At 42.8% G+C, this 135772-nt stretch overlaps 3 protein-coding genes across 8 annotated transcripts; 2 read left to right on the forward strand and 1 right to left on the reverse strand.

The window, feature by feature from the left end:
- Window positions 1-1717: 1717 nt before the first annotated feature.
- SLC1A4 (solute carrier family 1 member 4) lies at window positions 1718-11108 on the forward strand. The gene is made up of 6 exons (XM_028497124.1): window positions 1718-1775; window positions 3152-3318; window positions 5790-6023; window positions 7565-7759; window positions 8062-8196; window positions 10030-11108. Exons 2-6 carry the CDS (start codon window positions 3179-3181, stop codon window positions 10256-10258), a joined length of 933 nt encoding a protein of 310 aa, XP_028352925.1. The 5' UTR covers window positions 1718-1775; window positions 3152-3178; the 3' UTR covers window positions 10259-11108.
- A 36099-nt stretch (window positions 11109-47207) lies between these two features.
- On the forward strand, window positions 47208-71850 carry CEP68 (centrosomal protein 68). 6 transcript variants are annotated; one of them, XM_007124892.4, is made up of 7 exons: window positions 47209-47344; window positions 55963-56352; window positions 58021-59550; window positions 60996-61118; window positions 63568-63664; window positions 67210-67382; window positions 68348-71850. In XM_007124892.4, exons 2-7 carry the CDS (start codon window positions 56005-56007, stop codon window positions 68369-68371), a joined length of 2295 nt encoding a protein of 764 aa, XP_007124954.2. In that variant the 5' UTR covers window positions 47209-47344; window positions 55963-56004; the 3' UTR covers window positions 68372-71850. The 6 variants fall into 6 exon arrangements, with proteins under 6 accessions (XP_007124956.2, XP_007124954.2, XP_007124955.3 ...); XM_007124893.4 differs by lacking the exon at window positions 55963-56352 and having other exon boundaries at window positions 47212-47344; XM_028497141.2 differs by lacking the exons at window positions 47209-47344; window positions 55963-56352 and adding an exon at window positions 55604-55892.
- Window positions 71851-72675: 825 nt separating this feature from the next.
- On the reverse strand, window positions 72676-100549 carry RAB1A (RAB1A, member RAS oncogene family). Its single transcript, XM_007124890.4, has 6 exons — window positions 100308-100549; window positions 84699-84771; window positions 79983-80078; window positions 75219-75314; window positions 73746-73877; window positions 72676-73489 (listed from the first exon to the last, which is right to left on the reverse strand). The coding sequence occupies exons 1-6, from the start codon at window positions 100328-100330 to the stop codon at window positions 73292-73294; spliced, it is 618 nt and encodes a 205-aa protein (XP_007124952.1). The 5' UTR covers window positions 100331-100549; the 3' UTR covers window positions 72676-73291.
- Between the last annotated feature and the right edge of the window lie 35223 nt (window positions 100550-135772).

Here is a 135772-nt window from a genome sequence, read left to right on the forward strand (position 1 = left end):
CAAGAAACCAAAAAATTTTCCAAAATATCCCACTAGTTCCAGTATCTTTTCATATCACCTAATACCCTCAAATCACATTTTTGAGAGCTCTTAAATATTTTAGATTTTTTTTTTTTTTTTTTTTTTGGCTGTACTGTGTGGCTTGTGGGACCTGAGTTCCTTGACCAGGGATTGAACTTGTGCCCCCTGCAGTGGAAGCACCAAATCCTAACCAGTGGACTACCAAGGAATTCCCTAGAATTTTTAAAAAATACATTTTAATCTTTTTTTTCTGATTATAGGGATAACGTATGCTCCTTGCAAAAAATAAAAATAAAGTGCAAAAAAGAAGAAGAAAATAAAAATCACCCATAGTCACTACCTAGAGCTACCCATTAACATTTTGGTATACATCCTTCCAGTATGTTTTTTATATACATGTGCACATTCACATGATTTTAAAATAATTATACTACATAACATTGTTAGTATGTACACGTGCTACACATATTGTTCTGTAACCTGCTCTTATTGTTAACATTTTCTCATGTTGGTAAATATCCTTCTGCATAAATTATTGGCTGTATTCCACTGTATGAGAGTATCATAATTTTACTCAACCAGTCCCTTGATGATGGTTGTTTCCAGTTTTTCCCTAATTTTAGCAATTCTTCAAGTAACTCCCCTGCAGCCATGCTTTATATAGAGAAAGAATATAAAGGTCTAGATTAGATGCACTAAACTGATTGCCTTTTTCAAGCCAAGACTTTTCTGTTTCTACTTACAGCCTCTCTTTAAAAGAGACAAACAAACAAACAAAAACCCTGCATATAAACATAGCTGTGGCTTGTATGTATAATGTGAGCTAGGAGAAAAATACAAGGTTTGCGGGGCTGGCACAGAAGGTGTGGGATGGGTTTTGTTTGCCCTGCCATCCTTAATCATGGGACAGCTGAACCTGTCTGCCTGTCTGAAAGCTTGATAAGTCAAAGCTGAGAGAGACCAGAGCTCTTTAAAGGCCAGTTCAAAGCAAGCCTCTGGATCTGAACCCTCTAAGGGGCTCCTCTTAACAGTTCAGAAGCTAGGTGTCCTTAGAAGGGTCAGGAAGGGTGTCTTATAACAGAGTCCCCTCAACGATAATGCATACTGCCCCAGGGAGATAACTGTGTGCGTCGGGCAGAAGTGTGTGAAGTCAACTGCAGGACCAAAGCCGAAAATGCTGTCTTGCCTTCCAGCCTTTGCTTTGGAGAGTGGAGGCTGAAGGCAGATTAGAAACAGATGCTGAAAAGCAGTCAGGCTCAAATAAGTTCTGGAACATAGTGGAACATAAATAAATGAATGAAAATAAAATTACACATCGCAAAGTGTACTTCGGCGTTGTGGAATGAATTCCAAGTTTCCCCAAATAATATGAACTCTAAGCTGTTTGAGATATCAAACCATCAGCTTGAAAGTGTGCAGACCTTCTCCCAACCAGTGACCCAGGGACATAGGAAATTCTCCCCATTTCCTTGGCTTCCTAAATAACCAGAAGTCTGGAGTGCATGCTGCCTTGGTCTTAAGTTACTTTTGTACAGTTCTCAGAGGCCCTTGTCAGGCCAGCCAAGTGAGGAATGCCCAGAAGACCTGGAATGAAGAAGGATAGAGTAGCAAGAGGCCCAGCAGTCCTCTCGGTTCCTCCAGGTGGTCTTCAGCTGTGAACTGACAGGAGTTTTTCTTTCTCTTGTTCACAGTATGCAACCAACTATAGAGAGGTGACCCACAACACAAGCACTGGAAACATAACCCGTGAAAAGGTAAAACTTTTTGTGAGATCACTTGTGGCAAATACTTATAACACAAATAATGCTTCATAACTGAAGGAGCATACATGATGCCTGTTTTTCTCAGACGGACTGAAGACTTTGGGGTTTGAATGGGCTGTTTGAAACACACGGGTTAGGTTTGCTCCTTTGGCCATTTACCATCTTTAGTGGATCCATTTCATTGAATTGGAACTACTGCCCCCTTTCTTAGAAAAAATAATTTTATAACACCCCTTCGGCTATTCTGAAATATAATTAATAGGTGATTTAACCTACCCCTGCACATAGAATTTGTCTTGGGGGTTTAACTCACTATAACCATCATTCATTCACAAGTATTTTTGAGTACCTGTTGTTTCCCAGACACTGAGCTAAGTCCCAGCCTTCATGCTATATAGCTGAAAGGGACAAGGAGCCTCAAGAATTATTCAATCCAGCCATGGAGCTGCCGTGGGGAGAAGGAGGGACTTTGCCCTTCCCCACCCCCTAGTATACCTCCTTAGGGCTTGAGTGGCTCTGAATTCTACCAGCCTTTCTTTGATTGAAGGAAAAGCTCTACTTTTTTAAAAAAGTGGAAAGCTATTAGTTTAGTCCATTTCACTTCATCTTGCAGATGAAGGGCCTGAAGCTCAGAGAAGTTATTTAGTATCAGAGCTGGGACTAGGATTCAGACTAGAAGGGTGGTAAAAAATGCTCTTTCGGTTTTGACCACGCTGACATGTTTCCTGTTCAGAATTTCAAAATGTGTTGTGATGGAATAAAATGTTCCTCTAACATATGCTTAGAGTAGTGAGATTCAGCACTGCTGGAAAAAAAGAATACATTATACCTGTACATTTTAAGTCAGTGATTTAGGAAAGAATATCCTGAAAATATCCATGTTGATTCTGAACGTCTTTTTTGAAATTCGTCAGTGAGGAGACTATGGTAAGAGCCTAGCAACAAAGAATTTGTTGACATTTAGGAGGCAAAGTTACAATCACTGACTCTTCATCTGAAGGACCTTTTCACCAATCAGCTCTTCTTTTAAAAGCAACCCTTTGAAGTGATTGTCCAACCTCTAGTTGAATATATCCAGTGATGATGAGCTCGCTACTTTCTGCTTCAACCTATGCCCATTTTGAACAGCTTTCAGAGTTAACAACTAGGTGAAGATTTTGTTTGTTGACTTCCATATCCTCAGACTCCATCTCCCCTTGAGTTTCCTGCCCCTTGATTTGTGAAATCACTGAGGGTTAAAGAAAATATGAGCCTTTCCTCCTTCCGGGCGCAGTGTTTCAGTCTGGCAGAGACAACGAGCAAATGCATTCTTTAATTCTCACTCATCTGTTGTCAACTTAGACCCTTTGTCCCCTCTGATCCTACAGATCCCCTTTGGCACAGAAATTGAAGGTATGAACATTTTAGGATTGGTCCTTTTTGCCCTGGTGTTAGGAGTGGCCCTGAAGAAACTCGGCTCTGAAGGAGAAGAGCTCATTCGTTTTTTCAATGCCCTCAATGAGGCGACGATGGTGCTGGTGTCATGGATTATGTGGTGAGTGTCACCCTGCCACCTGCTCTCTCTCTCATTTCTCCTGCCATCCAGAAAAGAACCTGACTTAGCTGTTCTAGGTCACCCCTATGGGACCACCTGGACCAGTGCTCTGTATGTGGTTGATGTACCACAGGCCAGTCTTGGTACAAGGGGTGAAGGACCTCAGAGAAACAGGCATGTGTCATGGTTACCAATCACTTCCTCATCACCCACAATGACCCCTGGGTTTTATCATTGGGGATTTATCTATGAGTCCCACCACTATCCCATATCACATGGGATGCCCATATCATCTTGAGGGCAATGAATTCCATAAATTTGCTATCTGCTGTATAAAATAAGGCTCATTTCACTTTAAAGGATAGACTTCAAGCTTCAGAAGGGCCCCTTCCTATAGTATTTTACAACATGGAGGGTAAATCCATCTTCACTCCATACATATATGTAAACTTGGAATGGTCTTTCCTTTATATGAATGTTTCTTTATGTAATGTCAATGAAAAGGTAATTATTTAATAAGAACCATCAGATTGATTTCTGGCTAACAAGGAAAAAGTTGACAAGATCTCTCAAAATAACTTCTCAGAAATCATACCGATTTCAGTGCCAATGCCTCATAAGCTTTATCCTGCTGTTTTACTCAAACCAAACTTTGTGGGTTTTAACTTCTACCCATTCGTTGCTGAGAAACTAGTTTATCCTTTCGTGCACAAAGCATCTTCCTATTGTCAACCCTTGAATATCCCAGAATGTCTCTCTCTTAGATGGCATTGGGATGGCAGCTGCACTGATTTTAGGAGAGAAGCCTGGAATTTGGTAAGAAAGTTTGAGATTCGGTGGGAAGCCAGATTCGGAGCCTCCCCTGTGGTGTTTATCTTGCTTAACCAAATTTTCTTGCTCACCCCAAAATTCCAGATCTGACTCTATTTTGTAAACATGACACTTCACATGACTGCTGTTGTTCAGGGGAGAAAAATATTTTTAGAAAGGAAAAAATGTTTTCATCACGTCGAGTTATTTTCCTGGCTTATGTTTTTAGTCTAAAATCCTCCCAAAGGTTGGATTAAAGGAAACTGTGCCATAAAGTGATGTTCGTATGTTAAGACATTTGTTTTCAATCTGGAAACCAATTTACAGTCATTCCTTCAATGTGATGTATTAGTTACAGAAGCAGATATTTGGAAAGGCAGACCCAGTTGAGTGTCTTAACCACAGCGAGAGATCTGTTGCCCAAAAAGTGCCTATGCGTGCATAGGAAGTGGGAGTGGTTATCAGAGGAGGGGGCTGGCTTGAGGATGGTCCCTAAAGATTTTGGCCTAATCTCTAATGTTTTAATTTTTTGAAAGGAGAATGTTTTCATGTATTACTATGGGATTTTAAAATAATAATACTGCTTAGAATATCACTGGGAAGAAAACTCAAGAAACCAGTGACATTGGCTGTCTCCTTGGAAGGAAGATGGGTGCTTGGGTACAGAGGTGGAAGGCAGACTCCACCCTTTTGTACCCTTTAAAATTTGAACCGTGTGACATTATTATGTATATAATTAAAATTTACAAATAGGTGCTTCCCTGGTGGCGCAGTTGTTGAAGCCCGCCTGCCGATGCAGGGGACACGGGTTCGTGCCCCGGTCCGGGAAGATCCCACATGCCGCGGAGCGGCTGGGCCCGTGAGCCATGGCCGCTGAGCCTGCGCGTCCGGAGCCTGTGCTCCGCAACGGGAGAGGCCACAACAGTGAGAGGCCCGCATACCGCAAAACAAAAACAAAAACAATAAAAAAAATTTACAAATAAAGTCGATAGTTATAAAATTCTTCCTCAATTTATATTAAATTCAAAACAGCAGGCTTTGGTTCTTTGTAGCGCCCATAGTTCATTTCTTCCCTTCCTGCTTCCCATCCTGCGATTAAAAAAATCTTCACGCTCCAAGAGTGTGTTCCCAGAGGGTCATTGTTAATGACTTTTTCCCACAGAATCATGTTTTCCAAACCACAAAGAATTTAAAACTTCACAAAAGGCCCAGCTTTGGCTCAATTCTGTATCACAGCAATTCTGCAAAAGAGGTGTCTTTTGTGTTTCTAAGTTCTCAGAACAATCCTGAGCAAAGCTGAAAGTCAAGCTCACAGCCCCAGAGGCTTTGCTCTTGAAGAGTTCCTTGCCTTTCCACTTGGGAGCCCATAAGGTTGGTTGCATCCAGCTGTTAAGAACATACAATATCCAAGGGGAAAGAAGTCTGTGTCCTAGTCCTGACTCCATCACCCACAATGAGCAATCATGTTAATTTTACTCAGTTTCATGGCCTGTAAAATGGGCACAGTATGCCCCCATCCTTTTCTGTTCCTTAGGGTCATCCTAGGGAGAGGTGAAGACCACCTAGTTGAGAGTCCCTGCGTTCTGTGACAGGAAAGGCCTACATCTCTCAGCCCCAGCATCACCACCCTGACTGACCAGTGCCCTTTGCTCATGTCCTAGGTACGTACCTGTGGGCATCATGTTCCTGGTTGGAAGCAAGATTGTGGAAATGAAGGACATCATCGTGCTGGTGACCAGCCTGGGGAAATATATCTTCACATCCATATTGGGCCATTTTATTCACGGAGGAATTGTTCTGCCACTTATTTATTTTGTCTTCACGAGAAAAAACCCATTCAAGTTCCTCCTGGGCCTCCTCACACCATTTGCAACAGCATTTGCCACCTGCTCCAGGTGAGTGGGTTTCAGGTGCCCTTGGCTGCTCTGAGCAGTATTAATATGGAACCAGATGAGCCTGTGGTGGATGCACAACCATCATCTTGACATATTTTAATTTCTTGCAGACTCTAAATTGGTGTCATATGATTTTTTTGTACTACCAGCCCTACAGCTCTTATGGAAGTGGATTTTTAGGATTGCCAGAATGAGGGATTGCCTCGTTCCCTTCTTCTTGCTGCTTAGAGGTCAACTGGACCATTACTTAGTCCAACTGTGGGTCTTCACCCTAATTAGACCTCTGCCTAAGTGGAAGAAGGAAGCTACTTAAAATGCATTGCACGGGAATAAAGATACAGACCTACTAGAGAATGGACTTGAGGACACGGGGAGGGGGAAGGGTAAGCTGGGACAAAGTGAGAGAGTGGCATGGACATATATGCACTACCAAACGTAAAATAGATAGCTAGTGGGAAGCAGCTGCATAGCACAGAGAGATCAGCTTGGTGTTTTGTGACTACCTAGAGGGGTGGGATAGGGAGTGTGGGAGGGAGGGAGATGCAAGAGGGAAGAGATATGGGGACATATGTATATGTATAACTGATTCACTTTGTTATAAAGCAGAAACTAACACACCATTGTAAAGCAATTATACTACAATAAAGATGTTAAAAAAAAAAACTCATTGCAGGGAAGTTTCTAGAATGATACCTGCTCAATTCTTTCCCCCTTTGGATGGGTGAATTATTTCCTAAATAAGACCAAGGCATCCTGGTGAGGGATGCATGCTCAGCTCTCTAGGAGGCCACAGTATTGTGGGATTATCTCATTTAGCACAAAAGATGGACCTTGTCATTATTAGAAATCCTTCACAAAAAAATTGGGCTTTCCAAATACATTAAAGGAAACTTTCAAAGGATGGCGACACATCGTTTCACTCACACATTTAGTTTTTGCCTCCCTACTGCATGTTTCCTCCCATCCTGACTGGCTATATGTATATGACAAGGTAGTGGGGGGAAAGAATGAAGGAGGTAAGTTTCTCCAGCTTAGGCAGAAACAAGCCTACTCTCAGCTGTGCCAGCCACACCCTGCAGAATCTGTAGAGCTCACTGGAGAGAGCGGGTCTTATTCTTTGTAATCTAGGAGCACAGTTACTCTTTCCAAACTCTCAGAGCCATCTCGGCTTCTTGGTCTAAAAGAAACAAAAAAAATCATAGTTTGCCTTTTACTTTTTGGGAGGAAAAACATTCAAGAGAGGAGACTCACATTTTGTACCATGAGACAATGTGTGGTTCTTGAGAAATTTGGAACAGGGGTATCCAGGTAAAAAAAAACAAACAGGTAAATCTAAGGAGTCCAATTTTGAATACTTTGGGAGTTAACAAAACCCCACATGAGACAGGAACTCTGCAACAATTCTGATATTTCTCTTATTTCAAGGGGAGAGTGCCATAAACTAGGATGGTGCCAGTTGCTCTGTTCCCAGGTCTGAGCTGAGTAATATGTTAGCCTGGCCAGGAAGGACTATTCTCACGGTTGGTTGTTTGCGTTTCCAGCTCTGCAACCCTTCCCTCTATGATAAAGTGCATTGAAGAAAACAATGGTGTAGACAAGAGGATCGGCAGGTTCATCCTCCCCATCGGGGCCACTGTGAACATGGACGGCGCAGCCATCTTCCAGTGTGTGGCCGCAGTGTTCATTGCCCAGCTCAACAACGTGGAGCTGAAAGCAGGACAGATTTTCACCATTCTGTAAGTTCTATAGTCTTTCCTTCATCATTAGGCCTGGTTCAAAACTTGAGACCTTTTTCTTGTGCTTTCCTTTGAAAAACTTCATGAATACCAATCTCACCATGATTCAGGTGTCTCATTTGTAAACTGAGAACAGCGTGAATTCATTACTTGAAGAGAGTGGAACCTCTCTCAAGGACACAGCTGACAGACTCTAGGGTCGTGTGGTTTTCACTGTCCAAGCCATGGCTGCCATGTTCTGCATGTCTCTGTGCCCCCTCATACTCTGGGCTAATGGCTGATCCTGCTGTCCCATCCCCTAGAGTGACAGCCACAGCGTCCAGTGTTGGAGCAGCGGGTGTGCCAGCTGGAGGGGTCCTCACCATCGCCATTATCCTGGAGGCCATTGGGCTGCCCACTCATGACCTCTCTCTGATCCTGGCTGTGGACTGGATTGTGTAAGTAGCAAGTCCTAAGGGCACCGAATAAAAGAAAGTCTGTATTGAGCTCCCTAGAAGCTTGGCACTCCGCTGGCCTGGGGCATGCTGCGAAACTTAAAACATGTCATTACTGAGAACTTGCTGAGAACATTCAGGAAAGCCAGGGGCCCAAGGGTCTATGGAGATTGTTGGCTGCATAGGGGTCATAGCCATTGGAGCAGCGAGTTTTCGGGAATGATCATCCTTGGCCTGGAACGTCCAAGGAGTGATTTCTGCAAGGGGAGAAAAGATGAGCCCAGCTAATGCGAATGCCATGGCTTGGGCTCAGGAGCGGAGTTAGGAAGGAGCCGTGATCCAGATGACCATTACCAGGGCTCCCATAAAGACACAGAACAGTTTCTGAGTGTTGCTTCCTTGAGTCCCATGATACCTTTCTCAGATACAAACAATACCTGTTTTATAGGGAAGGTCCGCTGAGGTACTGATGTTGGACAGTAGAGCATGTGAATAAGAAAATGAACACTGGAGCCCAGGTACCTGGGTTCAAATCCCAGCTTTGCCATTTACTAGTTGTATGATATGAACCATCTGTGCTTTGGTCTGCCCATCCGTCAAATGGGGATAAGAACAGAACCTACACCAGAGTTATGGTGGAGACTAAATGCGTTAACACATGCATAGCACACAGAAGAGTTCTAGGCACATGGAAGAGCATTCAGTCAACACTGGGGAAGAAAGACACCCCTGGCCAGGCTAGTCAGAGCTGGGCATGGGATACCCTAAACACTGGAGCCTGGCCCTGGGCTCGTGGCTCTACCCATGGTGGTTGGGAATGGTGGTTTCCAATCTTGTGTTTAAGCCCTAGAGACTTGAAGGGGCTTCTCAGAATCCCTACAGCTCCTCTGGGGTGAAATGTGACATGTGCCTTGGAGACCCGCCTCGTCCAGAGAGAGCACTTGGGAGGGAACTCAGTCTCTGCGATGGTAGGTTGAGGTGAGCTGGACGGGACCAGAGCTGCGTGTCAGAGGCCCTGCCTCCTTCCTCACCCTGCTGTTTTCTCTACGTGGGGAGTGCAGGCATGAAGGGGCACTTAGCCAGGACGAGGGACGCGGGGCGCCAAGCGGGCTGCCCAGGTGAGACCTGCGGCCACAGGAGCCCTGTGCCACCGTGACCTCTGATTCCACAGCCCTCAGCTTCTCCAGTGCTGCGGGCAAGGTCACATTTTCCCCCTTTCTTCAGAATGGGCACAATACTTCCTCTGAGCCCCAGGGATGGGGGATGTTTATGGGGGTCTGGGAAGACAAGCTTCTGGAAATGACAGCACTGTTCTCTGTGAGATGGTGTTTGCCATCAGCCAGGGAAAGCATGTGGAGGTTACAATTCAGTAGAGATGCAGTGTCAAAGTGAGGCCAAGAAGGCAGGTTCCCACAGCGCAACCATGAGTGGGAGAGAAGCTGGACCCAGGACGGAATCTATGCGATCATGCCAGCTGTCTGTAACTTTTATACAATGGTGTCTCACACATGAAATGCATACATTGAAAGATTTCTGGAAGGAAACAGAGCCAGAGGTCAATACTGGTTTACTCAGGGTTGCAGAGTATGGGGGGACAGGGGGACTTTTGTTTTCTCCTTTGTACTTTTCTTTTTCCCAAGTTTTCTTGAGGATCTGTTAGTTTCATAAAAAGTATTTGGAGAAAGTCACTTTAGCATCAAGGGAGGCCCTGTACCCTTACTAGCTTGCTCTCCCTCCGTGTCACAGCTTCCTGGTGGCTCAGCCCAAGGTGACATCCACCCCTTGGTGGCTCCAGGCTGCATTGGCTGTAATGCCTGCCTGTTCTCTTCCTCCCAGGGACCGCACCACCACCGTGGTGAACGTGGAGGGCGATGCCCTGGGTGCAGGCATCCTCCACCACCTGAATCAGAAGGCGACGAAGAGAGGCGAGCAGGAACTGAGCGAGGTCAAAGTGGAGGCCGTCCCCAACTGCAAGTCGGAGGAGGAGACGTCACCCCTGGTGACACACCCAAACCCCACCGGCCGTGCGGCCAGCACCCCCGAGTCCAAGGAGTCAGTTCTGTGATGGGGCTGGGCTTCCAGCTTGCCTGCCGGGGATGCCCGCCCCATTGGTCCGGTCGGCAGACCCGGGCACCGCCTTCACTGACTTTTAGCCTCCCGTGCAATGCTTTGGCCCAGTCACCGGTTTGAGGATTACTTCTTAGCACAGGCATTGGGCTTCCCAGCGGGAACTGGTTCCCAAGGACCAGGACACTCTGCCATTTGGCTTACCATGTCTGGGTGCAACTGTGGACACCCCGGCTTTGTTTGGAAACACACCCTTGAGCTGCCGGGTGCGGGGAGTAACAGGCTCACAGGACCTGGTGGTTAAAGCTTGGAAAATGCACATGTTACTTCACTGCACCCAGGAAAGCTCAGCATTGGGTGCTTTCCAGGCAGACCTGGATGGGTGGCAGTCCTCTGTCGCATTGCCTCATGAGCCATAGTAATTGGAAAAATTCCCAAATTCATAACCGTGGCTGGAATTCGCTGAGCTGGGCCTCAGGTGTTGAGTCTACAAATCGGCGTGACTGGCTTCTGGGTCACTAGGCTGGAGGCGCTGCAGGTCGTCGAGTTAGAAATACTCCGTGGTGTTAGCACTGCCAGGGTCTCTGGTCAGTGGCACTAAGTAAACAATTACATTCTGAAGTCAGAGAAAGGAGGGGGAGTACAGGCTGCAGGGGGAAGGGAAGCAGCTTGATCAAGCCAGGATGGACACACACACACACACACACACACACATACATACACACACACACATACACACACACACAGACACACACAGACACACACAGACACACACACACTAATGTCCCCATTCTGGCAAGGGAAGCAGCCTGATCAGGCCAGGACGGACGGACACACACACACACACACACACACACATACATACACACACACACATACACACACACACAGACACACACAGACACACACAGACACACACACACTACTGTCCCCATTCTGGCAAGGGAAGCAGCCTGATCAGGCCAGGACGGACACACACACACACACACACACACACACACACACACACACACACACACACACACACACACTAATGTCCCCATTCTGGCCCCAGCCCTGGGGAGGTTTTCTGCTTTCATGACCTGGGCCTATGTCAACACTGTGGCTCTATACCCATCCACTCTGATTTGGCAACAGGCCAGAGAGGGGCCCCCTCCTCTGGGGAGGTGTGATGTGGTCATCACATTCAGGACCCTGGCTGGTCTAGCAATAGATTTTAATCCAACTAGACCCTCCCTAAAATGCTGCATTGCGGCAAAAACAAATATTTAAAAAACCCCACAAACCCACCCCTTCATTGGAGTGAGGTACCACTGTTCCCAGATGCCCTAGCTTTGGCTGATTTCCATAGACTTGGTTTCCTTTCCCTCCAGGACATCAAAGTTTAAAATTATAAGCTAAATGGTCCACCTGATACTTACTGACTTGAGCTGAACCTAGGGGAGGGGCCTTTACGGAGAGAACAAGCATTGCCTGGGACAGGGAAGGAAAACCTAAAAGGCGCTAGACTGCTATTTCTCTGTGGCTGTTGGTGTGTATCTGTGGGGTAGCCTGCAGCAAGTCCTGGAGCCTCACTTTACCCCATTAGTAAAATGGGGCTGATGTCACCTGCCTCTTACCTACCTCAGAGGGATTTGGTGAGGCAAACTGAGTGAATCCGCGAAAAACAACCATTTCGCATTTTGCTTCTTGGATATCAAGTGCTAACACCCCCGTACCCTCCTTACCGTTACCTAAGTGATACCTAAGTTCTCCAGGAGGCTCCTTCTTCTGGGGAGGACAGCTTTTATGAGCAGGGCTTTGTTCTGTGTGCAGAAGCAACTGTTATCACGTTACTTGTTCTCTTAGTAGTTTCTTGTTAGCATCAAATGCAGCCTCTTCCTGATGTCCTTCATCTTTTTGTGAATTAACTACCCCACTTCCCAGCACACTACTGGGTACCTGACCTCCCTGTGACTCCCAGACCCAGGCACCATTTCTGCCACCGCACACTGGCCATTAAAACTCCCAAACTTTCAGCCTCACTCATTCCCTTGTCACAACTGGAATGGGGGGAGTGGGGACAGAGAGAGTGAAGCTCCCCTGTATTAAGATTGGGGGGCATGGGCCTGAGCGGAATGGGTGGGGAAGAGCCAAGGGGCACAGAGCAGGCCTGGCCCTTTTTCCCTTCAGCCCTCTTTAAACCAGCTAAGTCACTCCCGTCTCCTATGAAGCAGGAGTGACCAGGAGCTGGGCTGAGAGGAGCCTGGAAGCCTTGACCCTCTGGCTTGTTGCTGACGCCTTCTGTTTTCAAAGGGGAAACAATCACGTTGATGGATCCCAAGCTGCAAATGAACATTCACTATTTTTCAGGTGTCACTAGATCTCATCTTTCCTTCTTCCACATATATACATGGCTATTACGTACACATACATATAGGCAGCATGTATGTGGGAGGTATACGTGCGGGTAACATCTATATGTATGTGTGTGTGTATATTTTAGCTCCAGTCCGGGCGTGTTTGAATTTGGACAGAGGTGGACTAACTGCAAGTTGCATGTCTTTGGCATCCTGATTTTCCTGTTTCTAAAGGTGACTTTTACAAAACATGGACAGTAGAGCTGGACAATCAGACCCAGGGACAGCGCATCCTCTATCCTGGACCTGGGATTGCGGTGAGGGGAGCGCCGTACCGGGGGAAGGATGCTTCCTTGTAAAATCCAGATGGTGATTGCTCCCCTTCCCTTGGCTTTCTCCCTGTTTTTCTGTCTGCAACAGGAATCAGACCAGGAGTGACCCAGCTGGGGAAAATGCCACTTTCTCATTGAAGATGTCTCCCCTGTTCTTCTAACATGTTGTCGTAAATACCGTTCATCTCTGACCGTTTTGTATGTGTGACACTTGCCTTAAAACATAGCAGTCCTCAGAAATGAATACAGCCTTTCTACTAGGATCTGCATGTTCCTTTATTCCTTCCTTGTGTTTTGAAGTGGTATTTACTGGTGGAGCTCTTCTAGGGGAGAGGCTGGGGGTGACTGAATTGATTTTTTTTTCTAGTAGCGTTTAGCCAGCACGACCCCCTGAGGCATGGCAGGCCACTCAGGGGGCAGAGCTGCTGCAGGATAGTCACTGATGTGACTTGCGGTGGTGAGTGTCCAGGCTCCTGGGTACCTCCCACTCAGCACTAGCAGGGATCTTGAAACAGTGAGTGGTTTTGCCGCATACCTCCATAAAGTGAAGTCTCCTTAGGACAAGTAGGTCAACAGGCCTTAACTGACCATCTACTGTAAGCCTAGAGCCAAGCTGGAAGAATACCCCAGTCTGTGGAATTACTGAGAAGGTCCCTGCCTAAAACAGTTGCCCATGCCTACCATCCTTGCCACCACACCCAGCCCATTCTTTTATATCATCTCATTTTCAGTGACACCGCATTCCAGCACAATTAGGGAATTTAGAAATCGCTTATAATACGATTATCCTACAAGCTCCCACTAGCAGCCTTAGTTTCCAGATCCTGGGGCCTCTGAAGGAAGAGATCTCCATTCTTACCTGGACATTTCCAGCCCTTCATATAATACGGAAACCGGTTTTATTTTCTGGGCAAGGCCCAAAGGGATGAGGAGAGAGTCTGTGCAGATCAAGGGCCTGATGGGGCCTGTTACTAATGACAATTTAGATTCCCACCTTGGAGTGTGGCTGCCTTGATTCTCTGTTGCGCAGAGTGTTTGGAGGCTGATTAGTACTCAGTGATTCAGATTTCAATGTAGTCAAATCAAGAGGAGCAATTCCACAAGCCCCTTCTTTCCAGGGGAGCAGAAAGGGCACTGATCTGTTTGTTGGGTCACCTGAGCCTGCTCAGAGGAACTTCCCATGACATCGTGAACAGTATAAACGATGGAGCAAGGAAGAGTGTGCACCGTCCGGGTACAGTCGCAGCTCGGCCGCTTGCTTGCTGTGTAACCCTGGGCACGATAACCTCGCTGTGCCTCAGTCTTCTTGTCTTTAAAATGGGAATAATAATCCTACCAGTGGCATAGGCTTGTGAAGAGTAGAGGAGTTGATATACATAAAATGCTCAGAAGAGTGCCTAGCACAGGGAAGGTCCTCTGTTAGTGCTGGCTCTCAAATCAGACACAGAGTGGCAGGAAAGCTTCCCAACCGGTCTGTGGCCCTTTGCATCAGGCCCAACAAATGGCATGTCCTTGTTTGACCCTTTTCCCCTTGGAGAGACAGAAAGGAAGATCTATTTCAACTAGTAGGCCCCTCTGCCTATCCGTGCCTATGTGGTATGAGAGCATGCCCATTTTGAACATTTGTCCTAAAAATATTTGGATAACTGCTTAAAGGGAGCCAGGCTTTATAAACAGGTGTCAAGATGCACTTGAATGTCCCTTATACACAACTGAAGCCCTCTTCTGGAAAACTCAGGCTTTTCTTTCTTCAGCTATATCCTCCCAAGTTGCAACTCCGAATGCAGACAGCTGCCTCCCAGCAGCGCCCTGCCTTCTCCACAGGAATTTGCTCTCCTGGCCTAAGCTCATTCCCTTTTCCTCATGCTCAGGGGAGGCAAAGGCAGGCTTCTGGTCTACTTCCGAATCTCAGGGCCCTTGACCTGCATGCCCCCTTACCTGGGGCTCTCAGTGAGTGAATGAGCACATAGCAAAAGGGAAATCTTGTCATTTGAAAGAAAATCTTCCCACCTCAAGGGAAGACCGCCATGAATCCCCACTGGGTTTTCATCTTTTCAAAGAGTTGGAACTGAGTAACCTAAAATTTCTAAAATCAGTGTCTCAAACCTACATTATTTCCTAGGAGCAATATATAAAAGAGTGTTGGGCTAGATTTTTTAGCAGATTTAGGATTATTTGGAGCTAGACATGAGACTGAGATGATAGTCTTGGGATTCTTAGGGTGGTTTGTACAGCTGAACTTCCCCAGGTGTCCCCTAGCTCCACCTTTAGAGGGAAAAGAAAACCATGCATCAATCTCAGAAGTGTTCCTTCTTTGGAAAAATGTTTTCAGCGAGTGTCTTGAGCTCAGTAGAGATTCGGTGTCTCTTCACTTTTGTAAAAAATAATACCTTTATTGAGATATAATCCACATGCCATAAAATTCACCCCTTTAAAGTATACAATTCAGTGGTTTTTAGTATATTCACAGAGTTGTATAACCATCACCACAGTCTAATTCCAGATTTTCATCAGCCCAAAAAATAAACCCAGGACCTCTGACAACCACTTACCTACTCTCTGTCTCTCTGGATTTGCCTATTCTGGACATTTTGTATATGTAGATATAAAATGTTTCTTTTATAGATACATCCCAGATAAAAAGAATTGGTGTTCAAAATGTAAACACTGCCCACCTTCCCACTACTTCCCTTCTCCCCACCCACACCCACAGGAGAGCCTGTAAGATCTTGTTAATCATCAAATACAGATTCAATCATTTTAGCCTATTGGGGCAAAAAAAGGGGGGGGCGGTGGATTCCTAGATTAATAATGGATTAACGGACTTCCCTGGTGGCACAGTGGTTAAGAATCAGCTTTCCAGTGCTCGACATGGGTTCGAGCCCTGGTCCGGGAAGATCCCACATGCCACGGAGCAAGTAAGCCCGTGCGCCACAACTACTGAGCCTGCGCTCTAGAGCCCTCGAGCCACAACTACTGAAGCCCAAGGGCCTAGAGCCCGTGCTCCGCAACAAGAGACGCCACCACAATGAGAAGCCCGCGCACCACAACAAAGAGTAGCCCCCGCTCGCCACAACTAGAGAAAGCCCGCGCACAGCAACGAAGACCCAATGCAGCCAAAAATAAATAAATTAATTAATTAATTAATAATAATGCATTAACCAGAACACTTAACTAATTTGAAGAACTTTTCCCCAAACATGTATAGCTGATGAAGGTCTAGGTACCCAGACCACATGTTAAGTTACAATGTGGTCTGGATCCAGGCAACTGAGTCTGCTAACATTCTGCTCTCTGCACTATGTGGTTCCATGCCCAGCACCAGGCACGTCATATTCTTTGTAAACGATGCCCCCTGGAGTTATGCAGTGTGCAGACTTCATGGTTATACATGGCAGCCCTGAACTCTGGAGGTGAGTTGCAGTTAAAAGATTTGACTCACGCTCAAACATAAAGCATGTGGAATATGTCTGCCCTGTAAAAAATTTTTTTTTTCCTTTTAATAAGTAGTGGTTAATGAGTCTCGGAGGCAATGAGGCTGAAGTTAAGAGGAACATCCTTAATCAACTTCCCCGATCAGGTTGGTTTTCCAGTTAGCGTGCCTGTCACAAGGGTTTGTTGCCAGCCACTTTGTAGCCTGAATGTACATTTTATCTCTAGGCCACAGAGCACCCTGGGCTGGTTGGCTGGGCTGCTCACAGGCCCTCCTGACCCCCAGCCAAGCCCATGTAAGAGAAGCAATCTCACGACAAAAGGATCTTGTGAGTGGTAGCCCGCTCCATTCAGTCCTTCCAGAAACACAAGAGCAACAATGGCCAGGACTGAAAGAGGCCAGACACCAAAGAGTGCAATGCTCTGTGTGGTGTTATTCCATTTACACCAACAAAACTGACCTACAGAGTTAGAAGTCAGTTGAGTAGCCTGTTCAGGTGGAGAGAGGGGGTGGTGATTAGAGGGGGACTAGAGGGGCCTCCAGAAGTGCTGGCTATGTTCTTGATCTGGATGGGTGTTTGCTTTGTGATAATGAATTAAGTTGACCACATATATTTTATATATTTTTCCATAAGTGAGTAATACTTCATTAGGAAAAATAATAGGGGTGGGGAGCAGGACCCAGCAGGAGATCCAACTCTCTGTAGGGGTTCCCAGTTACTTTGGGTGACCATGTCTTTTCTTAGGTGTCCTGTGGCCCACGGGAAATGCTCTCAGCTAATTGAGTCTTGGTCATCTAGAGCAGGGGTTCAGCCAACCGGCCCCCACGTCAAATCCAGCCTGCTTCTTGCTTTTGCGTGGCCCTCAGGCACTGCTCCAACAGACAAGCATTGTGAGCCATGGAGACCAAGCTTGGGTGGCCCCATCCACTGGGTCGGGGCCAACTCACCCATTAGGCACAGTACACACAGGGCCTAGGGCCCACAATATGTGTAGGAGCCCACAAAGTAATTTATTTTAAAATCAGAAGGAAAGCATATAGCCCATCCTGGATTATATTTGTGTTTATAAAATATAATCACAGTTATAAAATATAATCTTTAATACGTGCTTATGGTGGAAGGGTCCATGTGACAGAAAGGCATGTATGGCCCTGGTCCCCGTTCCCCTCTCCACTCCCAGCACCAGCCTCCCTGGTTGGTGGCCGCATCTTACCCCGGCCCAGGGTCCACACTGGTCACCACCTGCATGTTGGGGACTTCCCTGTTGGCAAATGCTGGGGACCAGGCAGTAGAAGCCCAGTCCAGGTGTCGGCAACTTGGCAAATTGCCTCCCCTCTGGCCAGTGGCCCAAGTTGAGATGACTGGACTTATGCTCCAGGCTCAGGTGACACTGGCAGAATGAAACAGACTGTGGCAGCCCAGCCTCCCGCCCCGTCTATCAAGCCTCTCCCCATCAGGCCAGTGGCTCTCTGTCCTGAAAATGTCTCCAAGATGATGGCACCTGGGCGTCAAGGTGTCCACTCCTGGGAATGGCCCACCCCAGGCAAATGGGGTAGGATGGCGCAGGGCAGGAATTTTCTCTTCTGTTATATAAGAACCTACACTATATCCTCTATTTGGCCCTTCTCCCAGAAAGCCTAAATAACTTACCATCTGGTCCTTTATGGAAAAAGTTTGTCAACCCCTGCTCTGAAGAAAATATGTTCCCTCTCTCCTGACTGATTTGCCACTGGTATGGTTTGGTGGAAATTGGAAAGTCATGTAAACTGTGCCGTAGCGTTCAGCTCAGGAAAGAGGGCCCAGCCATCCCAACCCTAGGACAATGGCCTGAGGTTTGTTGGTTGGCTGGTTGGAAGTTTTACTCGCTGGAAGACAAACAAAGGCACGTATCTCCGGGAGACTCCAAGATGGCCCCCAGCAATCCCTGCCTGCAAGTATTCATGCCCCGGTGGAGCTCCCATCCACACCAAGTAGGCCTCATCTGCGCAAACGAGTCTTTTAACCGGAAGTTGGCCTCCAGCCACAAATGCTACTTACTAGAAAAACTTAAATCCTCAGATGCCTATAGTGAGAGGAGAAAAAGCCACATTCATGAGAATAAATGAGGCAAAGTAGAAAGTCCTACCCAGTGGTTCCCATTAGAATCACCTGACCTTAATAAATGCTTAAGCCCCACCCTCAAAGAGTCTGATTCGATTGGTCTAGGTTTGGACCTGAATAATGTTCATTTTTTTGAGTCCCAGGTGATTCTAATGTGCAGCCAAGGCTGTGAACTGCAGAGCTAGTGATTTATAATAAATATAGATTTGGTCATTCAGGTGACTAAAATCTACTTCTCATATAGAGTTGGTCTTCATCTGCAGTTCCTGGCTCACAGCTCCCCAAACGCTTGGAATTCCCTGAGCTCTAGGAGCACAGCAGCATCTTTTGTCATAGTATTTGATCTCTTGGGCTCAGTTCCTGAAGTTGCTTCGGAGCCATAAGGGTGAGATGAATGTCCTGTTGTTCATAGCCAGCCCCTTTCTACAACTTGGTTTATGTTAATGAGGTGACTTTTGGAAAGCACCTAAGGATGGGAGCTGGTTGCCAGGGGAATCAACCGGTATTAGAGGTTGGAAATTTCAATCCCACCCCCTAACTTCAGGGAGGGGAGACAGGCTGGAGGTTGAATTGATCACCAGTGGCCAATGATTTAATCATTTTTCTTTAAATAAATGCCATTTATTGTATGTCAGTATCACAATAAAGGTGTTAATAAAATCTAAATCTCTTCCTCTACAAAAATCATATCTGGCAAGGTAGTATGTAATGAAGCCTCTATAAAAACCCAAAAGGACATGGTTCGGAGAGCCTCCGGATTGGTGAACACATGGAGATTTTGGGGGAGAATGGCACATTCAGAGAGCACAGAAGCTCCACACCCCTTCCCACATATCTTGCTCTATGCATCTCTTTCATCTGGCCGTTCCTGAATTATATCCTTTTATAATAAACCTGTAATCTGGTAAGTATTTTCTGTGAGCCCTAGCAAGTTAATCAAACCCAAGGAGGGGACCAAGGGGACCCCTGATTTATAGCCAATCAGAAGCACAGGTGACAACCTGGACTTGCGATTGGCATCTGAAGTGGGGGCAGTCTTGTGGGACTGAGCCCTTAAACTGTGGAATCTGATGTTCTCTCCTGGTGACTAGTGTCAGAATTGAGCTGAATTTTAGGACACCCAGATGGTGTTGGAGAATTGATTGGTGGTGTGAGAAAACCAACCCCCCTCCCACCTGCACACTGGGATTTGGTGTTAGAGTTGGAGCTAGCCACTTTAGGCCTTTCTGAGCACAGGTGCCTTCTCTCAGTGTCTAGTCAGTGCTATTGACATGAAACATCTCTAGGCGGCCTTCAGTCCCTATATTCAATTTTTCTGCCATGTGTCTTTTTGTACAATAAAAGTATACTACATTTAGCATTGTTCTATGCAAAGCCGATAGTGCCATTCACATGAGGAATTACAGTATTGAAGAACAGGGTTAACATAGATTTTTTTTTTTTGCTGTACGCGGGCCTCTCACTGTTGTGGCCTCTCCCGTTGCGGAGCACAGGCTCCGGACGCACAGGCTCAGCGGCCATGGCTCACGGGCCCAGCCGCTCCGCGGCATGTGGGATCTTCCCAGACCGGGGCACAAACCCGTGTCCCCTGCATTGGCAGGCGGACTCCCAACCACTGCGCCACCAGGGAAGCCCGAGATTTTTTTTTAACAATACCCATTAGCAAGTAGATGGAGTTTTATACGCTCTCGGCTGAGAGCTGTCATGGCATCCTGTACTGTAAGCCCTGATCAATGAGCACTTGTGCTGTGTTTCTTCATTTTGAGTCATGAAAGTCAATGTGTTCACTTCTCCGTGGTGTTTATGTTCTCATGGTAATAGCTGTCAAAGAACATCCAAGTGACAGTGCTGGAGGTGCCACAAAAGTGCCAAGGAAGAGTGTCAGCTGGCTTTCAAAATGAACACCTTCAGGGAACTGGATGAGGAAACAGCAGAATCTACAGTCAGGTAGGGAGTGCTAGAACCTCCCTGACTGATACGCATTAGAGCACATGGGAGAAAGAGATCCAAACTGTGAACAGGAAGTAGAAGAAAGGGTAACAGGAGATTTGTTACAACTTCAGGGGATTTAAAGAGAATGATGTCACATTTCCTTGAGCCAGTCTGAATAGCTTTGATTTAGACAGAGTAACCTATTGGTAAGATTTCCGAGTTACAGACAACAGAATCCACTCTAGTTACGAGAAGCATCGATTACCGGGTATTAGTAAGAAGCAGAATTTCTGAGAATAATAGGGAAACAGACAGGTTACTAATAGCCAGTAGCCAGGAACAATGCAGCTAAGAGTTCTGAGTTCTAGAAGAACTGTTCTAACAGAAGTTCCATTGCTGGCATTGTCCACTGCCTCACACCATGGATACAAGGAACCAGGCAGTAGAACCGTGTCCCCAGCTACTGCATCTCGACATCCCAATATAGCTCTACCTTGTATTCCTCACTTGCACCTTCCCAGGTGCACCTTTTAAGTTTCACACAGGGGCCTCTGCTCGGCAGAGCTTCGAAGGAGTCTGGGAAAGGGGTTTCTAGGTTTTCAGGCTTTACTCCTGAGGGAGTTACAATGAGACTTGAGGGGCCAGTGGGCAGGGTCTGCTACAGCACCCATTTACAGGACATATCTCCCTACTCCAGGCAAGGTCTGGATTCCCCTAAATGCCTGCATTATGACACATGCAGATCTCCACAAGTGAACAAATACCGCAAACCCTCTCGTAATGCTGTTGCCCACTAGCCAGTGGGTCTGTCTCTGTGGTGTCACCATCTTCGTTCAGCAATATCTGTTTTACAGCTATTTGAAGCTTTACTTCCCCTTGTTCTTTTTTCTCTCAAATGAGTAGAAAACAGAAATATGAGAGTAATGATATTTGTGGTAAGAAACAAAGTTCTCATAAATTTAATAAAACTGAAACAAAGACTAAAGATTACCAGTAGTCCCCGAAGAGGTCCACCTATAGCCTCAGTGAGACCCTTTTATGTGACAAAAAGATCAACATATAAAGAACACATCCTTTCTGGGAATGGAAACCCCCTTGTAATGTGGAAGGGTGTTTTTTGTTTTTGGGTTTTTTGGGTTTTTTTGGAGTTCTGAGTATTTATTTAGATAATACTGTATAATACTAAATTATATATTATACATAAAAATTAATTTATAAAAATATAAGTTATTTAATTATGTTTTTGTAATTTAATTTTTTTGAATTTTATTTTATTCATTTTTTTATACAGCAGGTTCTTATTAGTTATCCATTTTATACATATTAGTGTATATATGTCAGGAAGGCTGTTTTTTGGTTTTTTTTTTTTTTTTTGCGGTACGCGGGCCTCTCACTGTTGTGGCCTCTCCCTCCGCGGAGCCCAGGCTCCGGACGCGCAGGCCCAGCGGCCACGGCCCACGGGCCCAGCCGCTCCGCGGCACGTGGGATCCTCCCGGACCGGGGCACGAACCCGCGCGCCCTGCATCGGCAGGCGGACCCTCAACCACTGCGCCACCAGGGAAGCCCAGGAAGGCTGTTTTTAACTTTTGCACATTATCACTTGGCTGCATTTTCTGGGCTCCATGAATGTATGAAATGTATGTATGTTTCAGCCTACAAAGAAAGAGAAGCAAGAGAACAGGTGTGCAGGGGAGAAGAGGGAGGAGCCATACATTGAGTGCTTGCCTGCTGCCCCGCCCAGCACGCTCCACTTTGGCCCATCAGCTGCCAGCCCAGCCCCTTCGCAGGTACCAACACCTCGCCCAGGAAAGCGATAAGCCCTGTTCTCAATCCTCCGTCCTTTTCTCCGACTCCGGCTGGTCCAGGGCCCGCTTGGCTGGCTGGGAGTGAAGTGAAGACGCCGGGGAAGGGCGGGTGGCCGTTGAAGGAAAGGCGCCTTCCTCACCACAGTAAGGAGGGGTGTGGAGGGGTGTGAGGGGTTGAGAGGCTGATCAGCCTACGCGGTGTCTACTGTGTGCAGGGCGCCTTGGGCTACACAGGGCAGGACGTCTGTCCTGTGTGTGTGTGTTTCCTTCCTTGTAGGCTCCAACGAAATCTCCTTTCATTTTCTGATACAGTGTCTTCTCACACTTACACACCTATTTTCCCCTGTGTCATTTCCATGTGAAGGACAGTGGTGATTTCTAACAGAGCACAGAAGCTTACGTTGCTGAGGAGGCCACCAGCATGCCCCATGAGACAGCCTTTTGTGAACAGCAAACTACTGGCCCTACAGCTAAATTCACCAAAAAAAGGAAGGAAGGGAGGAAGGGAGGGAGGGAGGGAAGAAGGAAGGAAGGAAGGAAGGAAAAGAAAGAAAAATGGTTGGGAACTTCTCCAAATAACAAAAGCTGGTTTAATTGGGGGGCAGTGGAGTCATTACCGGAGCTAGGGGGCCACCTTGTGGCTAAGTACTAAAAAAATGAGGCCCGGGGTTTTTTTTTTCCCCCACGCCCGAACACCAGGACAAAATTTGACAAAATTCTGCTCAGAATGTTCAATTGACTTTCCAGGCTGGAATATTTAAGCCAAAGTATGTGCCTGGGTCGGAATCATCAGCATCACCTGGGAACTTCTTAGAAATGCAGATTGTTAGACCCACCCCAGATCTACTGAATCTGAAACTCCTCTAGGGGTGGAGCCAACCACCTGAGTTTTAACAAGCCCTTCAGGTGATTCTGATGCCAGGTAAAGTCTGAGAACCACCAGTTTAGACCAGTTGGATAAAAAAAAAGCATCTCCCTGGGCTGGGCTAGCATAACAGCTTGTACTAATTGTTATATTGATTACAATTATTATAGAATTTAATTCACTAATTCATGCATTCAGCAACTATTGGATTTCCTTCATTCAACACAGATTTATTGCATGTTTAAAGAGCAGCAAGAAAGCTCATGTGATGGGAGCAGAGCCACCAACAGGGAGAGTGGAAGAAATGAGTTTGGAGAGGCAGGCAGGGGCTGGCTGTGTAGACAGTCGACCATGATGAGACGTTGTGTGTCATGGGAGCCACTGGAGAGTACAGAGCCGGGAAGAGACAGGATAAGACTGTCTTCTTATAAACAGTCACTCCAGGTACAGATAGAGAACAGACAGTGGTGGAAGTAGGGGACAGATAAGGAGCCAAAACAAAACTCAGGAGAGGGAGAGAGGTGACCTGGACTGGGGTGTAGTGGCAGAGGTGTCGGCTCAATCCTGGATGGATTTTGAAGGTAGGGTCAGCAGGATTTACAGATGGAATGGATGTGAGATGAGACCAAGGGAAATCTAGGATGACTCCAAGGTTTTGTGCCTGAACAAAACTATATTTAGTGAGAAATAAAGTGCCTACTAAAGATACACTTAAGATATATCTCATAGTTAAAGATCAAACGTTTTAGTAGGAAAGACAAACTGAAGATTGTGGGTTTTTCCTTCCACACAGTTTACCTAATTCTTTGTTTTAGTCAAAATATTTCATCATCTTTTTATAAAAATGTGTTTTAATTTCAACAAGTAGCCTGGAATTTCAAACAATACTTTCGTACACTGGTATCTACCATGAAGGTAGGGGTTGTACTTAAGGTCATCAAGGGCTGTTCTTCGTATTAGAAGTGGAACTAGATCTTCTTTATCAATTTGCTACTGTTCTTCCTGCGGTACAAATCAGCAGCAGTTATGTGTGCCTGCAAACATACATTTTGATGCATACTAGAGCCGCATCCCCCATTTAATTCCCTAGCCAGACTTCTGGCTGCCTCAGCCATTTGGAACTCAGGTATGAATTCCCAAACTACACTCAGCGGCTTAAGGGATGTGTCTAAAATTAAGGTTAATGATTTAATAAGCTTAATCATTTGATTTCCTTTGGCAAACTTCCATTCTTTCCAGGTTTAATCCAATTCAGTGAATGGTTATTGGGTGCTTACTGTGAGCAGGGCCCCCTATTAGGCTGCTGTCAGGAGAGTAAGAGGGATAGAGAACAGACTACAGTTACAAGGTGGGGACGTGGGGAGCAGATATGCTGACTGCAGCAAAAGGAGGAGAAAACGGGAAGATCACCATCTAGAAGAGAATCAACGTCTCAGGGCTTTTGAATTAACACTAATAACAGCAGGTAATTAAATAGCCCCTTAGGCTAGATTACAGCCAGCTCAGTGCCTGAGGTTTCCTAACAATGATTCTGAGTCATAAATTTTTTTTTTAAGTTGTTAGTGACTCAATTTCCTATGACAGGGAGTGATATAAGACATTAAAAAACGTTTAATCAAAATAATTAGCATTTAACATAAAGGGGTTATTCTTTAGTCGCCTGAATGATTAATTAAGTCTGTCTAGCTTTCATAAGAATCAATAGGGGGACTTCCCTGGTGGCGCGGTAGTTAAGAGTCCGCCTGCCAATACAGGGGACAAGGGTTCGAGCCCTGGTCCGGGAAGATCCCACATGCTGCAGAGCAACTAAGCCCGTGTGCCGCAACTGCTGAGCCCGCGTGCTGCAACCACTGAAGCACACACGCCTAGAGCTCGTGCTCCGCAACGAGAGAAACTACCCCAATGAGAAGCCCGTGCAACACAAGGAAGAGTAGCCCCCCTCACCGCAACTAGAGAAAAAGCCCGAGTGCAGCATCAAAGACCCAACGCAGCCAAAAATAAATAAATAAATTTATTTTTTAAAAAAAGAATTAATAATATGTTATTACAAATGTGCCTGGAAAGTTCTATTAAGGAAAAATTTGAAAACTGAAATCTTGACTGGCCAAATATTAATAGATGGCTAGTCTTTGGATCTTTTCACATTAATGGGCTACAGGCTAGCCAGAGGTGTAGGTCTGGGAATAGAGAGGGTAATTGCTAACTTGTTGTTGTCACCTTGTGTTCTTTCCTTTAAAGCCTTTTTATTATGGAAAATTTTAAATACACACAAAAGTAACAGAATAGCATAGAGAACCTTTATGTACTCATTACCCTCTGACCAATTCCATTTTATCTATACCCATCCACATCCCCCTCCTGCATTATTTTGAAGCAAATACCAGACATCATATAATTAGCCATAAATGTTTCAGTATATATTTCTAACAGGTAAGCACTCTGGAAAAAATCCCCCAAATTCCATTATTGTATCTTAAAAATTAACAATAATTCTTTAATGTAATCAAACTTCTAGTCAGAGATCAAATTTCTAATCACTTTATAAAATTATAACTTTTAAAAGGTTTATTTGAATTAGGATCTGTATCAGGTCTGCACTGATACCGATTGATAGGTCCATACGTTCCTCACCCCCCTCACCTCTGCCCCATTTAATAGTTTTTCATTGAAATGAATTTGTTGAATACAACAGGGCTTTTGGCCTGGAGAATTTCCCATAGTCTGGATTTTGCTGATTACAACTCTATGGTGGCATCATGTCTTGTGTTTCACCTCGCCTTTGAATTTGTTATAAATTGGTTGGAGGCTCGTTCAGATTCAGGTTCAATGTTTTTGTAAAACAGCTTCCTAAGTAGTAGTATATTCTAGCAGGAGGCTGTCTGGCTGTCTCTTTTTGTTCTGACAAGAGGTGTTGACACTCAGTACTTAGATCCTTTATTAGGGCTTATGAAATGGTGATAGTCTAATTCCACTGTTCCTTATATAGCACTGAAACAAAGAAAACACCCTTCATTTACTATTTGGTTACCCAGTGGTACAGTTCAGAAAAACAGGATAAATGCTTGATTCTTTTTCTTTATTTACTGGTTTTCAAAACACTGAGTTGACTTCCTAGCATCCTCCAATCAGGAACAATACACTTCTTTTTAGTAGCATTGTTAACTTGTAGCTTTAAATATATTCGGCATGTTTTAATCCATTGCAGTTTTTATCTTTATTGAGGCTGAAATCATCCCATCTTTGGCCAGTGGGAGGCATCTCAAGTTGGCTATCGAGTCCTCTGGGGATGACTCAGGTCATCTTGGAAAGCTTCCTTACTTTCTGGTATGACAAGACCTCCCAGGCTCATCTCATATATTTCCTGGAGCCAACAATTTCTCCAAGAACGACTGGTTCCTTTCAGGGGGAAATGGTATTTTGAGATGTATTAATCACGTTTTAAATTTATGATGTTTTGACATCTTGGGGAGCCTTGCTGACTGGAAGAAGACTGCCTCTCCCAGAGCTAGCTAATTCCTAAAATAATAAACAACTCACCTGCACTGTATCTTTCATATGCAAACCAACAAACCCTTAGTCCATTCTCCCAACCACAGCCTTTATCTAACTCTCACACACCAAGCCAATATTTCCCCGGCCCCAAATCAACCCAGGGCCAGGTACCGGACAGCTAGAGACCATCCCAGAGCCCACCAACATTATGCAGGCTATTCAGTCCTAAACTGTTTATCCTGCTCTGCCTTGCCTTTCGCACAGAAAACACAATGAAGGCTCTGGACCATGCTGTCTCCTCACTCCTTATGCCTTCTGTGGAAACCTGGAGCTTCCCCACATGGCCCAGTGTGGTGTGGCATATGCTCCGTTCTTGGAAAATGTTAGTAATAAATTCTTTTAATGGCATTACCTCTCTGTGTCATCACTCAGTCACCTCCATAAATTAATATCCTAATATTAATATAATATCCTAATATTAATATAAAATGGGTACATTTTGACACATGATGCCACAATCTGGAGGCTAGGAGTGCTCATTATTGGTATGGGTTGGTCATTATTTCTAGGTCTTTTCCATGGACAGAGCTAAGAAATACATTCTGAATTCATCTCAATAGTTCCTATTCAAAATCAGGACCTTAGGGATTTTACTTGACCTCTTCTGCCTTATACCCATATCACCTTTCTCCCACACTGAGAATTCTGGCTCTCATTTACTCTGGGAGTGACAGAATTGCAATGTCACATACTGCATTGCTTTATCATACCGCAACAAACACAACAATCTGAGAATAATACTTCTGCTAGCAAAAACATGATTACACATCTTAATACTTTCATTTTGGCCGTTCTTTTTTGTCCTCAGGGTATATTGGACCGGGGATGTACACTTAAGGTTACTGTGTTTTACACTTAGTAGAGTTCCTTCTCTGGGTAGTTATCCCCAAAACTGATTTATTTTTTACTTTTAGGGATGACTTTAAAATTTTAGAATGTTATTTTATATTTATGTAAGTTATTTACATGGCTCCAAAGTCAAATCTACAAATGGAGTTATGTTCAGAGGAGTCTGGCTTCTCTGTCTTTCTCCTCCCACATGACCCTGTTCCCTCTATCCCCACAGGTAACAATTTAAAACTTTTATTGATTATTCTCCCATTATTTGGTTTTTAAATATAAGTATATGCATAATTATAAATATATATATTTAATATTTTATATATTTAATATGGTTGTACACTTTTCTCTACCTTGCTTTTCTCACTTCACAATACATGCTGGAGACCACACCATGGTAGCATTTAGAGATATTCTTTATTCCTTTCGTGTGGATAGCTGTCAACTGTGATTGAGTGCTTGGTTTACCATGTGCCAGGCACTGTGCTAAGTGGCTTACACAGATGATCCCATTTAATCCTCAGAACAGCCCAGTGAGTTTGGCACTATTGCCATTTTACAAACAAAAAATTAAAGGTTAAGTGATTTGTCCAAGGTCACCCAGCTGAAAAGCAGTGAATAACCTTTTAAGATAGAAACAGGAAATGGGTAAATTTTAGGCCTACATTATACATGTATTTCTTTCTCTCTAGTAAAACATAGAGTTAGAGAAACCATTTATACCAGTGAATTGGTAGACATCAGTGCCCCAGAATACTCAGAAGTCCTGAATCGTTTGTAAACAAGGATTCATGGAGAAGTTTCCATGGATGCAGAGGGCTTATCAAGCAGGCAGAAAATTTACATAGACCCATAAAATAACTTGAAAACCATTTTTTAAAGTTATACTGGCATGTGAAAAAGAGCAACCTACTGTGTAGATTAATTATATATATAAATGATGAGGTAACTTGGAATCAGTGAGAAATCAAAGTAGACAAAAGTCGTCTTGGAATTGTCAATTCTTTGGACACAAAACCAGAGATATGTCTACAGACATGCTCCACCTCTTTCTTCATTTTACTGTTGTTCTTTGTTTGTTTTCTCATAGGAGAGTCTCTTTCTGCCATCAGCTGTAGTTGGCCTCTACCCAAGGGCAGGTGGGCCAGACTGTAGAGAAAGGGGAATGAATGGCTGGGGGGGGGGGGTGCCAAAGATACTCCAAATGGTATCTGTCTCAGGCCTTACAATGCTTTGTATCCTAGTTATTTGTGTACTTATTTTCACCTTTCTGAAAAATTGTTAGCAAATTTAGGCAGTCCCTCATACACTCACTCCCGTATACCTTCCCCCATCTCAGCGTAGCTAGTGGACCAGGGCGGGGCACTTGACCCAAAGGGAGCCAATCAGACTCTTGCCGGACTTTGTGGTTAGGACCTGAGATGTGGAGCGGCCTTTGCTGGACACACCTGATTCTCACCCCCATCACCACGACTCAGTACTCAGGCCAACAACTGAGGAGTTCCTCTACTTTTCTTCTTCTCTCACCTCCTACTCACCCACTTCCCACCCATCAGTAAATCATCATGCTGATTTTTACCTCTAAAATAGGTCTCAGATTTGCTTGGTTTCTCCAGCCCACGGCTGGCACCTGTCTGGGTCTCTGCCATCTTTCACCTGGACAATTGCAGCAAGTTCCAAATTAGTGCTCCTTTTTCTCGAGTGATCTTAAGATGTGAATTGGAGTAAGGCTCACCCCTGCTTCAAATCCTTCGGTGGCTCCTCTCTGCACCCAGAATGGAATCCACACCCTGATTCAGGAAGCCCTGCTACCTCTCCTGCCACATCCAGGCAGCTGTGCTGTTTGCCCTCCTCACTCCGGCCACCTGGCCTTGTGTAGTTTCCTCACGCACCTGGCACTTACCCACTCACAAGCCTGTGCACATCAGGATGCCTGGAATTCCTGCCTTCCCCCTGCCCTTGTTGGCTCCTCATCTCTCCAGCCTCCGCTAACGTCGTCACCTCCTCCGAGGAGCTTTCCCTGACCACACCATCTAAAGTAGGTCATCAATATTTTTCTTCTCTCAGCACCTGATTTGTTTCCTTTCTGGCACTTAGCATAATGTAAATTGTCTCCCTAACTACACTGTAAGCTCCATGAGGGCAAGAACCACACCTATCATGCTGGCCATTACATCATATCCTCTTGGGGAAATAAGGACAGACTTTGTATTAGTCAGAGTTCTCCAGAGAAACAGAACCAATAGGAGATATAGAATGTGTATTACTCAGTCTACCTATTCAAATGCTGGTCTCTTCCATAAACACCCTCCTAGACACACACCCAGAAATAATGTTTTACTAGCTCTCTGGGCATCCCTCAACCCAGTCAAGTTGACGCGTAAATTTTACCATCACAGGCTTCAAAGAAAGAGATGGCATTTGGGGCGAGTGTGCTGCATCCCCTCCTCTTTCCATTTAGGACAGCCGCACCTCTGTTTTGTTTTGAGGGAATCACCCCTCATCTATTTCAGGCACAGGGTTTGGGTTGAAATGACCCCAACCTCAGCACCAGGGAAGACTCTTATTCGTTTAGGTGGATCAGCACATTTCCGTTCTCATCACCATCACCACCACCATCACAGTGATTGGTTCAGGGGTGGATGAGTATACAGTGGAAGCCAAAGAATTTCAAAATATGTGCTGGGCTTCCAGGCAAGAAGCTTCACCTTCCTTTTATTGAAGCAGCTAAAGGAGAACTGCTCCCTCCCTTGAACCATGCAGGGTGAAGATGTATGATGTGGGACTGCTGCCAGTCATTTTACTACCATGGAAGGGGAGAGCCTGCTACATCAGTCAAGGTCCCAGCAGGAAATAGAAGGCACACTCAGTGGGGCAGTTTGAGGAGCGATTAACTAATGGCCTATTTACAAAGGTAGGAGCAAGGTGCAGGGAAAACTCAAGGAATAGCAAAGTATCTTGGGGCCCTTACTACTCTAGACCCACAGAGGATGGTTACTGGAATGCAGAGACAGCGAGCTCTGTGTAGAGACTGTCCCCTCATCGGGGAGGGATGTGCCCCATGAAAGACAGAGGTTTGATAAACACCCCAACCATCTTCTGAGCTCTTGCTGGCCAAGCCCAAGTGGAAGGCAGAGAACACAGGAGCCCACTAATGTAATCCAGGTCAGCCTCCAAAGACATGGAGCACACCTACCACCGCTAGGAGAGGGGAGAGAGAGCCAACAGGGAAGAGAGGGTGTGTGAAGACAAGCTGATCCTGCAAGAGGCAAAGAAGGATAGAGCAAAACCAGGTCACTTGTGGTGCTGAGTTGCTGGATCAGGCATCACCTGAAGCTATATACCTCTGTGTTTCTCAGTTATATGAGCCAATAGATTCCCTTTATTGTTTGAGTGTCACCTGAAACATAAAGAGCCCTCCCAGATGTAATGAGTCGTTGAATATGATTGAGATTTCACCAAGCAGGCATGGGAAAAGAACTTTCCAGAAATAGGGAACAGGATAAGCAAGACAAAGGTAGGAAAATGAGGAACAGGTTTAGGGATCTATGTTTGGGTAGGCAGTTGGCTAGAAACTATAGGTCGAGTAGAAAAGTATTAGGAGAAGATACTGGAAAGGTCAGTTGGGATTATAGAGTGAAAGCCCTAGAACCTCCAGGTCAAGGGTCTGGGAGCTCCTGCAATTGGCAATGGTGAGGCATGAAAAGTTGAAATGTGCTTATAATAATTTTTTTCTTTATGGTTTCTTTGGGGTGCTGTGGAGAGGGGGGCACTGAGGCTGGTACATGTCATTGTGATTAACTTGATAGCTTGAAAAATGAGTCACCACAAGGCAGGAGAAAGGCTAGATGGGACTCACCTGCAGAACTAGGCTGAGGGCTCTGTGGCTGCCATGGAATCTGATCCTACACCCTGCTAAGCCCCTCTCCTGCCCAGGTTAAGCCGTTCCCACTTACGGTGTCCTCCCATGAAGCAGCAAACGGTTGCCCACCTGGCTGTAATAATCACTGCAACAGGCAGCAGCACATCTGAGTGCTACCCCTTGTGCTGAGGAAGCTGGGTGCTCCTAACAGACTGTCATAGAAGTTTGGACATAACCTCACCTCACACTCCCTTTCTCCTGGCAGTGACTCAGCTGTTTACTTCCAGGAGTGGAAGAAAACAGCCTGACCATCAAAATATGAGGGACATGAAATTAGCTGGGGACTACTAATGATGCCTTATTTTGAATACATTTATTCCCTTGGAAACCAATAAGCTCAAGTTACATAACAAAACTATCAGTCCATGTTAGTCTACTCAGGCTGCTATAACAAAATACCACAGACTGGGTGGCTTAAATAACAGAAATTTACTTTCCTGATTATGGAGGCTGGGAAGTCCAAGATCAAGGTACTGGTCAATTTGGTTTCTCTTTCTGGCTTGTAGACAGCCGCCTTCTTGCTGTGTGCTCATCTGGTCCTTCCTTAGTGCACCCAGAAAAAAAGAGAGAGAGAGAGAGAAAGAGAGCTTTCCAGTGTCTCTTCTTATAAGGACACTAATCAGATCATCCTTATGATCCCATTCAACTGTTAGCACTGTCTTTCACCAAGTACAGCCACACTGGGGGGTAGGGCTTCAACATATGAATTGGGGGTGGGCGAACAGATACATTCAGTCTACAACACAATTAACATAGTGATTAAGACTGCAGGTTGTGGAACCAGGTTGCTTGGGTGTGAACCTTGGCTCCATCACTTACTTATTGTTTGGTCTTAGGCAAGTTACTTAATCTCTGTGTGCCTCAGTTCCTTCATCTATAACATGGGGATGAAAAAGTACATGAATATCAATAATAGTATTTAATGATAATAGTAAAACTGTTGGTGAGTAAATGAGATTTATTAATATGTAAATTCCTTAGTGCTGCTTGGTACCTTGTAGCTGCCTATGAAATGTTAGCTAGTATTATTGTAATGGACATTAAATTAGAAGTTTCAGTGGAGGCACCAAGATACAATAGATTTTGGATACTAATGTGAGTTGTGAGTTAGAATAATCTGTAGGATTTTCAAAGTAGAGGGCTGAGATCTATTAGACAAATTACCCAGATCAAGTATATCAGAGAGTGCTGGTGGTTGGAAATGAGAATAATTTCTGGAGCATTTCTTTAGAGTAACAAAGAAAGGATGTGGCAGTCGTTAAGCTATGTTCTCTCAGCTTCAAACTCACCCTCTGCACTAGGCTTTGTGATTCCTGGTGGGGACTCTCCTTTGCCAGCTGCTCCTTTTAAGCTCTGCCACTAGGGGGCGTTAGAGGAGCTCGCAAGGCTGGAGCGGGAGGAAGGGCTCTTCCCCTCAGTCTGCTTATTGTTTCTGTCGCCATCACCCTAACGATGCTTCTTCACCTTGGCAGCGACAGTTCGTTCCAGTAGCAGCAGTTGGTTCCAACGTACAGTTTTTCCACCTCTGATCCAATAATCACACCCTCTTGGGCATGCAGCACCAGCTGGCTGGCACCCCGTCCTCAGAGGTCTGAGTTTCAGCTCTGCCGGCCCCTCCAACAAGCTTCTCCATGTAAATAATTCCAACGGCTTCTCTGTGCTTCCAGCCTTAGGCACGGTAGTGGCTTCCTGTCGTTGCCACCTCCATGATATCTTCATGCTCTTTTGCTTTTTCAGTTCTTCAATACCTCGTTAACAATTCTTCACGTTAAATTCTCTCGGTTAAAATAACAAATGCGGTTTCTGACTCCTGACTGGACCCTGACTGATGGGGTAGGGCAGTGCCTGCCTTTGCCCAGGCTAAGCGACAGGGGCTTCAACCAGAGCCCTTAGAAAGCCGGATCCGTGTCCCCTGCAGCTACGGAGGCAGAGTGGATGAGTGTCTCGCCCTCACTCAGGAAATCTAGAGGCAAGAGGTGGACTGATGAGCTGCTTTGGGAGGAGAATGAAGAAGAGTTGCCTCTGCCCTGGGATGGACCTGCATGCCCAGTTTCTCAGGCCATGGAGAGTGAGAGTGTGTCTCGTGGACCTGATGGTAGTAGAGAGAAAGAGAGCCACTGGGGTTGTCTTAGACCACCACCAGTGGGGCCGTCTAGAGGAACATTGGAACCTCAGCCAAAAGAAGACTGAAGTGGATTCTTAGCGGCTGTGGAAGGAGCAAAGAAACTGCTGAATTCCCAGGTCAAGAGAACTCACGTGAAACCAGCAGTGTTGGGATTCTTGAAAGAGAACCCCAGGAGAAAATCAGTTTTAAACACCTCCAGACCTGAAGAGCCAGAAGCCATCCTACTACAGTACCAGTTGAGTAAAAATGTACCTGGCCCCCTCCCACCTCCTGTAATCCTGAGGATCCAAAAGCAGAGTTAGAAAGTTGGGGTGGAGGGGGTTTGCCTGGAGCTGGGGACAGGAGGAGACAGATACCTCTGTCCCCAATACACACTGCGTAGCGCGCCCTTGTAAGGAGAGGGGAGAAGGCTTAAAACAATGTTTGGAGTTCTGATTATTTAGGACTGACATCTCAAGGGCTAAACTGAGACTGTTTATGATGTAGAGTGATGACCTCTTTTTGCTTAAAGTAACTAGAATAATACTGGGGCTTGCAGGGTTTCATGCAGATGAAGGGGGAAAATTACTTACACCCCACTCCCAAAAGGGATAATGGGATTTAAAACTAAAGTTGCTGTTTGGATTACAACTCAGAAATCCATCTTCTTCAACATACAGTTAGACTAATAATGCTGATGACACTGTACTTCCTATTAATAAGGCATTGTATTTTCTCTAGATAGGAGAGGTTTACTGTCCCCCAGCACTCTCTACAGGGAAGATCTGTGCCTTCGGTCAGATTTGCGCTTTTCAAATGGGTCAGTGTCCTCGGTTTTTTTTTTTTTTTTAAAGGACTTGAAGGTAGGGAAGAGCTTTGGTAGAAAGCCCCAGGAAATCTCTTGAGTTCTGTTAAATGTTCTCTTTTTTTCTAAGTGCATTGTCAGAAACAAAAAAGTACTTCAGGCTTAGGGAACTCAGTTTTGCAGTTCACTCTGCACCTGGTCAGATATATCAGTGACTAACCTGGAAGGAAAATTTCCCTGATTAGGTAAAGGTCTAAAACCCTACAGTGGTAAAAAGAGAAACTCACTGCCTTCCCACCAAGCTGAAGCCCCCACTATACAAGTCAGGAAGCTTCTGGAAGGCAGAGTCCAGTACAGAGAACATCTCCATGGATGTTTGGCAGATGAATATGGCTCTCCCACCCCATCAGTCAACAGTCTAAGGAGCTTTTTGCACAAAAGGGCCTCCACCTTGTGGTCATACTTGAGAACTGCACCATTGCCCAAGGGCAGCAGGATAACCACCCCCTCTTTTCTAGTCCTTCTCATACATGTGGGTCTCTTAAACTAGTATACCAAGATAAACTCTACTGCATGGAACCTCCTGCAGACATCTTAAACACAATTTCTCTCAAACCACATGTATTCTTTATTCTCCAAATGATTGTATCCTCTTCTATCCATATAATCGGTTTTCTTTAATTTCTTCAAAGCCACAATAGGCCAGGTGCTTTAAAAACATTTTCATATTTAATCCTTACAGTAACCCAGGAGACTAACATATGTTACTATGGCCATTTCACAAGTGAGGAAATCTAAGCATGTGGGCTCAGAGAGTTTCAGTAACTTGCCCAAGGCCACACAGCTAATTAGTGGGGGGTGGAGGGCTGGGATTTGAACTAGGTCCATTAGATCCATGACACAGGCTCTTTCCGCCAAAGCTCACTGCTTCCTGATTGATAGGATTTTCATCTACCCAGTTTTGAAACTGGAAATTAGTAAGGTGCTCTTGGTTACTCTCTCTCCTTCACCGATAGGCAGAGATGGTTTACTGACATCACCTCCTAAATGACACTGGAATTTGTCCCTTCCTCTTTCCCCACTGCCATAATATTACTTGGGCCCTTCCTCATGTCTCATATGAAATACTGCAAGAGCCTCCCAACAGGTTTCCCATCCCTCCCCACCCAACCTCACTGAGGAGAGGTCCTAGTTTTAAAATCTAAATTTGAAAAGTCACAAAGCTTCCAGAGGACATTTAGGTCATATGTATCAAGAGCCTTAAAAATGTCTATACCCTTTCAATCAGTAATTCTTCTACTTCTGTGAATCTACCTTTCAAAAAGCATCCCATAGATAGAAAAAGCTAAGTGCACAAAGATGGTCAGGGCAGTATTATTGATGTAGTGCATTAATCCCCTCCAAGTTTTTAAAAACTCCATTATGGAATAAATTATCTAAATCAAGTTAATTTCACCTCCAAACAACAGGAAAGTCTGTCTCAGGCCATCCTTGGGAGGCCCTTGGAACACCCTGCCATTATGGGTCACCCCTCGTCACTGCCAAGGCCCCCAGTCTCAGTTTACCTGGTTCCCTCAGTTCGAGGAGCCACTAGCTTACATGTCACCCTTGGGGCATGTGGAGATTTGGTGAGGTTGGGAACCCCTCACTGTTCCCTCCAGGTCACCCAGCCCCTGGGGTGTTGTCAGGGAGCAGGGCACAGGTCCTGGCTGTCACAGGAGCCTGGACCCTTCCCCCAGCCAGAGGACATCTTTTATTTTGGAGAAAACCCACCAATACCTCTGCTCCCTCAGAGCCATTTCCTGTCTCCTCTCCCCACTGTGCACTAAATCACCTCAGGGGGGCTAGACTTTTGAAAACAAAGCCAGGAATGGAATGTTTCAGAGGCAACTCCTTTCATCTCGCCACAAACCTCCCCTGAGGAAAGTAAACACAGAGCCTGCTACCTGCTTGAGGAAGGGGAAGAGGTAAACATGGTTGAAGGAATAGATATTATTACAGCAGTGGCCCTCTGCATTTCCAGCTTTCTAATCTCTTCCACACCTGTGGAAATCTCTTTCCTGTCTGTAGCTTTTGCTATATCACGTCTGTTGATCTAAAACAAATAGACTGGCAGATTTTTCTCCAGCAAAGATGGGTTTATTCAGGATCAGCCCACATTTGCAAGCCAGGGTCTGCAAACCTGCCGTGCAAGTTCCCCACGGCAAGGGAAGGAGAACACTTTTATAGAAGGGAAAAGGAAGTGGGGAGAGCTATAGTAAACAGAGTCCATGGCTTTTCCTTCCCAGGAAAGAAGAAGAGTCTTTCTTCTTCCTGTTGGGCTCCGCTGTGGTCTCAGGGTGTGAGAGCTCTCCATTCTGGTCTCCAAATTATTTAATTGAGGTTTCTGCTTATTAATTTTTACATGTGACCAATTATCCCATCTTCACCTCCAGCCCTGACTTCTGAACTTCAGCTCCATGTCTCTCTAACTGACCACAAATCAGCACCGCCTAGACGTCTCACTTTCACCTTATGTCCAAAGCTGACCTTTACCCAAAGTCAGCTTTCTCTGTGCATATCTTATTTTTGTCAGTGAGATGGAGTGTATAGGCCAAGCAAAGTTCCTTCCTCGACACTATGCCCTTCCAGAAGCATCCATGCCTGCTGAAGCCCCCAGTTTAGGGGCTCTTTTGCAGAAGTTCTGTCTGGTACCACCTCAGAGGCAAATAAATGGACTGGAAGGTACCAAATAAAAATTATCACTCGCCATCTGGTTCTATAAGAATGAAGTCATTAGCCACTGCAGTCGCTGACCCTCAACACACCCTGAAAGGAGTTCAGGGTGGAGATCAGCACTGAGGCCCTCTGTGTTCTGGGAAAAACTGGCAGAACAGGTCTTCAGATAGTTAGATATTTTCAGGAGGCGATTTTATGAGCCCAATTTCTTCTATCTCCTCATACCTAGAAAAGCACAAAAATCATTAACGGAGACATCTACTCCTCATGACTAACAGCAACCTTCTGCCAAAACCTGTGCTTGAGTGCAGGTAACCCCTTCACCCAAATCACATACATACTGACCTCCTCCCCTACGTCTTCAGAGCAATTCCTCAGAGCTCTCTGAGAGGCTGTTTCCCAAGCTGGAGTCCTCATTTTGCCCCCAATAATACTTAACTCACCACTTTCACATTGTGCATTTTTTTTCAGTCTGCAAGGGAGGTCTGTCCCAAGGGCATTGTATGCTAGTGGCCAATCTAGCACTGCTGAAGTAGCTTAAAGTGAAGGCACTGACCAGTGAGAACACCCTCTATTAATAAAGTAGTGGCCAAACAATCAGATCATCTCTCTGGGGGCTTGAAAGAGACACAGATAGATGGGGTTAATACTGGCAGGAGAGTAAAAGTAGAGGTAAAGATAGATAGTAGTTGAGCTACCATAATGATGTTGACTGAAAAAAAATGCACGATCTAAAAGTTGAGAATTATGTTTTATTCGGTGGACTTATTGAGGACTTAAGCCTGGGATACAGCCTCAGATAGCTGAGAAACGGCTCGAAAGAGGTAAGGGAGTAAGTAGCCAGGATATATAGGAGTTTTCTGCAAAACAAAGAAACAAACAAAGAAACAAACAAAACCCCAGGTAGTCAGAACATCAAAAGATTACTGCTAATTACAGAAAACCATACATCTCAAGTTAATGGATTTAGCCCTTTTCTAACTATGGGAAGATGCAAGAGTCTGGGCTTATTGAAATTATTCCTTTGATATGCACCTTAACTACCTAGGGCCAGTATCCTGTTTTTCTCCATCCTGAATTCCCCTAAGGGTACACCTACAGGGGCAGCTGGGGTAGCTGATGGCTTGATAGCCTCAACATCCTTTGATTCCTGAAATGGCAGGCAATATTCTTTGTCTACAGTAAGTACCCAAGAATTTAAATTAAGTCATCCTAACTCTCTGTGGATCTCATTCTCCCCTAAGCTTTCCAGGCAGTTGGGGAACAGAGGAAAGTACAGGTGTTTTCTCTTCTCCTCTCTCTCTCCTCCTCCCCTACCCATCTTCTTTTTTCCTCCTTTCTCCTTTTCTTTCTTTTCCCCTTTTTTTCCTCCACCTCCCCGTCATTATTATTTTTCGGTCTACCCAGCATCGGAATAACTTTCCCATCTGAGAGGAATCCCCCATTGTATGAGTCCTGGCAGAAGGCAGGAACACAGTTCCCACTGTGGAAGCTGAGAAAGCCATGTCGCTTCTGGCCCTACACCTGGAAGCTTGAGCTTGGGCACAGGATGATCCTGATAGTGAATCCGCTGAGAAATAATCTACTGCAGGAACATCAAATGTCAGCAGTGGCTGGATTCAGTATGCAGGGCCATGGTGCCAAGAGCAGTGTGCAGGCCAAAGTGTCCCTCTGGTGAGAAAAACTGCAAATGCACAGAAATATTAAAGGAGTACAATAGATATATCCTTTACTTAGTGAATTAGTTCTCTATCACTGTGAAACAAATTACTCCAAAACAGCTACTTAAAGGAACAAATATTTATCATGTCACAGTTTCTGTGGGTCAGGGCCCCAGGCACTGCATAGCTGGGTGTCTCTGGCTCAGGGTCTCTCATGAGGCTGCAGTCAAGGTCTTCAGACTCATGTGAAGGCTGGTCTGGGGAAAGATCTGTATTCAAGCTCACTCATGTGGTTGTTGGCCGGATTCTGTTCCTCTTGGGCTGTTGGACTGAGGGTCGCAGGTCCTCACTGGCTGTTGGCTGGAGGCCTCCCTAAGTTCCTTGTCACGTGGACTTCTCCATGGAGTGGTTCACAGCATGGCAGCCAGCTTCAATCCAAGCCAGTGAGGGAGAGAGAATGTCCAAGACAGAAGCTGCAGTCTTTTTGTGACCCAAGCATAGAAGCGACATCCTATCATTTCTGCCACATGCAGAAGCCAATCACTAACTCTAGCTCATACTCGAGGAAAGAGATTACACAAGGGTGTGAATTTCACGGGGGAAGGACAGGATTCATTGCATGCCATCTTAAAGGCTGCCAACCACAGATTCATTGATTGTTAACAGTTACTATTTTTATATATAGATATAGGTACACACATATACTTTTTTTGTTAACCAAAACTAAGTTATAGACATCAAGACATTTACCTCTAATTACTTCAGCATGTGTCTCCTAACAAGGAGGACATTTTCCTATATAACTACAATCTTAATAATAGTGCTATAATATCACTCCCCCCAAATTTAATAATAGTGCTATAATATAATCTAATATCAGCCCAAATTCAACTCTCTCCAACTTTCCCCCCAAAATCTTTTATAGCTCTTTTTTCTTTTTGCTCCAGTATTCAGTTGAGGTTCCCATATTGTTTTTGGTTGTTTAATCTATTTAGTCTCTTTTAATCTAGAACAGTTCATCCCAATACCATCTGTTTCTATTTTTTCATACCTTTGACATTTCTGGAGAGTTTAGGCCAATTGTTTTGTAGAACATCCCATATTCTGGAGACAATTATTTCCTTATGGTGGTATTAAACTTGTCCGAGTATCCACTGTATTTCCTGTAAGTGGGAAGTTAGGTTAAATATTTTTGGAAAAAATACTTCTTAGGAGGCACACATTTGGTAGTCCCATTGTTAGTGATTTTGGTCACTTGGATATGGTGATGACTGCTTGATTTATCCTTTATGAATGCATAACTTTCCTCTTGTAATTAGTAAGTAATCTGTGGGGTGATGCTTGGAGTCTGTGTGAATATCCTGTTCCCCAGCAACTTTTCCCAATAGTTTTAGCATTCATTAATAATCCTTGACTTGGTTAATTATTACATTTGGGATTGCAAATGGTGATTGTCTATTTTCTTATTCCTTGTACACTTACCACTTTGTAAAGATGAACTTTTCTTTTTCTTCCCCCTTTTTCTTATGTTTTGTTTGTTCGAGAATTACAATGGATGTATTTTAAAAATTATTATAATTGATTAACATTATTCTTTTTGATGTGCAAATTGTCCCAAATTTGGCCAATGACAAACTCTTTGAAGCTGACTGCTGTATCCATTTTTTTTAAAGCTTTACTGAGATATAATTCACCTACCATACAGCTCACCCATTTACAATGTACAATTCCATGGTTTTTAGTTTATTCACCGAGTTGTGCAATCATCACCACAATCACTTTTAGAATATTTCACCACGCCACAAAGAAACTTGTTACCCATTAGTGGTCACTTCTAATTCTCCCCAATTCCCTTAGCCCTAGGCAACTATTAATCTATTCTCTGCCTCTATAGATTTGCCTATTCTGAGCATGTCATATGAACGGAATCATATAATATGTGGGGTTTTTTTGTGACTGGCTTCTTCCAACTATGTTTTCAGGGTTCATCCATGTTGTGCAGCATACATCAGTACTTCATTCTTTTTATTGCCAGATAACATTCCATTTTATGGATATACCACATTTTATTTACCCACTCATCAGTTGATGGACATTTGAGTTGTTTCCACTTTTTGACTATTATGGATAACGCTGCTATGAACATTCATGTACAGGTGTTTATGTGAACATATTGTAAGCTCTCTTGGGTACATGCCTAAGAGTGGAACAGCTGGGTCATATGGTAAATCTATGTTTAACCTTTTGAGGAGCTGCCAGACTGTTTTCCAAAGTGGCTTCACCATTTTACATTTCTACTAGCAATGTATGAGAGTTCCATTTTTTCACATCCTCACCAACACTTGTTATTACCTGCCTTTTTTATTATAGCCAACCTAGTGGATGTGAAGTGATATTTCATTGTGATTTTGGTTTGCATTTCCCTGAGGCTAATGATATTGAGTCCATTTTTTTCCCAGGTCCCTTTGGTCTTTTTGAGGAATTCATGTATTATTTTATTTCCGGAAAATGGTCTTGTATTATAGTTTCATGGGTGCTTTTGTTTGTTTGTTTTTCTTCTTTGGGGACCCTGATGATAACATATGTTGGCTCTTCTTTGTCTATCTTCTGTGTTTCTCACTTTTTCTCTGTTTACTTCTTTTCCAAATTTATTTTTGGTTCTCCTGTGTTAATTTTTTTTCTCAATGTTCCTTACTGAATTCTTAGTCTAACCCATTTTCCCTTAGACACCATATAATTTAGTTTTCATATCTCAAGATTATTTTTTTTCCTTCTCTTTCTTTTCTGAATCAGACAATCCTCATTTCTCAGCTTTCTGTTTTGTGTCTATTTCTATCTTGAGCTTTTCAGTGTATGATTTTTTATGGTCTTTTTAGCTGCAGTTGCTTACCAAATGATATTTAATTCATGTTGAGTGCTGTGTTGCAGTTTCCCCCTGTTTTTTGGTTGTATTTTCATTAGCCGAAAAGGGTTGTTATTTTCTTCTTATAGTTGATTTATATGGATGGTGTTTGCTGTTTTCTGTTTATTTCAGAAAGTCTTGGATCTTCATGAACCAGAAATAACAAGTTTTTCTAGTGAGGGGAGATTACAGTATAGGAGGTCTAAGGTAAAATAATAGGTCAAGGTTGGAGCAAGAGGTTGGAAGTAAACAAGCAAGCAAGGAAGAGAGGAAGATTTCTTAGGAGGAAAATCTCTAGAGGAAAATGGCCATGGAAGAATATGCGATGAGTGTGAGCATTTTAAAACAATGGTAGAAATATGACACATTTGATGGAAAAAATAAGTACAGATACAATGAAATCTATGCAGTGAAAAAATCATTAGCTCCAGGGAAAATAAAAGTTTTAAGATAAAGAAAATATAACCGTGGTATAGAACTTGGCTCAGCAGTAAACAATATTTACAAAGTCATAATGATATAAATGGTGTCTATTCAAATGGTGTCTATTTTAAATTATAAAATTGTGATATAGCAAATAAAAGGTGGATGAGAGAAAATGGGAAAGGGCTAAATTCGCATATAATAAAAAGTCAACAGATCGGGTATCAAATTCATAAATCAATAATAACACAATGAGTATGTTACTTATAATTATGAAGATAATAGAAGAGAAAGCTAAAATTTTGAAAATGAAAGCCTCTAATAAAGGAGACTAAGTGGGTGGAATGGGCAGTGGACTCCTTTGTCTTATTAATCTTCTAGTACTACATGATTTTTTTTTTTTTTTTTTTTCGGTACGCGGGCCTCTCACTGTTGTGGCCTCTCCCGTTGCGGAGCACAGGCTCCGGAGGCGCAGGCTCAGCGGCCGTGGCTCACAGGCCCAGCCGCTCCGCGGCATGTGGGATCTTCCCGGACCGGGGCACGAACCCGTGTCTCCTGCATCGGCAGGCGGACTCCCAACCACTGCGCCACCAGGGAAGCCCCTACGACATGATTTTTAAAAAGAATACGTGCATATATTACTTTAATAACATCAGAATGTAATTTCAAAAAAAGATCAGTTCAAGTGCCAGCCAGGAGACAGTACTCTGAGAGTCTGTAGTATTTTCCTGCTAGGTGAAGTGTATGTTCTGAACCAAGGACGAATAGTTTCTTCCTCAGCAGAATGCAAATGTCGGTGAACCAACTGGTTCACTGGTGAAAGTGGGTGTGGCACCTCTCAAATTATACCTAATGATTCTCCTCCAAAATTCATGCTTCCCTTTTACTCAAATCAGCTGATTTAGATATTCAAGTGCAATACTTTCACCAGAGCCTACAGCAATGGCTCCTATTAACTGGAAACTGAGATTGATGTCGTCTCCTCATGCCACTGGAGGTTACAGTGTTGGCTGGTGCCTGGTCCTGACTATCAAGGGGATAGAGGCAGGAGGGGTATGACTGGAACCCAGTAGGTCTCCTGGGACACCTCATCACTCCCACACCAGGGATACAAGTTAATGGAAAGGTACTGTACTACATATAGGCAGGCTCACCAAGGCCGATTCCTCAAGAATGAAAGCTTAGTTAACCCCACCAGGAAAGAATCCTGGGCAGCTTGAAGGTAACTGGAAACCTGGAATAGGTATTGAAGATGGGAAATCATAAATGCAAATAAAGCCTCATTACTAGTTTCAAAAATGAGGATTGTAGCCTTTACTTGTATTTCCTTTCTTGCTGCATTTATAAATGTAAAGTTTTTAGTGACTATCTTTTTCTTTCATCTTCCTTCTCTTCATTATTGTATTTAAAGTTTATTAGTGATAGTTAACTCCAAAATTTAGTCTACATATTAACAACACTGAGATAGGATGATGATGAAAACTTAGAAGAAGGATGTGTTACCGACCTGGGTTCTTGGACTCTTCAATCAATAGAAATTGAGAAGAGAACAGATGAGGAATTCAGGCAAGGCTTAACTGGGATTCCTGCTGTAGCACAAGGGAGCAAAAACAAGTAAAAGATTCCCTTGCTCACTCCCTGAGGTGGGGCGCCCTGGTTCCTTAAATGGGGTGAGGATTGGGGTGGGTCGGTGGGAGCCGGAGGTGTGGCTTAGGTGGCCTGGCCACCCACTTGGTGGTGCTGTGTGCAGGGATCATGTGTGGTACTGCTTTTGCTCCTGGCACCTCAGAAGAGGCAGTTGGGTTTGGGCCTTTTTGTATTTTGTTGTTCATAATTTGCCCCAACTACTCATGCACACAGTTATTTTTAGTCCCTTATAGTTTCTTTGTATTCTGTTGCTCAAGGAGATGTCTAGGTGCCAGCATTGCAGTAAAGGGTCCCAAGTCCCAGGTCCCAGCCTGTCTCAAAGGGACCATCACCTGCAGACTTGGACTTGGGGCCAGATAAAATGACTGATGAGACTTTGTACTGTTCTCCTTTGAGGAGGGCATGAGTGCATTTTTGTTGTTGTTGTAGGAGAGATGGTTGCATTGTGCAGCCTAAGAGATGGACTATAGTGGAGGTCCTTTTGGCTGCCAGCACCTGAATATCCTTCTAATTTGGAGGGAGCCCCCCTCCTCCGAGTCTTGGAAGGAAATTGGGCCCCTCCTCCCACACTAGAAGCCAACTGATCCAGTACAAGCCACAGTAGAAACCAGAACTCTCCTTGCTTGTTGGCAGTTAGAACACAGGAACATGACCTACAGTTAGACAAGTCAATGGTCCTGCCCAAAACTTGAATCTTGAGTGAATACCTAACATCACAGAAGAGTTGAAAAATAATTCATGGTGGCATTAAAAGTACAGGCATACACCTAAACCAGAGCAGCTCAAGCAGCATGACTTTGGCTGAGTATCTTGCTGCCTGACCTTCCTGGATTTCTACCATTTCCAGACCTGGTCTCCCAGGTTTTCTGATAATAAGGAATATAACCATACACAGCTCTAGGTTTACTTTGCTTAAGCTTAGAGGCACCTGAGGAAATAAACTCTCTGCCAGCCTCATTCTTTAAAATCCCAGGCAAGGGTTCAGACCATCTCAGGTTGGGTCTCTGTGGAGAAGAGGAAGGAGACTATAGTTGGCCAGGCCTGGGCTCCATGCCTGCTCACCCTCCACCTTTCCTGCCTTGGAAGGCCAGAGAAATGAGACGGCCCTAAAGAATAATCTGGTCCAGGGGATTTCAGACAATTTCTCAAAGGAAAGATTACTTGTCAGGCAAAAGCAAAACATGCTCACAACAGAAAAGTACAGAATGTCATAGCTGAAAGGAACCTCAGGAGTCATCCATCCTATGCCATCTTACAGATAAGGAAACCATACAGGGTAGAAAATTATAAAGGCTATGGCAAAGGTGAACACAGATGCTGCAGAGTTCAAAGGAGGGAGAGTGCACATCTGGTTGAGGAGATCAGGATGGGATTTGACCTGGGATCTGACATACAGCAGGTATACTGGGCTGCTTTTTTGCTAACTTCAGAATTGCTTTTATGCTCATAGTCTGCTCATCTCAAATTCTACCACCCATAACTTCCTTGGCTTTTTGAGAGCATATTCATTTGGGCTTGATTTTGTTTTCAAGTTCCCTTCACTTGGATTTGGTGCCCTGGTTCTATGCTTGACCCGGTTACCCATTTGGACTTGGCCTCATTCTCTGTCCAGCTGGTTGTCTTGTCTGGGAAAGACCCAAGTCTCAACCAGTGGGATTAGGTGACACCGGCCAGAGGTCTTCTGTGTATTCAGAGAAGATCAGGGGTCACAAACATAAACATTTTTCAGTGTCAGGAAGGTAATAAATGTGTGAAGTGGTGGCTGTTACTTAATACAGAAGTAGTGCTTGTGGGATTTAAATTCTTATGTAAAAAAACAAAAGCAAATAAAATCAACATGCTGCCCAAATAAAAACATCTGTGGGCTAGTTTCTGCTCTTGCTGTCAAAGTTTGTGACTCTTGGATTAGACGAAACCTCCAGCTGTCATGACAGGTTCTGGAAAACCCAACGTCTTTATTTCCTAAATCAGGGGTCCCCAACCCCCAGGCCACGGACGGGTACCGCAGAGCAGGAGGTGGGCAGCGGGCGAGCGAGCGAAGCTTCATCTGTATTTACATCCGCTCCCCAACGCTCGAATTACTGCCCGAGCTCCGCCTCCTGTCATATCAGCAGCGGCATTAGATTCTCATAGGAGCGTGAACCCTACTGTGTGCTGTGCATGTGAGGGATCTAGGTTGCGTGCTCCTTATGAGAATGTAATGCCCGATGATCTGAGGTGGAGCTGAGGCAGTGATGCTAGCGCTGGGAAGCAGCTGCAAATGCAGATTATCATTAGCAGACAGTTTTGACTGCACCACAGACCATAATAAATCAATTGCTTGCAGGCTCATATCAAAACCCTATCAATGAGTCGCAAGTGAAAACAAGCTCAGGGCTCCCACTGATTCTGCATTGTGGTGAGTTGTCCAATTATTTCATTATATATTACAATGTAATAATAATAAAGTGCACCATAAATGTAATGCGCTTGAATCATCCCGAAACCACCCCCCCTCCCCCGCCCCAGAAATACTGTCTTCCACAAAACCAGTCCCTGGTGCCAAAAAGATTGGGGACTGCTGTCCTAAACTCTCTGACGCCCAAGAGCTCCATGGCAAATAATCTGTACTCTGGAATTCAAGTTGCCCACAGCTGGGGTTCAGACATTTACAGACATGTTTTATGAACTGGTGAGGCATTCAACGTAACCCAGATTGCTGAAAGTGCTGCTGGGCAAAAGCATCAGAAGGCAGGACCGGTCTGAGAGGGGTTACCATGTGATCCTTTCCCCATCCCAGCCCGGTGGGACTCCGCTGAGTGGTACAAGCTAAAGAGCTGTGCCAGTAGGCTCCCAGGCCTCATGCTGTCGGGAGCAGGGGGGAGGGGGAGGTGGAGGAAGGAGATGTGCATCATGGCATCCCACGAGCTAGATCCTGCTTCCCCTCAAATTCCATTACCGATTTCCCATCGGACCAGGCTGCTCCGAGAGCCGCTAAGCAGCTCCTGGCTCATTTACCCACACCCCTCCCATCCTTTCCGAGCCTGCCTAGTCCCACCTGCCCGCTAAGGCTGTCTCCAACCACCCGGCCTGGTGACCTCGCCCTCCTCCGGTGCTTGTGCCCCGTGGCACCTGTTCAGGCCTCGGTTCACGCCTGGTTGTTTACATGCGAATGTAAACAGACGCACAAAGACTGTGGGTCCGCCTCCCTGGCAGCGGCGCGCCAGGAACACTGCCCGGCGCTCTGCGCAAAATGAATCAACGAACGCATGACTCCGGCTCCGGCCTACTCGCAAGGAGAGCGCCCCAAGTCACCCTCCCCTCCTCGCTGCTCGGGACTGCGCCCCCTCTCGCGACCCCATTGGCCCCAAACACGCAAAGCGAGCGGCGAGCGCGGAAGGCCAGGGAGGACTGCCGATAGAAGAAGGTCAGGCCTCCCATAGGCCAAGACGGTGCCAGGGGTGGGCTCTTCTTGCAGGAGCGGGTCGTGCATTGGTCGAGCTTCCGGACTGACGGCTGGGATTGGTCGCGCGGCTCCAAAGGCGCCCTCCGCGCGGAGGCAGGGCGGGCCCGAAGGGCATGGTCATCACTCGGTCCCGCCCCAGGCGTTCAGGACTCCGGCGGGAGGGCGGCGGTGTTCACCTAGGAATCCCGTTTTGGGGCCGCTGCGTGCGGCTGCTTTCGCCCCGGGCCCGGTCCGGGAGTCCGAAGGGTTTGAGGCGCGGTATGTAGCTGTCGGCGTACGGGCTCGGGGTTCGGGGGTCCGCGGCGCAGGGGGCTTTGGCCCGGCCCCCTCTGCCCTGCGGTCTCGGGGTCTGCGGAGGCGGGCCGGGCTGGCCGCTGGGCCTCGCGTCCCCCGCCTGGAAGGGCGCAGAGGCTTCGCGGGGCGGGGGCGCCTCGTGCCTGAGACTCCATTTTGCAGGCGAAACGGCGGGTGAGGTTAGCGGCCGGGAGTCTTGGCGCAGAGGTGGGAGGCAGTTGTTGGAAAAGCCTGAACGCCGCGAGGCCGGGCCGCGGGAGCGCGCGTGTCTGCGCATCCTCCGGTCGGAGCAGCTGCGCTGCGGGGCTGCCTCGGCTGCTGGGGACTCACTTTCCCTCGCCGCCTCGCCCTGGGCGTGTCTTGTTTACACTGCGCGCTGGCCGGGCCCAGGTTCCCCGAGATTTAGGGGCCCGCGCTGCTCCCGTATCTGGTCTACCGCAGAGACCCTCTCTCACCCGCTCAGGATCGTTACCACTGTTAAGATGGAGACGAACGATGCCTTCTGGTCACCTTGAATGCAGCAGCCCCGCTGCCGAGGGGAAAAAGCAATTTGTCTCACTTTTTTTGCCTGGAGGGGCCACCCTTTCCAACTGTCATCGCTAGAACGGTTCTCAGCCCAGGGGCACAAGTCCAAAACCTGTTTTCAGGCCCTTTATAATTATTAGGTTGGGTTCGGTGTATTGTTTGTAATAAAAATGAGCGGAAACCTGCCAGTGCCAGAGCAAATTTGGACCTCACTGGGAATTCATTGGAGTGGGTGGGGGAAAGGCGGGCACAAAGATAGATGGCATTCATAAATACCCTTACGTTCCTGGACCTAGGGTGTGAAGGGTATTGTTAAAATGCATGACAAAATGTGTTGGGTGAAGGAGTCAATGATACAGGGCTTGGTTAAAAGTGGTAGAGGTCACCCCTTCTCATCCTTGCTCCCTCCACTACCTGCGTCGATCAGTTCTGGGCCACCCGGTACAGAAAAGAGCAAATAATTCAGGTTTCATGTCTTCTGGAAAGCTTTTTAAAGCCCTTGCCCTACCCCACAACTAATAATCGCTCCCTCCTTTGCACACAGCCTTCCATAGCTTCTGACTTTATACATCACACTGTATTGTGGTTTTCCCAGCCCATAGCATAGTGCTTGGAACATAGAAGGCACTCAGTGATTGAAGGAAGCCAAAAGAAAACAAAAAATCAGCAGTGTAGCCAAAAGTTGACAAAATAAAAACTAAGTCCTTTAACTCGGCCCGATTATTCTTACAGGCGAAGGAGACCGTTGAGCTCTGGCTCTCAAGTCAAATCAGACTTCAGCTCTGCCATGTTACTAACTCTGGACAAGTTATTTAACTTCTGTATGTCTCAGTCTCTATAAAGTGGGAGTGATAATAGGTCCTACTCCATTATTTCTGAGGTTTAAGTAAAATATTGACATAAAGTGCTTAGCATAGTTCCTGGCACAAAGAAAATGTTCAGTAGTTGTTAGCAGTTGTTAGGATAAAAATAAACGTACTTGAACAGTTTCACTAGTGCTAAGTATCTGTATAGTATTTGACCCTTCAGGTTCTGTCTGTCTCTTGGTCCTTGTCTGTTCCTTGATTTTAAAAAATCCCTTAAGCCATTCCAGACTTTTTCCCCCACTGTAAAAGTATTCCATGGAAGATTACTTGTTTATGCATTTAGAGTACCTCTACCCACTGGAGATTGATGGAGTGCCAAATAATTTGGCCAAGTAGTACAGTAGTATTTGATGCACTCTTCATGTGGTCTGTTACTCAAAATGGTCATGTGAAAGCAGAGGAGATGGGGGCTGATATGGCTGACAAAAATGTTGGTTCATTTGGAGGCAGACTTGAAGTGGCTTCTCTCCTTTTAACTTAAATCTTTTCTCTCTTAAAAACTGTCTCCTATCTTTAAAGTTGTTCACAAACATTGTGAAAAGTGGAAGAAGTCTTCTGGTAGCTCTAAATCTATTTGCCAGACCTTGAGGTGGCACACACATCCCCTAGGAGGATGTTGCCTCACTTCCAGGTTTTCCTATACCACTTTCTAGTCACAGGAAACAGGCTAAGTTGTCCATTTCCTTCCAGCTGTAGGTCCCCTTGGCATGTCAGTTTCTCTAAAATTATTTGGAGTCCCCAAAACAAAGACCGTATCTCTTTTCGCTTATAACTATCTCAGGAGAATTGTGGTCTCTGATTCTGCTTTTAGTGTAGTCACATGAATCTTGAATCCTTTCTAGGGAATACTGTTCTTTCTGAAGATGCCCTTCTAGTTGTGACATTCTATAATTAACCATTAAAAACCTGCCACAAGGGCTTCCCTGGTGGCGCAGTGGTTGCGCGTCCACCTGCCGATGCAGGGGAACCGGGTTCGCGCCCCGGTCTGGGAGGATTCCACATGCCGCGGAGCGGCTGGGCCCATGAGCCATGGCCGCTGGGCCTGCGCGTCCGGAGCCTGTGCTCCGCAACGGGAGAGGCCACGGCAGAGGGAGGTCCGCATACCACAAAAAAAAAAAAAAAAAAAAAAAACCTGCCACAAGGTGTGAGCTTTTTCTAGTGTCCTGTTGGAAAGACCTTAAGGACAAGGACCATAAATTTCCTTCTTTTGTGTGCCTCGCATAAGTAGGCTCTTGATGAATGGTTGTAAAGCCATCATAATTCCCTTTCAGGGCGCTGAAAGAGGCTTACTAACCTGGTGGTTCTGAAACATTACTGTGCTTACCAACCAAGAGCTTGCTAAAATGCAGATTCCGATCCCAAAGCTCTGGGGTAGTGCCTGAGAATCTGCATTCCCAACAGGCTCTGAGGTGCTGCATATGCTGCTTTTCCGTGGACTTTGAGTAGAAAGGTACTAACATAAGTATCTACATTTGCTTTTTAGATGTACTGGTAAACAGGCTTTGTTTCCTTCTGGTATTGAGATGAAGTCTTGGATTTAGGAGTTGTTGGGTTTTTTTTCCTTCTGTTTTTAACATTTCCTCTATTTTGTTCCCAAAATGATTTGAGGAATCTTTCCAAAATAGTTTCAGTGTAACAAGATTTTTAATAAAAGTGATTGAGGCAGATAGGGTAAAAGAAAATTAAGAGAAGTCAAAGTTAAGTACAAAAGGTGAGTGCCTCTCTGTGCTATACTTGGTGGGACTACTGATTTGGTTCTGAGCTTCCAAGCAGCAAGAGCAAAGAGGAGAATATTTTTTGGAACCAGTTTTGCCAGTACCCATATAGAGTAAAAACAAACTGGCTACTCAGTGAAACAGCTGTTTCTATTACTGAGACCTGAGAATTCTTCTCCAAAGAGAGGTGTTCTGAATATCTCCAGAAAATCAGTAAGATTCTTATCAATCTTCATACGATGTAGCCCAACAGACTCACAGAAAACTGTCAGTACAGTAAAAGCAATGGCCTGTGGAACTGCAGCCATGTGGTCCAGGGCCAGCTTCTTCAGGCAGTAGGAATGATTTTTGTTACAGGGCAGCTGTTTTTCGGCCTTGCTCTTTGGTGGGAACAGAGTGTCCAGTTGATTGACATGTTCAGTCCCCATCATCCTCATACTTCGAGCTTTGTTGGATGGCAACAATCTACTGACTGCTGAAGAGGCCAGAGAGCTTGGGGTTGAGGGGAGGGGTGGCTGGAAGCTCAGTTAAGATCCTTGTAGATGTGGCAGTTGCACCTCTTTAAAGGTCATCTAAAGACCTCTCATGACAAGTTAGAAGACTGGCCTTGCTGTGAGGTTCTCTGTGGCCCCAGTCAGTCAGCCAGCTGTTGAGTGAGAGTGTGAAAGGAGGGGAGAGCAGCCTGGTGGCAGCCTTCCCACCACTTTTTTAGAGGGACCCAGTGTGCCTCCTAGGGCCCTGGAGGACTCTGACTCCAAGCAAAAGGTAAGGAAGCTGCCCCAGTGGTGGGGGAGGAAAAGGGTTGCTGGGGCCAAGGATCCTGAAGACGGCGTCGACCTATTTCCAAGCTGTGGGAGACACGTCTACCCCTTCCTAGCTTTGAGCCAGTTCTCCCTTTTCATTTTGCTTGCTTTCACCTGCAAAGGAGGGGGACAGAACACTCAGGGTAACCTGCCCCACAGGGAAAGACAGGGCCAGTGTGGAGGACTGAGGGGCTGCAGGGCTTGCACATCCAAGGAAGGAGCAGGTGGAATGGCGGTAGCTCTCCGCCATCAGCCTCTGTCTCAAACCTCCCGCCACAGCGTTCCCGGCACCCCCCACGCCCTGAGGCGGGCCTGGCCCTCTAGTGCTTGCCTCTTTTGTTGGCCTCCCCCGCATAAGTCTTTACCCGCTTTCATGCTGCCTCCCATGCCTGGACTGGCTTCTGCCTTTGAGCTCCTTGCTGCTGTCCATCTAGTTCCCCCAGAAGCCTTCCAGCAACCTGATAGTGCTGGGTCCTCCCCACTGGCCCCCTTTCCTTGTGGGTAGCTTTATGTTCCTAGAGAAAGAGTGGAATTGAGAGCCTCTTTGTCTGCTTCTCTGGCCAGATTCTGCCAGTGTGTGTGCATGCCGTGACCACTTAACACCTGTGGCATCCTGCAAAAACACGGAGCTTCAAGGCTTTGGCCCCCGAACTGGTAGGGCTGGCTCTGTCAGGCAGCGCCTGGCCTCCGTGGCCCGTACAGGTGCCGTCTGTGCACTTGGCTACAGAGACAGGCCCTGACCAGAACCCAGCTTCCTGGGCAGAGTTGGTAGTAATCAGATTGTTTGGAAGGGGAGCTTGTGATTTACAGAATCTTGGGGAAAGTCTTTCTGATCAGAGGAGGATTGCTCCCTAAGTCGATCATTTGTACATTTGAATGGTTTAGTTAAGGGAGGGGCATCACCACCACCCCCACACACGCACACCTCCCAGTCCTCTGTTCTCCATCCTGGACAGGAGCAGGTGGGAGGAAGTCCTGGTAGCCGTGACAGGCCTGCACAAGGGTGGTGCAGCAGATAGCAGGAAGCGTCAGGAGTCCAGGCTTACCCAGTTAGTGTGACCCCATACTTCTACTGTAGGGCAAGAGTAAGCCAAGCCTACGTAACTCCTCATTATATCTGGTAGGTCATACGGCCTCTGCAGGTCGTAGAAACTAACAGAGAATTTTAATACCAAACTCCAGGTGGTCCCTAGAACATCCTGAAGCTTATGTGTCTTGTCGCTTGGTTTGGCCAAGCACAGGGCTGAACTGGTGTGTGCAGACCTTTCTCAGATGGGAGGCTTGAATTCATTGTTCACTGTCTGTGCTCAGAGCTCTCCAGTCACTCTGTCCAATCTCCTGTTGCTTCCTGATTAGGAAGGAGGCTGACTGAGGCCTCTGCCCATCAAGGAGCTGCTAGCCTCCAGAAACACCGTAAAATGTGTGGTCAGAGAGCAGGGAGGACCCATGTAGAGCGGTAGGTTGTTTGAAGGTACTGACAGCATAGCAAGTTGTTTTCATCTGAGCAGTCCATTGGGTGTTTAGGAAAGGAGTAAGCTGTCTCTCACTGGAAGGGTTCAAGCAGAATCCCCATCTCCACCCTCACCCTCAGAGGGTTAGAAGGAATGATGATGTGTAAAATCTAGAATCTCTGGAAATGAGGACTGGACTTTCATGCAGTATTACAGATGCCCACCTGACAGATGCAGGCAGAGTTGAGCCCTAGAAATCCAAAGCTTATACATTTGCTAGGCTGATGTTTTCTTCGACATGATTGATGTATTCAGCAGTCTTTACTTCAAGGAGTTTCCCCTGATTATCTCGCTCTGAGTTGATTTCTCTTTTCTTGGTATTCTGTAGTACTTTACATAGAATTTGGAATGAACACTCATGGACTTTTTTCTTTCACATGAATCTGTCTTAGTTCTCACATAAAACTCCTGTGGCGCAGGGAAAATACAGCATGATTTGTTAGGCAGATTAATAAGTAAGATTATGAAGGGACTGCATATCCAGACTGAGAAAATAACCACCTATAATCTATCTCTTCAGTAGTACCATTTCCATGGAAATCACTGAATTTCAGACCTTCTTTCCTGGTTGCTGAGGGGCCTCTGGCGACACTGTTAACCTAGTTCAAGTTTGTATGTATACTTGAAAGTTATCTAGAGGTATATCTCCTGCATAGCTTATAATTCTAGCTCACCACTCACCCCCAGAATGAATGGATACCTTCTTTTTTGAATAACGAGATCCAGACAAGACAAATAAAAAATACATCATTAAAACAAAGACAGAGATCATTTGTTTGCACCCCTCTTTTGCCCCAGCATCATCTTATTCCAGTCCTGTCTTATGACCACACGCTTTAGTGGAGGGGGAGGGGACTAGGAGAGTAAAAGGGATATTAGCCACCCATCATGGCCCAACTCTGGCCATTGAGAGAATTTCTAGAGGTGGAGCAAGAAGTAGAAATTGGAGGCTGCAGGCTAGGTTCAGCCGTCACCCTAATATTTCCAGCTTGTGGGCTCAGCTTATTCCTATAATTTTGAAAACAGAGTTTGCCTGAATCGTCTTCATGTGCAGTTTCTTAAATAGCCACTAGGTGAGGATGTGGCTCCATGAAAATCGTTCTCAGCAGGACTTGGTCACTCATCTCTTTGTCCCTGTACCAGTCTCTCTCCTCTTCTACTTTGTGTGTCTGTTTTGTAACTTGTTCCCCAGTTCATAAAGAGCTTGGGTTCTGGAGTCACACAGGCCTGGATTTGACTCTCTCTGAGAGGTTTCCCCCTCTGTGAAATGAGGATAGGAGGACCTGCCTTCTGCGGGAAACTGGCACTCTCTCAGGCCACCAGTGGGAGTATAAACTGATGCCACCCGGTAGAGGTAGAACATATGCCAGAAGTACACATGCGGGTCCCCTTCGCCTCAACAGTTCTCCTTCTGACTGTCGGCGCTGTGGGTGTGCTAGCACGCGTGCAGTGGTGTGTGTATGTGGTTGTTCATCACAGCGTTGTTTGTAGTAGCAAAAGGTTGGATCTAACGTAGATATCCACCAGTAGGGGACCGGTGGTATACGCTGGTGTGCATCCTTACAGTGGGGTACAGTGCTGGGCAGTAGTTAAAAAAAAGAGAGCGCTGTCTGTTTATTGCTAAGGAAAGATCTCCAAGATATTTCATTTTTAAAAAAAGAAGAAAGAAAAGCAAGGTTCTGAACAGCGTGCCCTGTACAGTTTGCTACTTTCATGTAAAAAGAGGGGGAAGGATGAAATAGATTTTTGTGTTTGTCTGCATATACAGTCGAGGTGAGAAACACACACAACTTTAGTTAGCATGTTTATCTGTTTTTGTGGGAGTATGTAGTGGTAAGCATTCTGCTTGATTTATATGAAAAAATACCTGCTTTTTCTTCCTCTGTTGGACTCCTTCATTCCTTGCAAGGTGACTTTCTGCACTGATTCCGCCCCTTCCCCCTCCCCCCAAACACTAGCTGACACTCAGCATGCACTGTGCACAGGTGCTGTTGTCATGCCCCGCGTGCCCTGGCTCGTTTTAGGAATGGGGACAGGGCTGGAGACTTACACGTGCAGTGCATTTTATATTTGAACCACGTGTGACCGGTTCAAGACAGTCATTCTTCTGATTAGTCCCTGCGCACGTGCTGCTGGCTGTGAGAAGGAGATGAGAGTGCGTGTGACGTGTGTTTTGCTCTAGGCTCGCCTCTGATTGTCTGGAGCCTCGCCAGGCAGGCAGGGCAGGACACTCTTGTTTTCTGGGCACACGGTCCGCACCAGTGGTGGTTCGCGGTGTGAGGGCCCAGCAGGATGAACCCGCGGCCCCAGTCCTCCGCCCCCTCAGGCTTCCCTCACCTCCCTGTCCAGATCCTCCTGGAGTTCTCTTCCTGCCTGCTTTTTGTCCCACCCCATCTGGCCAGGGCTCCTGGCAGAGCCCCTGCCTGCACACTCAGGCTGGGGGGTCTCCCTCTGTGGTCCCTGAAGCTCCTGTTGGAACGGTTCTGTTTTCAGATCCAGCTCCCAGATTGTTCCTTCTCTCGCCCCGAGTGCTCACCCTGGTCCCCCCCACCGCCCCACCTGCCCGCCGCCTGCCCAGCGTGCTTCTCTCTCACTGTCACGTGCACACACGCGGCGTGACCGTTGCCATTGTTACCAGCCGGATTTCCACGGCTCCCTCAGTCGCCGGTTGGCAGGAGGAGAGCTGCCACTCCCTCCGGTCACGGGCCATCTTGAAGCCCCACAGGCCGGGTGTGGCTGCGAGGCTGCCTCTCGGCCACCGGGTGTGTTACAAGGACAACTGCTGCAGGCTGGCGCTGGGAGGGCCCAGGCCAGGCCCCTTACCCAGCGGGGCTAGGCCAAAGCGACAGGGGCGGAAAGGCGACTTCAGGCAGGACAGACCTTGACTCTGATTGGGGCCTGCACTGAGCCTCCTGGCACCTGCTGCTGGGACTGCTTCCAGCCACACAACAGCAGAGGACACAGTGACGTGCTCTTGTGTCCCCTGTGGAAGGGTCTGGAGCTGAGGAAAAGCCAGACCTCTGTTTTCCTTCGAGGAGGGAGCCATCATTTGCTCTTTTGGCCAAAAAAGTGTTTGTCTTAATCGTTAAAAGGTAAAAAACAAGGTTTCTTAGCCGTAGATGCAGAAAGCTTCTCTTTTTCTCTCCCCTTCCCATTTTGTAGGGAGCTGAAGCTTCAGCAGAGCCCTGATCTAGGAACATCTCGATGGCCCTGGGAGAAGAAAAGGCAGAGGCAGCCACGGATGCGAAGGCCCCGTGCCCTGGGGGGTGGAGCTGCCCGGAGCAGGAGCTGGACCCTGCAGGGCCTGCGTACGGGGAGCAGCCGCCCCACCTGGAAGCCAAGGGGGGGCCTGCCTCCCCTGTTGGGGGTGCCCAGGGGCTCCCTGCCCCTGCCTGCCACTGTGGGGCTGGCCCTGGCCCCTCGGGAGCCTGCCAGCCGCAGGCCAACGGGGCCAGCAGGGAGCCGGCAGCGGGTGGGTCTAAGCCGGCTCTCAGTTCCCTGCTTCCCCCTGCCAGCCTGGGGACTGGAGATTTGCACTCCATGAGAAGCCAGGTAGGGGCTGAGGCAAGTGGGGCTGTAGCTTCACCTAAAGCTGTCCTCTGAGAGTACCTTCCAGCACTATCTTACACGCTTTCCCAGCTCCCACACGAGGTTGGGAAGTCGGGGTTGGAGGGGGAGCTTGGGTGTGATGATTTCTGTTTTACAGGTTCACATGGAGAGTTGGGCCTTGGGGCCAGCAGGGGGCTCTGTCCACAGCATCTCCTGTTCCTCAAGAGTGTGACTGGTGACCTTTTGAGGATCAGGGAAGCTACGGCCAAGACCTACCGTCCAGAGGGCTAGGCCGGGGGAGCCCTGACAGGGGGAGCCATGTCCTGTTTTTGACTCGGTGATGTGTAGGCTTTACGGGGCCCCTGAGGAGATGTGCGAAAGGAGGGTCCGGGGCTGTGGGCTCCTGAGGGCTCTGAGACTGTATCCCCTTGGGACCCAGGGAACCTGGTGGTACCTTAGAGCCCCTGTGGTGGGCAGCACCATCTCTGGGCAAGGAGAATTTGGGGGGCCTCCCTGATTACAGGGTAGCCTCGCCTAATGGGAATCACGTGGAACAGGGAGTCCTGCCTGTGTCTGTGACCTCAGGCAAATCACCAGATCTTTCAGGCCCTCAGTATAGTTGGGAAGGTTATCTGATGGACCTGTCCCTCCCATCTCTATGTCCTGTTGTGTTCTGCTCGCCAAGGCCTTTCATGGGAACAGCTTTGATCTCTTCCGTGTCACTGTGGCATTGACCACCACATGCTGCCCCCAGAGCCCCATCTTGTGAGGAGGTGCTGAGCTGACTGTCTGGGAGAAAACAGGCTAGGCCCACCTGCCTGGGGCCTAGGGGCGGTGCAAGGCTCGGGTACCTGAGTCAGATTCAGTGAGGCCGGCAGCACGTGAGCAAACACAGAAATGGGCTGTTTCCTGAGTGCGAGTCTGGTGCTATTGTAATGCTGCTGTTTGTTGAGCTCTCACCCTGTGCTTTTCACTCTTGAGCTCATTTAATCCGCATGTCCTGAGGAAGCGGTCCTATCACTACCCCCATTTTACAGGTGAGAGAAGTGAGGCTCAAAGTCGTACATCTGGCAGCTGGCAGCTAGGGGCTGGCCTCAGGTCTGTCTGGTTCCAAAGCCCATGCCCTTAACCTCTGTGCTGTCCTGCCCGCTTTGGGGGCAGCCTCTTCATCGAGCATGTTAAGAACCTGAAGTGAAGAGGCTGAGGTGAATGACTCATTTTGCCACGTGTCACCACTGGGTGTGAGCTGAGCCAGGTGGGCTGCCTGACTGCCAGGTTTGGATGCGAGTCCTGTCAGCGACAGAATGGTTGAGGTTCTCCCTGCCCAGGACACGCTTCTCAAAGGTTAGGCAGTGTGTTCCAGCTTCAGCACGACAGAGCTATTTGAGTTCTGCTCGCTCACGAGCTAGGCATCTGCGGAGGAAGAACTTTGGAAAGGACGGGGGCGGGGGTAGGATCAGTTCGGGGCAGGCAGTCTGTTCCCTGGAGCAGGCTGCGTCTCCAGTCACCAGCAGCACACTCTGTCTGATTCTCGCACCAGGCAGCAGGCTCTTCCTTTCAAGACCTTTCCTCAGTATCATCTGGGTCCCCGGAGAAAAGTGCCAGCTCGTCATTGAGGAAAGAAGGTTGGCGTGCTTATTTTCACCTTTGCCTTCCCTCCTGTCACTGCAGATGGAGGAGACTAGGCTTTCTGCCTCAGAGGAGCTACCTCAGACTCGCACCATTCCCAGAACCACCGCTCTTTGCTCAGGACATGATGCTGACACTGAAGATGACCCGTCCCCGGTGGAGTCGCCGCAGGAGCTAGACCGCAGCCCACAGTCTCACGTCTCAGGGTTCCCGTTCCCGTCAAGGTGGACGTCTGCGGTGAGCCCAGGTGCCACTGCTCCTCAGTCTTCCAGCTGCAGCGTCTCTGCCTCATCCCTGGGCAGCAGCCTCCAGGGTCACCAGGAAAAGGCGGAGCCTCAGAGTTGCTCCCTTGCCAAGGTCTCCTCCTCCCTGGAGCTGGCTGTCCCGCCGTCGGCCCCCTCGGTGGTGGGGCTGGGGCCTCGGCTTCAGTGGTCGCCCCAGCCAGTGTCCTCAGGGGGCGATGCTCCCAGGCTGGGCAGGAGGCGCCTCTCCTTCCAGGCCGAGTACTGGGCCTGCGTGCTGCCGGATTCCCTGCCTCCCTCCCCTGACCGCCACTCCCCGCTCTGGAGCCCGAATAAGGAGTATGAAGACCTGCTGGACTATACTTACCCCCTCAGGCCCGGGCCTCAGCTCCCAAAACACCTTGACAGCCGCGTGCTGGCTGAGCCCATACTGCAGGACTCAGGCGTAGACCTGGATAGCTTCTCTGTCTCCCCAGCAAGCACCCTGAAGTCACCCACTAATGTCTCGCACAGTTGCCCACCAGCAGAGGCCGCTGCCCTGCCGTTCTCAGGGCCCAGAGAGCCAGTCCTTAAGCGGTGGCCCTCTGGAGTACCCCAGAAGCAGGGCAGTGTGGGGTTGGCATCTTGTAGCCCCATTGCCTCTACCCCCAGAGCCCCAGGCAGTAGGGACACTCCTTGGGAAAGCAGAGAGCCAGCCCTGAGGGGCATGAAGCACTGGCCACCTGTGGGCAAGCACCTTGAGCTGGGCTCTCCGCACCTGAGAACACGGGACAGAGGGTGGCCCTCACCCAGGCTGGAAAGGGAGAAGGGGGCCAGCCAGGGTATCGGGCGCTTCGCCTGCATGGAGTCTGGATGGAAACCACAAGAGGAGGCGGAAAGTGATGACGAGTATCTGGCCCTGCCCTCTCGGCTGACACAGGTTTCTAGCTTGGTTTCGTATCTGGGTTGCATTCCCACCTTGGTGCCCCTGCCCACTGATGCTGCTGAAGGGCAGAGATCCCTGGACGTGTCAGACAGTGATGGGCCAGCTTCCCTCCCGTCGGACTCCAGCCAAAGCCGTCTTCCCTCTGGGGCTGCCCTCAGAGGGTCCCGAAGCCCTGAGGACCACAACCACTGTTTGCTACGCTCCTTCGTCCGTGCAAGGGGCTCAGCGGGAGAGGGCAGTCTGGTGAGTAGCCAGGCCCTGGGGGTCTCCTCTGGACCACTGAGAACACGCGCCTCCTTGCCGGCGATGTTGGACCAGCGGGCATTCTCGGATCCAGATGCCGAAGGGCAGCCTCCCAGGAAAGGAGGAGAGCAAGGAAAAGAGTCGCTCGTGCAGTGTGTGAAGGTAAACTCAGCATTTCAGAGGAGTCTTCTTTCTTCTTTCCCCAGTCCACTAACCTCATAATAAAACCTAGTAACACTGAGTACTTATGCACCAGGCACTGTATTGCATCTTCTCCTGTCTAATCCTCATGACTTTCTACTGGTGTTCTCATGTCACAGTTGGAGAAAAAGGCAGTGAGAGATGAGGTAACCTACCTATTCACGGTTAGCAAGGGCTGGAGCCTGAGCTGCTAACCACTACCCAGGCTGCTCCCCAAGGCACTTGACCTTGAGGATTAACAGGTACTCTGCACAGGAAGGACCTGTGCTCAGATGCCTTCAGGAAATATGGGCTCAGTGAAAGCGCTTCTTGGCCGAAGGACTTCTCAGAGCTTCAGTTTGATAAAGTGGTGTAACTGCAGGGTTGGAGGTATCAGTTGCACTATTTCCTAGGCTTCTTGGTCACTGAACCTTCTCTTGTGGACCACCTAAGACTACCAGGAGATGGAGCTAATCCTCCGTGGAATAGGGTTGTCAGCATCAGGCAGATGTGAACTTCGGCTTAGTCTCTTTAGTTTGCTCGTTTGTAGAATGGGGGGCTGTGCCTCTGTGGGACTGTCGTGTGGATTAAATGAAGTAATTCATGCCGAGGGCTTTGCGTAGTCCCTGACACAAGGATGTTTGGAGCGTGGCTGTACACACACTTGGAGAGCCCACGGCCGGCCTGCTGGCTTGAGCGCCCAGGTGCTGTGTCCACACGGCAGCAGGGCAGCCAGCCCGAGGGCTGTGTCCCCAGGAGCGACACCACAGAAATTTTCTAGCTCTCAAGGAGGGCTTTAACCTGCCCCCTGATGTCCCGTGGATGACTTTATTTGTACGGTGGAGCAGGTAGGACAGGTGTTAGCGTGTGCGCTCCTTTGTGACGAAAGATTGAGAGAGACCGTGGGGTGAAGTGCTTGGGTCACAGCCACCCCCGATGAGTGGGTGGCAGGAGTCTAGGGCCCCAGCCCCCTGGGCGGGTGGGAGCAGAACAGGGGCAAGCAGTTTTAATTCAGTCGTTTTCAGTTATAGGATCAGGTCAGTCACGATCATGGTCACGTATTTCACGTCCACGTTTTCCCCAGGAGCAGTTCTAGAGTTGGTAGTGCTGACCCAGGAACTGGTCTCTGTGCCAGGCAGGCCCCTTCTGGGCTGTCCCCGTCCCTGCCCTCACCTGAGCTCCTCTGTCCCTACCTGCGGGGCTGGACTTTCTCAGACTGAGGGGGCCGCAGAACCAGGTGCGCTCTTCTTATTGCCCTGGTGGAGGTCTGGAGTCACGGGGTGGGGAGAGAGGAGACAGCGCCTCAGTGGGGAATGCTCTCGAAATGTGCACAGTCTGTATCCTGGGATTCCCCTAGGTATTTTTAGCCTTTGAAAATGTAAACAGTGGTTCCATGGGTAACACCACGTGTTAATTTGTCTACACAGACATTTTGCTGTCAGCTGGAAGAGCTGATCCGCTGGCTGTATAATGTAGCAGACGCTGCTGACCACCTGACTGCATCCAGGTCCAGCCTTACAGGCCTCAAGTCTTCTCTGCAGCTTTACCGGGTAATGTGTGGTCCTGGCATCTGATTGTTCACTCACGAGAGTGGTGGCTAAATTACTTGATTAGAAAGTAGAAGTTCAAATAACTGATGCTATGTATGTTGTGGTCCATTGACTTTTACCTGAAATCTAATCAGAGGTTCTTTTCAAATTCTTAGTGCTGAAAAACTGTAACATGTATGAGTTATTTCCCAGGCCAAATAGAATTTGAAGAAAGTGCATTTTATTTATCCTCAATCAAAAATACTTCAGGGTTATTTGTGATGTGATTTTCCAAATATCTCAGGGATTGATAGGCATAGATCTGCACTCTTCGGAAGTCATGAGTCACACATGGCTATTGAAATTAAGTAAAATTAAAGATCAGATTTTTCAGTTATCAGGCCACATTCCAAGTGTTCAGTCATCACATCTGTCTGGTGGCTACCATATTGATTGAACAGAGCATTCAGAACCTTTCCAGCATCACAGAAAGCTCTTTTGGACAACACTGACTGGATATAAGGATCTGAGCTGCAATTGTACTGACTCCAGAATATACACAAGGCATTTTGATGGTATTTAAACAAAAATAGGATCCAGTTTCTTCTCAAGGTATTTTTTGCGGGGTGGAGGTTGCCTCTTTCTAGATTTTCTTATTTTAAAAATCTCTTTGTGGGTTCCGGTTAACTTGACTTTAGAACAGGTGTATTTTGGGTGACAGTTTATGCTGTTCTGGCATAATTATCAGTAGGTCCCCCTTCATTCTCAAAAGTGTTCTGAATTGGATGATAATCAGTTACCCTAAGTATAAACATTAACTTTGACTGAAGTACCCACTGACTTCTGGCATGTCTGGTTGGCCAAGCCTTTCTCACCTCTTCTGAAGTAGCAGAGGTGGTATTTGTGGTCTGAACCTGATGCTAGTCTAGAAAGGGTTTTCTGGGACAGTTCTTTGAGTAGCAGAGCGTGTGATTTACTTGTGCCTGAGCCAGGGCCGGACCACCCCACTCAGAGCTCCCCCCACACCCAGGCAGGAGGGAGGGCCTTTGTTTTACAACTTGGAGCCTACTAAGGTTTAGGGGAGGGGGCTTGCCTGGGTGGGCCAGCTGCCCTACCCTAGTGGGAATGCTGTTTCCTGCTGTATGGAGAGAGGCTGCCAGAGTTCCTTTCCCGGAGTATGCTTGAGGAAGGAGAGGAAGGCCGAGTGCAAGGGTCCTCTGTGTGGGACCCCTGGAGAGTATGTGCAGAGCTGGGCAGGGCCCACCCCCAGGAGGCCCAGGGGCAGCACCACTGTGGGGAGAGGACATTGCCTGGAAATTGCCCTCGTTGGATCTACCTGGGTGGCCTTTCTGGAGTGCCCCAGCCCTGCTCCCGTCAGAGCAGGTGTCACGTAGAACAGCTCCATGCCCTCCATTTTATCCTACATTCTATCCTCCTGCACCTCCACTTTCAGGGTGGTCGTAAGCAACTATCTTGCTCTGTAGGTAGAGCTGAGATCTGAGCTGGGAGTTACCCCTGCAGGTCAGCAAAGCCTAGCCCACTTGTGTCATCCACACAACTGTGTCACAGATTGGGACCACACTGTCAACCCCTTCCTACACAGAATGGGGCTTGGCTCAGGCATATGTATGAGCTACCTTGACCTAATACAAGCACACACGCTTGTGTTCATGTATTTTCGCTTGTGTTCATGTATTTTCACTTGTGACTCTGTCTTACATACTTTGTCTTGATAACACAGTGGGTTCCTGGCAGCATATAAACTGCAGAGAGTGCTAAAGGATAAAATAATAAGTATAGGTATTAGGGCAAAGGAAAACTGAAGACAGGAATACAGTAAATCCAAAAGTAAAACTGTAACTTCAAAATTAAACTGCCAGTTTCTGCACCCTGTACTAAAGGTGGTCATGGATTTGACTTTACATCTTAGCAGCTAAAGGAAAAACCAGAAACGGCTACAAGGCTTGATACTGCGAGGGGAAAAGAAATCAGCTGCTTAGGAGACTGTCAGCTTCCCTGACGCCTTCCCATGTCCTGAGGTCCACAGAAAGGACACTGAGGGGAGGACGTGGGGCGAGGCAGCAGCTCCCTGTGGTCATGTGAAAGGCGTCGCTCTTGTGGCTCTTACTTATTACCAGGTCCGTGTTTTGAGACTCTCATAAGCCTGTGAGTTTAAAGAGAACCCTGTGAGGTGTGGCACAAGCAGGAAACCCTGACTCCAGGCTGTTCGTGAGCCAGGCTCTGCCAGGGAAAAGAAAGCTTTTCTTTTGTCAAAGTGTAAACAGAAAAAAGGATTGACTCTGTGTTTGCCTTGGGCTCAGAGAAGGTGAAGTTAAACTATCGCACTGTTTACTCGGATTCTGAAGACTGGGTGGGTTAAAGGGGAATCCAGCTACTGAACAAGGGATCATTTTTAATAACTTATACAAAATGGTAGTAATGAAACTTTTTTTTTTTGATATGCTTTAAGCAATTTAAGAAAGATATAGATGAACACCAGTCCCTGACGGAGAGCGTCTTACAGAAAGGGGAGGTTCTACTTCAGTGCCTGTTGGATAATACCCCAGGTGAGACGCTTGAGGTTTTGAATTAAGCCAGGGCTTAATCCCTCTCAGTGTAAGTCCGGGACCCACACTGTCACTGGGAAGGAGCCTAGTGCCAGAGTCCCTCCGGTCCATACCCGTTGCCTTCGACTCCCACAGCTGTCTGCCAGCCCCTCGAATCATCACGGCCCCGCAAACACATGATGAGGCAGTCACAGCCCTGCAGGTGCTAAGAAGTTAGGCATTGAGCCTGCAAGAACGGTGCTCTCTAGTTTCTGCTTTTATCTTTCCTTGGTGGTGTCCTGGATGGGAATGCGGGCTTTAGCCCTGTGCTTGGCTTTCAGCTAGGGTGCTCACAGCGGGGAGCCCCTAGGGTTCCCTTCCTTTCGCATTGCAGGCTGGACCCCTCTCTGGTTATCTGTTTGGGGAGGGATTTGTTCCAGGAGCTGAGAGCAGTCAGTCTATTCTACAGGAAGAGACTGAAGGAAGAAGTGAACTGATGAGAGGGGACAAGTGGACAGCAGTGCACAAACTAAGCTCGAGCCCCTTTTGCAGGATGGGTTCCCAGGTTAGAAAGGTGTGAAAATCACAGACTTGAAGAGTTCATCTCAGCGTGCAGGGTGCAGGGGTTTACGATTGGCCTTGACCTTGCTGGGGGCAGATATGATAGGATGAGCTAGGAGAACGCTAGGTTAAAGCAGTGAACCGATGGACCACCACCACCCACCCCTGCCCCAGAGCAGTCGCTATTTTCCTGTAAGACTGAACAGCCAAGTGTTGAAAGAGCCTATGTCTTGCCTCAGTTTTGGAGTGAAATGGGGTTTACGCTGGAAGCAAACAGCATAAGCAGAAGTGGGCAGGACCCACTGGCTTGAGATGGGACGAGGTGGCGCTTTCCTGACCAGAAGTGGTGGGCGGTGTGCGGTAGGGAGGTGGTGGAGACCGGAGTTTCTCAGCCTGAGCACTGCTAACGCTCTGGGCCATGCGATGCTTTGCCGTGAGGGGGCCGTCCTGTCGTTGCAGGGTGTTCAGCAGCGTCCCTGGCCTCTACGCATTAGAGGCCAGCAGCACCTCCCCAGTTGTAACAACGCTGAGCGTCTCCAGACATTGCCAAAAGTCCCCTGGGAAGAAAAGACCGAGATTGAAAACTGTGAATAGGCAGAGGGGTTTTGATGGGACGAGGAGCCACTGAAGGGTTTTCAGCAGGGCATGGCTTTATCCAGTGTGAATTATGTGAGCCCTTGGTGATCCCCTGCCTGCGGGAGGCCTTTGTCTTGGCTCTTCTCATGTTCTCTTGCACTAGGGTTTTTAGGGTTTTTTGGTTTTTACTGGGGCAGAAATTCAGTACGCCAGGCTCCTTTGCCACTTGTAATTACACCAGTATTTTCTTGAATACTGTGTGAAGCAGTTGACATACCAGTTTTTTCGTTCCATCACAGCCCTGTGAGATGGATACTATTATTACTCTTATTTCACAGAGCTGTGCATCTGCCTTGGGCCACACAAGGAGTGGCAGCCTGGCTCCAGCCCCTGTGCGCTGACCCCCGGCTCAGGCTCCTGCACCTCCAGACTCAGCAGCACAGAAGAGCTCAATACTAGGACATTTCCTGGAGGCCACGTGTAACAGTGGGCTTCTTACAAGCTTCAGGTTCTTGGACCTTCATTTAAAAAGTGATTCAATAATACTTCTCAGTGCTTAATCTAATAACAACCCACTTTGCCCTCCTCTCCAAAGGAGTCTAGAGGTATTTTACTGCCCAAATAAGAGGCTTTTAGGGAATTCCCTGGTGGTCCAGTGGTTAAGACTCGGCCCTTTCATTGCTGTGGGCCTGGGTTTGATGCCTGATTGGGGAACTAAGATCTCACAAGCTGCACAGTGCAGCCAAAAAAAAAAAAAGAGGCTTTTGGGTGTTCTATGGTTTCAGAGTGACACCCTGCCCTTCCCGACCCTCTGCTTAGAATAATCAGGAACTTGGCTGTTTTGTGAAAATCACAAGTTTCCCTAGACATTCACAGGGTCTCCAGCTAGGTGCACAACTCTTCTTTCCAGAGCATGCTGTCAGAGACAGTGGAGCCTGAGCACGGACACCTCCCATCCCGTCCCCCGCCCCCGCCCCCCTCAAGCTTCTTCAGAGCCTGCTTTCTTCCTCAGCCACAAGTGTAACTTTAGGGACAGGTCATCAAATTAATTCCTTCAAAACCTGCCCATCTCGGCCTCCAGCCAAAGGCCTCCGCAATGGCTATCTGGCAGGTTTTCACAACATTTTGACCCAGTTACTTTGGTGCATGAGTTGACGGTCCTGTCTCACACCCTAATTTCTCATTATACTGGATCAAATAACTAGAACCCATTGGCATCAGCTGAACCAGGCCCCTGTATGCATGTATTCAATTAAAACATCAAAGTCTCAACTGAGAAAGATAATTTCATCACTGTTCCCAGCTTTCCTTTTATTTGGAGCCAACCAAATGTTCTAACATTCTAAAATAAAAGTTCAAAAAATAAAGGTCCCCTGAATTCCACTGACCACTCACAGGAGGACCGGGCAAAGGTCTGGTGAATGTGGGAGGGGAGAACCCAGCCCATTCGCCTTTCCAGGTGAGCTGTGCCGCGTGCCCTGGCTGCATTCCTCGGCCTGCCTTGCTGGCTCTCATAGCAGTTGTCAGGTTGGCACTTTGCCCCGACGATGCTGCACTGACGTGGCTTCCCTAGGAGCTTATCTCAACACAGCCAGCCCCTGTCCCTTCTTCCACCCATCTGTCAGTATCCTTTGCAGATATGCAGCTTCCCTTTTCACTTCCTCTGTTAGCAGATGTTGCAGCTGTGGCAGGAAACTAGGAAGAGTGTGAACACAGCTGATAAAGGTGCAGGAAGCAAAAGCAGCCTTTGTGTTTAACAAAGGAAGTAAAGTTTTTAAGAGAAAAAAACAAGCCTGCTGTGGGTGATGCACTCTGAACCTAGCCCATCCCTTCCTCAAATGAACACTTGACCTGTAGGGGATGGAATCTTGGCCTCACTAACCATCTTGTCTTAGCCTGCTTTCAGGTAATTTTCTTTTGAAGTCTGTTCATTTAGGACCCACAAAAAAGGGTTCACAAGCATTCCCATATTACATTATCAGATCACCCATATACGTGCTAAATGACAGTCCCACAGCCAACAAGCTGATAGGACCTGGTAGCAGGACCCAGAGTCGTAATCCTGGCATGTTGTTTTGTTTCATTTCAGACTTCTGCCCCACAGGATCTGGGTGTGTGCCCTGGGTCTTATCTCTAAAAGTCAGATAATTCCAGTCACCAGACACCTATGTCTCTGTGCCTTTTTGTGGATTACATAACTCCAAAGTGGAGCCAGTGAAATAATTCTCTCAGCTTTAATCAGAAGTTAACAGCATAGATCCTCCAGTGCAATACAGTCCCTGGAGAGTCACTGTCAAGAAAAAAAAGTGGACATTGTGAAACTGTTGTCGTGTTCGTGTCTTGTATAAAGTGCTACACCCATATATGTTCTTTTGAAAATACACTTGCATTGTCTCTTTGGCCTGACTGCTTTAAACCTCATTTGTTAGTGTTAAAGGACATCCTCGGGAGGATCTCCAAGCAGCCCAGCGAGCTGGAGAACCACGCAGATCACCTGTATGACACTATCTTAGCCTCTCTGGACACACTGGCTGGCTGCACCCTCATCCCCGAGAACACACCAATGGCACACAGGAATGCCAGTGTGAAGGGGATTAGCCTGGTAAGTAGAGCAACCCAAGAGATGAACATCTGTCCTTGTGCCCAGTTAGGGTACAGAGCTCCTGCTCTAACTGTTGGCTGTTTCTTAGAAGCTTGTCGAGCTAAGAGCTGCTGAAACAAGTAAGAGGCTGGGAGAAGCCCCTGAAACTGAAAAAGGGAGATGCTGCCATTGCCAGGAAGGGGCGGGGGGTGTCTTCCAGTGATGATGAAAGCTCACCGTGGTGCTTCCCATTACTCAGTGTCAGCCCTGCACCTGCTGAGGACTAGGGTGCTCTATAGCTTCCGTTGTCTGTGGCAGACCCGACACTGCCCCCACCCCCCAGGAGAACAACTGCAAAATTTACCTGTACCTACTTTTTTATGTCTGCATGTGTACGCTTCTCCAGTACAAGCTGCCTCTGTTCTGCAGACTCTTCTCACCTAACTCATTTGGTGCCCCATCTCTAAGCAACTCTTAACAGCACCAAGTACCCACAGGGATCCAGAATTGCTGACCACTCTCCATACCTCCTTTTCCTGAAAAGGCTCCCTTCCAGAAAAGGCTAGGGGGATAAGATGGGAGTTCCATGCCTTGGAGACTTAACAGTACAACTTCTTATCTCCGGAAAAGTCAAACAGGAGTCATAGGGAAGGGAGGCCAAGAGAACAGAGGGATGGCTGCCGGCTGTGGGGTTGCCACTGCCCGACATGATGATTCCGCAACTGGAGCATACTTTCTCTGAAACTTCCTCTCCTACAGCCCAAATCTGGCATTTAACTCTTAGATTTTCTGGGTGAGAATTCACTGTAGACAAAAGAAAGTAAAGGATTAATCCAGGTATATTAAGAGCAGGGGAGTCCCTTTATTTGCCTCAAATAAATCTGAGCAGTAGTCATTTTAATTCTAAAACGAATGCAGGTGACTGCCGTGTCATTTTTTCCTCTGCAGCATTCTGCTTGTAACAGATGCTTCTCTTTCTCTTTCAGGCGTCTTCTCAGGAAGAGATGTAGTCTGTTAGCCAAAATCTGGCTATTGGGAAACTTTCAGAAGTCCTTGTTAAGAGCCATTCAGTACTGAAATCAAGGGGGAAACTTTCATGTACTAGCTTTAAAATGCCTTTCTCTTTCCTGAAGTAAGGGCTGTTGAGTTACTATTTTTATTTAAAATGAATCCTTCCAAATTAAGGTTTTCCTTTGGTGCTTCTCTACAAAGAGCATGTAGCTTTGCGGTTGTTGATAAAATAATGCAAATAAGGCTTACAGGTCTTTCCTCTGTCCATTTAAAAAGAGGAGAGAGCGCTCCTAAACTAGTCCACCTGCTGAGATCATTTAAAGAAGGTATGAGAAAGCAGGTACCCAATACTTGGTATTCTCAGGCATACCAGAGGATCCAAGAGACTGGTGGGCCAGGAACTTGGGTCTTTTCATAAAATGAAGCATAGGCTTATAAATCCCTCTTTGAAGGTTGTAGAAGAGACTTTTAACTTTCCCAATTAATAGAAGGTTCTGAACAAATAGAACGTCTGTCAGTTACTTTGGGCTGTTAGGATCTTTAATCATCCTAAGTGCTCAGGGCTGCATCTGCCTGCCTAACTAACATCTTAAAGGAGAATGTGTTAGGGACTTGGGGAACTGCCATTGAGCTTCAGCCGGACTATGAACTAATTATCCGCTTTAAGGGTACCTCTGGGAGGAGCCTTCCTCCGTTCCTGTGCTCCCTTGGAAGAGTAGTCCAAGGTCAGAGAAGGGCATGGATAGGGTCACACAGCCTGGTTAACTACAGAAGCTAAGGCTGTCAATAATGAGGGGAAAAAGGTAATTCTTCTTTGCTTTGGGAGTTGACATGTAAGTATCTTGTAGAGAAAAAAAAAAAAAATCTATGGATCAACCATTTAAAGCCAATTCTGTGGCTTTTTAAAGCAAAGTGATCGGCTATTGCTGGTAACCACAGATTCTGCAAAAATAAAAAAGCACTTAAAAAGTTTTGTTGGGCTGTGAATGAACATGGAAGGAGGAAAGCACTTTCCCCGTTTACTTTTAGTATTAACCGTGGGCTAAGACTTGAGGAGAGGTTCTTCACACTTAAATATGTGAGATAAACACTTAAAGATCTTTTTTTCAGACTCCAGATTCTCAATTGAGGAGGGTGCTTAAGAAAGGAAGATCTTTTAAGTTTATAAAGAAATGAACAAGTCACCTGAACCCAGAGAAGGTAACATTAGAAGTTATTCTCATAAAGCAGACTTCTGATATCCCCTCAGAATAAAACATTTAATACAAAATTAGCCTCTTTAAGAGAAGTTGTGGACTTTAGTTTTGGGGGCTGAGCCACATAATCTTAACATCATCTCGTCCACCTAGATGTGAACTAAAATCCTATGAACGTGACTTTTCTGCTTCAAAATTTCTCAGACTTTATGCTGGAAAACGAGCTGTAAGTTCTAATATTTAAAGATTAACTATGAAGTAAAACTATATATAATTCAATAGCTATATAAAATGCAGTATTTCAAGTGCCTCTGTTACTCTGGTATGATTTATCATAATGCTTAAGGGCATGATCAGAACTAAACTGTGTATTATGATTCTGCCATCTCTATTTTAATCTTGGTTCCACACATAATGAGATTTAAAGAGACAAAACACCTTCCTAGCAGATCATTATATAAGTAAAATATTCTTTAAAGCCTAGAATTGGTTAAAAAGGCCTATCTAATGGCCTCTGTTCTTAAATTGATATATTTCACCTTCTCTCTGTGGCTATAAATTGGTACATGCCTTTCCAATGAGTGTGTTACAGGATAGCCCTTGGGAGTTAATAAACCCATTTATTTACTAACATTTGATCGGCATGAAAATCAGTCTTACCAGTCAGCAAAAAAATTGAAGATGACAACCCTATAGAAACTAACTGGCTGATGGTATTTTATAGCAGTTGAATGCTGAACATGACATTCTACCATTCAACCTAATAATTATAATCAGCTTCAGCTGACAGGAATTTTCACAGACTATTTTATTTCGGAGTACCCTGTTTCCCAACAGAGTACTGCTTTTACCTAGAGATGACCTAAGATATTTTTGTTCACCTCCTTTGAAATAAGGTGTGACTGAAGGGTACCTACTCTGGACCTAGTTGTGGATGCCACTGAAGAGTATCAACACAACTGTTAATGCTGTCTTCGGCAGTGCTATAAGAAGTTTAAGACCTCCCTTACAGCTCAAGCGGAAATTGTTTCTGACTAGGAAGACGCTGCCAGCAGCAGTCCATGAGCAAATACAGCCAGGTTAGATTCAAGTGGCCTGGCTGGCCAGTGCACTGTGGTACATATTACCTTAAGGACAGCAGTGCCTTACAGTGACATATCATGTAGTTCCAAAATCCCAAGTTTACCTGTATTATAATTTCCTAGTAGTCCCCTTAAATTAGCAGAACTTAAGTAAGTACACAGGGAAGTGGCAGTACTAGGAGCTGGACTGGCAGTTTCAAAACCTGGGTTCTTGTTGAAGCTCCATGGCTAAGCTCATCTGCAAATAGGAGACAGTGTCAATACAGGGCTGTTTTGAAGCTTAAATGGGAACATAAAGAAGGGCCAATGTAAAATATGCTGCAATGGCAACATACATGCCAAAGGAAATTTTGGTCCAAGGTCAAAGAAAGAACAGGAGGTTACTGCTCATACCAGAATGGCTATCATCATTCTGTAAGGATTCCCAGAGACTGTGACTGCTTAGGTTTAGAACACGCTTCACTTCTGTAAGCTAATTCACGGCAGCCGCTTATATTATTTAAAATATGGCAAGCAATAATTCCCTTTACTGAGTTGAACGGATTATTAAATGCCCGTAGGAGCTTGAAATAGTTGTACTTGAAAATGGGGGTAGGAATGGGAATTCCCCCCCCCCCAAACTGCATTATTTATTGGCAAATTCAAAATAGCAAGTAGTGAAGCATGCTGAAACATCTTGCAGTAAGCCCCAGTCTGGACTGCCATGGGGGAAAAAGAACACTAGAATTTTCCAAACTAAATATGTAAATATGCTTACATCTCAAATTCATGTAATGTTTTTTGCTAACTCACCAAGAATAAGCTGACAGTTTGAACAACTTGCTGTATAAAACTGAACTGCATCACACTTCTAACATTTGTATCATCTACTTTAAAACACAGTTTCTGAATTCTTTCCCCCTGTATACTGTATTGATAAGGCAAAAAAACAAACCTTCTGAAGCATTAAAAAAAAATCTTCACCCAAATAACTACTGGTAACTTGAGGAATTTTTCAGTTGCCTTATGTGAGGATGAATAGATCCAACAAGCACATCTATAATACAAAGTAAACTGTGATTTTATTGTGAAATTCTCATAGATGGAAAATTAAATTGAATATTTATTCTGTCCATTTCATTTTACAGTAATCTTACCACTTATTTTTGTACCGTGTATTTCAATTGCCTGTTTAGTGAAAATAAAGAAACCTATAATTTTTGGCTTGTTTTAGCTTAAATTTTACCATTGAATCAAAGACCCCTCCATGAAATGCGTTGCCAACAGCCACATCCCAAGCCCCTAAGTAAAGAATGTTTTGGCTGCTAGTTCAACCCCAAGGAAACAATCTTTCTTTGACTTCTATCAATCACCTTAAAATGCCAGTTTTATTAGCAAAAGATTTTTGTTCCCCACAATGAAAACCAACCCTAGGATCTTTAAGGTCCTAGTTAACAAAATTTTCACGTGTGCAAAATTCGACTGAAATAAATATATTTCTCATTTATCATTCCCACCCAGCATTCCCGTTTTCAGCTAATTTTAAGGGATATAATTTCTAAAATTAGGGCAAAGAGTAAATCTCCTGCTTTCTACTTCAATGCTTTAACTCTCCTCCAACCTACACAGTTGTGGAGGATAAGAGAGCTGACATCTGGCTCCAAGCATGGAAGAAACAATATTAGCACACGTTAGTCTAATCATCTGCCAATTAGGAAAGGTGTGCTGCTTTCCACCTCTACCACAGAATTAAAATGTTGATCAATGAAGCCATTTCAAATGGTTTTAGAGAAGGATCAGAGATAACAGGCTAGATAGCATACATCTCCCTGAACCACTAAGCTTGGTTAAATCCCTATGCAGCACGGAAGCCTCCCTAGGTCATTTATTAGTTATATTATCTGGAAAGCATATTGGATGCTGCTCTAAGATAGGTCTACAATGCCCTGGTTGCACACACAAATGGCTGTTTTGAGTATAATGCAAGGCTCTATTTCCCTTTAGCCATAAGAATTAAAACAATACTTATCACCATACATTTTGATATTACTTCCAATAAGTACAATATTTATTAAACATATCTTCAGTTGTTTTGTTACATAGTGTGCAACAAATTACAATATTCTGCAGCCACAAATTATATGCAGAGTATGAAGAAACTATTAATCAGATAGTGTAATCTTTCTGTTTATAACTCTACGAGGAAGAACTAGCAAATCAGATCTTACATATAACATCTCACTAAACTTTATGCATGGAAAGTGACAGACACTGGTTGTGCTGTTTGATACAAAATGGCTGAACTTCATCTTCAGAAGACTAAACCTGACATCTAAACATGCCAATATAAACATCAAAACAAAATATATTCTAACCAACCACGGGAAACAGTCTGGTATCAGGAAAGCAACAAGGATTACACACATTATTTTATAAACCAGCACACAAAGGTTTAAAACAGTTCTGAAAATGAAGTTAGCTGTCTTGAGTCAAGGGAATAAAAAAAAAGTCAGTATTGACCATTTACAATCTCTGACCTTTGTGGAGACGGTAAGAATCTGTTGTAGTGCAGCTACATACAGTACAATTCAGGCAATTTTGTTTTTTTCACTTGGGTTCAGATTGCAAATTCATTGCTGTGAGAAAAGGACGGAGGCAAATTTTAGCAGCAACCTCCACCTGACTGCTTGACCGGAGTGCTCTGAATTTTAACATTGGACTTCTCTGCACCACCAGCTGTTGCTCCAGGACCCATTCGCTTTTTAATCTCAGCTGCCATTGTCATGAAAGACTGTTCTACATTCGTTGCATTCTTAGCACTGGTTTCCAAAAATGGAATTCCGAGGGAATCAGCAAATTCCTAAGAGAATATATAAGGCACAATTAATTGGAAAATCTTTTTCACTTAGTGCATTTCATCATCTGAAACGGGGAGTGATGAAGGACTAAGTTTACTGAATCCAAGTAGACACTGCACAAATTATTACTGTCAAAGTATTCTGGCACATATAGTTTTAAAAGCTAAGGCGGTTGCGGCCATTGTGTGACTCCATACCCATATATAATTCAAATTCAGCACCTTCCAATTCAGTTTGAAAATCAAACTTTAAACATACCTTTGCTGTTGTGTAGTCTACTACTTTCTTTGTGGTCAGATCACATTTGTTCCCTACCAACAACTTGTTGACGTTTTCACTGGCATAACGGTCTATTTCCTGCAGCCACTGTTTAACATTATTGAAGGACTCCTAAAAAGACATTTTAAAGAATGATAATATAGTTCTGGACACAACTGTTCTAATGAAGCAAGTGATAAACAGACGCATCTCTCCTGACCTAAGACAAGCTAGTGAGACAATCTAGCTACGAAAAAAGAACTCTAATGCTGGGAAAGAAGTGAACTGACATATTAAAATGATGATACATACGTACATGAATAAGAAAACAGAATTTGAAGGACTGAGGATGAAAATGCCTTATCTGAGGGAAATACAGCTCAGCATTAAACTACAGCTCAGGCAAATCCAATTGTTTTGGAGTATGCCATTTATATGCACTACAAAACCTGGTTTTTGAAACACAACAAAATTTTGGTTTATGAATAAGCCTACTAAATGTGAACTACTAGAGATGTCAAAAATCATTAAATAAATGGGTCCAAAGTAAAGATGTTTGTTTTCTTTTCCATAGTCATATTTAAGGGAGGAAATTTTCCATTTTTAAATATTACAAGTCATTACTTGAGATTTTTAAAACTAACAACATTTTTTTCCTCATGTTGATATCACTCACCCAGTACTCCTAATGGTGCTGAATCTAAAGTCTATAATTCTAGCTATCTCCTAATTAGCTATGATTTCATAGTTGAGGTGAGATTTAACATCTCCTACAAGAATTATATATTCTAATTTTCAAAGTTCATCTTTCATTCTTTTTTTTGACGGGCAAAATAAAAGGACCCTGAAATTTTCTAACTTTCTGATCAAAAGAACAATCATGGCCCACATTCTTCACACTATCTCCACATCTCCCTACCTTCTTCCAACAGCTCACCTTTAGCTACTCACTCTTCTCTTAAAATCTTCCTCCAAGCTTATCCTATTTCTGAACCACATACTCCACAGGCAGAAGCCTCTAATCTTATTTTTGGCAATTCCGACAGGTCTAATTACCAGGCAAATTCCTGTTAACACTTGGCACCAAAAACACAGTATAAGCCAAACAATCCCAGTTCCCTACACACTTGACAAAATGATCATTTAGTTGATAATATAACTTGGGTCCCTTGAAAGCAAATGTAAAACCAATTACTAAATTTCCTATTTACTAAAGGAAAATACTAGGAAATTTTGGTTGACCCATTAGGTGTTCAAATGATGTAGGGGAGAAAAATAACAATGTACCTGTCCTTAAAAGATACATTGGTTTAAAACACGCTTTTTATGTCATTCACTTCCTTAGGGGTGGACAAAATTTTCTGCCATATAAATGATAGTAATGGCTTATATATATAAAGTAAAATAGTCTGCTATTTATCAAATAGTAACTTACTACTTTGTCAGTATAACACCATTTTCCCTGGAGCTTACCTGATCTGTCACATCATACACAACTATGATGCCATGGGCTCCTCTGTAATAGCTGGAGGTGATTGTTCGAAATCTTTCTTGGCCTGCTGTGTCCCACTATTATAAAACAATCAAGAAATCCAAACAATTACATTAAAACAGAGTTGGGGAAAAGGAGGGAGGAGGGAGAATAGTTTAGTTTACATAGTTGTGGATTACCAGGATTTGATATAGAAACATTAGCTCTCTCTGCTCACACTACTAAATTGCAGGGTAACTGCCAAATACCCGAAGGTCCAGAAAAGAAGGTAGTGTCTAATTCAGCTTACAGTAATGCTACCAATACTATAATTATAAGCTCTTTGAGATCAGAAACTGTCATACTTCTCATATTCTCTACAGCCTTTAGCATTGTGCCAGGCTAGTATGAATGCAAAGACAGGCTGACTTGGTTTTAGGAAAGCTACTGGTCTACTAACACCCCTGTAACACGGTACAGTTCTCACACATAAGACAAAATTACTTGCTAGCACAATTTATCATCATGGAAGGCACTGAAAGGACCTAATGCAGATAACCACCGGTCAAGATAGCACTTTAGCCATCTCAGGAACAATTATTTTAATCCTAGGGAAAACAATGTAGGTAAGATGATTCCAAATACTTTTATAAAAAAATTCATTTTAAGAGCACTTTACCACACTTCATTTAGGCTCCAACAATGGAAACAAATAACATTGCTACATTAAAGTTCTGGGTTAAAAAAAAAAACTATTAAAAATATCAAGGGACTCCATGGTGGCACACCGGTTAAGAATCCACCTGCCAATGCAGGGGACACAGATTCGAGTCCTGGTCCGCGAAGATCCCACATGCCGCGGAGCAACTAAGCCCGTGCACAACTACTGAGCCCGTGCGCCACAACTACTCAGCCCATGCGCCTAGAGCCCATGCTCCGCAGTAAGAAGCCACCACACCTCAACGAAGAGTAGCCTCCGCTCGCAACAACTAGGGAGAGCCCGCGCGCAGCAACGAAGACCCAATGCAGAAAAAAAAAAAACAAGACGACAGATTTTTAAAGCCACGATTTTAACCAGGGCAATGAGAATTTTGTTTAAATTGCTCCTAGACAATGTCCTTTTCTTAAAAAAATTGTTTAGAAAAGCTACCTACCCCACTAAAAAATACCAGTAAAAGATAACATCTTGATTGACGGGGAAATAACAGAATGGTTACCATTAAAGAAACAAAAACAAAAAATGGACTTAAAGCCTAAGACAAGTGGAGATTAAGATGCAACAGCCCTTAGTGGGAAGGAATTGTAAAGTTTTGGAATATATCCGTGAACTTGACATTGATCTCCACTAGTCCTAGATGGCAAAAAAAAACAACTTCAGGAGCACTCAGTGAAATCACTTCCTTTTCTAAGACCCAGCCAACATAGAGCTGTTAAAAATAAGCTTTAATTTCGGGGAAATTTAAATGCAAACTGGATATTAGATAACATTAAGGCATTAGTGTCAGTTTTGTTAGATGTAATAATGGTGGTTACATAGTAAAATAGAGATGCATAATTAGTATTTCTGGAGTAACGTATCATATCTATAATTTAACATACTGAGGGGGGAGGGCGGGAAGAAGTAATAATGAAGCAAATAAGGTAGTATGTTAACAATTGTTAATTTAAAACAAACAAAAGCCACCACAGCTTTCATTACCTTTTTCATCCAAAGTACTAACCTATGAGAGTCAGCAGACTATCTAGAACTACTGTATGAGTAAGGAGCCTCAAGTCTTTCAGGATATCCTTGGAGAAGCATGACCTCTGGAGCCAAGCCAACGTGACTTCAAAACTTTAGCTTCCTGGTTATTTAACTCTAGGAAGAGTCACCTAACAGCTTCTTCGTCTATTAATCCCAGATATCGCTCACTTTATAGAACTGCTAAGATTAAATGAACTAATGCTTGTAAAAAATGCCTAGCACAACACCTGATTATAGATGCTGCTCAATACAATGTTAGTTCCCTTCTCCTCTCTGCCCCCCAACCCCTTTCACAAAGATAGCGCAACAACAGGAAGAAAATGTTTCTGAATAAATGTTAACAAAGAATTGTAGCTGACTAAGCAATGGCATCCAAAGAGCAAAATTTCTGATGTCTCCTTGCCACTCTGAAAACTCTGCTGACCCTATATCCTAACAGTACCTTCCTCTGTAACTGATCACCCTTCATGTACATGATCCTCATTACCCCTCATAATCACAGGGTAACTGATTTTCCCATGTTTGTCTCTCCCACTGAAATGGGATCTCCTCCTATGGGGCTGTTTCATTCATCCCTGCAACCTTGAATCTATCTGAATGTCTGTGTAACGTATGCATTTCCATAAAGCTTTGAAAATGAATAAACCATCACAGAAAGAGGCCTTTCATGGTACGGGACTACACTCTGTACATGCCCCGCACTGCTGAATGTTCTGTAATCACCAACTCTGATAAAGACCCAGATGGTACACTTGAACAGGAAAAGCAGAAAAGATAATTTAAATATAGATAAACCCAATCATTTTGAAAGACCCAGAAAACTTGGAAGGGTAATTCAAACCAGGCAAGATGAAATGTAACAGGGTTAAAAGTAAAATCCTGCATTTAGATTTTTTAATGCCCTAGTCACAAAATGTAAGACTTAAAAACAAACAAACAAAAAAACAACCAAAAACTTTAAGATCCAAACTAGTAGGTAAAATGGTTATTGAGATTGCAAATGTAGTAAACGCAGGTTTTCTTTTTATGTCCTTGAATGGGCCAATGATGAGAAAATGGCATGAGTCCCTGAAGTGTGAGAGAAAAAGAAGAAATTCAGAGTCCAAATCAACAGAGGATTTACCCCATGTAGTCACACTGGCAGGATTATATCTTTGTATTTGATTTTAGGAATCATATTTTAATAAACGGCACGTATAAAATGTTAAGAGCAACCCAAACCCAAATTGTAAAAGGTTCTGAAAACATGCTTCCAGAAAAGAATGACCGACTTCAGAGGTAGAAGGTGTGGTAAGATCAATCTAAATGGCAGGCTGCCAATAGAAAAGAAATTAATCTCTATCAGGCAGCTGCAAAAGGCAGAGTAGTAAGAGACAGAAGTTAAAGGAAACTGGCTTTGGCTCAAAATAAAGAATTAATAACTAAGAGGTTATTTATAAATGGAACTAGCTGCTTTGAAAAACAGTGAACTTCTCAGAAATGTTCAAAAAAAAGGCACCAGATAGGGAAAGGAAATTCCTACTGAAGATGAAAGAAGACTGAGTGAGTGACCTATAAGATCCCTTCCAGCCAGAGGAAGTAGCAATGTATAAATGTTTCACAAATATATACCCAAATGTTATGAAGACCAATGATCACACATAACACAATCATTTCACATCAGTAGTTACAGGCTTGGGTGCTTCTTTCTGAAATATTCTTTATGGTGCCAAGTTGGCACTCTACATATAATGGGAAAAATCAATATGGAAGATACTTTGTTCATTGGTTGAAAGTATTTCAAGGTATCTCTGATAACTACATCCTTGCAGTCCTAATTTGGGATATCAAGGGTGTTCACTTGTATCAAAATCCACAATTCTTTTTAATGTACCTTTCTTTTCCTTATCAGAGTCACATAAGAGAACAAATAAAAAAAATAACCTATCAAATATCCACTTGTCTGGGTGTGTCATATCATCAGTAACAATTGAATACTGCCTAAAAGTTTACAAAGGGCTTTCACATACATTATCATACACACATACACAGATATAGATTTGGTTCTCACAACTACCTTATAAGTTAGTAAATCAAGCATTATCACACTCATTTTAGAGGTAAGAAACTGAGTCTCAGGAAAAAGACTGAAGTAAGTTAAACCCATGACTCTCTAATAAATAGCAGAATGAAGACAACAAATCCAAGTTTTCTGACTCCAAATTCAGAACTCCTTCCAGTTCAGGGTGTTATCAATTCTATATAAAGAACAGTCACTTGTTTTCTATGTTACCTCATACTAATAGCCAACTCTAAAAGATACCCAGAGATTTTTTTTTTTTTATGACCATAGGTATATCCACAATGGTAGTACCCAGACCCATATTAAGTTTCTACTACAACTGCCTACTACTTATTCAGGGTTGAGGATACAAGGATGGATAAGGGAGTGAGGATGGCACAGGGACACAAAATATTGAAAACAGAGAGCTATGGGTCACTTGGTTCTGCTATAACTGTAGGCAAGTCACTGAATCTCTTAGCATCCATCTTCTGAGCTGTAAAATACGTAAGAAAAGCTAAGTTCCCTTCCAATAAAATTCTACTTTTCTACAGAGTTGGTACATACTATCTAATAAATACTCTTCAACTAAACCACATATGAAGAACCTCTCCTAGGTTTCTTCTAATGTTCCATAGTATTCAGCATAATAAAAGACATACGAAAATTGCTCAATATACTTCTGCTATAAGACAAGGTAAACCTCAACTTAGACCCCTTAGACTGCACTGATAAAAGCACAAGAAAAAGAACTAGGACCAACTTTGACTTAAAAACATGTATTTCTCTGCTTTATGAATAGAAAATTCAACGAGGAAGGTAATCTTATATCATTTTTAATCTAAACAATTCTTATTCTACCACTGTCATTAGATGAATGATTCTTAAGATACTTTAATTTTGTTAACATATTAATAAAAAATACTCTTTAAATTTACCAAAATAATTTCCACAAAAATTTCTAGTCCAAAAATTACTTACTATTTGAAGTTTGATTGTTTTCCCATCTAACTCTATAGTTCTTATTTTGAAATCCACACCAATTGTGCTGATATAGCTTTCTGTATATGTATCATCCTGAAGGGAAAAAAAGCTAACAATTAAAATGAATGTTCAAGAGAGTAAATAAGAAAATATAAAGTTAACTTTTATCTACAAAGCTGATAACGTTTATAAGGCATAACATGTTGAGAACAGCCACTCCATCCTCTCCTGCACTCTGTTCATGTTCTGAAGACAAAGTGCTATTTAACAATGGTTTCTTCTTAAAACATTTTTTTTCAATAGCTATTCTTTAATTTTTCCAAACATCTCTTGGCAAATTCTTTACATACATCACATAGAAAAAGGTTTTATATTTTCAATGATTATGAATGATTTTTCTAATTTTCTAATCAGTGGAACTCTTGCTCCTCCCCATCCAACTTATTCACCACAAAGCTATGATGTCACTCCCCTGAAATTTTTTAGAAGTCAAATTTATTTCTTAGTTACGACTTTTTAAACAGATATAACTCACATACATGAAATTCACCCTTTTAAAATGTACAATTCAGTGGTTTTTAGTATATTCAGAAGGTCGTGCAACCATCAGCACTATTTACTTCCAAAACATTTTCATCACCCAATGAACACCCTACACCCAGCAGCACTCTCCATTTCTTCCTCTCCCCCTAGACTCTGGAAACTACTAATCTACTTCATGTCTCCATGGATTTGCCTGTTCTGGACATTTCACATGAATGGAATTATATACAATGTGGCCTTTTGTGTTTGGCTTCTTTCACTCAGCATAAACTTTTCAAGGTTCAGCCATGTTATAGCATGGATCATTCCTTTTAATGGCTTCATTCCTTTTCATGGCTGAAAAATAGTACCCTGTATGGATATACCACATTTTGTTTATCCATTCATCAGTTCGTGGACATTTGGGTGGTTTCTACATTTTGGCTATTAGGAACAATGCTGCTGTGAACATTTGTGTACAAGTTTTTATGTGAACAATGTTTAACTCAAGGTTAAACTTTTAAAATTACACTTTTTTAAAATTGAAGTATAGCTGATTTACAATGTTGTGTTAATTTCTGCTGTTCAGCAAAGTGATTCAATTATACGTATATACACATTCTTTTTAAAATTCTTTTCCATTATGGTTTATCACAGGAAACTGAATATAGTTCCCTGTGCTATACAGTTTTTCCATTCTATATATAATAGTTTGCGTTTGCTAACCCCAAACTCCCACTCCATCCTTCCCCATCCTCCCCCTCCCCCCCCTTGGCAACCACTGTCTGTTCTCTATGAGTCTGTGTGAACCATGTTTTGAATCGTTAATCAAACCAACTATAACACCACACTTCTTAGACAACTAGGGAAATTTATTTTGTTAAGTCAACAAATCTATTTTATAGGAAAATGTCCAGTTCTTAGAAATACATATTGAAGTATATAAGGGGAAAATGACACATTTGGGATCTGCATTTGTGGCACTTCCAACAAAGAGAAGGGGAAAAAGAATTAAATGAAGCCAGTGTGGGTAAGTCTTGATAATGCTGAACCTGATGTGTACATGAGACTGAAACAAAGATCACTAAAGAATAAAATGTGATCAGAGAGAGTTCCAAGTGGCTAGAGGTAGCTATGCTGACTTATCCTCACATATATTCATGTTAATGCATACACAGAATCACTGGATAAAAGGATACTCTTGAAGCACTGACTGCAATTTGACAAAATGCTCATCATTAAATTTAAAATTTTTAATTGTCTAATAAGCATCAGATACTATAGAAAGTGGATAGAGAACAAAATGAATGCAATAAACATTCATTCAGCACTCGTACATGCCACGTACTTTGTTAGAAATACTTATAAATGCTGTTAGAATTCTTATAAACCCCTAAATGACCCTCACTTGCATGCCTCTGAACCACTGCACATGCCCTTCCTACTGTCCAAATTCTCAGTATCTCCTTCTCCCCACTCCCAAGCTTTATATCCCTACTCCCCAGTCCCTGGGTCACACGGCAATTTTTATTCATTTTTCAATTCTGAGCTCAGGCAATACTGACTGTCCAAACATTCCCCAACTATTCAGCCAATAGTTAAGAGATTCTTCCCTCTGTGCTCCCAAAGCTTATTATACATTTATCATACCTTTCGCTGCTTGTCTCTACTTCAGGGGTGTGAGAATCAGTATTTTCAAAATGCATCCTAGGTGATTCTACTGTGTAGGTAGTATGAAAACCTATGACTTAGGTCAATAGGCATCCCGGAAAGGATTTTCTTTGAAGCACAAATACCTCAGGCTATAGCCATTTTCCTCAAGAGAGGCCAGCTTCTTCCCACCTACCTAGAATTGCTGATTTAATACTAGGAATTATTCTTAATTTTAATTAATTAGTTTTTAATATTTGCCAATTTAATAAAAATTAATATCTAATTTTAAAGTCCGTTAAATACAAATAAAATTGAATATTTTTTTCATATTTATTGGCAATTTGTATTTCTCCTTTTGTGAACTGCCTGCTCATGTATTTGCTCATATTTCCATCAGGGCAAACATCCTTTTATTATTAATGTGTATGTGCTTTATATATTGAGAATATCACCCCTTCCTCATATATATATTTTTCCTAGTACCATTTGTTTTCCAACATTTTTATGTGCTCAGCATTAATTTTAATGCAATCAAATTTAACAATCTTTTCTTTCCTGATTTTTTTCTGTGTTAGAAAATACTTTCATACAAGATTAATGAGCCACCTAGGTTTTATTCTGGTACTTCCATGGTCTCATTTTTTAACTATTATATATAGTGAAGTTTTATATATATATATATATATATATATATATATATATATATATATGGGATTCATTAATATCACTTATATCATCAGAAAAGTCATATTAAGTATTTGAGATGCTGTCAAGCTTGCAGTGGTGAATTTTAAGTTTCCTAAAATTCTAATTTTCCTTTGAAAAGCTTGAATTTATTACAGGCAGCAAATGCTGTTAGATATTTTCCTTGAAGTGATAATGTCTGTTCATCTGATAAAATGTGTACCCAATTCTACATAATTATAGTTTGCTAGTTGTTCTTTCAAGTTAAAAAAAAATGTTCAATGAAAAAAGCAGCTAGTTTAGCTCAAAATGGAAACAACTATACAAGTGCTTTTCTTTCCCTTGAGACAGCCAGCATACTCCAGTCTTCATTAAAACTACTTTATGCAAACTCCTCATTTCTTCACACAGAATATTTAAAAAAGAATACTCGAGGATCAAGATTTTTTAAATTAATCATTTTCAGAAGCAACTTAAGTGTCCATCAACAGATTGAATGAAAAAGATGTATACATACACATATACATATACATACAATGGAATACTACTCAGGCATAAAAAAGAATAAAATTTTGCCATTTCCAACAACATGGATGGACTTGGAGGGTATCATCATAACTGAAATAAGTCAGACAAAGACAAATACTGTATGATATCATTTATACGTGGAATATAAAAAAATAAACTAATGACTATAACAAAAAAGAAAGAGACTCACAGTTTGTTCATAGAGAACAAACTGGTGGTTACCAGTGGGGAGAGGGAAAGAGGGAGGAGCAAGATAGGGGTAGGGGATTTAGAGGTACAACCTACTAGATATAAAATAAAAAGCTACAAGGACATACTGTACACCACAGGGAATAGAGCCAATATTTTATAATAACTATAAATGGAATATAACCTTTAAAAATTGTGAATCACTATGTTGTTCACCTGAAACTTATATAATATTGTACATCAACTATACCTCAATTTTAAAAAGTATGAAAAAAATTAATCATTTTTACTGTTTCATCAAACACACTCTTAAATGAAAATGGTGTTTTTCCCCGCTGTGAGTGAACAGAGGTAAACACCATGACCATGAGTATAATTTGGGGCTTCAACATGGTGCTAATAAGGCACTGGCAGTTTTACCCACCACTGCTTTTGCATCATCAGAGCAAAGATCAATAGAGTGAAAAAAGGCAAATGTCTTTTGCCTTAGTACTAAGTAATTATTTACTTAGTAAATACCAATGGTTTAGTGTTATTAGGAAAGTAGTTTTGATCTCATGGACCCCAAGACGGTATTGATAATCCCCACTGGTCCATACTCTTAAGAATCAATGATCTTGTGAGAAGGAAAACATGCTAAATTTGAAGGCAGTTGATAAGACTATGAATAAGACTGTAGATTTTATTTATTAGGTTGAAAGTTATTTATGAGTTTGTAAATTTCAGCATATAGAACACTATGCCATTGTCAAAAAAAGTTTGTACCAGGCCCCGCTTTTTCTTTTTATTCTACTAAAGTTTTACTTGAAGATTTGTTTTCCATCAAGTCACTTTCAACACAGACCTATTATTTCCCTCTTACCTCCCTACTTATGTTGGAATGAAACACTGGTCTCCAAGAAGAGTATTAGACACTCTGACTTTATAACTACACTTTGCTTGAATTTCTTTGAAGAGCAACAGCACTTCTTCTATTTAAGAGTCTAGATATCACTAGGGATGTACACTTGGAGGCTTTATATACAATACATAAATTCTGGAAGAATTAATATTCTGAATAAAACTGTTTAATCTTTTGTCTACCTAGAAAACATAAACAGCATTAATTTCTTTAAAAGCATTTTGATTTCAACTTACTGCAAACCTAAGAAGGAGGCAAGACTTTCCAACTCCAGAGTCGCCAATCAGAAGTAACTTGAATAAATAATCACTGCAAAGAGAAAAAGAAAATCACATTAATAAAAAGCATATTGTATTTTAAGTTCTACAACAACAAAAATATAGCCAAGAATAACAGCTCACTGAGGAAGACTACAGCTCCTGAAAAGCCCATGAACGGCCTAAAAGAAGACCGAACCGCCTAACAGAAGACCAAACTGCAACAAACAGCAGGAGCCCTTTTGATGAATCACTGAACATGACAGAATTATGTAAAAATAAGATAGGCAATGCCACCCATGATCTCTAATATCAGCTGAACTTGCACTTCCAAGCAATGAATGAAAGGAAACATAAGTGATATGCATTCGTGGAGGGCCCAAGACTTATGCTAGAAAAATCCCACTCTTCTGCAGTATTAGAATACAGGGAGTTAACTTTTCATTGTTCTTGCCAATGAAACGTATCTCTCCTTCAAATTCCAATCTCAAGTCATTATTTCATAGCAATCCTCCAACGAAGGGCTTTTATGATCCTTCCCTAGCATCCACCTGGAATTCTCTCCCTTTAAAAAAAATGGATTTAACTTCTGAAAGTCTATATTATAAATATCTTAAACTGGAGATGCAGTAAAATCAAAGGCTGTTTGTGTAAATGCTCAACTTTACCAACATTCTAAGCTTGTATTAAAGCATTCTTCGGAAAACACTGAAAGCTAGGCTACGTTTATGCACCTTTACCACTGCCAAAACTAACTCAAAAAACCATTCCCAGGCACGGACATATATAAACTACCAAATGTAAAACAGATAGCTAGTGGGAAGCAGCCGCATAGCACAGGGAGATCAGCTCGGTGCTTTGTGTCCACCTAGAGGGGTGGGATAGGGAGGGTGGGAGGGAGATGCAAGAGGGAGGACATATGGGGATATATGTATATGTATAGCTGATTCACTTTGTTATACAGCAGAAACTAACACACCATTGTAAAGCAATTATACTCCAATAAAGAGGTTAAAAAACAAAACAAAACATTCCCAGGGATTCTTTCATGAACCTGAAGACAACAGATGGTCAGCCAACGGTCTCCAAAGGAATCTCTCATAGATTCTTCCCAACTCTGACCAATTCTGTATGTTCTTTTAAAGCAATTTCAAAATGACAAAAAATCCAGAATTTACAGATTTTTTTTTCAGAAGATATATATAATCCTTAATTTTCTTCCTTGTGATTTAGTTTTAAAAAAAAATGCTACGTACTTAAAGTGAACCCCAAATATCACTTGCAAATGAAATGTAGATTACAATTATCAGATTTACAAGTAAGCAAGATGTTTAGAAGTGATTATCTCTGTGAATATTAATCAGCTGTTACCTAGGTTTATACAGTGATATGTATTACTTAAAACATAGCTTTCTGGTTTTACCGAGTTACCATAGTATGCTTATTATTCCTAATTATACCTAAAAGAAAGAATTTTTTTGAAAATCCAAAGTGCCCTAGTCAGCAGCAAAATAAAGGTCACAGAAGGAAGTAAGCTTTTAAATAAATCATCAGGAACAGTTGATTGAAACATAGGATGAACTTAACAACTAACATCCTTTCCAGTTTGAGATCCTAAGGAAAAAAGGGGGTAGTGGGGATAATGATTATAAAAATTTACCCTTAATAAATTATTGATAACTAATACCAAACAACTTTTATTTTAGTCAGTACAGTTGCTGTGCTGACTCGCTTCAGTACTACTGATAGCTTTCTCTTTAATTAGACCAAATGAATTCTTAAGAATGCTGAACACTGAACATTAGCAATGAATTTACATTTCAGTCAGCAAGAAAAAAATCACAGCACCGATACTACTACAATTACTTAGTTTTTTTGTTTTTTTTTTTTTTTTTGTGGTACGCGAGGTACTATCTTTTTTTTTTTTTTTTTTTTGTGGTACGCGGGCCTCTCCCGTTGCGGAGCACAGGCTCCGAATGCACAGGCTCAGCGGCCATGGCTCACGGGCCCAGCCGCTCCGCGGCATGTGGGATCCTCCCGGACAGGGGCACGAACCCATGTCCCCTGCATCAGCAGGCGGACTCTCAACCACTGCGCCACCAGGGAAGCCCAATTACTTAGTTTTTAACAAAAATTTTGATAAAACAAATGCCCTGAATTTACCAGTTTCCCTCAGGACAGTGCCAGGCATCCAGTAAACACTCAATAAACATCCTCTGAATCAGTGGTACTGGACCCCTTTACAGTAAAAGACACCACTGGGCCACATATGCTGCCTGTGGTATCATTCATTACCTTAAAGATCAATTTCTCTCTTTCAGAATAACCATAAGGCTGTAAAAAACATGAATGCTTCCTAACTGTGCTACAAGTTACATTATGATTTCAAGGAAATTAGTAGTCAATTTTTTAAAAACTACTTTTCAATTATCATACTTTTAAAATTTTACAAATGGCATTATTTTGAAACGTTATTTAATTTATGAGTTCCTGATAACTTAAGGCTCCGAGCCATTGTAAATAATATGAAGAGTTGAGCACTCTGTTCCAAAATGAATCTTGTTAAAGGCTATTTTGTTCTCTCCCAAACCATCAGCTTCACTAACACGACAAGAGACATGGAGGAGAATGGCAAACAAAATCAACTAACAAACCTCTTGCCTTATCGAGTTCACACGCCAGGAGACTGTGATCAACAGCATGTTACCTGCACTGGAACGTTTTAAATTACCTACTCCTATAGTATCTTATTTCTAAACTATTAATATACAGGATGTACAAGAGAATTCAGATTTGAGACCACTTAAAGACATTTCTGTAACTATAATTTACAAAACAGAATACAATAAAAATGTTGAAAGGAAATATACAAATCTAAATTTAGAAAGCTCAATATCAGAATTTTGGTACAAAGAGTCAAGAATAATTTAGCAAATAGTAAGACTTTAAATGTGTATTTCTTTTATTCTCTAGAATTTGGATTAAGTTTTCAGTCTGCAATACCATTCTGACTTAAGTGAAAAAACCGAATTATATCAGTTGAGAAATCTTTATGTACAACGGTTATGACCACTCACCTAAGTCAGATAGTTCTAGTAAATCCTATCCACTGTTCCCAATCAAGAATTTCCTCAGGTTTTTTTCATGTCTAATTTACTATGACAATGACACTTCATATTTTCTCCCCATAAGTAGTCTGGAGTCTGTTTTTCCCCACTCTTATGTTTAACATACCTATCTGTGTGAAGGTAAACTGACTTATTCATCCAAAATATTAACACTGTGCCTTTTACAAAGCACTGTGCTAAGAGATCAGAGAACATTTTAATTTTGCGTTTTTAATCAGGTCTCTTTCATTGTGACAAACACCTAAAGAATATCTATAGCCATCCTTGAGTAACATTTTGGGCAAAATGCTAGAGAAAAAAATTTACAGGGACATGGCATGCTAAAAGGACAGACACCAACCTCAATGGCCAAGGCAACAATTTGAGCCACAAAGTAAACAATCATGTACTGGATTATAACACAAAGAATAAATATCCATGAGTCCATAAGTGTATAAATCATTAACTAAATAAATAGGAGAGGAGAGATAACACTTCTTTACATGAGGATTCAAACTAATGCATGTAGAAGGAATGAGAGAAATAGAAAATCACTGGTAGATTAACTGCTGTAGGCAAGATCCACTGATGAATGCTAAAATTAGTGGGTGAAACTTCAAGGAGACTTAGGATATTTGCACAGCCTCAAAATTTGTCCCCCCCAAATATTTATTACTGCAGTGGTTTTAACATATGCCCACAAATTCTTTGAACACTACCCCCTCTAGAAAGTGGAGCTTAGTTTCCTTCCCAAGTGTGGGTTCTTTTTTTTTTTTTTTTTTTTTTTTTGTGGTACGCGGGCCTCTCACTGTTGTGGCCTCTCCCGTTGCGGAGCACAGGCTCCGGGCGCACAGGCTCAGAGGCCATGGCTCACGGGCCTAGCCGCTCCACGGCATGTGGCATCTTCCCGGACCGGGGCATGAACCCGTGTCCCCTGCATCGGCAGGAGGACTCTCAACCACTGCGCCACCAGGGAAGCCCTGAGTGTGGGTTCTTAACGACTGGTTTCTAACAGGGTGTAGAAAGGGAAAAATAGCAATTTTACAACTGGAGAAACCTGACAGATGCCACCTTTACTAAGTGATCAACGTGAACATCACCAGCAATAAGTCATATTGATATTATGTACCTTCTGATATGATGTAATGAGTAGAGTGCTTCACCTCTATGGTATCTCTTCTCCAAATCCATAACCCCAGTCTAATCATGAGAAAACATCAGACAAATGCATACTGAGGGAAATTTACAAAGTACCTAAACTCTACAAAACTGTCAAGGTCATGAAAAATAAGATTGAGAAACTCACAGTCTGAAGGAGGCTAACGTGATATGACAATTAAATACAATTAAATATCTTGGATTAGGTTCTGGAACAGAAGAATGACATTAGTGGAAAAACTGGAGAAATTGGAATAAAAGTCTATAGTTTAGTTCATAGTTTACCAATGTTAATATCTTAATTTTTATAAATGTACCATGGTATATAAGATGTTAATATTAGGGGAAGCTGGGTGAAGGGTATACAGGAATTCTCTGTACTACTTTTGTAACTCTTCTGTAAATCTAAATTTATTTCAAAATAAAAAGGTTTTAGAAAAACAAACTATGAGGACATTAGTGAAACAGGTACAATCTCGTTGAAAAGCTAGCCCCTGATATTTTTTAAACATGAGAGACATATTTTGTGTTTTCTTGAGTTAAATCAACAATCATAAATCATGCTGGATTCTGTAAAATAAAAACTTTGCTTTTGAGGCACAAGTATTTTTTGAGAATATTAATTTAAAGGGAAATAATTCAGTGAGAAAGTAAGACAGTTAAGACTGACATAGATTAAGGCTCGATGGAGACGGGCAGATTCAACCTTTTAACAATTGGATGGTGTGGGATGTCAAATATGGTAGCAAGTGAAAAATTATTTTTGCTATCAGTTTCTCCTTAAGCCTACTCCTGGTCTAATTCAGCAATACTCTAGATCCTCTATTTCCATTATTTATGATCTGAACATAATCATGATACCCACGCCATTTTTGCATGTAAGCATTAACATTTTCTATACCTTAAAAAACGTCACTATTGTGAGAGCATGAAACAATATTTTTAAAAAGTTACCAAAACCCATTTTGACTCAAAATTCTATTTAGGAAAAATGTTTTCCTTTTTATGAAGTTACCAAACTACAGCTATAAAATATGAAGTAGGAGATGAATCTGCTTGTTGCTGAATCTAAAATACTACTCAGAATTCTATAATTTCAAAAGAGACTACTACGTGATACTGTTATGTAAAAAGATTATAGACTATGTTTGTCTAGTATAACCCATTTTTGTTAAAAAAAATTTGTACACACATAAAAGGTTTGGGGAAAAAATGGACACTTCTAAATTGTACGATTACACTTGATCTTTTCTTTATATTTTTAAAAAATAGTTTGCAGTCAGACTGTATTACTTTTCTAACCAGAAAAAAAAAAAGTCATGTGAGGGGAGGAAAAATTTTTAATCAATGATTTATTCAATGACTGAACAATCTTACAAGTTCTTTCAGCATACCTGTCCTAACACAAATGACATCTAAGTAGGTAGAGTAGGTCAAGGTTGTAAGCAGACAGCACTGGCACATTCCCAATACAGCCACAAAGATATGAAGTCAACTTTTTGGATTAAATAAGAATAAACATTTTTTTCTTCTTTTATGAAACAAAATTTGGATTACCATAGTTCACCTGTCAATGAATATAAGAGATAGCTGACTGACATTAACACAAGTTTCAACTACCCTTTGGAAACACACCAAGGAAGACAAAAGTAAACAGTGGAGAACTATATAATTGTTTTTATCCAAACAGTACCCCCAAAATACAAATTTCACAGTGTCAGCTATAAGTATACCTTAGAAAAGGCCTGACTTTTTAAAAAGTTCAATGGAACCTAAATTTGTTCTCTTTCACCTATAACAAGTTCATTTGCATGATAGGAATCATGTAGTTTTAATCTTTTTATAAAATCATACTTGAAAACAGCCTAAAACTAAGCTCACATAACAAATTTAAAACAAAATCATGGTTATGATATTATGATACAGTGGCCAAATAAACTTGAATTCACTTTTGAACTATACACTAGTCTATTAGTCTTTGGGGTATGGAATGATTAATAAAACTTGAGCTAAAATAATTGTGCTTGACATCTACTTTTCTTCTTCACTCACTTTAAGTATGCTCCACAGAACACAATTCAAAATTGACCATCAGGGGACTTCCCTGGTGGTCCAGTGGTTAAGATTCTGCACTTGCACTGCAAGGGGCGTGGGTTCTGAGCAGGGAACCAAGATCCCACATGCCATGTGGTGTAGCAGCAACAACAACAAAATTGCCCATCAGGCTGGATAAAAGAGGTAAGAATTTTTAGTTACTTCATATGCTTCTATATCATTTGAATTTTACAGAGTACATATTACTTTTGTAATTAAATTAATAAAAGAACTAAACAAACACTTCAGCTATGGACAAAAGCAGGCTGTTAGTCAAAATAAACAATTACCAAGAATCTGAGAGGGCAACAGTCTTTCCTCCATATTTAAGAAAAGAGCCAAGCAATTTTTTAAAAACTCTCCCCGTAACTGACCCCCTAAAACTACATTTAAAAAAAATATTTAGAGACAATAGATTAATTTTCCAGGTTCCACTTTATCTCTGTTTAAAACAGTGTTCCAAAAATCCAAAGCTGGAATTCTGAAAATGAGGGAAGCTTTGGTTGTTCTGGAGAAGTAGTAAGCCATACAAGAGGACAAAAGAGTAAATGGTCTTACCACATAGATAACAGCAAATATTTAGTGAAAAACACACTAAGGAGGGGCTGTAAGTGTCCATACCTCCTTACCTTTCAAAGCCTGCATGGGTTTTAGACCTGGAAAGAACTGTATTTGAATTCAGGCTTCATCACATACTAGCTACAAGATCTTGAGGTAAGGTACTTACCTATCACCATGAGGCTCTATTTCCTCATCTGTAAAAAGGTTCAGTTAGCACTCTCTACCACCCAATTAGGCTCTGGTCAAGATTATAAATATTGCCTCTAAAGCATTTAGCACAGTGTCTGGTACAGGAGCACAATAAGTGGCAATTATTTTTATTTTTCCTTCCTCCCTCCAAATCAGGATGCAACCTGATGAAAGATCTCAAGAGCTACAGACAAAAACTTTGAAGCTATTTATCCAAAGTTTCAGTACAGATGATGGGTGACGAAGTATCACAGGAGTTTACCAGTATAATCTAAAGTTAAAGTGTAAAAATTACCAGCTAACAGTTATAAGTACTATGATCACAACTCCCAAAGTCTAGCAACACATGAAACAGTAACACGGTCTGCAGCAAATGTGCCTGCCTCTCCAGCAAGAGACAGGCGTTCTCTGCTTTACTTACTTTTCTCACAGAAAGACATCCATGACTTTAAGGCCCCAAGTATAAGTATTCAAGAATAGTCATGAGGGTAGAAAAACTGAGAATGGATAAGATAATTAACTTCAAGCCTAGAGAAGCTTTAAATATCAACCCAACACAAGATGTGAAGAAAGACAAAGGGCCATTCACAATACACACCTCACAAACCCTTCTTAACATTTTTAAAAAGGCCTCTCCAATCACGAATTTTAGATATAATTGAACACAAAAATGCTAGCTGCCTAATTAACTGGCTTAATTTTAAATCCCTAGAAGTTAACCACACACACTAAACTGGAAACAGCATACTTGGACTGTAAAATCACAGGCCCTTGAGTTAAAATTCCAATTCTACTGCTTCCTCTGAATGCCCCTGGGCAAGCCATTTAACTCTTCTCTGGCTCTGACTGCTGTAAAATTAGGACACTATTTCTTCATACTATTAGGGGAAATAATGGACATACATAAAATTTCTGACTAGTGGTGGGAACTCAAATTGTTATTTGTTGACCTTATCCCAAGACTAGTGTCAGGGCTTCTGGAAAGTCCTCCTCAGTGCTCTGTTCCTCTCCAGCTAAAGCAATATAACTAAAACTTTGTGTTAATAGTCGAAATCCTAGGCCCCTTCTCCAAATCTTTTGCACTATTATGCCATCTTATTCTTTAAAAATATCACAAGATTTGTGCTAATACTGTTAAATTGATTATGCTTGTTTGAGCTTGAGTCATCTTAACTGGTAAGCACCTGGGAGCAAAGTCCGTGTTTTATAATTAAAAAATAAAAACCCCTCAACTCCTAGCATAGTCTAACTGATAAAAGAGAAAGAAAGGGCTGGCTATTTTCTTTACCAAGCTTTTTTTCCAGGGAAATCAGATTGTGTGTGCGTGTGTGTGTGTGTGTGTGTGTGTGTGTGTGTGTGTGTGTACATTCACTGGAAGATTTTAAGTATCTGTATTGAAAACATTTTTCAAATAGACAAGGTCAGAGATCAATGTGTAATGATTAAATGTGTTAGAAAAACATTAAAACTGAAACCACCTGCATATATATATTACATATATTCTTACATATATTCTAACATCCCTTACTGGAATACATGTGTCAACTCCTGCATAGCACTGTACAGTTTACTCTTGAGACTCAGAACTGAGGCGGTACTAATCACGTTATAAAGAAACAGGCTCAAAAGGCATAAATGACTTTTATGAGGTAAGTGGTGGTGTGAACTTAAACCTAGGGTTTACAACTCTAAATGCTGCGGTTTTTCTGTTTTTTTCATATCTCACCACATTCCCTCAGTGATATATTCTCAGATATGATAAAAATGTCAGTAAACATGTTAAGTCCTACTGTGCATATAAAACCTATCAGAATGAATCAAACCACCTATGAGCTAGCACACAGACCTGACCAAATATAAAGAAAAGTGTAATTCACTGCTTAAATTAACTTAGAACATTTGTCTTAGCAGAGAATAAGTTAGCTCAGCTCAAAAGAGCATGGTAAATTTTGGAGTTCAGACTACATTAGCTTTAGTAAGTGATGAACCCAGATGCTCTTTATGAGGACAGATGCCAGCCACCAACCCAAAAATTAAGCACTAAATAATTAGCCAGTGTATATTTGACAAAGTTGCTTCAAATGTCCTTTTATAAATCTGGCTACTTAACTATTTCTATAAATCCCATCTAATTCGATTAAGACTATATTACATATTACACTTGGCTAGGCATTTATCCTAATTACATCCATATGAATTTTAAGGTAGTAAAGATACTGCAGAGATGACATTGTTCTTAATGTGAACACTAATGTTCTGTGAACTTACTGTGCCTTTGTTTCAAGAATCTTGGAAACACTTCATATGTTAGTAACTTAATGAGAAACAAACAGGTAAGCATTTTAATAAAAGGAAAAGAAAAGCACAGACTAGGTCATCAAAACAAAGCCATGCCCAAACAAATCTCACATTTCAAAATTAATCAGTTCAGGATACCAGATTTAATATTAAACTCTGTCCCTCTTGGGTTTCCACATTTCAAAAGAATTGGTAGTGAATATTCTCTTTTCTGTCTTCAATCTTCTAAATCAGGCATTCTTAACTTGAGGTTCATGAATAGGCTCAGGGAATGTGAACAACTTGCAACTTCAAGCAAAATGAATGTTATGAGTATGTATACACATAGGGAGCAGATCCACAGGGTTCATCAAATACTCCTAAGTGTACATGACCATAAATGGGTTAAGAATAACTGCCCTAAATCAAGTTACTGGAAAATATCTATGGGCAGAGTAGCAAGGACAAAGAACAATTCCACTTAAGTACTATTGTTATTCAAAGAAAATACATTCAGACAAGTTAAATCCATCACTGTTCCTAGAAAACTTCAATTATACAATTCACTCAATTTCCTTTGTAAAGATCACTAGTTTGAGATGCAGACTGAATAAAATATCCTGGGTAAAGACCCTAGCCAAGTAGCTGGCACAAAGAGTAAGCACTTGTTAAATAGTAGCTATTATAGGGCTTCCCTGGTGGCGCAGTGGTTGGGGGTCAGCCTGCCGATGCGGGGGACGCGGGTTCGTGCCCCGGTCCGGGAGGATCCCACGTGCCGCGGAGCGGCTGGGCCCGTGGGCCATGGCCACTGAGCCTGCGCGTCCAGAGCCTGTGTTCCGCGGCGGGAGAGGCCACAACAGTGAGAGGCCCGCGTACCGCAAATGAAAAAAAAAAAAAGAAAAAGAAAAAAAAATAGTAGCTATTATTATTAAAAATAATGTTTCCAAAGAGTGGTCACCTTTGTGAGCAAAGGTAACACTACCTGTCAGAACTGGGAATCTATAAACATGGAACAGAGTAAACAACTGGAACCTATCAACAATCTTGGATTTAATAAAGTGGGGTGTTCTGACCAACTGAGCCATCAGTCACAAAAGTACCAAGGAATATTTCATTTCCTACCTCTCCTTTGTACCCTATTTCTTCACATGTTTAAGTCAGTAAATAAACCAACAAACACTTGTTCTCTGGTTCCCTAAGGCCTCAGGATTATTTTTTTCCCCAAAATATCATTACACCATTACCCTTTTATAATCTGAAACATCACAGGGTGGTTCCAAAGAAAAGCCAAGACTTTGATTTTTTCCCCTAAATTCTATTTCAGATATCAAAGAAGCAATCTCTTCTCAGCCCCACCTTCTACAAGGAAACACTGGAATAGTCTGACTGCTCCCCTCTCCCTGTAAGATTAAAAAACAAAAGGGGGGGAACATTTTGCCTAAATCTCTTACTAAAACTCAAAAATGTAGTTCAGACAAACAGTAAAAAGCAGGTAAGTTACACATCTAAAATATCTCATGCACTGGCATCCGACACCCATTTTCAGTTTCTCTTCACCTTAAAACACTCAAAGCATTTTTTAGCAAATCTTTAAAAATCTCAAAATCTTAAAAAGCATTTTATTTAACACTGTTTTTATATATTAGGAAAGAGACAAGAGTAGGTAACATTAGCAAAAGGAAGCTACTCTTAACTATCAAAAATGAAACTTAACTATTACAACTACAAATAGTAAAACCATCATATGTGTACAATCAAAAGTTGCCAAGGAGAGAAAACCCACATGGCCAAAGGACTGCTGATAGGATATGAATCCAGCAAGATGCTTAGCACTTGTTAATCATAATCACTTAGATAAATCACTAAGATTGCTTCTAGAATAAAAACTGAAATATTAAATAAATTACTCAGAAAGCAAAATTCTCTTTAAAAGTCAACTAAACAGTCGGCAAGAGAACACTTGATTCTGAAGCTCTTCCATCTTTAAGACAACAACAAAAAACCTTGAATATGTAAGAAACCGTCAACATCTTATACTTTAACCTAATTATGATGAAAAGGAAGAAGAAAATTTTAAATGCAAAATTTCAGTTCCTTTCAATGATCCGTCAAGATCATCCATTCACACAAAACTCTTAAGATGGAAAGTCTATATAGCTACTGGTAACTTACATTACCCAAAGAATTACATACATTGATTCTCTACGGACATTAAATAATCATATTCTGAATAGTGAGAATACCTCTTCTTTAAACTTCTTTGAATTTCTCAAATCATTACCAACACTACGAAAAAGTCATCAAGGCAACCTACAAAAAGAAAATCTATTTTTAGTTGATTTCTGCTTTTCTAATAAAAAAATTCTAACTAAAAATTATGTAAAAGGCAGTAATGACTTATTAATGAAATTACACTGTCAGACAGATAACAGAACTGATTAACTTGTTTTTACCTTTAAACCCTTAAGTTAAAAGACAGATTTATTCAAAGCAGAGCGTTGACAAGAAAAAAAAAAAAAGTCAGATGTTCCTTGAGTCTACCATGACAGAAAACAAAGTTTAAGAGACTGACTAAAACTTAAGCCATATTTTAAAAAGTTAAAAACAAGGTAAATTTTTTTTAAACAAATTTTTTCTGCATTAAACTAGTCGATCCAAAGAGACTACTACATATAGTTCTTCCTAACATAGTTAACTGGTATATTCATGATAGGTACACCTACTTTATTCTTAACACACTCCTTGATGAAGCGGCCAAAATTATTTTCTTGACACTAAAAAAGAAATCTGCTAGAAGCTAATGGATTAGGACAAATGCTTCTGATATGAGAATAATGTTAAGTATTTCTTAAGCAGTGTGCTGAAATAATCACTGCCTGCTTCACCACCTAGCTCAGGAAAATCAAAATCTTTCCTCAAATCTCCAGAAAAAAAAGAAAGCTCTGATCCTTTCCACCCACTTTTTCCACTGCTCAGATTCCACTTCAGTTGCATTTTGTTTTTGTTTGTAGCATTTGGAATTCAAGTGAGTCAGTCATTACCCTTAATTTCTACCATAAGGATAACCCAGGGCCATCATTTCTCCCAAATCAACCAAATAACATATAAAGTAGTAAAAAAAAAAAAAAAAGCTTAAAATTTAATCATTGATTGACATATTTCTTATTCTCCTCACTCCCAAACCAAAAGCTTACAACTTAAAGATCATAAAGTAAAAGCATTCCATAATAAAGCTACCAACAGGTAATCGTATGTCAACCTATATAAATCTAAAATCCTGTTCATTCTGAGAGAACCAAACTTTTTCTTTTGTCAAGAACACATCTTCAGTACCAAATTCAGCAGCACCCATAAAGCAGATTTTGAAAGTTTCTAAAAGGATTAGGATAAATAGTAGATGATAAACCAAAACAAGGAACATTTGGGGGTGCACCTGTAAACATTACCTAGTATACTATTATTTCAAATTAGCATATAAAGTGTACGCTATAATACATGTATTATAATGTACAATATTGTACCTGGCATATAATAAGTGGCCATAAATGTTAGCTATTAGGATAACACTGTGGAATCATGAAAGGCACTCATCCATTAAAAGTTTTAACTTAAGAAAAAAACATGTGACTTTAAAGTTTAGAACAAGGTTTTAAAGCAAATGGACTTGTGTTTGGGTGATTAAACTGTAAGAATTTCCTTCTTTCCTCTCTTTTCCAATTTTTCTCTACTTTTATGATGGTAACAAACTTTATTAAAGATAAAAAGAAGAAACCGCTGAACTCAGATTTCTAAAAATCTGCTTGCTGGTTGCCTTTGTGACCTTCTGTAATAAAATACCACCTCCTCTCACCTTAGTACTTTTCACTAGTGCTTTTCCAAACGTTTTTCCAAACTCCTAGGTTATTTTACTTAAGAGACAGTCTAGAATATAAATACAGTAACCCAGGTACAGGCACACTCAAGGCCATAAAAATATACAAATGATTTCTAGGACTGATTCTGTTGAGGTCACTAATCTAGAGTCCTCAAAAGAAACAATGGTTTGGCACTCTATTTACTTAAGAATTACTACCCTTGCCATTTATTAACCGCTCTTCTTTCTTCTTCCCTCTTGAACAATCCTTCTCACTCCCTCTGCTTCTCCAAATCTAATGCTAGTAACTCCCTTACTGGTTTGTTTTCTATAAGGTCTTTCTAAACCCTACTAGCCAACCACAATCCCATACCTTCTTTTAAAATCTTGTGGCTCCAATCCATGCCACACATCTGGAACTTGCCATACGTACTGGTATTTAACATAAATAAAATCTATTTTTTATATTCCATTATAAGTTCCTTGCAGGTAAGGATTATATTCCTAAATCCCAGCAATACTGGAATGCCTCACATAATGATGTACACCATCTACAGTGCTCTTACAGTTTACCAAATTGTTCTACATATACTTGAGCCTCACAACTACCCGGATAGGAATAAAGATGACTGTCCTATTTTACAAAAGGAGAAACAAATTCAGAGACTAAATCATTTGTCATGGTTCTGTCCAACTAATCTTCAAGATCTATTTACAGTACTAAATATATGTAGCAAATTTAAGAAACTCCCTGAACAGAAGACAAACCTCCATAAAATGGAAAATCCATGTACTTTACTGTTGCCAGGAAAACTACTAAATTAGGGACCTCAAATTCAACTCTGCCCAAACTATGCAAAACCAACTTTGTCCTTGAAGACCTTGATAAAAAACTGCCAACACAGCAAATCTGACACTATTAAAACACTGTCTTCAACTTCTTAAGGTATATAAAATTTTAATAAAATACTATGGCTTCTATTTAGAACAAAAAAAAGGGACATTTCAGCGTCAAACCCCAGTATTACAAAACTTGAAGTCAGAATGCATTTTGCAAGAGCCATGTGACACACACATGACAGTCAGCTAAACCCATGGGCGGACCTTTTAGGGGAAATGTTCAGCAATAACTGACCAAAGCAGCAAATAAACTCAACGTTTAGGTCAAATACTGATCTTTGCTTTAAAAAATTCCCCCGTTTCCCTCAAAGCCTTCTGACACTGAAGAGGACTACCAATTAAATCTCCTTCAATTATTCCTTAATTTCAATATGCAAACTGTAGAAGGATGTTTTTAAGGGCCATTAAGGAGAACCCAAGAAAGTCTTCCCAAGGAAAGTGAACACCAGTTCCCAGGAAAGGTGCCAGGTGTGTCACATCTGCTGTGGTGACTTACTGAGTAAGGAAGAAAAAGAAATGCATTAACTTTTCATGACACGTCATGGAACCTCATTCCCTATCTGGAAGCATTCAAGTAGGTAACCCAAACCCTACAGATCTATCATAGGGCCCATTCGTTTCTCTTTCAACTTGAAAGCAAAGTCTTCCTTTTAGTTGGTAATATCACAAAGATGTCCCTAGGTTTTAGTGCTGGTGTTTTGTTTTTCCCTTGACCTACACATGGCAAAATGACTGTAGTGTCCTCAAAAAAATAAAAAATTATCACAAATGCCCAGGTTTGGGGGAAGGGAATGGGACCGCTGAGTTCGTAAAGAACTCCAGAAAAAAACTAAAAAAGAGAACTAAACATTTTAAATCGCTTCACACCATCTACCCATTCCCCTAAATCCCACGCAATCCTGAAAAGCATCCATATTACCTACAACCTGGCGCGGAGGGTGGAAGAGAGAGCCAACAAGCTCAAGATTTGTACGTAAAGCTGGTTTCCACCCCGACGGCTCTGACAGCTCCGCAGACCGCGGGCGCAGGGTCTAACAGTGTCCTCTAGGAGAGTTCTCCCACCCCATCCCCTCCCTCCGCTTAAAAACAGGCCCTCCTTCAAAAGTCACTGCCTGCAAGAGAAGCTACCCCTTCCCACGACCCCACCACCGACTCCCCGACGCCCCAACCCCCTTACCAGACTGTTCCTCCGCTCCGGCCTGGCACTCAGGCCAGGACTCCAACCAGACCGGGTCCAGGCCCGGGAGGCTCATCCCTCCGGCCCGATCCCTCCCCCCGACCGCCCCTCTTCCGTCAGACAATGGGGCCCGACTCCCCGCCGCCAACCTCTCCTGCCCCATTACCCCCACCTCACGCCGGCCGAGGCCCCCGCCTCCGCCCTCCTCGCCCCCTCTAAGCTTTCCCAAGCTGGCCCACGGACCCAGCCGACCGGTGCTCTCCTGCACTCACTATTCGGGATTCATGCTGGACATGTCACTGCAGCTGCCGCCGCCGCCACCGCCGCCCTTGCTGCTGCAGCCGCCGCCCTGACTCTCCGCGCCACGGGTAGTCGAAGGGAGAGGAATGAGATACGCTGTTCCGAGAGAGCAAACGTCTTCCCCCGACTCCGTCCCCTTAGAACACAATCAGCAGCCGCCACCACTCAGCTATCGCTTCCACCCAAAATGGCCGCCGGCGAACCAGGAAATAGGAAAGCCTTAGACCAAGGGGCCTTTACACAGCCCAAAGGGCGGCCGCACCGCGTGGCATGCCGGGAAAGAGAGTTGCGAGCGTAGCTGAGGGCGCTGGGGAACGACGGTACGGAGCCGCGATCCGGACTCAGCTTCCCGCCAAGCCCCGCGTTTCTGGCGCACGCGTACTTGAGGGGTTGTCGCCCGCCCTATTCTCCCCTCTCCCAACACCCCCCACTCCGCCCCTCCCTTCTCCCCTCCCCTCGGACTCGCTGGCTAGGACTTCGCTAGGACTCCCCCTAGCGGATTGGCTAAGGCCGAGCGGCCCTGGTGATGTCATCAGTGAGACGTGGCAGCCAGGCGAGTCAGCGCCCCACGGGGGAGGGGAGGGACCTGAGGGCTGTGCCGGCCGCTGGCGGAAGAAGGGGGTGGGGGTCAGGGGACCCTGAGCCGCGGGGAGACAGGGGTTGGGACCGCCTGAGTGCCTAGGCGGAGGGAAGGGGGACTAGAGGTCTTGCCTCCTGTGCGCCTTTTGCTGGCCTGACCAGCTTGAGGCTTGAGCTTCCCGGCTGGTCCCAGGACCTCCGCTCTAAGGATGGAAGAAGAGTCCAGGGGCCTCTGCGGAAAACTTTGGGTCTTTGGAAAACACGAAGCCGTTCTTTCAGTTCTCTTCCTCACTCACCCAACCCCACTGGGTCTGGTCATCGACGAGTGTTGGCCGCAGGCACTACCATTTAATTTTTTGATCTCTTACCATTCCCTTTCCAGCCCCTCTCTGATCACGTCAGCCTGGATATTGCAGCAGCCTCCGAGTGGACTATCTGCCTCTGTCTCTTCTCTGCCCCATGCCATTTGCACCCATATCCAGACGTATCTTCCTGAAACAACATTTCCATCCCTAACCCCACATCTTTCAGTGCTTCCGCGTTGCGTGGACGGAGCACAGCCCGGAGCCAGACAAAAATCGTGATCTTCCTGCCCTGGTTCCAGCCTTCAGGTTGAGTTATACTTATTTTTAGTTGTTCTACAAGATTGACAAGTAATAAGCAATAGCGCAGATCATCACTATACAATATCTGGAAACTTCAGGAGTAATATTAACACTGCATTTTTAAAAAAGCTTATTGTCTTAACAGCTCTCTTTAATCAGCTCAGGAATTTAAATCTCCACTAAACTTTAACATATTATCTTGGGTTACTTAATTACACAGGGCATAGTGTAATACATTGGCCAAAGTTTATCTTCCAACTTGTTCTAAGAACCTAGAAAATTATCTCAAAAGAGTGGTTGCATGATCACTTTAAATTCCCATGACACCAAAATATGGAAAGAAGGCAGTCTTATTTCTACCCATTTACTAACTACACCAATTTAACGCACAAATTTAACGCATGCGCTTTAGTTGACCACCTCATCAAACAGTACGCTAGAATTCCTTCTCATCATGTTGGCTTCTGAAATGAACGTGGTCAGCACGTCAGAAGTACCCTGAATGGATCAATGATAGACGTCCAAAAGTGTCTATTACCCTAGACTCTCGTCCCTTCCTGCTTATTGTGATTTCACAGAAGAAAAACAGAAAATCTCTAAAGAATTCATCATGAGGGACTTCCCTGGTGGTGCAGTGGTTAAGAATCCACCTGCCAATGCAGGGGACACGGGTTTGATCCTGCCACGCAGCACCTAAGCCTGTGCGCCACAACTACTGAGCCTGCGCTCTAGAGCCCGCATGCCGCAACTATTGAAGCCCGTGCACCTAGAGCCCGTGCTCAGTAGCGAGAAGCCACTGCAATGAGAAGCCCGCGCACCTCAACTAAGAGTAGCCCCTGCTAGCCACAACTAGAGAAAGACCGCGTGCAGCAATGAAGACCCAACACAGCCAAAAATAAATAAATAAAATTTATTTTAAAAAGAAAAAGAATTCATCTTGAGCCAAAGATAAAAATTCTAACCTGTTCCTCCCCTTGGAGGTATACCCCTATACTTCCTTTAATTACTTATTTCCTTTACCAGGAAATAACTAGTAACTTTAACCACTTTAACCTAAGCGAGAGTAGTTGTTAGATTTAAATGAAACATTAAAAAGCATGTAGTACAATGACTTTGGGAGCACTTAGTAAATGGTAATTACCTTCCTGAAAGTTTTTTTTTGGCTGCGTTGGGTCTTCATTGCTGCGCACGCGCTTTCTCTAGTTGCGGTGAGCCGGGGCTACTCTTCGTTGCAGTGCGCGGGCTTCTCGTTGTGGTGGCTTCTCTCATTGTGGAGCACTGGCTCAGTAGGTGTGGCACACAGACTTAGTTGCTCTGCAGCATGTAGGATCTTCCCGGACCAGGGATCGAACCGGTGTCCCCTGTAATGGCAGGCAGATTCTCAACCACTGTGCCACCAGGGAAGCCCCCTTCCTGAACGTTTTAAGTGTACCTGCCGTATACCAAGGACAGAATGCCTCATATCATAGTTGTGATGTCGTAATATGCAAGGAGATCAGAGGCAGTAGTGGGTGGCATATGACATTTACATTAAAACTTCCTTCCCCAAAAAAGTGACAGTTTTGCTGATTCAAACTTTAATATATTTTATATTAGGTGTTTGAGTAGCTACTTTTATAGTTCAGATTAATAACTCTATAATTCATTAAACTAGCACGAGCCCTGTTGATTGCCCTATTGTTAAATCAGAACTCTCCTAGGACCATTTGGCTATTTGTTCTCTGGCTCATTCTTTTCTTTCTTTCTTTCTTCGTTCCTTCTTTTCCTTTTCTTCCCTTTTTCTTTTATTAAATATTTATGACCTGGCATGTAATAAATGTGCTTGGAACGATGAGGAATACAAAGGGGAATGATTACAGCTCTCTAGCTGCAAGATAACAACCTATTGAGAGAAAGATGTGTACACATATAAGGCTTAGAGGGGAAAATGCAAAAATAAATTTAAATAATACAATGTGTATAGAGACAGAAATCAGATCAGTGACTGCTAGGACCTAAGAATGGGAGGAGGGAATTGTCCACAAAGAGACACAAGGGAACTTTTGGGTTTGATGGAAATACTCTATTGCTTCACTGTGGTGATGGTTAGTTACTCAACTGTACATGCTTGTCAAAACTCATAGAACTCTACACCTAAAAGTGGTAAATTTAATAGTATATAAATTATACCCAGATTATGAACCTAACCATCAAAAAATGATATGAGGTAGAAGTACAGAGGAGGGAAACAATTTCAACTCAAACTATTGGGAATGCCTTCATGAAGGAGGTGGTATTTGAATTAGGTCTTGAAAAAGAATAAAATTTTGATCATTGGCAGAGATGGGGGAGAGGGAGCCATTTATCCCAGAATGACAAAAGAAAGTGAGCACAAGCCTAGAAATGTGAAGACACCCATGTGTTTAGGGAATGGTGATCACGGGTTCCAGGGAAGTTGAGGTGGGAGGCGGTTAGGTTAAGGTGAGATAATGGGGAGCCCTAGATACCTGCTAAGGAGTAGGCAGTGGAGAGCCAAGAAAGTTTCCAAGAAGGAAAGTGAGGTGATCAGCTCAGTATTCTAAAAGGAGCACTCTGGAGTTCTGTGGAGACTGGAGGTAGGGAGATTAGTTAAAAAGTAATTAGATTCACTTAGGCAAGAGATAATGTGTTCTTGGGGAGACGCAAGAAGGAGGAGATATGGGGATGTGTGTATATGTGTAGCTGATTCACTTTGTTGTAGGGCAGAAGCTAACACACCATTGTAAGGCAATTATACTCCAATAAAGATGTTTTTAAAAAATAAATAAATAAACAAGACAATAGAAATAACCAAAATGAGTAGATGTATAATGCATCATGAAATATCCAAATAATAAAGTACTGTATGAACATTAAATATAGTGTTTCTGAAGAACATACATTCTTCAGTGCTCATAAGTGAAAAATAAAAACTACGTAAAATTTCTTTAAAATATAACACATTAGCATTTTACCTGGAAAAAAACCACAAAGAGATGATGTGTTCTTTACAACAGAAACAGACTCACAGACATAGAAAACAGACTTGTGGTTGCCAAGGGGGATGGGGGGTGGGGGGAAGAATGGATTGGGAGTTTGGTATTAGCAGATGCAAACTATTATATAGAGAATGGAAAAACAACAAGGTCCTACTATATAGCACAGGGAACTATATTCAATATTCTGTGATAAACCACAATGAAAAAATATGAAAAGGAATATATATATGTAACTGAATCACTTTATTGTACAGCAGAAATTAACACAACATTGTAAATCAACTATACTTCAATAAAATAAATTTTAAAAGAGAGAGAGAGAGATGATGTGTTCTGACCTAGGGCAAATGCATATAGAATGGAGGGAGGGGAGATTCCAGAGAAGAGGAGATAGAATCTGAAGGTGTGAAGGGAAGTGAGGGGCTAAAATTGGCCCAGAGTTATCCAGTTTAACTGACAGCTTGGGAACAAGGCCCCAGCCAAGTCAGAGAACAGGGGAAGAGGGGCTTGGAGTGGGGTAGAGAAGGAGGAAGTCAGGCAGTGCTGTGTGGTTCGAGGTCAAAGTTAAAGCTGCCCTGGTATGGAAGGACTAGAACTACCAGAAACTGTCCCCCTTCTGAATAAGCACAAGAAACCAGAAGATGGCCAAAGACAAAGCCAGACACCTAGTTAAAGTGGTAAGGATAGACTTTACTCAGTAATAACTATTGTAATAGGGAAGAGGGCCCAGTGTGAACTGAAGTCAACAGTAGCTGAAACCAAAGACAGGCTTTTTAAAAGCTGGAGTGTGCTAAGGAAAAGGCACTGAGGAGTGATAAGGGGGTTCGGTCCATGTGACTGGACCATCTGGGTTTGTTAATTGACACTTATCTAGAAGACCATAACCATAGTTGATTTACAGTATTGTGTTAGTTTCAGGTTTACAGCATAGTGATTCAGTATCTTTTGTGGTTCTAAATAAATTTTAGGATCATTTGTTCTAGCTCTATGAAAAATGCCATGGGTATTTTGATAGAGATTGCATTAAAGCTGTAGATTACTTTGGGTAGTATGGCCATTTTAATAATATTAATTATTCTAATCCAAGAGCACAGGATATCTTTCCATTTCTTTGAATCATCTTCACTTTCCTTCATCAATGTTTTATAGTTTTTAGAGTATAGGTCTTTCAGCTCCTTGGTTAAGTTTATTCCTAAGTTTTGTGCGGATTTTTTTTTTAATATGTTGGGGTAGGAGTTTATTAATTTATCTATTTTTGCTGTGTTGGGTCTTCGTTTCTGTATGAGGGCTTTCTCTAGTTGTGGCAAGCAGGGCCCACTCTTCATCGTGGTGCGTGGGCCTCTCACTATTGTGGCCTCTCTTGTTGCGGAGCACAGGCTCCAGATGCGCAGGCTCAGTAGTTGTGGCTCATGGGCCTAGTTGCTCCGTGGCATGTGGGATCTTCCCAGACCAGGGCTCGAACCGGTGTCCCCTGCATTAGCAGGCAGATTCTCAACCACTGCGCCACCAGGGAAGCCCTGTGGGAATTTTTTTGATGAAATTTTAAATGGGATTTTTTGTTTAACTTTCTCTTTCTGATATTTCAGTATTAGTATATAGAAACACAATGCATTTCTATATATTAATCTTGCAACCTTGCTGAATTCATTGATTAGTTCTAATTGTTTTTGGGTGGAGACTTTAGGGTTCACTATATAAAGTATCATGTCATCTGCAAATAGTGACAGTTTTACTTCTTCCCTTCCAATTTGGATACCTTTTATTTCTTTTTCTTGTCTGATTGCTGTGACTAAGATTTCCAATACTATGTTAAATAGAAGCAGCAAGAGTGTGCATCCTTGTCTTGTTCCTGAATTTAGTGGGAAGGCTTTTAGCTTTTTACTGTTGAGCATTATGTTGGCTGTGGGTTTGTTGTAAATGGCCTTTATTATGTTAAAATATGTTCCCTTTACCCACTTTGATGAGAGTTTTTATCATGAATGGATGTTGAATTTTGCAGAAGACAAACTTTTTGTATCTTTATCACAAGAGGCCGTGGAGCAAGTTAGAGCAAGTTGTCCACTGAGCTGGGAGTAAGAGTTATCTCTTTGAATGTTTGCATTTCAAAGATATAGGAAGCAGAAGAGGATTTATAATTGCAAGCTTTCTAAAGTAACTGCTATAAGAGGGGGTCCTGTGGCCTGTCTGGCTGTCACCAACTTTTGGCTGGAATAAACAGTAAATTCTCCAGGCAGTATTGCGCTTTCTCAGGCAGGCATTTTAAGGGGGGCTGGGGTCATCCTAAGAATGTGGCCTCGAGCTGTTAGAAACTATCCTGGTGTTTGTTCAAATCTCTCGGTGTGTAGGGGTGAGTGGGTGGGGTGGGCGGTGTAGACAAAATCATTTGTGCTGAAAGTCCATAGTGTTTACAGGCCAAGGTTGAGACCTAGTTGAGAAGAGGGCTCAAAGGAAGTTGACCAGATTTTGGCCAAGGAGAGAGTTTTTGTCAAGACAGAACTCTGGCTTTAAGATGTCCAACAATTGTGTGAGAACCATCCCTTTATTTCAATGACTCTAAAGTACCACATTTGATACAGATAGTAGGCAGCAATGGTGAAAAATCTTAGTAAAGTTGGAAAAGGTTTCCAGGACTTGAACTTCTGTCACCGCCTGCCCCTTCCTCCAGATACCCCCTCCCCATACCCAACTTTACCCTATAAGTATACCCACAACACAAATTCAGCTCATCCCCAATTCAGTTTAAGGGGTTTTCCACTCCTCCTCTACTTTTCCTCACCTCTCCCAACCTACAGAAGATCTCCTATTGCCTTAGGGCTGAGAGAGAGTTTCAAGGCGAGGTTACCACTTCACCTCTGCTTTCTCCCTCCAAAACAGGAAGGTGGAGAGGATGTAGACTCTTGCTTCCCTACATCCCCCCCATCGAGTCTTCTCAACCTTGCGCAAGACTTGAAGCTGGATGGCATTGGCTGAACCATCCTGTTTCACTAAAATGTGGTGGGAATCAGGGAACACTGGTATGGGAGAGAACCTTGGAGAATATTTACTAAAGAACACTTGATTAATTTTAGGCAAGAAAATTAAATCCTGTGGGTGAGTTAACGACACAGGAGGAGTAGAACCCATCCCTCCCAACTCACATTCTCTTGCTCTTCCTATTGCCCTTAGGATTATTTGCTGAGGCCCCTGGAAAGGAAGTGTCAGAGGGCACTTAAAAAAAAGAGAACTGTCTCATCAAACCCAACCATCTTTTTAATACAATAGGTGAAATGAAAACCAGAAGAGGACTCTACTCTGTTCAATATTTGCTCTATAGTACCCCCAACAGGGCTCTGAAAATTCCCAGAAGTTGGTACTATCTTTTACTTATTCTCCCGTCAGAATTCCACATATTTCTGGGACCCAACTATAATCACACCCGTTCCTGGAAGCCTTTCCTGTCCACATCAACCTGAAGTGGGTTACCTTTGCCCTCTTGTTTACCTCAGCTCTTGTATTAGTGCTCACATAATTCCTCATACAAAGCTGTCCAATTCAGAAGCCATGATCCACATATGGTTATTTAAAATAATTAAAAGTAAGTTAAAAATAGCACTATCCACAATTCAGATGCTCAACAGTCACATGTGGCTAATGCCTACTTTATTAGACAATGCACATTATAGAACATTTCCATCATCACAGAAAGTTCTATTAGACTACATACCATTAGTTATAATATTTTATGTATATATTTTATTTTTTCCAGCTAGACTATGAGCTCCATGAGGGCAGGGACCACACCTTACCAAACTCTGTATCCCTTCCCACCAGCACTTAACATAGTGATTTATACCTAATAAATATCCAACATGTTCATCGATTGGGTCCTCAGGAAAGCATTGCCTTATTAGTAAGCTTTAGGATTACTTACATCTTTTTGCTTTTTCCTCAGCCAAAAATAAATCTCAGTCCATCTTCCCAGAAAGAGGAACAATGCATCAAAGCCTAACAGATAAGAAACTCCTGTCCACCCAGGCATGGTCAGCAGGAAGAAAGGGCAAAGGAAGAGATTGGCTACAGTGTACTATGGCTGGCAAGGATATCAAACTCCAGGCCTTTGACCCTCTGAAAAGAACTCTCTCTGAATGCCTAGTTCCTTGACTTCCGCCTCCTGTGGGGTTGTCTCCAATGTGCAATATTTCTGTGTTGCCAAGACCACCACAGTGTTCAGCAATCAGTAGGGCAGGCCACAGGTGTGTCGAATAAAATCAGATTGAAAATTCCCTAAATAGCTCTCAGAACCATTCCAGACACCCCAGGCCCAGAGTGACAAAGGGCTCAGCTAGTGAACTTGGACCTCCAACAGAGTATACCTCCAACAGCCTGACTTTCCCCAGCTCTCAGGTACCGAGCTGATCTCAATCAGTCTGGCTTCTGGACTCAGTTACTAAAACCTAGTCTCTCCCAGAAATCCACTAGGAAGTAAGAGTTGAACCATACTTGATTATATTCAGTCCAGTATTTTCTCCTCTAACAGCTTCTTTATTTTCTAATTGTTTTAAGCGTAATACTTGTACCCTTGAGAGCAGAGACCTCATTGCCATCACTGTCCTCCACATTGTTTGAGGTGATTAAATGAAGGCAATGTTTGTGAAAGTGCTTGCCACGAACGAGACCTCAAAGATGTCAACTCCCTCTGCTGTTGTCTCCCTCTCTGGCATCTTACCCAGAGCTACGCCTCCTTTTCTCGTTCCTCTAAGTCTCGCCCATTCTGAAGATGCAATTTAAAGTCCCCTTTCTCTCCAGGAAGTCCCTCTTGACCACCCAGTGGGAAATGATCTCTCTCTCCACTGAACTTCCACTACCAACACCACTGAGTCCTTCACGACTCTGCTGGCCTAGGTATTTTGTTAGTTACCCTTCTGTGTATGCTTCTTCTCTTTTTTTTTTTTTTAAATTTCTGTGGTATCATTTTATTTTTTTTTAACATCTTTATTGGAGTATAACTGTTTTACAATGGTGTGTTAGTTTCTGCTTTACAACAAAGTGAATCAGTTATACATATACATATGTTCCCATATCTCTTTCCTCGTGTGTCTCCCTCCCTCCCATCCTCCCTATCCCACCCCTCTAGGTGGTCACAAAGCACCGAGCTGATCTCCCTGTGCTATGCGGCTGCTTCCCACTAGCTATCTATTTTACATTTGGTAGTGTATATATGTCCATGTGACTCTCTCACTTTGTCCTGGCTTACCCTTCCCCCTCCCCGTGTCCTCAAGTAGGACACGTGTCCTACTTGACCGTGTCCTCAGACCTCTAGTAGGTCTGAGTCTTTATTCCTGTCCTGTCCCTAGGTTCTTCATGACCATTGTTTTTTTTACATTCCATATATATTTATTAACATACGGTATTTGTTTTTCTCTTTCTGACTTACTTCACTCTGTATGACAGACTCTAGGTCCATCCACCTCACTACAAATAACTCAATTTCATTTCTTTTTATGGCTAATATTCCATTGTATATATGTGCCACATATTCTTTATCCAGTCATCTGTTGATGGACACTTAGGTTGCTTCCATGTCCTGGCTATTGTAAATAGAGCTACAATGAACATTGTGGTACACGACTCTTTTTGAATTATGGTTTTCTCAGGGTACATGCCCAGTAGCGGGATTACTGGGTGGTATGGTAGTTCTATTTTTAGTTTTTTAAGGAAACTCCATACTGTTCTCCATGGTGGCTGTATCAATTTACATTCCCACCCGTGTATGTTTCTTGAGGATTGTAAACTTCTTTATGTCTCCAGGGCTTAGCCCATAACAGATCTTCTGTAAATATCTAGTGTTTGACTTGTTTGTAAAATCAACAAATATAGTTTAACAAATGTTCAATTATATTGAACACACAGGTGTTGGTGTCTTTCTCTACGAGAGACTATATTCAGGAAAAAGGCTGAATGTATAACACATAACAGTGACCGGCTTTTATCAACCACACCATTGACTGACAAATCTCAATGATGGCTCTTCTTATGCGGCATGTCCCAGTGCTGCTGCCATGGCACCACCTATGGGCATAGCACCATAAATTTCTGCACAGGATCACTCAAATTTCAGCTGATGCTCTTGTAGAGGGAAAATATCTTCTTCCTCTACTCATTTTAGGTTCATTGGCTAGTGCCCCATAAATTAGACTGATAAAAGACATTAACAAGAGAAAAACAAACAGAAGTTTATTAACATGTGCATTGTACATACACATGGGCGCTCTCAGAGAAAGTAACTCAGAGATGAGTTATTCACATAGGTGTTAGCACTTTAACAAAAGAATAATAAACTTTTAGAGACGTGTCAAGAGGAAGGGAAAGGACTTTGAGTTTCTAGCAGCAGCAAATTGTGGAAAGGTATATATATGGGGGAACCAATGGAAGAAAAGGGCTAATTAGTGAGATTTGTTATGTAGATTCCTCTGGTGCCATCTCTGGGCTGATAAGGGTCTAGAATTGTCTCTGATGATTAACTTCTGTCCTTCCAGGTAGAGAGGAGAGAGTGGTACATCTTTACAAATTTATGTCCTGCTTTTAGGCAACTATGGGAGGGTAGAGGAGTTTTCTTACATCTGCTTCTTCTCTATTGCCTTAAGCTGAAAATAATCCTTATGTCAATGTGGCATATTTTGGGATGGCATATTCTGTTCCCCTTCATTCTTCAATCAGCCAAGCCACAATGACATATCATATGCAAGGAACTCATTTTTACTCACTTTTCAAACAATGGCAACCTGTGTGGACAACTTCTATTTCATATAATAGCAATACTATGTAAGTAGGCTGAGCAAATAAAAATTATGATCTAGCAGATAAGCAGCTGTAGGACAGTATGAGATCACCATAAGCACTCCATGTAAAATCCTGTATGACTGCATGGTGTTCTCTGGAATTGGGCTAGAGTGGAAAGGTAAGAAAGTGGAGTTATCTTTTCTGAGTCACTTTGCCACAAGAGTGTCAGTCAGGAAGTCTCATCACTAAGAGTTGCCTTTGCACGCCATGAAATCCGTCTTGGTCTCTCAGCTACTCTTTGATCCACTCATTTATTCAACAGTTGTATATTAAGCACCTATTCTGCTCTGACACAGAGATAAACCAATGAACAAAACTGACCAGGTCTATGTCCTTACAAAGAATGTAAATTCTCATGAGAGGTCTATCAATGAACTACTGTATTTCCTCAAAGCTAAGGCATCATTGATTTCCATCATGGATTTAATAGCAGTTTTTCAAGAAAAAAAAGTGCTAAACGTGTACACTGATTGGATGTTGGTATCAAAAATGCCTCCCTGCAAATATCACCAAGGCAACGAGTTGCTATGACAAAACTCAGTTTATTGCTTACCAAAGTAAGGGAGAACACTAGACAGGCTTCACAGCGTCTCAAAGAGGAGTAAGGGCAAATTGGGCTATTTATTGAACTTTAAAAGTCTGGTTTAAGGTGGGTCTTTCACTGAGGAAAGAGGGAAGTCTTGGTTAGCACTGGATAAGGATCATGGTAAAATAGTTTAGGACTGGTAGACACAGAAATTGAGACAGGGCTTCCCTGGTGGCGCAGTGGTTGAGAGTCCGCCTGCCGACGCAGGGGACATGGGTTCGTGCCCCGGTCTGGGAGGATCCTACATGCCGCGGAGCGGCTGGGCCCATGAGCCATGGCCGCTGAGCCTGTGCTTCCGGAGCCTGTGCTCCACAACGGGAGAGGCCACAGCAGTGAGAGGCCCGCGTACCGCAAAAAAAAAAAAAAAAAGAAATTGAGACAATGGGCTCAAAGAATCTTGGAGTATAAATTGTTATTTGATGCTTTATTTTGAAGAGTTTATGGGTCTTTCAAGAAGGCCCTGGAATCAACAAGAAAGTCATTTGTAACTTTTATCTTCCTGGTCAAGAGTTTCCTAGAATAGTAAAATTATGTTGATGACAGCAGAGGAATAGTAAAGTCATGTTAATGTATGGAGTAAGCTCTGTAGGTGGGCTGATAGACATGTGAAAAATATGCATCTTAGGAGAAATAAAGTGATTACACAATTAATTATTAATTATAATTGCAAAATATGCTGTGATGGACAAATATACGGTGTTATGGGAGCATGTAACTCGGGCACCTCACCTACCCTGCAAAGGTCAGGAAAAGCATATTTAAGGAACTTGTGTTTAAACTGATGCAAAATGATGAGTTTGGCTTGAGGAAGAAATGGACAAGTGGGGATGGGAGGATAATATAGCATGTGCAAAAAGTCCCGTGGAAGGAAGGAAGACGGTGTATTCGAGGACTTGTTGAAAGGTCAGCAAGGCTGGAGCACAAGGATTGAGAGGATAGAGGCACATAGATAAGCTAATTGGCTGGGGCGTGGGGAGGAGATTGCTGTCCACTGCTTCAGAATGATTTTTTTTTTTGAGACAAAAAACACTTTGTGCTCTTAGATCTGAAGATTGTATCCCTAGAATCTCAATCTAACATTCTCAAAGTTTTAAAAGGGGTGATGAATGAGCCTCCATGCTAGGCTCATAACATCAGATTCAAACTGTTGCCCAACCATAGCAAAACCAGTTCTAGGATATCCTCCTACACGAACTCAAACTTGTGATCAAACAGGGTGTCTTGATACGGGTCTGGAGATCTGGCCATGCCTAGGAAGCCAGATAAATTAAGGAAGAAGAGTAATTCTCATGCGTTTGATTTGTAAATGAGCTAGTCAACATTCTTTTTAAAAATCTGGGATTAATCATTCATTAATTCATAAAAATACTTCACTAATGTCTGCTAGGTACCAGCTGCTATGCTAGTTCTTGAATAAAACCTGCTTCCTGTTTTTAAAGATTCTAAGCAATTGAGGATGGGTTTAGAACGACATGGTCAAGTGAAGTTCTTTATTCAGGGGCTCTTTGTTCCAGTTCTTTATGGCTGTGTAACAAGCTACCCTCAAACAACAAGTTATTATTATCTTTTGTGGTTTTGTGGGTTGACTGGGTTCAGATCAGCAGTTCTTGCTTGGTGATGCAATTGCAGCTGTAGGTCAACTGGGACTGCAGTCATCTAACTGCTCAGTTAAGTTAGACAACCCAGATGGCTCACTTACCTGGCTGGTGGTTGATGTTGAATGTTGGCCAGGAGCACAGCTGAGGCTGTCACCCAGAGCACCTACATATGGCTTCTCCTCGTGTCCTGGACTTCTCACTGCATGAAGGCTGAATTATGAGAGGAAGCAGCCCAAATGCAACCTTCCAAGAGACAGGAACAGAAGCTGTTGGGCCAGTAAAGGACAATGGGTGGAACTTCCCCAGTGTTACTTCCACCATGTTCTATTGGTCAGAGAAGTCACAGGGCCTTCCCAGATTCATGGAGATGGAGACATAGACTCCATCTCTTGAAGAGGGAGGGAAAAGGTCACATTACACAAGAGCAAGGGGGTGGGGTGGGAGATATCACTGCAGCAACCTTTGAAAAGTGCGATCTACCATATTAGAATAGTGATAATATTTGGGCAGAAGCTTGTGCCAAGCCTTGTAAGAAGGAGGAGAGGCATGCAAAAGAATAATGTGCATGGCTCTTGCCTCTGAGGTGGTTGTTGGCAACGCTAAACACTTGAGGGAATGAGTTAAGGTACTTCCAAAACTACATACCTGTCAGTATAGAGAAATGCACAGGCAGCTTCCACTCAGGAGCAGAAAAGCTCTTTTGAAAAGTGGAAACTCTGTGTAAAAACCCCAACTGGCAGCCCAGTTTGTATTATTTAAAGGGGAAAAAGTATAATCAGTTACACATCAACCCCAAACTCCTGATCAATCTTCTCAGTCAAAACTAAAACACTGTAATGCACCCATATATGAGTGACAGTCGATTATTTTAGGGTGTAAAAGGCTTAAAACATTTCTTCCTGATCATCGGACAGTTAATATGAATGTTTATAAATAGCTGCTTTGTGTCAAGAACTGTGAAGGATTCGAGATTTTTATCCCACTTACAAGCTAACAAGTTAGTCGGCCACAGTTTTGTGGAGGCTGACCAAAGACAACTCTCCTGGGTTAGTGACAAAGGACACTTTAGCACTCAGAGCAATGGCAGTAGCCAGAGAACTATCATTTCCTTGCATCGGTTCTCTGATTCCAGTTCCTACAGGTGTCCCAAAGGAAGACACTATCTTTATTATACTGCATAGCAAACAAACTTTCTGCTCTGGAGGGAGACACTTATCTCCATATTCCTGTGCTACACTATCCTTGAAAAAATAGTGTAGAACAAAAGCCTCTTGGAGCCTTTGCTCACAAGACATGAAGAAACATGAGAGACCCATGGAGAACTGTCTCCCAACGTTTTGTGGGCAATCAAGTGCTATATCCCGCGTGCTGCAACTACTGAAGCCCGCGCGCCTAGAGCCCGTGCTCCACAACAAGAGAAGCCACCGCAATGAGAAGCCCGCGCACCGCAACCAAGAGTAGCCCCCGCTCGCCACAACTAGGGAAAGCCCGCGTGCAGCGGTGAAGACCCAGCGCAGCCAAAAAAATAATAATAAGTTTAAAAAAAAACAAATGCTATTTCCTAGATCAAACAATCGCTGAAGCGTGTGCCCCCTTTGTTGACATTTGGCATTTTCAAAATATCTGCATGGAATTCTGATGTTTTAGCACTTGTTTTAGAATATAATAAGAGACTTTCCCTGAATATCATTTTATTATTCAGTTTCAAAAGAGAAAGAGAATGGGCAAGATACATTTTTTTTTCAGTCACCAATATACTGAAAACTGAGGCCGTGAAAGGGGATGATGAGATCACCATCAAACCACTTGTTTATTTCTCCATTCATGCACTCACTCATTCATTTATTCAACAAGTAATTATTTAGGCTCTGAGGATTTTGGAAGTAGAAAAGATAGTCATGTTTCCTGCTGCCATGGAGCTTATGGTCTAGTGGAAGAGACAGACATTAAACAACTAATTACACAATGAATTGTTGTTAGAATTGTGGTAAGTGCTCTCAAAGAGGGAAAGCTGATCCTACCTGGGGAATCGGGGAAGGCTTATTGTAGAGAGAGGCAGGTTAAAGGATGAGTGGTAGTTAATTAGGCAGCAAAGGGGGAAGACTGAGAGCAGTGAAAAGAGAGACAGCTGAGAACAATCCCTGGAGATAAAACCTTGAAGAACACCCTTATTTAAGGGAAGGTAGAGGAAAAGAAGCCCACAAAGAAGATTAGGAGCTAGAGAGGTTGGAGGAAAATTCGTATTTAGAAAAATTGTCCAAAACTTTGGAAATGAGGTTAAGAGGGCGACTGCATCTTCTTTCTTTTTTAAAATTTTTTTGGTGGGGGGGCCTCACTGTGCAGCACGGGGGATCTTAGTTCCCCGACCAGGGATCGAACCCTCACCCCCTGCAGTGGAAGCGCAGTCTTAACTACTGGACCCCCAGGGAAGTCCTTGCATGTTCTTTCAATGTTATGGTGAAGCACTATTTAACAGGCCCACCCAAGGATGATTCCATTTTTGAGGAGAATGTGCCATGTTTGGCTTTGCTCTTTGTTACTAATTAAGGACTGAGACTCTGTAAAATTACTAACTGACATGTCAATTTGTGTCTGGTAGAGATTTGAATAATTTATTTCCACTAGAAATGGCATGCTGATAAACTGGCTGAGGGAAGAAGGACTGGCTTACAAAGTTCCTGAATATTTAACAATCAGCTGGTATGACCCAGCTCCAGCACAACACGTGGCAACCTCAAAAGTTATGGTTTATTATCCTGTAGGACATTAACCAATTTTGTCTCTAACCTAGCAATATTATTCTAAAATTCTTTTTTTAAAAGGATTATATAAACTCTGGTTTCTCGAAATACTTTTTGAGCCAGCTCTACCATCTTACTTGTTTCCTCATTCATTAATGAATTGATTACATCTTGACACATTTTCATTTTAGATTTGTATAAGGGTCATGTTTTTAAACTTTTTTGAAAATTATATTTTGATCCTAAGAGTGTAGCTTCATGGAAACCAAGGTAATCATTTATAGTCAAGAATAATGGGGTAATTCCCTGGCAGTCCAGTGGTTAGGACTCCACGTTTTCATTGCCAAGGGCCCGGGTTCGATCCTTGGTCCAGGAAGTGGGATCTCGCAAGCCGTGCTGTTCGGCCAAAAAAAAAAAAAAAAAAAACGGAATAATGGTGTGTCACAATGGAAACCACTTCACACCCACTAGGATGACTAGATCAAAAAGTCAGATATTAACAAGAGTTGTCAAGGAAATCAGAACTCTCATACAGCGCTGATGGGAATATAAAGTGGCTGCTTCGGAAAACAGCATGGCAGTTCTTCAAATGATTCAACAGTGTTACCATATGACCCAGATATTCCACTTCTGGGTATATACCCAAGAGAAATGAAAACATATGCCCACACAAAAACTTGTACACATATGTTTATAGAAGCATTACTTATAATAGGTAAAAGGTGTACACAACCCAAATGCCCATCAACTAATGAATGGATAGACAAATGTGATATATCCATACAATGGAATATTATTCATTGATAAAATGGAATTAAGTACCCATACGTGCTGTAACTTAGATGAATCTTGAAACCATCATGCTAAGTGAAGGAAGCCAATCACAAAAGTTCACATATTATGTGATTCCATTCATATGAAAGTCCAGAATAGGCAAATGTAAAGAGATAGAAAGTAGATTAATGACTGCCTAGGGAAGGGAGTGGAGGATAGCGAGAAAGAGGAGTGACAGCTAAAGGGTACTAGGTTTCTTTGTGAGGTGATGAAAAGCTGACTGTGGTGATGGTTGTACATATCTGTGAATATACTTAAAACCACTGAATTGTACACTTTAAATGGGTGAATTATATCTCAATTTTTTTAAAAAAAGAAGAATGGTCTGGTTCATAGTATTAAATGCTCAGAAGAATCAAACAGAAATAGAACAGTGAAGTGGGAGGTGAAGAAAGAGATGACTGTTTCAGGAAGTTTGGCTGTGAAGGGCAAGGTCTAAGGTGGTTGTAGTATTGAGGAAATATTTTCTTAAGATTGAAGATGAGAAACTATGTTTAAAGATGTCAGTAGAGGGGAGAAGTTGGAGAGAGGTTTATTGATAGATAGAGGTCCCTGAAATGGCAGCAGTAGGAAAATCCAGGGTACAGGTGACAGGCAAAATCATGGGGAACACTTCTTTTGGTGGAATGGTAGGGATGGAGAGAGGCAGGTGGGTGTGTAGGTTGAGTCATAGGAAAGTGAAGAAGTTCTATGATGGCTTCTGTTCTTGCTGTGAAGTAGACTGGACCATCTGAGAGAGAGAGAAAGACGGTGATAGGATCAGAAGACAGAGGAGTGGAGTAAGTTTGAAATGGTTGCTTCTGAGAATGGGAGGGTGGGTTTGCAGTGTTGCAGGAAGAACTGTAGTTGGAAGAATCTTATTTGGTTCCTACCCAGCAAGTTCAGAAGAAGTTTAATTCATAAGTATATCCACCAAGATGAGCAGGAGAATGATGGACCCAGGGTTAGGGTGGACTGTTAGAGATTCCTTTTGGGATAAATGATTCTGGGTTTGGGTCTAGAGACCTGAGTTCTAATTTCAGATAAACCGCTTATCTGTTGTGTGATCCTAAGCAATCAATTAACCTCTCAGTGCTTCAGTAGTTTTTTTTCATTGAAATTATATTTTTAATCTTTTATCTTGAAATAATTTTAAATTTATAGAAAATCCAAAGATGATAGAGTTCTCATACACCTTTCACTGAGCTTTCCTTAATGTTAATATTGCAATAATTACTGCACATTTATCAAAGCTAAGAAATTAACATTGGTACAATACTAAATTACAAATTTTATTTGGATTTTACCAGTTCTTCCACTAACATCCAGGTTCTGCTCCAGAATCTAATTCAGGATACCACATTCATTTACTCTTCATGTTTCCTCCCATCTATGACAGCTTCTTAGTCTCTTCCTGTTTTTCATGAACTTGACACTTTTGAAGAGTACTGGTGAAGTATTTTGTACAGTTTCCCTCCATTTGGGATTTGTCTGATGTTTTATCATGATTAGACTGGGGTTATGGACTTGGGGGGGAAAGTACTACAGAGGTGATGTACCCTTCTCATTGTATCAGGGGGTACATGAAATCAGCATGACATTACTGGTGATGTTTGTTTGATCCCTTGGTTAAGACGGTGAAATTACCTATGTGGTTAGACCTTTTTTTGTCCTTTGCCCTGCCTTGAGACCAGACATTTATTTCCTTATACATATACCCCTCAAAATTGTTCGCAAAGCATTGTTGAGTCATATTGATTTCACTGACATTTTCATGGGGAGACGGAGCCAAACAACAGAAAGTTCCCATTAGACATCTCTGTTCTCTTTCTCAAACCACTCCTACCTCAACTGACTGTTCCTAATCTCCTTCCACATTCTGTTCCCTACCTTACTCTCCATGCCCTCTATTATCCCCATCAATAAACTCTCAGCATCTTCCACTAGTAAAACAAAACCCCAAAGCTGGTGTAATGGCCCCTGGGGTGGATCTTAGCCTGCTTGTCTCAGCTGGGTCATAGCTCTTTGAGACAAAAAGCTAAGAACTCTGTTCCCAAAGAACCAGCAGCTTGCCAACATCTCTAGGGGCATCACTGGACTCCCAAAGTCCATCCTTAACCCCACTCTCCAGATTCCCAGTGCTCCACTTCATCCCTGAAAGCTGGCAATTCACCTCTGCTTGACCATGTCTGGGAAATGGAGTCCTTAAGTAAACCTGTTCTCTGGAGTGACAAATAATAACTCAAGTTCCCTTCCATATCACTGCTTTTCCTATATTTGAGGACTGTCATCATAACCCTTTTGGTATTCTGATTTTTCTAAGTAGCCTTGTTTTCTTCAGTTATTTCTTAATGTGATATGTTTGCATAGTTTTCATCAACCTCAACACTCCTCACTGGATATAAGACCAGTTTTCAGAGGCTTTTTAAAATGTGATACCCCTAATGAGATTCTACTTCACACCCATCAGATTGGCAAATCTGACAGTACTAAGTGTGGCAAACTGCTACTGGGTAAATAAATTGAAGGATATATCCAACAATGGAATACTACACATGATTAAAAGTCAATGAACCTGAGTTACATGTATCAATACAGATAAATCTCACAAATGTAATGTTGATCAGTGTCAGAAGGAGGGACTCCTCTGGCGGTCCAGTGGTTGAGACTTTGCCTTCCATTACAGGGGAGTGTGGGTTCGATCCCTGGTTGTAGAGCTAAGATGCCTTGCGGCCAAAAAACCAAAAAACATAAAACAGAAGCAATATTGTAACAAATTCAATAAAGACTTTAAAAAAAGGTCCACATCAAAAAAATCTTTTAAAAAAAGTGGCAGAAGGATACATATAGCATGATTTCATTTATATAAAATATGAATACTCGGAAAGCATCTCTATATGTGCAGATTAAGTTTTTATATGAATATAAAAATATATGGGAATAACAAATACCAAATTTGGCAGAGTGGGGTCCTCTGGAAAGAGGGAGGGGATGAAATGGGAAGTACATACAGAAGGCTTCTACTGTTGGCATTGTTTTACTTAAGTTGGGTGAGGGATACATGTGTGTTTCTGGTACTGATCATAATGTAAAAATAAACAAAAGTGGATCCAAGATCGGCGATTTGTATTAAAAGCCTCAAAATTGTTTATACCCTTTATCTGCTCATTCCTCTTAGGAATTTTCCTACGGAAATAATAAAAATGTACACAAATACTTATATATATGGATGGTTGTGGTGGCTTTATTTATAACAGGGGAAAAATTACAAACCACCTAAAGTTTCAACTCTAAGGGTTTAGTCAAAGATTATGTTCCATTTGTATGATAGGTGGATACAATGTAGCCACTAAAATTTTTGTGTTAGGAGAGTATTTGGTGGCATGGGAAAGTGCTGACCATTTACTGTAGTTTTCTTAAAAGGATGTCACAAAGTAATACATACTATATAATTTCAATTAGAAAATGAAGATATATGGACATGGGGAATGAATAAATTGTGATATATTCCTGCAATGCAGTATAAAATAGCGATTAAAAAAATGAATTAACACTCATGTATCAGCTACATAGAGCTCAAAACTATAAAGCTGAGCAAAAAAAGGATACAAAATCATACATAACATATGCTGCCATTTATTAAAAGATTAAAAACAGACATAATAGTATCACATCTTGATTGTGAATATGTACAATTTGTAAAACACTTAAAATAGTACCTGGCACATAAGTGCTTGCAGTAGGTTGCATTTTCCAAGAAAGCCACAACAAGACTTCTCATCCTACATTGTGACATTTACATTCTTCCTATCAAGAAGTGGGAGGGTCTATGTTCCCTCTTCTTGAATCTGGATGGGCCTATGACTATGGTGGAAATAATGCCATGTGCTTCCAAACACAGATCATAAGAGGTGTTACAACTTCTACCTGCTCCTCTTGAAACCCAGCCACCGTGCTGTGAAGAAGCCCAGGCCACACGAAGAGACCACATGTAGGTGTTCCAGCTGATGGCCCTAGTTGAGGTCTTAACCAAGAGCCCGCATCAGCCACCAGATCTGTGAGTGAGGAAGCCTTCAACGTGACTCCAGCCCCAGCCACCATCTGACTGCAGCTTTATGAGAGTACCGCCCAGCTGAGTCCAGTCAATTCACAGAACCGTGAGAGATAATCATACAATTATTGTTGTTACCTTGTGCCAGAAAGTTTGGGGGTGATATGTAATGCAGCAACAGATAACTGTATGGTATATATATGTGTTTATTAAAATAAATAAAACAGTAAAAGTATAAAAACAGAGACAGGAAGTGTACCTGCCAACTTCATGATAGTAAATACATCTGGGAAGGGAGGGAAGAAGATTTAGACTGGGGAGAACTTAATGTCTTCGTTTTTTTAATACAAACAAAAATATATCTGGAAGAAAGATAAAATTGGCATTTGTTAACTCTAGGTTTGAAAGTTTTTAAAGAAAAAATTGTCCATTTTCCCCCTACCCTGCAATACACACATACTCCGAAAAGCAGATATAGGTCTACAAAAGGGACCCTAAACCTATCAGTTTTAATCAGATGCTATGTCGCCTGCCAGATGAGCCCTGAAGCTATGAGAGGCTCCTGTCTGTGCTTCTCAGGGTGGGGAAGGGCTTGCGGGCTGAAAGGATAACAAAGAGGCTAGGAGGGCGCCAAGTCAGCGCTGCTTCCTCCACAATCTTTGACAGAATGTGGGAAGGTCATCTCATCTCCCATTACAGGTTACGTCACATCTCAGCTAACCTAACTCGTCTCTGATACAAGAATGATAATAACACACAACTCCTCCTGGAATGGGACGAAGGAATGCAGAGGCACCAGAGAGAGGAGATATTCCTCAGCACCCTCTAAGCACAAGGGCCCGGCCAGTGTCTCACACACACATTACAAAGGGCGCACTTTTGTACTGCATTAGTTCTGGAAGGAAATGATTAAGGAGACTACCGGGAAAGGATTAAGGAGGCTAGCAGGGTAGAAGGAACGGAAACTGGTTCGCCATCAAAGAGCTGGTATTTGCTCTAGTGAAAACACCGGATGTTGTTATGTCTTCACACTCTGAAGTAGAGCAGCTCAGAAGGACAGAACAGTATTATTCTGTAGCCTACGAAAAATTTATGTAGACAGTTATCCTTGGAGAAGATAACATAGTGCTGAAAGATTCCCTACAACAGCACTTCTCAAACTATCTTCAGTGAAGGACCAGATTTTTTTCATTTCCAGTCCAACATCTACTGACACTTTTGCCAAATGAAATGAAAATAAAGTACTAGAAAAATAATCGTGTGCTTAGATTGCTGTAAAACTTCCTAGATACTTACTCTCAATTTCTGTGCTTATATTGTCACGGACAAGTAACAAATAGTTTGCCAACTGGTTGCAGTCAATGGATCCCACCTTGAATAGCAATGCCCTACAAAGCTGTGTTAAGAAGCAAATCTCCTACTTTCCAGTTTCACGATAAATAGGTCTCCTGTAAATGAACTACTTATCGAAAGATGGGAATTCAACATCTATGTTTCTTTTTCATTGCTGCATCAAAGGAAGTTGGCTCATTCTAAGCAAATATATATATATATATATATATATATATATTTTTTTTTTTTTTTTTTTTTTTTTGCGGTACGCGGGCCTCTCACTGCTGTGGACTCTCCCGCTGCGGAGCACAGGCTCCGGACGCGCAGGCCCAGCGGCCATGGCTCACGGGCCCAGCCGCTCCGCGGCACGTGGGATCCTCCCGGACCGGGGCACGAACCCGCGTCCCCTGCATCGGCAGGCGGACTCCCAACCACTGCGCCACCCGGAAAGCCCAGCAAATATATTTTAAATGGTTTTGGTGGAAGAAATTAGGACAGGCTGGCATTTTGTAAAACTCCATCTCAAGCCTTAAATATAGAATATGACAGATATCCAGAGTCTCAGGAGGTAAGCTACTTGTCTTATCTGGCAATTTTTATTAATTGATCCACCAGTTAATTAAGAGAGAGAGAGAGAGTGCTCATTGATAGTTGATCTACAGCATGGATTGTCAAAATTGATGAGCATAAAATTTCACTGCTCTTGACATATCTCATACCTGCCTAACTCTGAACCAGGTGCACCTGTTTCCCAAGACAACCTCAAAGATAATGCATCTAGTCAGGGTGGCAAGGAGAGCAATGAGTTTCATTTGGGGCTTAATGAGGCACATAGGACTATTATTTATAACACAATCACCATACGCAATTTACAAAGTGATTAAATCTTGTCCCAGAAGGTCTCACATGGATCCATGCCATGAAGACCTGATTATTTAGAAGATTTTATTCTATTCTGTCATAATTTGCTCTCCTGTGACCAAAAAAAGGATTTGAACTACCCTGAGATAAAGTTCAAGGCCATAGCAGCCTTTGTTTTCCCAAAATTAAATGGTAACAGAAACAAATACTCAGCTTAAAAAGCAAAACAAATTTAAAATAACCTCATCTGAATCCCCAGATGTGGCCATGCACATTTTGATCTTTGGGTTTTCATCCTTGGTAATTTAATATCCTTTCATTCCCTAAGGCCTTACATTTATATGATTGTTATTCTTTGAAAGTATTTTTAGTTACTGTACAAGATCCTTCCAAACTCTTTGGGGTGGGTGGTATAGTTATTATATCCACTTTCTGTGGCAATAGTAAAAATATTTGGCTTGGGCACCACGGGTCTAAATGAGGCACGAACCCATAAGAAGTGACACTGGCAGTGAACTCTCCTTGCAGCTGGAGCAGAGCTCACGAGGAAAATTGGCTCTACCCATTTGTGAGAGGAGGAAGTAGTCAGGAAAACTGTGCCTTATGGTCACACAGTCAATATTTTCCACTTCAAGGTGGTAGGACTGGTTCCAGGCTGCCTGACTTCCAATCCAAACCCCATCCATCCCACCACATTTCTTACCACTTTAAAATAATACTTAAAGTTCAAAATGAGTGCAGAATATGGTAGATAAGTTTCTTTCATGTCACTAAACAAAGAAAGGAAGAAAGGAATGTTGAAGGGGAAGTGAGAGGGAGAGAGAAAAGGAAATATCAGAGACCCATAATCAGCATTCTTTATGAGAAGTGGAAATATAGCCTCATTGTGATCAACTATTTTCAAACCTCAATTCTGTTTGAGTTGATTGTAATTGTACGATATATTTTGTCTGTTTAGTGCCAGGTTTTTCAGCAGTGGTGCTATTGATATTTGACATTTTGGGCCACATAATTCTTTCTTGTGGGGGCTGTCCTGTGCACTGTAGGATGTTTAGCACCATCCTGGCTTCTACCTACTAGATGTCAATAGCACCCCTGGAGCTGTGGCAACCAAAACTGTCTTCAGACACTGGCAAACATCTCAGACCATTCTCCAATTAAGAACCACTAGTTTAGTCGGTTTGTTCTAAATATGTTTTCAAACTCAATTCATTTTATACCCAAGGATCAAAAAGTTGCAGCCGAGAACTGGAATTTGTATAGAAAAGAAAATACAAATTCTTGCATTAAAAGAACTCTATAATTTGATCAAAATTTTCCCCCATGATCTTCTCTGACTGGATTTTGAATGCAAATTGAATTATTAAAACAGACAGGCAGCCAAGAGTAGGTAACTATCTTTGAACTGTATGGTTCATACACCTAACAACAGGTTTGCATTCATCTACCTATTATGGTACACAGAATGCCATTTCTTGATATTTTTCTAACATTTTCAATAATTTCTTATGTTTGTTTTAGATTTATAACATTTTCTTTCATTTTTTCTTAAGTATAATAACTATATTATCTGAGGAATTTACACAAATTCTTTTTAATTTTTTCATGCAAAAGTAACTTTCAAAGTATTAATACTTTGATAGAATTAAAAAGTGCTCAGTAAGAAATATACCTTTCAGGGACTTCCCTCGTGGTGCAGTGGTTAAGAATCCACCTGCCAATGCAGGGGATATGGGTTCGATCCCTGGTCCTGAAGATCCTACATGCCGCAGAGCCACTAAGCCTATGGGCCACAACTACTGAGCCTGTGCTCTAGAGCCCGCAAGCCACAACTACTGAAGCCCATACGCTCTAGGGCCCTCATGCTGCAACTACTGAGCCCACATGCTGCAACTATGGAAGCCCAAGTGCCTAGAGCCTGTGCTCCGCAACAAGAGAAGCCACCACAATAAGAAGGCCATGCACCGCAAGAAAGGGTAGCCCTGGCTCTCTGCAGCTAGAGAAAGCCCGCATGCAACAACGAAGACCCAACGCAGCCAAAAAAAAAAAAAAAAAAATGCTCATCAACGGATGGACAAAATGGATAAACAAAATGTGAAATATAAATACAATGGAATGTTAATCAGCCTTAAAAAGGAAAGAAACACATGCAACAACATGCATAAACTTGAGGACATTATGCTAAGTGAAATAAGCCAATCACAAAAGGACAAATATTGTACAATTCCACTTATAAGAGGTACGTGGAATAGTCAAATTCTTAGAGACATAAAGTAGAATGGCGATTACCAGTGGCTAGAGGAAGGAGGAATTGACAGTTTTTATTTAATGGGTACAGGGTTTCTCTTTGGGACAATAAAAAAAGGCCTGGAGATGGATAGTGGTGATGATTTGCACAACAATGTACTTAATGCCAATAAACTGTATACTTCAAGTGATAAAAATAAGTTTTATGTGATGTGTATTTTGTCACAATAAAAATTTAAATTGTAGCATTCAGCAATATAAAAAGATTATGTACATAAAGAATGTGCAAACATAATACCTCATTCACAAAAAGCCCTTTTCTCTGGAGCAAAGGGCATGACATTACTGTGATATACAGGGACAGACGCACTGTTCCTTGGAATTTGGTTGAATGTGTCTCCAGCTGTTCTGCTGAATGGCACTGTGTCCAATTCAGCCATTTCAGTCACCCCTGAAATCCAATTGCTGAGGCAAGTCCACCACATATAAATTCACTAAGCTCATGGGGACAATTCAAAAAAAAAGGAACTGCCCTCTCTATGCTTTTTTCTGAGTGCCAACCTCGGATTCAGTTCACTAGCCTCAAAAACCATTCAGATCATTAGGAGCTGAGAATGAATCTTGTTTCTCTCACCCACTGGGAAAACAAGGGAAGCAGCACCCCATTTCTTTTCATTGCCCCAAACCCTATTAATAAATATCTGACACTGTGGAATTGATTTGTTCCGTCAGTAATAGAAAAAAAATTAGTGTCTGTCTCCAGTAGAGTGCATTGTGTACAAAATGATACTCTACACTTGTCAATGAAATTAAAAGTCGGAAAAGAGAGTTGTCGTATGGGGGATGAAGAGCAATCACTATCCAAACACTTCTGTGTAAAACAGGGCATTTATTGTCTGGCTACTCTCAACATAGACACTCTACTTCCATCACCAATCCTACACCCAGGTTCATATCAGTTAGCATGTACACATTCATATGTAAGGAGTTCTTATTTTGTAACAGGATGTGGAGAGGAAGTCTGGGGCCAGGGAGAGGCTGAGCTTAAGGAATTGGGGAATGGAAGGAAATAGAAGGGCTTCCGGTATCCACCTAGTTCCTTGGACTGGCTTTGAGCTCGCCAGTGAGAGAGAGTTAGAAGCAGAAGTTGATGGAACTATTCAAGAGGGGCTTTGGGAGACCTGTCAATAACAGGGAAGAAAGAGGAGGAGGCTCCTTCCTCCCCCTTCTGTTTGCTTCAGCACTGTTTTTGGGCTCTGAGAACTTGGAAATGTCGGGAAAACCCAGAGGCCACAGCTTAGGTATGGGAATCAGAGGGTACCACCATGAGGCTACAGACAGCAACAGTGGATAAGGGGATTCAAATCTGGAGAAGAAGATGGGGAAGGTTGTCATGACAGGTTCTACTGAAACACTCCTATTAGTAATGCTGGGTCACTGGGCGGGGAGGAGATGGGAGTATTGTGATTTGTGAATACAGTGAGTACAGTGATTCATAAAAGTCAGAGAGTATTGAATTACATATAGGTTTTTTTTTTTTTTTTTTTTTTTTTGGCGTACGTGGGCCTCTCACTGTTGTGGCTCCTCCCCGTTGCAGAGCACAGGCTCCGGACGCGCAGGCTCAGCGGCCATGGCTCACGGGCCCAGCCGCTCCGCGTAATGTGGGATCCTCCCGGACCGGGGCACGAACCCGTGTCTCCTGCATCGGCAGGCGGACTCTCAACCACTGCGCCACCAGGGAAGCCCTACATATAGGTTTTTAAAGTTAACCCCTATAATAATTCTGTGAGGGTGGTATTTTTATTATTCCCATTTTACTGATGAGGAGATTGAGGCTCAGGGAGGTTGGGTAACTTTCTCAAGGCCATATGCTCCCAAGAGGAAGAGCTGGGATTAGAACCCAAGTATGTTTGACTCTAAAACTTATGTCCGTAACTGCTATGCTTCACTGCTTCCTAAAGCAGAAAACAAGGACAGGTTGGGAACATCAGAATTCCAAATGTTGCTAATTGCTCCATTTTATGCTTTAACTATTGCTTTATAAAACACTTTTAAGAATGTTGCAGTATATGTATAACTGATTCACTTTGTTGTAAAGCAGAAACTAACACACCATTGTAAAGCAATTATACTCCAATAAAGATGTTAAAAAAAAAAGAATGCTGCAGGTTGCATATATGCATGGTTTTGTCATTTTGCTACTAAATGCTGTAGAAAAAGACTCATCGTCTTTCTCACGAGTTTACACATTCAATAGAAGTGACCGTCTTTCTTTTGTAGCTTATATAGTACTTTTAAAATGTTTAGCATAAAAGCGAGGCCAAGTGCCTAGCCTAAACCATTTTCAGATCCAGTTTTTTAAAAACAAATGCTCTCTAAAGTACGGTTCTGAAAAATTAAAGGGTGCTTCCATGTACCTCCCACTGTCTTTGTAATCTGAGTGCATATATACTTCATACATTGACAGTTAAGATTCCATCATACTTTATTGTGTCTGATCCTTCTAAAATGTGTTCACACTTTTGGCTTACACAGTCTCCTCCATAACAAGCTCCCTTGACTTAGTTAAACACATTCCAAGTGTTTAACAGAACGTGACAGAGCGACCCTGGATGCCCTTTGGTGGGATTCCTCTTGCATTTAGCTCTCCTGTTTGGTTGCAAGAAGTCTTCCCCTAGAATCAAACTCCCTGAGAACAGAGGCCTCAGTTTGTTCTCTGCTGTAGCTCTGGAATCCAGAACTGTGCCTGGAGTTGAGTAGGTGCTCGGAACATACTTGTTGAACAAACAGTGAGTGAGTGAATGCATCCAGGCTCATTGAAGGAAAGGGAGGGGTGTTGTAGATACACATGGAATGGAACTCTAGTGCCTACCTGGCTCTTTGGGAACTACAGGTACTGCCTTTGGGGCCTGGTCTTTCCTTTGGTGCAAATTCCCAGTCTGAGTGGCTCAGCTAATGACCAAGCCCCCTTACACTCTGCCATCTTATATTTTGAAGTCCCGCCTGTGGCTAAGACCTTCTTGGGTCAGAGGCCCATCGTGGGTCCAATCAGTATCCTCCTCACCCCAACCCTTACAACACAAAAGTCCTGAATGGAAGACGATAGAGGAGGGTGGTCAGTTTTGGCAGATACCAAGGCTGGCAGACGTGTCCTCTGCTTTACTCTTCGAAGTGTGGTCCCTGGACCAGCAGGATCAGCATCACCTAGAGCTTGTTAGAAATGCAGATTCTCAGGTCTACCTCAGATTTACTGAATCAGAATCTGCATCCTAACACAATCCCCAGGTGATTTGTAGGAACATTAAAATGTGCAAAGCACTGTTATGCAACACTATCCTTGCAACATCCCTGCCAGACACAGTGCTAACCAGACATATTACATTCAGAGCAGCTCTTCAGTAGCATATTTGACCTCAGTAGTACCGTTTTCAAGCTCTCATTTTGCCTCTTATTTTATTTTTATTTTTTAAACAATGGAAGAGTTGCTATTTATTGAGCTCTATGAGATTTTAATTCTCTTTCTTTATACTTGAGGAAACTGAGGCTAAGAGATGTTATACTGCCTGCTCAAGAGTGTCATACAATTCCTAAGCACTCCTTGCCACACTCAAGGGATAAGTCCTTAAAAAGCATGCATAGGGGGACTTCCCTGGTGGCGCAGTGGCTAAGAATCCACCTACCAATGCAGGAGCCACGGGTTTGAGCCCTGGTCCGGGAAGATCCCACATGCCGTAGAGCAACGAAGCCTGTGCACCACAGCTACTGAGCCTGTGTGCCACAACTACTGAAGCCCGTGTGCCTAGAGCCCATGCTCCACAACAAGAGAAGCCATCACAATGAGAAGCATGCACACTGCAACAAAGAGTAGCCCCTGCTCACCACAACTAGAGAAAGCCCGCGCACAGCAACAAAGACCCAACACAGCCAAAAATAAATTTATATATTAAAAAAAAAAAAAAAAAAAAGCCTGCATAGGTCAAACAATTTTCTCAGAAGGAAAACAATCAAAAGATCTTGTTGCTTCATTTCCAAACTCTCAGAGTTGAAGTGAGGTGGCCTGGGTTCCTCTGGCTTGGCCCTATCTAGAGGAACTATCTTAATAAGCTCTGGAGAAGCCCCCAAAACTTCAGCTAATCACTTCCCTCCAGTAGCCCCTTGAGTCAGGCCTGTTACCCCTGCTGTGCTTTAGAATCACCAGAGGACCTTAAAAAAAATACCACTGTCTGTGCTCCATCCCCAGATATTCTGAATTAATTATTCTGGAGTGAGGACTGAGGACAAGCTTTTGTTTTTCTTTATTTTTAAGTTTTAGATAATTCTCATTGCAGTCAGGGTTCAGAGCCCATGCCCTAAAACCAGAGAAACCAGTGACTCCCAGGAACAATCAGAAGATAAGTGTCTAAATATGGCTCTGCTGAAGGCCCTTTAGTGGCTTCCTGGTGCCACAGCTTTCCAATGAACTAGATTACGAGACGGGCTTTTCCTGATGGGATATAAGGCCAATTCACGAGTAGTTTTTGTAATTAGAGTTTATTTTGTGGTGCAGTAAACAAAAAGAGCACAAGAATAGTATGATGGAAACCACACTGGAGGCTTCCATTAGCTGGTGACTAGCTCCTTCCAGAGTTATTACTGGATAACTCTGGTGTTCCCAAGGCACAGTCCACCACAACTCCTCTCAGGGCCAGTAGGTCATGTCAGTGGTGTCTCTGGGTTATTAAAAGATCTAAGGAGAAAGTTCAGGCCATTCTAAACTTTGAAAGTCCACTAAGAAGTGAAAAGTATATTTTATCCATGGAACTGGATTAAGCCTGAATGCTTGAGTCAGGAATGACAAATAGCAACTGGCACAAAACCTATTAATTTCATTCCCAGAGTTCCAGGGAAAGATAGTAAATACTTTTGCCCAGTAAAACAATAGTAATACATTTTAAAGGGAAATTTTTTTTAAGGTATAAACTCACAAGGACAGGAAGAATGGGAGAAGAGACAATAGCATCACAGTTTTGGAAGCTGGAAAGCCCAGGGGCAAGGGATTTAGCAGAACAGAGAAACCTAAAGGTAATAACATTGAAGGTCACCCAACCAACTGGCCCAGCCAGATCAACTACAGAGAATTTCAGTCAGTAAGGTCCATGTTTGCACTCAAAGCTTCAAATCAGACTTTCCATCTACCCACACGCTCAAACAAGAGTCTTATAAGATTGGGCCATGACAAGAATGCCTACTTTCACCACTTCTATTCAATATTATACTGGAAGTTCTAGCCAGAGTAATTAGGTAAGAAAAAGAAATATACAGCATTCAAACTGTAAAGGAAGAGATAAAATCATCTGTGTTTGCAGATGACATGACCATATATATAGAAAATTCTAAAGAAACCACACACACACACAAATTAGCGCTAATAAATGAATGCAGCAAAGTTACAAGATATAAGATCAACACACAAAAATCATTCATATTTCTATACACTAGCAATGAACAATTCAACAATGAAATTAAGAAAATAATTCCATTTTCAATAAAATCAGAAAGAATAAAATACTTAAGAACATATTTAACCAGGGAAATACAAGAATTGTACACTAAAAACTAAAAAAAAAAAAAAAATTGCTGAAAGAAACTAAAGAACTAAATAAGTAGTAAGACACCCTATGATTATGATTTGGAAAAAAATATTGTTAAGATGCCAATACTACCCAAGTGATCTACAGATTCAATATCAAAATCTCAGCAGCGTTTTTTGCAAAAATGGATAAGCTGACCCTAAAATTTATACGGAATTGTAAGAGATCCTGAATAGCCAAAGCAATCTTGAAAAAGAAAACAAAAACTTTGAGGACTCACACTTTCTGATTCTAAAACTTTCTACAAAGCTACAATAATCAAGGTGGTGTAGTAGTGGCATACCAACAGACATATAGATCAACGGAATAAAATCAAAGTCCAGAAGTAAATCCATACAGCTAAGGTCAATTGAGTCTAACAAGTGTGCCTGATTCCCAACAGTGGGAAAAAAATAATCACTTCAACAAATGGTGCTAGGCCAACTGGATATTCACACATGAAAGAAAAAAGTTAGATCCCTACCTCACATCATATTTTAAAAAGTAATTCAAAATGGGCTTCCCTGGTGGCACAGTGGTTACGAATCCGCCTGCCAATGCAGGGGACACAGGTTTGAGCCCTGGTCTGGGAAGATCCCACATGCCACAGAGCAACTAAGCCTGTGCACCGCAAATACTGAGCCTGCGCTCTATAGCCCGTGAGCCACAACTACTGAGCCCGCGTGCCTTGGAGCTCGTGCTCTGCAACAAGAGAAGCCAGCGCAATGAGAAGGCCACACGCTGCAACGAAGAGTAGCCCCTGCTCGCTGCAAAGAAAGCCCGCGCACAGCAATGAAGACCTAACGCAGCCAAAAATAAATTAATTAATTTTAAAAAAAGTAACTCAGAATGAATCAAAGATTTAAATGTAACTGCTAAAAGTATAAAATTCTGGGCTTCCCTGGTGGCGCAGTGGTTGAGAGTCCACCTGCCGATGCAGGGGACATGGGTTCGTGCCCCGGTCTGGGAAGATCCCACATGCCGTGGAGCGTCTAGGCCTGTGAGCCATGGCCGCTGAGCCTGCGCTTCCGGAGCCTGTGCTCCACAACGGGAGAGGCCACAGCAGTGAGAGGCCCACGTACCGCAAAAAAAAAAAAAAAGTATAAAATTCTTAGAAGAAAACAGGAAAATCTGCATGACCATGGATTAGGCAATGGTTTCTTAGATATGACACCAAAAGCATAAGCTACAAAATAAAAAATAGATAAATTAGACTTTGTCAAATTTTAAAACATCTCTGTATTAAAAAAACACTATCAAGAAAGTGAAAAGGCAACCTACAGAATGGGAGAAAATATTTGCAAATCATGTATCTGGTAAGGGTCCAGTATCCATAATATTTAATAAAGTCACAACTCAACAACAAAAAAGCAAACAATTCAATTAAAAAAAAAGCAGACACCTGAGGATTAATAGACATCCAAAGAAAGCTTCCAGTGTCAAAGATGTGGACCAGGACAAGCAAACAGGAAAAAGAAACTGTTGGAAACAGTGATGATGCAGGGAGAAGACAATCAGTAACTATGAAACAAGAACAGTATGCTACTAGGGAAAAAAGAAAACATTCAGAGAATGGTCTTGGAAATTTAAAATAAAAAACTCTATAGAAAGTTTGGAAAATGAACCAGAGTAACAAAACTGTCATTTAAGCCCAAGTTAGCCTGACCCCAAAGCCCACAAAAATAAAAGATAGATATCTTACATTTGTTAACATGATCTAACCTGAATTATAAACTTGTATTTCCCTGTGATGGATAATAGGGCATTTTATATTGCCAGGTTTATTAGAGTCTTCTTGAGACTATAGTTATTTTGGAATCTACTAGATCATCTGTAGAACTAGAGGCAACCTACTGCTTTTATTTGTCCTGGAAATATAAAAAATAACAATAATTTCTTGTTTCAATCTCTTTATGGAGTCATCGTGTGCAAATTATGGGACACCATTCATACGACTTGCTACTGGCTAAGCTCTCATAATATATATAGGGTTTTGTTGTTTGTCTGATTTTGCTTGGAGAATCTCACTTTGGAAAAAATATGAATGTTTTAGAATTATGGAATTTTGGAGCTAGGAGGAACCCTAGATGTCATCTAGCCTTGTTCAAATATGTGAAAAACTAAGCTAGCTAGTGACTAAATTGGGATTAGAATTTAAGTACGGTAGCTCTGAGTCCACTGCTGTCTCTGCTCTATAGAACTATTAGAAGTTAAAATAGCAATAGCACAAATGCCTGCATATAATTACTTCAAAATCAGGAAACAGTAACTGGGTCATCTGCTTCAACCACGGAATAAAATGAAAATGAGGACAGAAACACATAATTTGGTCTCCAAACTGTAGTGCTGATGGAAAAGAAAAAGCAAACCTTCTAACTTCACTTTTGCTTCACATAATCATCAACAAGTATTTATTGAATTATCACCAAATACATAACAATGAATAAAGCCACTGGAATATAAATTGAAGCACAAATAATTGCTGTGCATAAGCTGTCTGTACACTATTAAACATCATTTGTTGTAACATTCATTAATTTCAATAAATAACTAACTCAGGAGTGTTATATGTGAAGTTGAATTCCCCTCACAAATCAATTACACATTGTCTTTTTGCCTGGCAGTATTATTTTTTATAGTGAATAAACTGTGAGAAATCACAGGGAGAGGAAATGGAGCTGGTCCAACCTATTGAAGTAAAAAAAATATTTTCTAACATTTAAAAAATGACCTCATTATTACAGATGTAGTATAGATGGAGTAAAAAATTGAAATACAGATAAGCAAAAATCAAAACCAGAGACCATCACATTAGCTCATATTCGAAATCTTTATCTTTGTAATTATTAACTACATAATAAATTAGATTATATATTACATACTGCTTTGTAACCTAATTCTTTTTTCAGTCAATGCTTTCTATCTTTTCATTTTAGTAACTTTTATTTCAATATCCAGATCCCTGTCTTTTTTTTATTTAAATGATTTTATTTTATTTTTTTTAAACACCTTTATTAGAGTATAATTTCTTTACACTGTTGTGTTAGTTTCTGCTGTATAACAAAGTGAATCAGCTATATGTATTCATATAACCCCATGTCCCCTCCCTCTTGCATCTCCATCCCACCCTCCCTATCCCACCCCTCTAGGTGGTCACAAAGCACTGAGCTGATCTCCTTGTGCTATGCAGCTGCTTCTGACCAGCTATCTATTTTACATTTGGTAGTGTATATATGTACATGTCACTCTCTCACTTCGTCCCAGCTTACCCTTCCCCCTCCCCATGTCCTCAAGTCCATTATCTACGTCTGTGTCTTTATTCCTGTCCTGCCCCTAGGTTCATCAGAACCATTTTTTTTTTGAAGATTCCGTATATATGTGTTAGCATACAGTATTAGTTTTTCTCTTTCTGACTTACTTCACTCTGTATGACAGACTCTAGGCCCATCCACCCTACTACAAATAGCTCAATTTCATTTCTTTTTATGGCTGAGTAATATTCCATTGTATATATGTGCCACATCTTCATTATCCATTCATCTGTCGATAGACACTTAGGTTGCTTCCATGTCCTGGCTAGTTTTTTAAGGAACCTCCATACTGTTCTCCATAGTGGCTGTATCAATTTACATTCCCACCAACAGTGCAAGAAGGTTCCCTTTTCTCCACAACCTCTCCAGCATTTATTGTTTGTAGATTTTTTGATTGATGGCTATTCTGACCAGTATGAGGTGATACCTCATTGTAGTTTTGATTTGCATTTCTCCCATACACCATGATCAAGTGGGGTTTATCCCAGGAATGCAAGGATACTTCAATATATGCAAATCAATCAATGTGATAAACCATATTAACAAATTGAAGGAGAAAAACCATATGATCATCTCAATAGATGCAGAAAGGAACCTACCTCAACATAATAAAGGCCATATATGACAAACCCACAGCCAACATCATTCTCAGTGGTGAAAAACTGAAACCATTTCCTCTAAGATCAGGAACAAGACATGGTTACCCGCTCTCACCACTCTTATTCAACATAGTTTTGGAAGTTTTAACCATGGCAATCAGAGAAGAAAAAGAAATGAAAGGAACCCAAACTGGAAAAGAAGAAGTAAAACTGTCACTGTGTGCAGATGACATGATACTATACATAGAGAATCCTAAAGATATTACCAGAAAACTACTAGAGCTACTCAATGAATTTGGTAAAGTAGCTACCAGAAAACTAAAGATGCTACCAGAAAACTACTATACCTAATCAATGAATTTAGTAAAATAGCAGGATACAAATCTCTTGCATTCCTATACATTAACAATGAAAAATCTGAAAGAGAAATTAAGGAAACACTCCCATTTACCATTGCAACAAAAAGAATAAAATACCAGGAATAAACCTACCTAAGGAGACAAAAGACCTATATGCAGAAAACTATAAGACACTGATGAAAGAAATTAAAGATGATACAAACAGATGGAGCGATATACCATGTTCTTGGATTGCAAGAATCAACATTGTGAAACTGACTCTACTACCCAAAGCAATCTACAGATTCAATGCAATCCCTATCAAACTACCAATGGCGTTTTTCACAGAACT

The sequence above is a fragment of the Physeter macrocephalus genome, chromosome 12 (assembly GCF_002837175.3).
Source record: "Physeter macrocephalus isolate SW-GA chromosome 12, ASM283717v5, whole genome shotgun sequence".
NCBI classification, from domain to species: domain Eukaryota; kingdom Metazoa; phylum Chordata; class Mammalia; order Artiodactyla; family Physeteridae; genus Physeter; species Physeter macrocephalus.

Bases quoted from the DNA above. Each gene is read 5' to 3' on its own strand.
- RAB1A (XM_007124890.4), bottom strand. From the start codon at position 100,330: ATGTCCAGCATGAATCCCGAATA. The intron at 80,079-84,698 runs GTAAGTTGAAAT...TTTTCCCTTCAG, and splicing joins GCCTCCTTCTTAGGTTTGCA to GATGATACATATACAGAAAG. The intron at 73,490-73,745 runs GTATGTTTAAAG...ATATTCTCTTAG, and splicing joins TAGACTACACAACAGCAAAG to GAATTTGCTGATTCCCTCGG.
- CEP68 (XM_007124892.4), top strand. From the start codon at position 56,005: ATGGCCCTGGGAGAAGAAAAGGCAGAGGCAGCCACGGATGCGAAGGCC. The intron at 56,353-58,020 runs GTAGGGGCTGAG...CTGTCACTGCAG, and splicing joins TGCACTCCATGAGAAGCCAG to ATGGAGGAGACTAGGCTTTC. The intron at 59,551-60,995 runs GTAAACTCAGCA...TTGTCTACACAG, and splicing joins CGCTCGTGCAGTGTGTGAAG to ACATTTTGCTGTCAGCTGGA.
- SLC1A4 (XM_028497124.1), top strand. From the start codon at position 3,179: ATGAACATTTTAGGATTGGTCCTTTTTGCCCTGGTGTTAGGAGTGGCC. The intron at 3,319-5,789 runs GTGAGTGTCACC...CTCATGTCCTAG, and splicing joins CTGGTGTCATGGATTATGTG to GTACGTACCTGTGGGCATCA. The intron at 8,197-10,029 runs GTAAGTAGCAAG...TCTTCCTCCCAG, and splicing joins CTGGCTGTGGACTGGATTGT to GGACCGCACCACCACCGTGG.